The 144,179-nt window shown below is 44.3% G+C and overlaps 1 protein-coding gene, 2 long non-coding RNA genes and 1 pseudogene across 25 annotated transcripts; 2 read left to right on the top strand and 2 right to left on the bottom strand.

The window, feature by feature from the left end:
• The first annotated feature begins 367 nt into the window (after positions 1–367).
• Positions 368–2,636, top strand: LOC121820440 (uncharacterized). Its single transcript, XR_006060972.1, has 2 exons — positions 368–557; positions 823–2,636. It is a non-coding gene; the product is annotated as an uncharacterized LOC121820440 (long non-coding RNA).
• A 326-nt stretch (positions 2,637–2,962) lies between these two features.
• LOC121820439 (uncharacterized) lies at positions 2,963–17,064 on the bottom strand. Of its 3 annotated transcripts, none has more exons than XR_009595128.1 (4): positions 16,184–17,064; positions 7,485–7,605; positions 6,505–6,579; positions 2,963–3,609 (listed from the first exon to the last, which is right to left on the bottom strand). It is a non-coding gene; the product is annotated as an uncharacterized LOC121820439 (long non-coding RNA). The 3 variants fall into 3 exon arrangements; XR_009595127.1 differs by lacking the exon at positions 16,184–17,064 and adding an exon at positions 8,465–8,663; XR_006060971.2 differs by lacking the exon at positions 16,184–17,064 and having other exon boundaries at positions 7,485–8,663.
• A 37,238-nt stretch (positions 17,065–54,302) lies between these two features.
• On the top strand, positions 54,303–54,393 carry LOC114116758 (small nucleolar RNA SNORA70; annotated as a pseudogene).
• A 20,552-nt stretch (positions 54,394–74,945) lies between these two features.
• KATNAL1 (katanin catalytic subunit A1 like 1) lies at positions 74,946–132,396 on the bottom strand. Of its 21 annotated transcripts, none has more exons than XR_006060970.2 (12): positions 131,601–131,712; positions 119,432–119,604; positions 117,106–117,266; positions 103,780–103,948; positions 97,130–97,257; positions 96,634–96,739; positions 93,077–93,235; positions 92,231–92,357; positions 89,965–90,099; positions 84,125–84,251; positions 77,389–77,524; positions 74,946–75,448 (listed from the first exon to the last, which is right to left on the bottom strand). XR_006060970.2 is itself a non-coding variant. In XM_060394069.1 (12 exons), exons 3-12 carry the CDS (start codon positions 119,591–119,593, stop codon positions 82,780–82,782), a joined length of 1,473 nt encoding a protein of 490 aa, XP_060250052.1. In that variant the 5' UTR covers positions 119,594–119,604; positions 122,533–126,294; positions 131,986–132,396; the 3' UTR covers positions 78,352–82,779. The 21 variants fall into 21 exon arrangements, 19 of the variants coding, with proteins under 19 accessions (XP_060250052.1, XP_060250053.1, XP_060250051.1 ...); XR_009595126.1 differs by having other exon boundaries at positions 131,426–131,695; XM_060394069.1 differs by lacking the exons at positions 74,946–75,448; positions 77,389–77,524; positions 131,601–131,712 and adding exons at positions 78,352–82,978; positions 122,533–126,294; positions 131,986–132,396.
• Positions 132,397–144,179: the final 11,783 nt, after the last annotated feature.

Here is a 144,179-nt window from a genome sequence, read left to right as displayed (position 1 = left end):
GAGACAATAAATTTTTCTTGTTTAAGCCCTTCAGGCTGCAGGGTTTTATTATGGCGGCCCTAGCAAAACTAATAGAGCCCCTAAACTTTTTTTTTTAATGTTTATTTATATTTATTTGGCTGCACCAGGCCTTAGCTGCAGCACTCAGGGTCTTTAGTTGTGGCATGCGGGATCTAGCGCCCTGACCAGGGATGGAACCCCAGGGCCCCTTCACTGGGAGGGCGGAGCCTTAGCCACTAGACCACCAGGGAAGTCCCTCCCCCTAAACTTTCCCCGCCCCACAAGCTGGGCAAGTGTTGGGACACCAGAGGAAATACTGGTAGCATTAAGTTACGAGTGACCAGCGCAAGTTTTGTGTCCCTACATCTCATACACAATGAGTCCGGAACTCTGCAACGTTGGGCAATAGCTTTGGGAACCGCCTTTGTCCCCTCCCTCCCGTCTGTAATGAGAGTTAAACCTACCTTGGGACTGGGTTCATGGGCGGAGGTTTAGGAGAATCAAGACCCTCCCCCGGGGGACAGTTGGGTGATAGACCTGCCTTGGACCACAACCAGGTGTGTAAGCTTGGGTAAATGCGCCTCTCCCAGCCCTGGTTTTGTCCTCTGTAAAATGAGGGCGGCCGGGTTGCTAGGAAAATTAAAGGTGCTCATTTCACAGGGCCTCTGGCTCCTATCTGCTCAGGACACTTCCACCAGACACACCTACACCAGGTGGGGAGGGGGGTGCGGAACCCGACCGCCCTCCTCTCCAAAGAAGAGAGGGAGAAGCTGGTTGTGCGCGTGTAGACCTTTAAACACCCTTGTTCTCCGCCCCTTGCAGTGCCCAGGGGACGCCCGGATAAAAGCCAACTTCGGAAAATTGCTTCCAGTGACCTTGGATTTCATGATCTCTCCAATCAGGATACAGGGGCCTTTGGCGAGAAATTCAGACTTGGATTTTCAAAGCACAGAAGCACCTGCACCAGGAAAGGGCATCCGGCGCGAGGAGCCGGACCCCCGGGGAACCGCAGCGCCGACTCAGCCGTCTCCGAGCGAGATCGATCTCCATCCGGCAGGGCGGTTTCCTTCTCCCGGCCCCGCGGCTCCGGGGCTGTGGCCGCGCGCGGCCCATTAGGGACTCGGGGACCCGACGGCTCAGCGCTCCGCCCGGCGCCGCGCCCTCCCCGCCCGCCCGCTCGCCCGCTCCGCTGGCGGTGAGGACAGCCCCCCGGACCTCCGCAGCCCGCGTCCCCTCGCCACGCGAGCGGTGCGCACGGTGCGTCCCTGCGCGCGCGACCGCGCCCTGAAGGCGCCGAGGCCCCGCGGCCCCGCGTGGTCCCCGCGATGGGGTGGGGGGCGGCGCCCCCTGGCGGACATCGGCTCCCTCGAGCCGCTTCAGATGTTCAAGTTCGGTCGTCTGGGGGTGGTTTTCCAGCTAAAACATACACACTCACACACACGCAGGCACACACACGCACGCACGCACAAATAAAAGCCAGATGAGAGATTTCAGTTGGGTGCATCCGAGATCTCAGTGGCAAGATTCACACAGGCTGAGCCAAAGAACAGAAAAGCAATAAAAACGAAAAATGGGTTCGGCCAGAAAAGTGCCGAGGAGGCTCTGTAACTGAACGCTATGTACCCAGCAGCCGTAGAACACTCCGTGTTCCATCTGGACTTATCTGCCCCGGGACATAGAGGCGTGTGGGATTTCTCTCCTGGAACCACTGTGTATTTGGCAAGGAAGGAATGGTTTGCAAATGCCACTTGCTTTTTTGTTTCCCTTTTCTGAATGTATAATACTGACTCATGAAGGCTGCTGTCAGAAAAGGGAATGTCTCCTGTAGACTCAATGAAGAAGAGAGTTAAAGCACCATAAACTTGAGGAGTTTCATTTGTTGGTGTGATGGAAGTAGAAATGATAAGTAAACTGTTCATATGAACATCTGAAAAAGCTTGTAACGCTCAGTGGCAACTCTAATCCAGCCTTGTGTTTTATTTCCTTCATAAAACATTTAAATGTGGAAAATGTCTAGGAGTTTCAGCCATCTGCAGCAGGCAGTCAGCCCCGTGATGGGGGGCCCCCTCTTCTGTCACTCATTCTGTGCATGGATGGCGGTGTGGTCAGTCATGCAATGGGATCTCATATGAACCCCAGCAGAGGTAACAGGCTGACCCTCCTGCACAGAGCTGCAGTCGCTGGAGAGAGAAAAAAGGAGACGAGGCAAAGAGAGACAGAGAGAAGGAGATGCTCTTGTTGACTCTGCGAACTACATTAAAAGACATGTCCTTTTTGGACCAAATCAAAAAGGTGGCACTGTGTCCCTCAGGGCCTGGGGTTCTCAACCCTGGGGAAACCAGAGGGGCAGAGGAGCTAAGAGGGGTGAAGGGTCTCCTGGATGGCCCAAGGCCCAGCCTGACTCAGAGGACATCTTGGCCCATGCTTGATCACGTGGAGGCCATCTTCGGTCATTTTGAGAAAAGCCAAAATGATGGTCCAGGCTTTGTACCCACCACTCAGCCTGTGCAAGTCAGGACTGCACTTCCTGCCTGGAGCAGCAGGAAGAGAAGTTGGTTACTCCGTGCAGATATTTAAACACGCCTGTTTGTTGAATTCTGCTCAATGTTATGTGGCAGACTGGATGGGAGGGGAGTTTGGGGGAGAATGCATACACATATATGTACAGCTGAGTCCCTTTGCTCTTCACCTGAAACTATCACAACATTGTTAATCCGCTAGACTCCAATATAATATAAAAAGTTAAACAATAAAGAAACACCCCTGTTCTCCCCCACTCAGCCCTGCCATTACCATTCAGGAGAAATGGAAGAACCTGGGGCACTGGAGGTTGAAATGGATCTAGGGAGTAAAGACTTTCAGAAGTGGGGGAAGGGAGGGATCTTAAATTTACATAACTTGGAAAAAATGTTATAGGTTCTGCTTTAGCTTTTGTGTTAGGTGATCAACTGAAGTCATCATATGTTTACAAATACTTTTTAATTGCAGAGGACAGGAAAAGTTGGAAAACAAAGCAGTAAGGAATGAAGGCAACTTGATGTCTGTGTATTGGTGAAAGATTAACTTTTCTTATCTAATCAAGACTAGTTAAGACCGAAGAGAGCCAGCTACACTCCATTATTATGGCAGCAAACACGTGACACCTGTTGTGGCCAAACACACTTGGGATGAAAGTCCTGACATCTTTGCTTATCTGCAGATGTAATGGAACTCGGCATACTTTACATTGTTGATTCTCAGAAAGTGTCACCTTGGAACACATTCGAAATGCAGATTTTCAGGTCTCTTCCTAGACTTCCTGAATAAGAAACTCTGAAGGTAGACTCGGCAGTCTGCTTTAACAAGCCCTCCAGACTGCAACGCAGGGGACCCAGGTTTGATCCCTGGGTAGGGAAGATCTCCTGGAGAAGGGAATGGTTACCCACTCTAGTATTCTTGCCTGGAGAATGCCATGGACAGAGGAGCCTGGCAGGCTACAGTCCTTGGGGCTGCAAAGACTCAGACACAACTAAGCGACTAACACACACCAGGCGATTCTGACACTCTTCAGTTGAAGAACCTCTGCTCTGCATCGCATCTTCCTTGTGGTGTCAAGTATTTAACTTTGATCTGAAAGTAAGAGTAAATCCATGAGTGATGGGCTTAACGTCAGGTTTGGAATATGGAACATAAAAGGTTGATAAATCATTCGCACCTCCTACTAAGTGTAAGACACTGCATAAATCAGCAGACAGCCTAGGAGAAGAGACAGATAAGATGAAAGGGGAGGGGAACAGGCTTTATGGAAGCTGGAGGGAGATATATGGTGAAGAGCCACGGGCACTGCTGCCAGCCAGGCCCATTGAACATCTCCATCACTGATAATAAGCCAGTGCTTACCAACTTTAACGTTTGCAGATCTAACTAAGTTCGTGGAAATTCCAAATTGATAGATCTGAGAAGACAGCAAACAGAACTGGGATGATGGTTTAAAGGTAATAGTTTGTTATTTATTGGGGATAAAGTATTGTAGTCAGGGGGCTTCCCAGGTGGCTTAGCAGTAAAGAATCCACCTGCCAATGCAGGAGACACAGGTTCGATCCCTGGGCCGTAAAGAACCCCTGGAGGACGGCATGGCACCCCACTCCTGTATTCTCGCCTGCAAAATTCCATGGACAGAGGAGCCTTGTGGGCTACAGTCCATAGAATAGGGTCACAAAGAGTCGCACATGACTGAAGCAACTTAGCCACACACACAGAAAATATACTCAGTGTAAAAGTCAATGGTATGATATGACCACCAGAAGACGCTAATGAGATGTTAGGCTCTCTTAAAGAAAGCCTTGTCTTTTAAGGAGAGTGTGGTAGAGTGGAAAAATTTCCTCCAAAGCTACCCACATCCTTATTTCTGGAGCCTGTGAATGCTACCTTATAAGGGCTTTGCTTTGCAGATGTGGTGAAGTTAGGGGTCTTGAGGTGGGGAGATGGTCCAAAATTATCCAGGTGAGCCCTAAGTGCAATCAGATGCATTCCTCTTAAGAGGGAAGCAAAGGGAGATGTTACTAAATACAAGTGCTGTGAAGACAGATGGAGGGACTCGAAAGCGCTGGCCTTGAAAAGTGGAGCAACGCTGCCACAGAACCAAGGAAAGCCAGCTGCCACCAGGAGCCAGAGGGACAACAGAGTCTCAGGGCGGCGCGGTCGGGGGAGACAGTCCAGCCAACACCTTGATTCTGGCCCAGGAACACTGATTTTGGAATTCTGGCATCCAGAAGTGTGAGACAATAAATCCCTGTTGTTTCAAGCCGTCATGTTTGTGGTTGCCTGTTACAGCTGCCGCAGGAAATCAACCCAGGGAGAGAGAAGAGAGCTGCCTTCCATCTTTCCATCTTTCCCTCGGCAGGACTGTGTCTGGTCTGGGCACCACACTTGGGAGATCCATTTACTGAAAGAGGCTTCAAGAGTTGTTCTGAACTGTCCCAACAGGAAAAATGAAGACCAATAGTTGTAAGCTGCTGCTGCTAAGTCATTTCAGTCGTGTTCGACTCTGTGCGACCCCATAGACGGCAGCCCACTAGGCTCCTCTGTCCCTGGGATTCTCCAGGCAAGAATACTGGAGTGGGTTGCCGTTTCCTTCTCCAATACATGAAAGTAAAAAGTGAAAGTAAAGTCGCTCAGTCGTGTCCGACTCTTAGTGACCCCACGGACTGCAGCCTACCAGGCTCCTCCATCCACGGGATTTTCCAGGCAAGAATATTGGAGTGAGGTGCCATTGCCTTCTCCACAGTTGTAAGCTACCAGGTGCCAAATTTCAGCTTAAAATAAGGAAGCGCCCTCTGGTCAAAGAGGGAATGTGAAAAGTGTTAGTTGCTCAGTCGTGTCTGACTCTAACCCCATCGACTGTAGCCCTCCAGGTTCCTCTGTCCATGGGATTCTCCAGGCAAGAACACCAGAGTGCATAGCCATTTCCTTCTCCAGGGGATCTTCCTGACCCAGGGATCAAACCCGGGTCTCCTGCATTGCAGACAGATTCTTTACCATCTGAACCACCAGGGAAGCCCAAAGAGGAAGTCAGCAACTTCAAATGGTAGGGACACCACTGTGACTGCAGGTCTTCAAGCAGAGACTGAGCAGCGTGTGTTAGAAATGTGAATACTGTAAAGGCAGCTCTAGCCCCAGAGGCAGGGTGGGTTGGAGCCTGGATAAAATCCCTTTGAACCCAGGGATTCTAAGCCAGCGTGATTTTTACAGCGCTTCTCTGCTCTCACTGGAGCCCAGGCAGACAGGAAGAGGGTGCAAACAGTTGTAAAGTCTGAGCATGCAATGATTAAACCCAGGCACGGATGTGGCTTTGGAGATGGACAGGAAGGAATGCATTTTTAAAAAGGTTTTGGAGGCTTAAGTAATCAGCCTTTGGCAGCAGCTTGAATCTGGAGAGAGGGGAGTATTTATGAGGTGCCTACTAAGAGCATTGACCCGGTAGCCATGGGCAAAATAAATAAAGGGTGGGTGCCTATCTCCTGGAGAGAGGGGAGCCCACAGGAAATAATTGGGGCGCCGGGTGCGGTAATGAAGTCGCCGTGATGTGAGTGAGAGTGGAGCACAGCAGGGGACTGAGAAGGCTAGATTCATCGGAGTTTGGGGTTTGGTTTTTGAGGAAGTGGGCATTGAAAGCGGGAAGAGGGGAGTGAGGCTGGGCTTCGAGCTGCAGCACCCGCAATGACAAGCCTGTAAAGGTGCAAGACACCCGAGACGATGCTCAGTTGTTGTCACGCTCAATTTGAATGTGGTTGCGGCACCTCCAAGGAGAGGATCTTGGTGACCCCAAAGTGGGAAAGCAGTTCTTAAACAAAACCTCAGAAGGGCAGAGCATGCGGCAAGTGCTTAATGGATTTGAATACGTCACAGCAAACGGATCTTAGAGGAAGGACAACGTTATCAGACCGCCTGGGAGAAGATACTAGCAATGTCAAAACTGACAAGGGACCAGGTCAGGATACGCACGAGCTGAGCCCTGCAACTCACCGGTGGGTGTCAAGGTCCCCTCTCTTCAATAAACAAAGGATCAGGAGGAGGCAAATGCACAGAAGAGGCAACTGTCTGGATAACAGGCATGCGAAGAGATGCTCAAACTCATTAGTAATTAGAGGCATGCAAATCAAAGTAACAACGGTATACACGTGTTCCCCATCCTGAACCCCCATCCCCCCTCCCTCCCCGTACCATCCCGCTGGGTCGTCCCAGTGCACCAGCCCCAAGCATCCAGTATCATGCATCGAACCTGGACTGGCGATTCGTTTCACACATGAGTGTATACCTGTGGCGGATTCATGTTGATTATGGCAAAACCAATACAATATTGTAAAGTAATTAACCTCCAATTAAAATAAATAAATTTATATTTTAAAAAAAAAGTAACAACGGAGTATCATTTACAGCCATTTGATTGGCCAGAATTGGGAAGCTGGATATTGGCAGGTAGGGGCCCAGGTGTGGGATCACTGGGATTCCTCAGTCCTGTGGGAGGTCTGGAGAACAGTGCAGCGTTTCTAGAGAGCAGCACTGAAGTCAAGGTCAACGTGCGGACCTGTAATCCAACACCACCCACACACAGGCATCCTGGGGAAATCTGCCTCCATGTCCTAAGGGCCAGGGAGATGCTCACTGAAGTTCTGTTTGTGGCCGTGGGAGGTCCATCTATGGGGGGCGAGTGGGAACAGTGGAAGAGGGACTCTCTGAAATACCCTGCTGGAGCCAGAAGGAACGGAGTAAGCGAACAGAGCCTTGTAAACATACTGTGTGTCAGGAAGTGAGAGACCAAACGAGGGCTGCCAGACATCTGTGTGGGCTTCATGGCACGTGCGTGTGAAACAGCACAGGACGGATGCCTAGCTGTTGCCGTTGCTCAGTTACTAAATCCTGTCCAGCTCTTAGTGACCCCGTGGACCATAGCCTGCCAGGCTCCTGAGTCCTCCACTGTTCTCCCAGAGTTTGCTTGAACTCACGTCTATTGAGTTGGTGATGCCATCCAGCCACCGCATTTTCTGCCGCCCCCTTCTCCTCCTGCCCTCAATCTTTCCCAGCATCAGGATCTTTTCCAGTGAGTGGGCTCTTCGCATCAGGTGCCTAGAGGGGAGAGAAAAGGCCCTAGGGAGTGGAAGCCAAAGATGAACACACGCGCACACGCCTGGATACAGCAGAAGGGAGGCGGGGCTGTGCAGCAACCAGGGATAAAGTACCGTATCACCAGAGGACTGTCCTCACCCCGGCCCTCAGCTTCTGAGAGCACAATGATAGACGCTCCGAGGCATTCTACTAATTATTAGTGCAATTCCAGACCTGAAGAGTACACAGATGGCCTCTGAGATTGAGTAAAGAAAGTGGTACCACGAGCGACCCATGATGGGCTATAAAGTTGAAGTCTTGACAAACAAATTTTTCTTTTAATGTGCAGAACTACCATGGCTCAGATGGTAAGGAATCTGCCTGCAGTGTGGGAGACCTGGGTTCAATCTCTGGGTTGGGAAGATCCCCTGGAGGAGGGCATGGCAACACACTCCAGTATTCTTGCCTGGAGAATCCCCGTGGACAGAGGAGCCTGGCAGGGTATAGTCCATGGGATCGCAAAGACTCAGACACAACTGACTGACTAAGCACACCAAACTAGCAGATCCAAGAATGCCATTAGATATGACACTGCATTTTCTGCAAAACGATGGGATGCTCTCTGTCAAAGTAGCAAAGAAAGGTGGCCAGGATGAGAAGTACCAAGTATGTTGTTTGTAGTCAGGCAACTAAATCCTGTCGAGCTTGGTTCAATTTAATTGAACTATCAATTTAATCCCATCTAGAGCTATGATTCTTTAGTTTTCAGGTTTGTACCCTTTGAGACTCTTACAAAGTGTTGGCTCCTCTTCCCAGAAAAATATACACAGGCATGTACAAAAGTGGGCTTCCCAGATGGCGCTCGTGGTAAAGAACTCACCTGTCAATGCAGGAGACGTGAGAGAGCCGGGTTCGATCCCTGGGTCTGGAAGAGCGCCTGGAGGAGGGCAATACAGCCCACTCCAGTGTTCTTGCCTGGAGAATCCCATGGACAGAGGAGCCTGGAGGGCTACAGTCCGTGGGGTCTCAAAGAGTCAGAGATGATTGAGCGACTAAACAGAGATAAGACATTTGTCACTGAAGGAAGCTGCTGGGTGTGATGGGGAGACCACTGGCAGATGCACAGCCTCAGAGCCACAAAGGCTGACCTTGACCTACATCTGCTTCCTGAGCACCGTCACCTCATTTACAAAGACTCCCGCGGACCAGCCTCTGCTCTCAGTTGACACGACTGAAGCGACTTAGCATGCACGCACACAAAAGTCTGTGTTCAATCCTGGGGGCGGGGGCAGCGTGCACCCTTGGAGCCACTTCTCTCAGGATCTTCAGAAGCAGCGGGATGCTCTGCTTTTTCACTGTATCCTATCAGGTGGCACAAAACTGTGATTTGTTCCATTACTGACGATGTTCACTTGGGTCACCCGACTAGGGGAATGCCAGCCAGTCTCCCCCTCTGTAAAAGCACTCATCTCTGCTTTGCTATTAATAACTCTCTTGTGGGGAGGTATGTCTAAACTATTTGAATACCATGTTCCTTATCAATTTAGCCTGTCATTCATGTACATATATTCTTCCATCTATTTTTTTTATTTATTCTTTCATTTATTTATATCTTACATACTTGGGGTCTCCTGTTTTATTCATCAGGTTATCTCTTCCTGTAATTTTATATTTTGACGCTCATATTGTCCCTGGTTTGGCCATTGAAAGCCCCATCAAGATGTTTTCTGTTATTTAGAAACCCAGATCTGGGTGTTTAGTATGCTCGTTGCAATTTGAGTGTCACTGCTCCTGGGGAAGGGATGTAAAATACAAACATAGATGGAGATGGAGATGACAGTACAGCTGGAGACACACACACAGACACAGCTATATTCATCTCTGTATCTTTCTGTTCAAAAAGGAGTTTGAACACCTCCATTTCCAATCTAACTAGGAATTCTCATTTTCTCCCTTTCCATATTTGTACCTTTCTCTGACGGTGATGAACTTGCTCCCTGTCCTCCTTAAGACATTCATTTCTGTAATCAGTCTCCCTGCAAGTGGCCCATCCCTGGTCGCCTCTCCTCCCCTCCCTAGGGCTCTGACCTTCAACTTTGCACTCTGCCCTCTACCCCACCCCACCCCACCCCACCCCCGACAAGGAGTGACCTAATTGTCTGCTCCTAAGCTAACAAACGGAGAGGGCAATGGCACCCCACTCCAGTACTCTTGCCGGGAAAATCCCATGGGCGTAGGAGCCTGGGAGGCTGCAGTCCATGGGGTCGCTAAGAGTCGGACATGACTGAGCGACTTCACTTTCACTTTTCACTTTCGTGCACTGGAGAAGGAAATGGCAACCCACTCCAGTGTTCTTGCCTGGAGAATCCCAGGGACGGGGGAGCCTGGTGGGCAGCCGTCTATGGGGTCGCACAGAGTCGGACACAACTGAAGCAACTTAGCAGCAGCAGCAGCAGCAAGCTAACAAACGGAGAAGGCAATGGCAACCCACTCCAGTGTTCTTGCCTGGAGAATCCCAGGGCCGGGGGAGCCTGGTGGGCTGCTGTCTATGGGGTCGCACAGAGTTGGACACAACTGAAGCAACTTAGCAGCAGCAGCAAGCTAACAAAGAAACCTTAAAACTATACATAGTACAAAAAATGTTCCATGGATTTTTACTTGACCTCTTAATTTCCTGATTTTAAAACCATCATTCCTTTGATGTCTGCGCATGAGATGTTGAGAAATCCCCCGCCTCTGTTTGCCTGCCTAGATGGGCACAGAACCTACGCCTGGCAGCTAAGTCCGCATCACCAATGCCGACCTGCCTGGAGCCCCAGCCTCAGGTCCTACTGCCTCACGCTTGTGCCTGACTCCCCGACCCTCAGTCCCCGACCTGTCCTTTCACAGCCTCCTCAGCTCGGCACTGGAACCCCCTCCAGAGTTACCCTGGAAACCCAGAAGTAATCCTGGGTTCTCCTCTTTCCTGAACACCACCTCCACACCCAACTGGAGACCATTCTCCCACCCGTGCATAGCCCACCTCCGTTTCTTTCTGCAGCTCCGCAGCCAGCACCCTGGCCGGTGTCACCTCTGTCACCCTTGAACCATCACAGTGAGTACTCACGGGTCTCCTGGCACCGCCTGCTCCCTGGGCGGGTGGTACTGCTATCCCGTCCAGTGCCCATGCCTCCTGCCTCATCGACTTTGGCCTGTGCGCCTGTCCACGTATGGGATGTGAGCAGGGCTGGGCTCCAACTCCAGGCTGCAGGTTTCAGCTGCAGGGGATGGTCCCTTTGTCCCCAGAGGGTCACAGCCTGGCGAGAAGGGGCAGGGACAGTGCCACAGCCTACAGAAACCTGAGCTGGAACGGAATGTCACAGTCGGCATGGGCAATCTGGGGGTCGTAGCTTGTAAAGGCAAAGCTAACAAATAAATCCTATGCAGTCTATTTGTGAGCAGCCACAAGTCATCTTTCAAAAAAAATAAATCAATATACACGTACCCCAGTGTTCACTGCAGCACTGTTTACAATGGGCAGGACATGGAAGCAGCCTAGGTGTCCAGAGAGGAACGGATAAAGACGTGGTGCATATACACAATGGAGCACTACTCAGCCATAAAAAGGGACAAAAGTGAGCCATTTGCAGAGACACCGATGGACCTAGAGGCTGTCATAGAGAGTGTAAGTCAGATAGAGAAAAACAGATACCATATAATATCACTTATATGTTGAAACGAGAAAATTGGTACAGATGAGCCTGCTCACAAAACAGAAACAGAGACACAGAGGAGGAGCACAAAGGTATGGAGGCCAAGAGGGGAAGGGGTGTAAGGGATGAAAGGAGACTAGGGTTGACATATACATACTACTGATACGATGTATAAAATAGGTAACTAATGAGAGTCCGGGGCTTCCCTGGTGGCTCAGACAGTAAAGCCTCTGCCTGTAATGCAGGAGACCTGGGTTTGATCCCCGAGTCAGGAAGATCCCCTGGAGAAGGAAATGGCAACCCACTCCAGTATTCTTGCCTGGAAAATTCCATGGATGGAGGAGCCTGGTAGGCTACAGTCCACGGGGTTGCAAAGAGTCAGACACGACTGAGCGACTTCACTGGTAATGAGAGCCCACTGTATAGCACAGGGATCTACTAAACGCTCTGTGGTGACCTAAATGGGGAGGAAATCCAAAAAAGAGGGGACATCTGTATACGTATAGCTGATTCACTTTGCCGTACAGCAGAAATTAACACATCATGGTAAAGTCAGGTCTGACCTGGTGGTAGCCAGCCAGACTCCTCTATGTTCCAAGCAAGAATACTGGAGTGGGTTGCCATTCCCTTCTCCAGGGGACCTTCCCGACCCAGGGATTGAACCCAGGTCCCCTGCACTGCAGGCAGATTCTTTATCGTCTGAACCACCAGGGAAGCCCCAACTGTACGCCAACACGAATTTTAAAATTTAAAAATATTAATAAATGAATCACTCCCAGTGACTTCACCCAGTCCCAGCGCCACCTAGGGTCCTGCTGGGTGGGGATGGGGGAAGCCTCAGCCCCCTGAGGCTGCTCTGTAACAGCACTGAGCTCCAGACCTCATTACCCTGTGTGGGTAAGTGACCTGCCCAGGGCCCCACAGTCCATCAGCCAGAATGGCAGGACCCCTGTCACTTAGCTTTCTGAGCCAGAAACTCGCCTGCTTCTCTAATCACTGACGTGACGGTGCCAGCCGTGCCCGGTGGCAGGGAACACACACTCCATAAATATTCATTCTTTGCTGCCTGTGCACTTTTCTGCAGTGCAGTGACTCAGCCCTGCAGAGAAACACTTTGCTGGCTTCCGTAAATTCATGCTGGTAGCCAAGGGCTTTATTTTGCTCCAAGGCTTGGGTTGGGTATGTTGCCTTCCTAACAGCGCCCTGTCACCGGTGGCTTCTCCCACCTCTGGTTCCAACATAAAGCTGTAGTGTGCCCCCTACACACAGCTTGGAAAAGGCCTATGAGGAGGGGCAAGGTGTCAGCTGGACCTGAGTTATGGTCATGGGTATGCCGAGAAGCCCGAGTCAAGGCAGGCTATAGACAGAATGATCAAAGCAATTTTTTAAAACAAGCAGAAATGCATCTAGCTCTTGAGTCTGTGGACTGTGCTGTACAGAGTGCTCCTTGAATTGTAAAAATGTGATATGGTTTTTTTTTGGATCACACAGCATGGCTTCTGGGATCTTAGTTCCTGGACCAGGGATAGGAACCGGCCCACTCAGCAGTGAGAGCAGGAAGTCCTAACCATTGGACTACCTCGGAGTTTCCAAGATCTGCCACATTTTCTTTTAAATCGTGAGACTTGCGAGCTGGGAGGAATCTAAATCATTCACTTCGATCATTTCCTGTGAAGACTGCGCAAACAGCTGGGGCCTGGAGATGTTATGGTTTGGCCAAGGGCACAGGGAGAGTTAGAGGAGCCTGACTTCTAGATGTTTCCCACAGCCTCTGCTGTTAGGGTTTAAAGGACCCAATGAATCCTACTCTCTCCCTTCCCACCCCCACACTCCCTGCAAAAATCATGCCTCTTTTACAGCCTGACTACCCTCTGTGCTTGAGTCTGTCTTATCCAGGAGCCCTCAAGGAGGCCTGCCCATTGTTAAGGCATTCTGAGAGTTTAAAAAATGCTTGTTATTGATCAGCATTTGGTTGCATGTAGCTCCTACCTGTATTAACCTGCTGCTAGAACTCGAGAATTCAGAATCTAGTATTTCTGACACCGTTCCCAGCGACACAAGAGGCAATGAACTCCAAGCCCTATGAATGCCTGTACACTTACTTCCTTGTGGATAATGACCTCTGAAAACAATATCACAACCTGAACTTATTCTTGGTTTCTGCTCTGGATGAAATTTTTCTAAACCCTGGCAGAGGAGGAACCCCCTCGGCCGTGAGTTCTGATGCCAATTTCACAGGTATCATGATCAGGCTCTTGGTGCTCCTCAAAGAGAGCTCCCTGGGGATTCCTTAGCCACCAACTAAGAATCCACCCAACTCACAAAACCAGCAAAGGGCCGCAAATCCTCCCAAGAGCATCTGTGCCACACTCAAGGCAAGAACGCCTTGTCATGGTCTTGACCGTTTGTATCAGATCGGAACATACCCACAAGGTGCTGAAGGCTTGCTGGCCTTCTCCAGGCAGCAGAGCGGAGGAACCAGGGTTTACATAGGTGTGCAAGCCAGCTATCAGGTGGGGGAGAAGCAAAGCCAGGCTCAAGGGCACAGAAGTATGGAATTACGGGGAGGAGGAAGGTCATCAAGTAAATCACATCTTAAAGAAGTCAGTGAGAGGTACCATTTGCTAATTACCTGGTGTCAGCCTCTTTGGGAAACATGGAGGTATGTTGTCTCATTAAACTGCAATTAACTTCCCTAAACATAATAAGGAAACGATTGTCATTCTATTTTGTAGAGGAGGAAACAGAGCCATAGGGAGGTGGGATCCTTAGTAAAGGTCCTGCTTTAATAAACAGGATTCAAGCCTAGATTCTCCAGATTGAGACTCAGAACCCTTTCTCCTCTGGCTCCTTTCTGGGCAGATTCACCCTGAAGTGGGAGGAAGGTGCCTCTCCCTCCCTGCCCCGCTACCACAGCCAGGAAGTGCCCAAGTCTTCAAGTCCAGCTGTCTCCCACCCGCGGCCTAAGTGTCAGATGCCGCGTGTGTGCTAAGTCGCTTCAGTCATGTCTGACTCTTTGCAACCCCGTGGACTGTACCCCACCAGGCTCCTCTGTCCATGGGATTCTCCAGGCAAGGATACTGGAGTGGGTTGCCATGTCCTTCTCCAGGGGAATCTTCCCAACCAAAAGATCGAACCCATGCCTTCTGTGTCTGCTGCTTTGGCAGGTGGGTTCTTTACCACTAGCACCACCTGGGAAGAGGCTGCAAGACTCAGTTTATGGAACAAAATGCCAAGTCAAATGGCAGACATGACTCACTCCCTCTGTCAACCCTCCCCAGAGACCAAGTGGCCAGTCATTGGTCATAAGGCCACTTTCTCCAGTGGAGCTTCTCGCTCCAGTCACATCTGGAGCCTCTAGGCCCTTCGAGTGCCTCCAGTACAAAAGCTCCTAGAGGCTTCCTCCAGGCAAACCCCTGGATGGAGCACTAGCAATTATGGTGGGGCTGCTCAGGCTGAAATCCGACCAAACTTCCTGAACAAGGATAACCAGCAACTGGGGCCCAAAGCCACACCCATCCATGCAGGGCCACGGTGGTGGCCCCACCAGCCTGGGGGCAAGACTCTGCAGTCAGGAGCTGGCAGTGCACGGGGAAGCTTGTTGTGACCCTGCTCACCATCTCCAGCATCACTCTTCCCGGCCAGCAGGCCCTGGCCTAGCACACACAGCACATGTGGTTCTGCAGCCTCCTTTAGTAGCATCACTTCCATCTGACTCACACATTCCCCCTTCTCCCCTTTCACAGTGAGCTCTTCACTCCCTGTGCCTGCCAAGGTCTTCTTGATCCGAGCCTGAGCACACAAGCTGCACCATCTACCCACAATGAACGCCTGCTGTTCTTTAAGACATAGCTCAAAGGTCCTGTCTTCTCCAGAACCTTCCCTGATCCCCAAGTGAGATTTCCTCTTAGGTATCACATGGTAAGTTATTTGAACATCTATTATTCTAACGAATGTACTAGACTCTTATTACTTGCTTGTGTACATCTTCTCTTTCAGATCCCAAACTTCTCACGGTAGCCATTGTTAGAGTGACAACCATTGTTGTGTTCAGTCACTCAGTTGTGCCCAGCTCTTTTCTACCCCAGGGACTGCAGTACCCCAGGCTTCCCTGTCCTTCACTATCTTCCAGAGTTTGCTGAAACTCCATGTCCATTGAGTCGGTGATGCCATCCAACCATCTCATCCTCTGTCGTCCCCTTCTCCTGCCCTCAATCTTTCCCAGCCTCAGGGTCTTTCCCAATGAGCCAGTTCTTCGCATCAAGTGGCCAAAGTATTAGAACTTCAGCTTCAGCATCAGTCCTTCCAATGAATATTCAGGGTTGATTTCCTTTACAATTGACTAGTTTGATCTCCTTGCAGTCCAAAGGACTCTTAAGAGTCTTCTCCAGCACCACAATCCAAAAGCATCAGTTCTTTGGTGCTCAGCCTACTTTATGACCCACATAAAGCTCTTGCATCCGTACATGACTACTGGAAATACCATGGCTTTGACTATACGGATTTTTGTTGGCATTAGGAAACTATTCTAGATTTTTCAGCCCAACAGCCCAGTCCTCTTGTGTGCTGGCATCTCCAACACAGCATGGATCATTATCGGCTGTTATTCAGAATATTGCACACCACTGACCAAGGTGAGCACTGCCTTTTGCAAAAGTTACACTGGATTCTCATCACCTCAGTTTTACAGAAGAGGAAATGAGTTCAGATGGGCTGAAGAGGCAGTGCAGTTCCAGCTAGTGAGTAGCCAAGTCAAGATCCCCACCCAGGCCTGTCCAACTCCAGACCCCAGGCTCCCTCTGTCCACCCTAAGGCCCTAATGATGCCTACGCTGGCTATGTGGGAGGCTCTCCCTCCCTGGAGGCCTAAGTTGCTCTGTTCATAGAAGCGACTGTGTAGTTCCTCACCTCAGCTCAGCACAGGTCTTGGCATCCTCTGTGGTGCAAGTCACTTAATATGATCAGGATAAAAGCCAAACATTAGACATCTGAATCTGAGCTCCAGAACTGGGCACGAAGAATGACTCCAGAAAGCCCTCAGGTTATGCCAGTCACCTGCGCCCCAGCCCAGAGCAGTCCCTTCCCAGAAGACTAAAGTTTAAACAAATATACCCACACCTAGGAAGGCTACCGCCTTCCTGTCACATACCAGTGATTAATAAACACCTTCACTTGTGTGTTAAAGAAGAAATATGCCAACCCCTCCCAGGGGTAATTTCTCTGTTACACTGAAGTAAATGCTTGGTTCTGCGAATTCACAACCCTGGTTGCTGACTTTGAGAGTTTCAGTTCAGTCAGTTCAGTTGCTCAGTCATGTTCGACTCTTTGCAACCCCATGAACTGGACCCACACCCAGCCTCCCTGTCAATCACCAACTCCTGGAGTTTGCTCAAACTCATGTCCATCGCGTCGGTGATGCCATCCAACCATCTCATCCTCGGTTGTCTCCTTCTCCTCCCGCCTTCAATCTTCCCCAGCCTCAGGGTCTTTTCCAAGGAGTCAGTTCTTTGCATCCGGTGGCCAAAGTATTGGAGTTTCAGCTTCAGCATCAGTGCTTCCAATGAATATTCAGGACTGATTTCTTTTAGGGTGGAGTGGCTTGTTTAATGATTTGTTTAATGATTATTTTCTATTTCCTCTCCGGTAGATATCAACCTTTTTTTTTGTCTTCTGGGATGAAATTATATCCAACACACACTATCCACTTTCAACAGACCTTCAGTGTCAACAGTTGAAATTGGCAGGAGCGGAGGAGGAACGACACAAGGAAAGAAAATGAGTTAAAGAGAAAAGAGAAACCTCAGCTTCTTAAACCTTAAGAATTGTCTGAAGCTTCCCAGGCCAGCCTCTCCCTCTGGTGGGAGGAGTTGGGGGCGGGGGGACCGGAGGGGGCGGTCCTGGTTCGCGCAGCCCGTGTGTGGCATCGCCGACTGCGACCGGCAGAGGGCGGCTTCCCCTTGTTTAAGGCAAATAACGGCATCTGGAGCTGCTATTCTCCCTGGGAATGCAGGTTTAAAGGCACTTGCCTAAGCAGAGATCTTCTCAGCACGAACTGTAAATACATCTCGTCTTAGCCTTTACGTCTGTCGAAAGGGCAAGAAGGGGCTTGTGGAGAAACAAGCCGCTCGGCAATGTCGTCAGGACACACGCACACGTATTCGTGCATCATCCAGGTCTGGATGAATAAAGGTTTGGAGGAGGGCCTGGGCGTGAAGATTGGCCAGGAGGGACAAGACCCACCCTGCTCCGGGAGCGCAGACTCTGGGAGGGGGTCAGAGGTCCATGGACCAGCCAGAGGAGCCCAGAGCCCCGGGAGGCGTTGGCACACGTACCCACCCGCTCCTTGGGCGAGTCATGCTCAAGACCCGAGTGATCCCTCCTCCAGGTCCGGAGAGAGCATCCCCTCCCCGTCCTACCCCCTATATTTTTGCTTTTCCCTGAACCCCCCACCCCAAGCCTTAAAGCAGGTTCTGAAGGAAGATAGCAGACCTTAAGACATTGTTCCCTGAGAGAAGCAGGGCTTGGAGCCAAATTCTCTCTGGGCACCTGCTCTGTGCCACTCAAGAACAAGCTCTGACTCCGAAGAACTTAGGTTTCAAAGGGTGGACAGCAGGTTATCAGCTGGCGAATGAATGAGCAAGGTAAATCCAGGAAGTGAGAAAGGCTGTAAGAGCAGGATAATGTGACATAGAATCCAGGGTAGGCGGGGCAACGGAGGTCGAGGAGGGGCGCGAGTTGGGGGGCGGGTAGCACAGGTTTTCCAGGGACGTGCTTTGGATCTGAATCTGAATTCCTTGTTCAGACCACGGCTCAGAGGTCTTCCCTGGTGAGCTGAGCTGAGCTGAGCTGAGCTGAGCTGAGACTCCGAGCCCCCAGCCCAAGGGTTCCATCCCTGGTCAGGGAACTAGATCCCACATTGCAGATCCCATGTGCCACAACTAAGACTCCGGGCAGCCAAATAAATACATAAATAGATTTTTTAAAAAAGAAGAAGAACATCCCTCAGGTAGGATCAATTATTTACCTTCTGGGGTAGGTTCTTTCCAGCCAAGGGGCCAGCAAAGACCCCTCGCCTTCACACAGGCTTGAAATTAGGGGGCAAAGTGATCTGATTTGTGTTTTTAGGATGCTGCTCTGGCTCCTGTGCGGAGCAGACGCAGGAAAGGACAGGAGACATCAATGGGCATCAGTGGGCCAGGCTGGAGAGGACCACTTCTGGCCCCGCCGCCCACATGGAGATCCACAAGCCCACAAGAAAGAAGGAATGGTGGCCCTCACACAGCTCCGCCCTCCCCACTTCCCGGTGACCTGCTGGGAGCCCTTTGCCCTTGGAGACACTGTTCAGCTCCCTAGGATAAGCTGGGCTTGAACTGCATTTTTTAGATGGCGTTAACTGTTACTAACGAAGAAGGCAATGGCACCCCACTCCAGTACTCTTGCCGGGAAAATCCCATGGATGGAGGAGCCTGGTGGGCTGCAGTCCATGGGGTCGCTAAGGTCGGACACGACTGAGCGACTTCGCTTTCACTTTTCACTTTCATGCATTGGAGAAGGAAATGGCAGCCCACTCCAGTGTTCTTGCCTGGAGAATCCTAGGGACGGGGGAGCCTGGTGGGTGCCATCTATGGGGTCGCACAGAGTCAGACACGACTGAAGTGACTTAGCAGCAGCAGCAGCAGCAGCAACTGTTACCGAGGTCAGGGGCGGCAGCCGAGAGGAGCTACTCCACGTTCAAGGTCAGGAGGGGCGGCTGTGAGGAGATACCCCTCATCCAAGGTAAAAAGCAGCGGCTGCGCTTTGCTGGAGCAGCCGTGAAGAGATACCCCACATCCAAGGTAAGAAAAACCCAAGTAAGACAGTAGGTGCTGTGAGAGGCATCAGAGGGCAGACACACAAACCATAATCACAGAAAACTAGCTAATCTAATCACATGGACCACAGCCTTGTCTAACTCAACGAAACTAAGCCATGCCATGTGGGGCCACCCAAGATGGGCGGGTCATGGTGGAGAGGTCTGACAGAATGTGGTCCACTGGAGAGGGGAATGGCAAACCACTTTAGTATTCTTGCCTTGAGAACCCCATGAACAGTATGAAAGGCAAAATGATAGGATACTGAAAGAGGAACTCCCCAGGTCGGTAGGTGCCCAATATGCTACTGGAGATCAGTGGAGAAATAACTTCAGAAAGAATGAAGGGATGGAGCCAAAGCAAAACCAATACCCAGTTGTGGATGTGACTGGTGATAGAAGCAAGGTCCGATGCTGTTAAGAGCAATATTGCATAGGAACCTGGAATGTTAGGTCCATGAATCAAGGCAAATTGGAAGTGGTCAAACAGGAGATGGCAAGGGTGAATGTCGACATTCTAGGAATCAGCGAACTAGGATGGACTGGAATGGTGAATTTAACTCGGATGACCATTATATCTACTACTGTGGGCAGGAATCCCTTAGAAGAAATGGAGTAGCCATCATAGTCAACAAAAGAGTCCGAAATGCAGTACTTGGATGCACTCAAAAACAACAGAATGATCTCTGTTCGTTTCCAAGGCAAACCTTTCAATATCACAGTAATCCAAGCCTATGCCCCAACCAGTAATGCTGAAGAAGCTGAAGATGAATGGTTCTATGAAGACCTACAAAACACCCCCCAAAAGATGTCCTTTTCGTTATAGGGGACTGGAATGCAAAAGTAGGAAGTCAAGAAACACCTGGGGTAACAGGCAAATTTGGCCTTGGAGTACGGAATGAAGCAGGGCAAAGGCTAATAGAGTTTTGCCAAGAGAATGCATTGGTCATAGCAAACACCCTCTTCCAACAACACAAGCGAAGACTCTACACATGGACATCACCAGATGGTCAACACTGAAATCAGATTGATTATATTCTTTGCAGCCAAAGATGGAGGAGCTCTATACAGTCAGCAAAAACAAGACCAGGAGCTGACTGTGGCTCAGATCATGAACCAAATTTAGACTTAAATTGAAGAAAGTAGGGAAAACCACTAGACCATTCAGGTATGACCTAAATCAAATTCCATATAATTATACAGTGGAAGTGAGAAATAGATTTAAGGGACTAGATCTGATAGATAGAGTGCCTGATGAACTATGGATGGAGGTTCGTGACATTGTACAGGAGACAGGGATCAAGACCATCCCCATGGAAAAGAAATGCAAAAAAGCAAAATGACTGGGGAGGCCATAAAATAACTGAAAAGAAGTGAAGCGAAAAACAAAGGAGAAAAGGAAAGATATAAGCATCTGAATGCAGAGTTCCAAAGAATAGCAAGAAGAGATAAGAAAGCCTTCCTCAGAGATCAATACAAAGAAATAGAGGAAAACAACAGAATGGGAAAGACTAGAGATCTCTTCAAGAAAATTAGAGATACCAAGGGAACATTTCATGCAAAGATGGGCTCGATAAAGGACAGAAATGGTCTGGACCTAACAGAAGCAGAAGATATTAAGAAGAGGTGGCAAGAATACACAGAAGAACTGTACAAAAAAGATCTTCATGACCCAGATAATCACGATGGTGTGATCACTCACCTAGAGCCAGACGTCCTGGAATGTGAAGTCAAGTGGGCCTTAGAAAGCATCACTACAAACAAAGCTACTGGAGGTGATGGAATTCCAGTGGAGCTATTTCAAATCCTGAAAGATGATGCTGTGAAAGTGCTGCACTGAATATGCCAGCAAATTTGGAAAACTCAACAGTGGCCACAGGACTGGAAAAGGTCAGTTTTCATTCCAATCCCAAAGAAAGGCAATGCCAAAGAATGCTCAAACTACCGCACAATTGTACTCATCTCACACGCTAGTAAAGTAATGCTGAAAATTCTCCAAACCAGGCTTTAGCAATACGTGAACCGTGAACTTCCAGATATTCAAGCTGGTTTTAGAAAAGGCAGAGGAACCAGAGGTCAAATTGCTAACATCCGCTGGATCATGGAAAAAGCAAAAGAGTTCCAGAAAAACATCTATTTCTGCTTTATTGACTATGCCAAAGCCTTTGACTGTGTGGATCACAATAAACTGTGGAAAATTCTTCAAGAGATGGGAATACCAGACCACCTAACCTGCCTCTTGAGAAATCTGTATGCAGGTCAGGAAGCAACAGTTAGAACTGGACATGGAACAACAGACTGGTTCCAAATAGGAAAAGGAGTACATCAAGGCTGTATATTGTCACTCTGCTTATTTAACTTATATGCAGAGTACATCATAAGAAATGCTGGGCTGGAAGAAGCACAAGCTGGAATCAAGATTGCCAGGAGAAATATCAGTAACCTCAGATATGCAGATAACACCACCCTTATGGCACAAAGTGAAGAGGAACTAAAAAGCCTCTTGATGAAAGTGAAAGAAGAGAGTGAAAAAGTTGGCTTAAAGCTTAACATTCAGAAAACGAAAATCATGGCATCTGGTCCCATCACTTCATGGGAAATAGATGGGGAAACAGTGGAAACAGTGTCAGACTTTATTTGGGGGGGCTCCAAAATCACTGCAGATGGTGACTGCAGCCATGAAATTAAAAGATGCTTACTCCTTGGAAGGAAAGTTATGACCAACCTAGATAGCATATTCAAAAGCAGAGATATTACTTTGCCAACAAAGGTCCATCTAGTCAAGGCTATGGTTTTTCCTGTGGTCATGTATGGATGTGAAAGTTGGATTGTGAAGCAAGCTGAGTGCCAAAGAATTGATGCTTTTGAACTGTGGTGTTGGAGAAGACTCTTGAGAGTCCCTTGGACTGCAAGGAGATCCAACCAGTCCGTTCTAAAGGAGATCAGTCCTGGGTGTTCTTTGGAAGGACTGATGCTGAAGCTGAAACTCCAATACTTTGGCCACCTCATGTGAAGAGTTGACTCATTGGAAAAGACTCTGATGCTGGGAGGGATTGAGGGCAGGAGGAGAAGGGGACAACAGAGGATGAGATGGCTGGATGGCATCACCAACTCAATGGACATGAGTTTGGGTGAACTCCGGAAGTTGGTGATGGACAGGGAGGCCTGGTATGCTGCAATTCATGGGGTCACAAAGAGTTGGACACGACTGAGCGACTGAACTGAACTGAACTGAACTGTTACTGGGGACTTGGAGATTTTGCTGAGTAAGTAACCCAACATGTCACAGATGATAATAATAATAAAGGACAGAGGTGATATTCAAACCCAAGTCTATTGACCCCAGCACATTGTACTCTGAATCCTGTAACCACAGCCTACCCGTCTCAGATCTGGGCCCCAGGGCCTCTGGAGCAGCTGGAGAAGACAACCTAGGAGGAACCAGGCCTTTGCTGCAACATCTGTTCCCGGTCTGTGCTTCTCACAGAGGCAAACCCACCACTACCATGAGCACACAGAGAAATCAGTTTTCCATGGGCAGGTTCTAATCCAGACAGTCACCAGCCCGGGCAGTCCTGGCTATTTCCTTCATTCAGCCCCATCCATGGCTCTAGGAGGTGGAGATGCTGGGAAGGCAGTGAGTGGAAGCTCTGGAGAGTATGAGCAAGGCCCAGCCACACCTTGCCTGACATGTTCCTCCCAGAGCCCAAGCAGGAGAAGACCACGCGTGGGGAGGGGGAGCAGGGCCTCCAGCTCACTTAACAGAGATGTGTCGAAAGCACACAGGAGCCAGCTTGAAGGAGCTCCCACTGATCAAATTGGGACAATGAGTCCACTGAAACCAATAATGATGGCAATAACTCTAACACGTTGAGTTACAAATCTGTAATCCAAAGTGATACCAAAATCTGGCTCTGTCTCATACTAGCTGATGACCTGGTTCAGGCCACACACCACCTCTGAGCCTCCGGTTTCCCCCTCTGTGCAGTGGGACACCTGTCTTTGTAGTGTTACTGTCAGATCGATGATGATAAAGGTTACAGCAGTGCCAAGTTGGTCTCAGGCCCTCAGAGACTGAATTCTCCAACCAGGCATTTGGATTCTGCTTCCAGTAAGTTATTTAATATGTTTAAACCTGGTTTACTCAAAGGTAGAGAAACAAAAGCAGTAGTTTCTACCTCACAGGGTTGCTGTAAGGATGAAATTAAGTGATGCATACAAACACCTTAGCCCCTCAACAAGCTTCTAGTTTATCACTGTTGTCATTTTTTAAATTACTGAAGGTCTAGAAGCTATGACATCTCAATAGTAATAAACACACTAGCAGGCATGTTTTGTTTTCTAAATACAATTCCTACAAACAGGTGCCAGAGCTCCTTAGAGAAACAGCCAGGTCCAGCTATTTCCTGCTATTGGGAGCAAAAAAAGCAAGGTGAGCCTGGACCTTAGGGCTCACTTAACAGAGATGTGTCGAAAGTTACATAGGAGCCAGCTTGATGGAACTCCCACTGATCAAATTTGGGACAATGAGTCCACCAAAACCAATAATGATGCCAATTAACCCATATAACACATTGAATTAAAAATCTATAATCCAAAGTGATACCAAAAGCAAAACAAAGGGCTTGAATTTTGCAACCCACCAATGTACTAAGTGACTCAGGCAAAGATCTTCAATGGATCAGTGGATGCTAAGATGAAGATTTTTGGGGAACAGAACAGTGCCAGGATCTTAAAGCAGCACCCCACAACCTTCTCACTAACTACAGAATGTAAGCAGTGCCTTTTCGTGGAAAGACCTGGTTATCATTATTTGTCATCAAAGTTAGCATTACCAGTAATGGGCTTATGTACCTCTCAGAGGGGTTTCTCAGGGAAAATGTAGCAAAATGTCAGCTGGTGAATCCAAGTGTAAGATATTGTCATTGTACTATTCTTTCAACTTTTCTGTAGGTTTCTGAGTGAGTGAAAGAGTTAGTCGCTCAGTCGTGTCCCACTCTTTGTGACCCTGTGGACTGCAGCACGCCAGGCCTCCTGGTCCTTCACTGTCTCCTGGAGCTTGCTCAAACTCATGTCTATGGAGTCTGTGATGCCATCCAACCATCTCCTCCTCTGCTGCCCTCTTCTTTTGCCCTCAGTTTTCCCCAGCATCAGAGTCTTTTCCAATGATTCTGCTCCTAAATCTGTGACCTTCTTCCCCGTTGGTGTCCCAACGCCCAGCCATGAGCTCCCTACTCTCTGCTGGATGCCTCCACACCCTCCAGACCCCAAATCAGGGTGCTGCCCACACTTGTACTCCTAACCTGCTCTTCTCCGCTCTGTCTTTTCTGAGTTAATGGTGACTCTCTATTCTTCTGCAATCTAGGCAACCTCCTGACTCCTCCAGTTCATCATCCCGTGAATCCCATCAGTCACCCAAATCCTGCAGATTCCACTCTCTCCGTATTGATACATCTCATCCAGCCCTCCCTAACGTGCTCACTGCCTTCGAGCAGGTCTCACCAGTTTCCCTCCAGATTAACTGAACGAATCCATGGCTCCCCAGCTTTTCAGTCTTGCTTCCTCCAAAACAGCTCCTATACCGCCCACACAACAATCCTAGGTACAAATCTCACTTTGCTACAGAGTGCGAAGCCCTGCTATACTTACCTTGTGGGTCTGGTATTTCCCTCATTGCGGTCTTAGTGGGCTTTTCTCAAAACCCCAAGATGATGTTGTCATTTGTAGCAAGAAATATATATCTGGTCCCTGTCTGTCCTGTCTGGTTACCCTGTCCCCACCATCCTGGCAGAGTTTGCAAACACTTGGAATTTCCTAAGTGTTGAGAGAAGTAAAGGTGGTTTTAGTGATGTTACTGTGGTGACTTCTGGAAAGCCTCCAAGTCTCCGAGGGCAGTGGGGGCTGCTCACCAGAAGAACCAACCGCAGGATGAGAGGGTTGGGATTTATAGTCCCACCCCCAGACCTTTCTGGAGGGGAGAGAGGCTAGAGGTGCAATCCACTCCCCACGGCTAAGGAAAGTGGGGCTGGATCCCACATGTTGCAACTGAGAGCTCACTGCTCTCAAGTGGAATTTACAAACTGAAACTAAAGATCATCTTGCCGGCACTGAAGTTCCTGTGTGCCTCGACTGAGACCAGGGCAGCCAAATCAATAAATAAAACAAACATTTTTTTTTTTTTTTAAGGATGGAGTTTGTTTGGAGAGCTTCCACACTGGAGAATGGATCTACGAGCTGCCGTGCTGGGCCCCAGACTCCACGGGGCCAAAGCTCCTTGGTTGGAAACCTCACCTAGGTATCGCTTCTTCTGGCTATTGACGCTTATCCTTTGTGCTAGGCCAGTAACCTTGTGAGTCACCTGGTTTCCTGAATTCCGTGAGCCCCTCTAGAAAATTAACTGAAGCCCAGGTGGGGGTCGTGAGAACCACTGATTTATAGTCAGTTGGTCAGAAGCACAGGGCTAGTGATTGGTGTCCGAAGTTGGCGGTCTTGTGAGGCTGAGCCCTGGACTCATAGAATCTGATGCTCCCCCAGGGAGAGAGTTTCAGAATTGGGTTGAATGGGCGGAGGTTGGGGGACACCGGGCTGGTGTCAGAGAACTGCCTGGTGCAGGGAAAACCCCCCATGCTGAACCTGACACGCCTGCCTGGTTCCCATCTCCAGGCTCTACCCGGGTTTCCCTGTCTACAGTGCTTACCACTTCGAGGATGCCTGACACCCTGCTAGACCCAGCGCGGACCTCAGCATCGCTTTCAGGGCTCCCTCAGTCACGCAGGTGTGAGTCTGCCGACTTCTGTCATTCAGTCACTCAGTCGTGTCCGGCTCTTTGCGACCCCATGGACTGCAGCACACCAGGCATCCCAGTCCTTCACCATCTCCCAGAGCTTGCTCAAACTCTTGTCCACTGAGTTGGTGATGCCATCCAACCATCTCAGCCTCTGTCGTCATCCCCTTCTCCCCCTGTACTGCCCTGTATTCTGAGAATTCACGTCTACGTCTGTTTCCCCGTTGGGGTCCCAGGAGGCAAGGACGCAATGTTAACTTGCGGTCTCTCTCCAGTGCCCATCACTCTACTTTGTCAATATCTGATTGCTTCAAAAACTCAATCTGAGAAAACCCTGGAGTCATGAAACGTTTAGAACTGGAAGGGGAGCTCAGAACCCCTAGTCAAACACCCTCATTTTCACCTGAAGACACTGAGAGTCAGAGGTAGGTGGCTGGCTTGTCATTGCTAGAACTGAGATTCTTTCTCGCTTTCCTTCTGTCCGTGTGAAGTCAGGTGTGTAGATGAATAAGAGAAGTTGTGTAGGGGAATGAGGAGACGCCAGGCTCACACATCCCATGTACCCGGGAGCACCTGCCAATTTTAAGGATCCTTGAAATTATAAAAGATAAGTCCATCACTCCCCTCACCAGGGTCCTGACTGCACTCAGGGTGCTGAAACTCCCGGCCGGGCCTGGTCTCGGTCACACCAGCCCACCCAGCATGAGGCTGAACAGCGTGAGGGGTGACTCTCCTGCCCAGCTCAGAGGGCATCTGCAGGGTCCGTGTTCCTTTTATCACCATGTTATACTCATCAGGGTTGTTAAGCCATTTGGTATCCCAGGCAACCTGCAAGAAGCTCCTGGATGTTTTAACTCAAAGACATTTCCAAAGGGGCAGAAAACACTCCTCACTAGGGTCTACCTCCATGGGCTCAGAAAGGCTAGTATATAACCTTCCAAGGGACTACTCCCTGAGAGACTAGGTGCTCTCTTGGGCTCTGGGGGGTGGAAAAGAAGGACTGGGAGAGGAATATCTGTAAGAACAGGTTTTTTTTTTCCCCCTAACTATTAAAATAGATTTCTGCAGTCTGAAACCCCAGCTGAGTTTTTCTGCAAGGGAATCCACAGGTTTGTGCATCAGCCCAGATGCAGGTTAATCTTGAAACCGCCCAGCCAGAGACCTGAGGCAGAGCCAGTGGTTTCCTGAAAAGTCCCCCAACCTGCTCCAAGACAGCCCCATGCAGCCCTGCTGCCCTTGATGTGGAGCCACCAAGGTGCTCCCTGAGCAAGCCTGCTTGCGAAGCTCACTCCCCTTCGCCCCTGCCCATTTCCTTCTTTTGAAACCTCGCCCTTGAATTCAGTTTCAGGGTTCCTGTAAGTCCCCCAGGCTAAGAACATCAGACGTTCTGATGATTTTCTAGAGCCTCCATTCATAAAACACCTGGGTGTTTCCACGTGGGGTGTCTTGTTCTTCACAGGGAAAGAAACAAAGGAAGTTGCCAATCCCGTGTCTCCATGAGTCATTAAACCCTCCTGCCCCAGGATGGAAGGATCCCACAGCCCCTGAGGTCTGTGCACCCGGGAAAGAAAAACTATGCTTGCGGCAAGTAGAGCCTTTAATAAACAGACGCAATCTTCAGGCTGAGTGTGATGACCAAATGTGCTGCTTTTAGGTGTGTGGTCCGCAGGGAGGCCAAGCCTGGCCGTGTACCCTCTGAGGTGTCGCCTTGTGGAAGTCCCCACCCCCCCGCCCCATCTCTGCCAGCGTTCTTGTGTAGCCCGCCCTCCGCAGGCCACATCAGTGAGCTGTGGGTGTTGCCCTTGCCTAGTGTTTTGCAGGACCTGGCTCCGATCCACTGATTCACTGATACTTCCAGGGTCTCCGAAGCCCTGTGATTGCACTCACCATGAGCTTGCGGGTCCACCCTGCCCCTTCTCCACCCTGCTCTGCCCCTGTGATTGCCGAAGCTCTGGTGGTACAAGGGCAGTCGTCCTGAGGCTACCACCAACAGTCAAGGGCACAGGCCCTCGCCAGGTCTGCAAAGGGCACTGACCCCCATTAGCACAGGAAGCTCCTATTGCCCTATTGGGACTTCTCTGGCAGTCCAGTGGTTAAGAATCCACCTGCCAATACAGGGAACATGGTTGGATCCTTGATCAGGGAACGAATCCCACATGTTGTAGAGCAACTAAGCCTGAGCGCCACAACTACTGAAGCCTAGAGCCCGTGCTTAGCAACAAGAGAACCCACCGCAGTGAGAAGCCCATGCTCCACGGCTAAGCCCCTGCACAGCAACAAAGCGCCCACGTGCCGCAGAGAAGGCCCAGCCCAGCCGAAATAAACAGCGGAAAAGGACTTATTGCCAGGAAGGAAACTCAGACCCTCCTGCGGGGTCATTCTTCTGATAGGGTTAGATCCTAGCTTGAATGCTGCTTAAACTAAGACCCTGTATTAGTAAATGTTAGTCTCAACCCCTGGAAAAGACCCTGATGCTGAGAAAGATTGAAGGCAGGAGCAGAAGGGGATGACAGAGGATGAGATGGTTGAATGGAATCACCGACTCGATGAACATGAGTTTGAGCAAGCTCCAGGGGTTGGTGATGGACAGAGAAGCCTGGTGTGCTTCAGTCCATGGGGTCAGAAGAGTTGGACACGACTGAGTGACTGAACTGAACTGAACTGGTCTCAACCCCTGGTGGCTCAGATGGTAAAGAATCCATCTGCAATGCAGGTAGACCCAAGTTTGACCCCTGGGTTGGGAAGATCGCCTGGAGAAGGAAATGACAACCTACTCCAATATTCTTGCCTGGAGAATCCCATGGACAGAGGAACCTGGCAGGCTACAGGCCATGGGGTCACAAAGAGTCAGACATGACAGCACACACAGCCTCAACCGTGAATAGTGAAAAACCCCAAATCTCGGTGGCCCAGTGTGTCTCTCTCACATCCCCACGGAGGATGGAGTTGGTGAGTTCTGGGCAGTTACAGGGACCTTGAGGGGCCCAGCCACTTCCATCTTGCAGCTCTGCTCTATGTGCTTCAGCCGCCAAGGTCTTCTTAGGTATCACATCTCTAGTCCAGCAACAGGGCCAGAAGGGCCAGAAGGGGACAGTCCCTCTTCATAAGGGCACTTCCTGGAAGCTGCAGCCACCCCTTCTGCTTACTTTCCATTGACCAGAATGTGGCTGTCATTCTCGGGGGGGTGGGCGGGCATTTTTGTGGTTACAAGGATGGGGGCGGGGAGGATGTGACTGGCATTTACAGACCAGTAATGCTAGACATCCTGAAATGTGACCAATAGTCCCACACCACAAAGAGTTTCCGCAAGTTCCTGTGGGGTATTGAGGTTTATAGTTATCTAAGCTGAAAAAGCCCCTGATGCTGGGAAAGACTGAAGGCAGGAGCAGAAGGGGATGACAGAGGATGAGCTGGTTGGATGGCATCACCGACTTGAAGAATGTGAGTTTGAGCAAGCTCTGAGAGTTAGTGACGGACAGGGAGGCCTGGCGTGCTGCAGTCCATGGGGTCGCAAAGAGTTGGACACAACAACTGAGTGACTGAAATGAACTGAAGCTTAGAAATTAACTCCTTTTGACATAATTTACCAAAAACTACATGTGGTATTTTTTGAACTACTTAAATATACATTGAAATTTTCAAGTGTGCAATGATCAAGTTTTTTTTCTTTTTTTTTCAGAATTGTACCAAGGCTTGTTCTCAATTTCAGAAATATGTCAACCATGACAGCTCCCTTCGTTGTTACCATCGGAAAAATTCAGCCTTTACCTGGTGCCACATTCAGAGTGATTTATGTCTGTATGCCAGCTTCCGGGGCCCTTCTTTCATCTTCTGGGAGAGATGTGACTGAGTGTTTATAATATGTGAAGTGTAATATTTTGTTATAAGTTACTTTCCCTCTAGTTTCTCTTTAAAGTAATTTATGGATTTTTTAAGCCTATAAATTTAATTTTAGGAGAATAAAGGAAAGTTACAAAGCATTTGTAGAGAAAGAAATGGCAACCTACTCCAGTATTCTTGTCTGGTTTTCTGACTTCCATAAGCCCATGGACAGAGGAGCCTGGAGGGCTACAGTCCATGGGGCCGCAAAGAGTCGGACACGACTGAGCGACTAACCAGCAACAAGGCATTTGTCATCGAGGGAGCTGCTGGGTGTGATGGGGAGACCACTGGCAGATGCGTAGCCTCAGAGCCACGAAGGCTGACCTTGACCTACATCTGCTTCCTGAGCATCGTCACCTCATTTGCAAAGACTCCAGCCAACCAGCCTCTGCTCTCAGTTGACTGTGGGTCCCAAGCGCAGACCCAGCTCTCAAAGCTCGCCCCCATCAGCACAGACCATGTGGCTTCTGGTGTTGTGGACACAGACTCCCCCTGGAAGGTTTGCGACAATTCAACACAGTTATTTTGTCACCGGGGACATTCCAACATGCTTGCTTTACTCTTGGTTTGACCCATATCATTTTGATATGGGCCGAAATTAAGCTTTCAGCTATTTCTATCACCAAGTGACAAAGGAAACAGATACTCTGTCCCCTTGGCTCAGCCTCACCTGAGCCTCCTGCCTTGCCAATCCCACTCCCTGCTGGGAAACGTGCTTGCATTTCAGACAGGCTGAAGGTCAGGAAAGTCTGCTGGACCAACTTCCTGGTAATAAAAAATCTGGTTTTAGATTTTGTTATGAGTCTTCCTGGTATAGAACAGCCCTCCAAAATGACCTCATCAAAATGACTTTCTCAAAAGTTCTGTTTCACCCAAAAGACTAGAGGAAGTAGGGCTAAGAAATGGAGCACACCAAAAAGGACCATCTTGGCCGGCCCTGGATAGACAGAAAGTGCCCAGCAGGCTCAGCACAGGCGACAACATGACCGGCTCTTCCCACCCCACCCGCCACTGCCTCTTCCCTGCGGGACACCACAGATCTGGGGAGGGAAACCAGCCAGACTGCTTCAGATGAGCACGGATGCCAGGGTCTCAGCCCCGAGGGTCGCCTTTCATTGGTCTGGGGTGGGCCTGAGCACTGGTATATATATTTCTCAGCACCCCCTCGACAATCTGAAACCCGTACCACCAGGAATCTGCACCACAGCTCCTCTCAGCAGCTCTCTCCAACATGCCTTTGTTTTGGCATTTCCCGTTTCTTCTAGCTCCAGGGAGATGTGTATGTGTGCTAAGTCGCTTCAGTCGTGTGGGACTCTGCGACCCCATGGACCATAGCCCACCAGGCTCCTCAGTCCATGGGATTCTCCAGGCAAGAATACTGGAGTGGGCTGCCATTCCCTCCTCCAGGGGATATTCCCGACACAGGGATCAAACTCACGTCTCTTTTGTCCCCTGCACTGAGTTCTTTATCACAAGCACCATCTGGGAAACCCAGGGAGAAGGCTTTGGGGATGTACTACAAAGCAAAAATGTTCATTACTCCTTAATAAGATGAATTTAAGTCACCCACGATCTGTCCTCCTGTCTCTGCCCTCATTCCTCCCTTGATGGGTCTTGGTGTGCCATCCCTTTCTTCTTTTCAAACTGATATCTGATATGTCATCATATTTTGAAAGACAACCTGGTAAACAAACAGGGTTGTTTGGGGTGTGTTTTTTTTTTTTTTTTTTGGTAGGAGGAGGATGCTGTTCCACCCACCCAGCTATAAGTCAAAGTTATTTCCCCTTTGTTTTATATTCAAAGTCAAATAAAAGCAATTACAACACCTGTTATGGAGAGAATTATGTCCCCCCAAAATAGATATGTTCAAGTCCTAATCCCCAGTGCTTCTGAATGTGACCTTATTTGGAAATAGGATTGTTAGGAAAGTAATTAGTTAAATCACAGCATGGTCATAGGAGTAATCTGATATGACTTGTGTCCTTCTGATAAGATGACCTGTGAAGACACACACACATATGGAAAACGCCACATGAGGATGGAGCATTGGCCAAGGGACACCCAGGACTGCTGGCAATCTCAGAAGCTGAGCAAAAGTCCCAGGACAGGTTGTCCTCCAGAGCCTCTGAGTGAGCACAGCCCTGCCTGCACCTTGGTCTTGGACCTGTGATCTTCAGAAGAGTGTACGTTTCTGCTATAAGTCACCCACCTCATGGTGCTTTGTTACAAGAGCTGAGGGAAAGTAATGCAAACAAAGTTACTATGCCCACTTTTGTTTGTTTGAAAGAGGCAGTAGGTTGTGATGGCTGAGGGCGCAGACTTCTGTGTCAAGCCACCTGCCTTCCTGCGACTTCCTACATGGCTTTTTTCATGCGGAAAATGAGGACCCTAAGACCGTAACGCAGAGAGTTGTTATAGTTGTTGTTAGGTGCTTAGTCGTGTCTGACTCTTTGTGAGCTCATGGATTGTAGCCCGCCAGGCTCCTCTGTCTGTGGGAATTCTCCAGGCAAGAATACTGGAGTGGGTTGCCATTTCCCTCCCCAGGGGATCTTCCTGACCCAGGGATCAAACCAGGGTCTCCTGCAATGGCAGGCAGATTCTTTACCACTGAGCCACCAGGGAAGGCAGGCCCTGCAGAGAGCTGTTAGGAAACGTGAAACAGGTGATGTCTAAGAAGAACCCAGGCCCGGCACTCAGAGGTCCTCCCAACGAACAGGGGCGACTGAGGGACAGGGCCTGGAGCAGGGAGCCAGGCTGTTGTCCAGACAGAGGAGGGCAGAGGCCAGGCCAAGTGCCCACCCCCCGGGATGCTGTAAGGATGAGGGCGGTGACACACGAGGGCTTGGAGCGAGCGTCACATCACCGTCGTCAGGCTGCCATTGATTCATCACTGTTTCGGAGTTCCAACCCGGTGGTGTTCAGAGCAATGTGGAGAGCGGTGTGCTGGGCCACAGTTCACACCCCAGGCATCTGGCTGACACACAGACAAGAGCAAACCCATTCACTTGGGTCTCACTGCTTAATTATTGCAACTTGGCACGGCTTCTGGTGCCTTGAGAGCCCTTGGACACGCACCATACGTTTTGGGCAGGAAGGCACGGCTGGCACGGGGCCGGGCCCGTCAATCCTGCAGCTCTGCCCTGCTAAGTGGTGGATGCTCTCCAAACGCTCAGCCCCAAATGCACAGGAAGCAAAAGCCTGGCGCTCAAAGGCACCAGGGCCACACTCACCCACAGCCCGCCTGCCAATCGTACCATCCTGCGTTCGTCACCGGTGGCAGTTTCCAGCCTGGCAGCGGAAGGGGGTGAGGGGGCAGGGAGCCATCAGCCAGCGAGATGTTTCGTGTGCGAGGACTGGCTCAGGACACATAGGAGCCTAGAGCCCCTCACCCCCCCACGCCGAGTGACGAGCTGTGCGCCTGCCTGTCTTGGATGGCCCTTGACCGTGGGTGCAGAGCAGAGCCTGACTGAAGCCACATCACCCATTCATTCACTCCTTTGATCAACCAACCAGCATTTGCCGAGCATCTGCTCTGCACTCAGCCCTGGGGACACAGAAATGACGGAGAAAGGGGCCTCCTGAAAGGGGACGTGGGTCTGGGCTCTCCCTATTCCAGAAGGATCCTTCACTGAATCCTTCAGGAGGCTGGAGGGAGTTGGCCCAGTGGCCAAGTTTGCTGATGACATTCATATCGACAAGAGTGTAGCAACCTCTATGATGGGCTGGGCAGACATGGGAGCCTGAGCTTCGTTGGTGAATATTAAAAAGGTCTCCGCCCTCACAGAACTTATATTAAGTCCCCAGGGAATGTGACATTTGTAACCTGAATATTTTCTAGTCCTCTTGTGTGTGTGTGCGCTCAGTCGTGACCGACTTTGCAATCCCATGGACTGTAGCCTGCCAGGCTCCTCCGTCCATGGGATTCCCCAGGCAAGAATACTGGAGTGGGCTGCCATTTCCTCCTCCAGGGGATCTTCCCGACCCAGGAATCCAACCTGCATCTCTTGCATCTCCTGTGTTGGCAGGTGGACTCTTCATCACCAGCACCACCTGGGAAGCCCCAGGGAGACTTGGCCCCAGTGATTTTCTACAGAGTTAGGAAGATATCCTCACTTCTCAAATCCCCAGGGTAGCAAAAGGGCAAACAATATACTCTCTCTCAAAGAGCTAGACACCAAAGCCAGAGCCCGCCAGCCATCTCAGCACTTCCTGCTGGATGAGGTAGGCCTGTCGCAAAGGCAGATTTGGCTCCTGCCTGAGGCTGCAGCAAAGCCACCTGTTCCTGGAAGGTGACTCTGAGGTGACCTCTTAGGGAGGACAGGAAGATGGTCTGACAGTCACGGGGCAGAGGCCCAGCAGCAGGGCCCAGCGTCCAGCTGAGAAGGTCTTGCTGGCCTCTCAGGGCTGGCATGTCCCATCCCTGTGCTGAAGCAGTGATGGTGGGGGGTACTTCTGGAAAAAGAAGAGGGACGAGGTCTTTATCTTGAGGTGTGGTTAGAGGAATATTCCTCCCCCAGGGAATAGGAACGGAAGCAGAAGGCAAATGAAGTCTCAGGAGGGACTCAGGACCAAGCATCCAGCCCAGGGCATCTCAGTTGTGGCTCTCTGGACATGTGGGGCCAGGTACCTCATTATTTGTTGTGTGTGTGTATTGGGGTGAGGGGTGGGTGTCGTCCTGTGTCTTGTGGAAAGTTGAACAGTATCCCTGGCCTCTGCCCATTGGATGTGGTAGCCTCCCACACCCCCAGCTTTGGTGACCAAAAAATGTCTGCAGATATTGCCAGGTGTCCCCCGGGGACAGAATCACCCCCGGTTGAGAGTCTCCGTCCAGCTGTCTCCTGGAGCGAGTGTCCCCCGCGTCTGCTTGGCCAGCTCCCAGACCCCACTTCCTCTTCCCCGTGTCAGGACGTGGTTTTAGCTCTGAAACCCCCACGTCCCCTCAGGCACAGGAGACCTGGGACAGGTGGTCATTCTCCAGACTCCTGCTGCTCGTCGGCAGGAGGCCCACCCACCGTCCTTGAGCCCATGAGTGCCGTCACCCCACCCCTGCATTCCCGTCCCTATTACCATACCGTCCGCTTCCTCTGTAACGCAGCACTTATCGCCTCCCGACATCCTATTTGACGCTATTGGTAGAGAAACTGCCCCTGCCGATGCAGAAGCCTCAAGAGAGGTGGGTTGGATCCCTGGATCGGGAAGGCCCCCTGGAGAAGCAAATGGCAATCCACTCCAGTATTCTTGCCTGGAGAATGCCATGGATAGAGGAGCCCGGCAGGCTGCAGACCGTGGGGCCACGACTGAAGCCACTTGGCATGCATGTATGACATACCGTTTACTTTCCGTGTCATTTACTGCCTGCCCCTCCTCTGCCAACCTCCCCCACCACCACCACCACACACCCCCATAAAAACTACTTCAGGGCTGGGATCTCTGCTTCTTTCACGGCTGTGTCCCAAGCACCCATAATAGTAAGGGCCCATGGGGGATGATAGCATTGTTGTTTGAAGGACCAGGACTCAAAAACCGTCATGAGTATCTGTGACCTCTGCCATCACTCCACTGTTGGTTATTTCCACTTTCCCACTGTGGCTCTGCTGGCCACAGCAAGGGTCGTGCCCAGACCAACTGTGCCCAGACCGGCCCTCGGGCCAACTCCAGAACCACCCCCCTCCACCGCCCTGATCACATCCACTGCCAACCTGGATGGACAAGGACAAAGCAATTATAAATCCGATCCATCCATCCTCAGTATTGGGATTAAATCCAGGCATTAGGATTGTAGATGATTTTTGACGTTTCTGCATTTTTTTTCTTTAGATTTACCACAATGAACTTGCACTTATTTAATGATGAGAGAAAAAAACAAACAAACAAACAAACAAGGAAAAATATAAACCTTACTCAGTTTGTGATTTTCACCATGATGGCTCCAAATGGGGCCTGGGTCCAGGCTCTTCTGTAGGACACGCTGAGGTCTGCCCTGAAGGGGCAGTCCCCTCCCGTCAGTGAGAGGTCTGTGAAATGGGCTGTTGACTTCTTGTTTTGAAGATTGTTTGTAAGGATCAGTGGACATCCTGGATACACCAGACGGCCAGTGGCAGAGGTGCGGAAATGGGCTTATTGTTAGGGCAGCTCTGACCAGCCCCCAGAAGTATGTTGTGTCCTAGGAGGTCTGAACAGTTACCCCATCTCTCCAAGGGATCGTGCCAGAGGAAACCTGGCTTTGAGGCTCTCATTCAGTTACCATCACTGTCAGGCCTGTGATTAGCCGTGTCTGGCGGACTGCAGAGGCCCTGCTTGGCTACAGCCTAACAGCCGAGCTCCCAGGACCCCATTAGGAGAGGCACAGGTGCCCTGGTTTCTCATGAGAGACCATCGTGACATGTATTAACAGCTCTGAAATCCCGAGACCCACCAGGCCTGACGTTAATAAGCGATGTTCCCCCTGTTTCTTTCCTGCTCCGTCTCCAGAAATGGCTCCTCGTGAAGAAGATTGTCATGACAAACTGATGGCAGGCACCGCAGCAGGCGGGCTGCGACAGAGCGGCTCCGTGTCCGGATGAAAGAGCCTGGTGAGGTTTCGGCCGCGGAGCTCGGCGGTGCAAAATCCACGTGAGTGTGGAAGGCTGGTTTCATGAGCAGAAAGCTGGGTTAGGGGCTTCTCCGCACACGGGCTCCCAGCCCCGAGAGGTCTGGAGGAGGCTCAGAGCCCGCGTGGACCTGGTCCTGCACCGCCAGTGCCCCCAGCCCTGCCCCAGGGTTTCTGGTCTCTTTGTGCCTTCAACCCGGGTAACCTTGGTGCCAACAGGGGAGCAGCGCCCCTTTGATGCCTCTGACCCAGAGCTGTTGGAGGAAGCTGGTTGCTGATCCCAGCAGAGCTGTGAGAGCGCTGTACAAAGCGTGGCTTGCTGTTTGGGGGCAGCGAGTTCTCTGCGGTCCCGAGCAGAAAGGGCAGGTCCAGTCTCCTCTCCCCGGCCATGCGGGCAACCTCTTAGCCTCCAGACCCCCGTCCGGTCTTGCAGGTAGAGCTCCACCTGCCCGGAGGCAGACGGCCCCCCCAAGGCACTCTCCCTGGTCCTTCTGACCAGAAGATCTGAGATCCCAGGAAACTGGCTTCTGCTGTGGAAAGGACAGGCCTCGCTTGTCAGGACACCCTGGATGGAATCCAGGCCCTGTCCCCCACCCTGTGTGACCTCGGGCAAGTCACAGAAACTTCTCCAAAACACATGCTCTCTCTCACGCTCCGGGTTCCCAAGCCCAAGTGACATTAGGCTGACCTCTCAGTGGACACTGCCCCAAGTGCTACACACACGCCTCTCACCTAGTCCCCACCGTGGACCAGCTCTGTTATCATTCAGTCCCATTTCATAGATGAGGAAACTGAGGTCCAGAGACGTTAGGGTTCTTGCCCCGAATTGCAGACTCATGAGAGGCAGAGCCCAGAATTGGACCCAGGCGGTCTGACTCCACGTCTGTAAACAGCTAGCCCCACGCTGGGTTGCTCTGAAGCCTATACCAGCAGGACCCTCACCAATCTCAGCGTTCACCACACACTCCTGTTCCTGCGTCCCACTCACCCAGGCCTTCCTGAAGCAGCCAAGCCCACAGTGACCTCCGGGCCTTTGTGTCCACAGACCCACTGCCCAGGTCTCCCTCCTACTCAGCGCCTGGCTGCATCCTCCCCTCTTCGCTCCTCTGCCTGCACACCTCCTCCTCACAGGCTACAGGACCAAGAAGGGAATCGCCTAGACTTCCGTCTGGGCCTCCTGTTAACTTGGAGGTGTAACTAGCCAGTCCATACCCTCCAGGGGTCTCTGCTCTGGGGCATGCTCCATTCCATCCTCTGGGCCCAGTTCGTGCCCCCTTGTGGTTCACAGTCAGCTCTATCTAGGTCCTATCCCCTAGCTTGTTTCTCATCTGTAAAATGGAAAGAACAATACTGACATCCTAGGGTTGTTGTTCAGAGCCAACGAGAGAATGTACGCACGGCCCACATGGCCCCCAGCTTCCGTCATTATTAGCATCACGGGGTGGAGGGCAGCGGTGATGGGGGGACTTGTTTTCAAACAGCTGCCCTACTAAGGAGACTTCACACACAGAGAAACACAGAACTACAGAAATCCTGAAATGGCATCCCAGCCATTTCTTCACCTGGATCTCAGACCTGTTTGTCTGCCTGTTTTGAAAACTGGAAAGGCTGCATATAAAATTATAGAGATAATCTGAGCTTTTAAATGACGTTATCTGCCTGACTCTAGAGATTTACTTTTGCTTTGAGTAGGCACTTCGGCCAGGGGTAGATTATCTTAATCCGTCCTGGATGAGCTGATTCAAAGCCGGTTTCAGTCTGTGAAGGCTGGTCCATTCCTGGTTCACCCTTATGGCCAGCAGTAACCCCTCTGTTGCCCCACCCAAAGCCCTGGAGTGTTTCCTAAGCCCTCTCTCGGGTTCTTGGCAGAACCCGAACTCAAATGTTTGTTTCTCCAGTCTCTTTTCGGTAGACTGAAAGTCCTAACCAGTTCCTCAGCCCCTCATCTGGCACATAGAAATTGGCAAATGCCTCGTGCGGTAGGGGACGGGAAGGCTACCCTCTCTGTAATACCCTCTTCTTCTTGATTTTGGCCCCTCAAGTCCCAGCACCCTTGGGAGCTCTCTGATACCTTCAAAAGAGTTTGTAAAAAATATTTTATCTGGTTTTTCTAGCCTCGAGAGAGGTGGGTTGGATCCCTAGTTATCTCAAGGTGGGGGCTGATATGATATCAGCTAGTCCACCATATTGGAAGTGAACATCTCTATTTGAGTTAACCCTCATTTAGGTTTTTTCCCCCTAATTGTTCTGTTTTCCAATGCTTTGGGTTTTATTTTTTTAATTTGTATATTTTTAATTGGAGGATAATTACTTTAAAATGTTGTGTTGTTTTCTGCCGTACATCCATGTGAATCAGCCACAGGTATCTTACGCTTTGTTAATTTAAAGGTCTCACCAGAGTGTCTGGGGGAAGTGAGAATCCACATTTTTCACACTGGTCTAGGATCGAATTCCTCAGGAGGCAGACAGGGAGGGTGAGGAGGGTGCCTGGCTGTGGCTTCAGACGGCACCTTGTCCTAAACCAAGGTCAAAGAAGGTATGTGGATTGAAGGTTTCTATAGCCGCTGAATTCTCCAGGCATTTTTCTTCAACAAATCCACAAACTACTTCGATTAATGATAACTTTCCCTCCAGATAATGCAGCTTAGAAGCAAGGTAAGAGGGCCATCTCTTGGTAAGAAATACGGTGGTGTTGAGACCTACAGAGATTCTCAAACTATGCAGGACCCTGAGGGTCCCAGGAAGAGCGGGTTTGGGAAGGTGTTCAGAGGGAGTGGAGCCCTGTCTCTGTCTTCAACCAGTTCAGCTCCCTCTTGGTCTATTTTATGCACTGGATTTCTGACCAAGGTTTCCACCATGTGGACTCCGAGAAATTGTTCCATTAAAAAACTTTGAAACAGTTTCATCTTATTGATAATCTGAGTTCTCTGGACAGAACTGACTTTCGTAGGGCCATACAAATGGTTCCTGTACAGCCAGGACATAAACCAGCTGTTTTGATCATGGTTCAAGCACTTTCCACCACCTCACACTGAGTCACCTGGAGATTCAGTTTCCCAAAAGGTCCTTTGCTTTCAAAAAATGTTTCTCTTGAAGACCACTGTTCGTTACTTTTTGTAGAGCTCTGCGGGCCCTTCTCACAAGCTCCCCCTAGAGGACATGGAGTGAACAAGGCTGCCGTCTTTCTACTGATGGGACCAGAGGCCGCAAACCTCCCTGGAAGCACAGTGATGCCCTGCCTCAGAGACCACAGGAGACCCTGCCTCCTAGCTCCCGAGAGTCACTGAGTGATCTTGACAAGTCAGGCCACCTCGCTAGGCCCTTATCCTCCATAAAATTAGAAATCCAGAAGGCTGAAGATCTTTGTACCTTCTTGTGGAAGGCCCCTCAGAGAATCCCCCCAAGAGGGCTTGAGTCACCCGGATATGGACACGTGATCCTTCCTTCTCTTGGGAAGCCAAGGATGTCAACAAGCCCAAATGAGGATGGCAACAGCTCCAAGAGAGGAGCTGTCTCTGAGACCAGGGAGGAGGATATACAGCATCAGTGTTCTGGGCTAAAGTGTGCAGTGCTTAGTTGGTCAATCATATCCAACTCTTTGCAACCCCATGGACTGTAGCCCACCAGGGTCCTCTGTCCATGGGATTCTTCAGGCAAGAATACAGGAGTGGGTGGCCATGCCCTCCTCCCAGGGGATCTTTCCAACCCAGAGATTGAAACCAGGCTAAACCGTGTCCCCACCCACCCAAATTGCTATGTTTCCCCTGATATCTCAGTTGGTAAAGAACCTGCCTGCAATGTAGGAGACCGCGATTCAATTCCTGGGTCAGGAAGATCCAGTGGAGAAGAGATAGGCTACCCACTCCAGTATTCTTGGACTTCCTTTGTGACTCAGCTGGTAAAGAATCCACCTGCAATTTGGGAGACCTAGGTTTGATCCTTGAGTTGGGACGATCCCCTGGAGAAGGGAATGGCTACCCACTCTAGTATTCTGGCTGGGAGAATTCCATGGACTGTGTAGTCCACGGGGTCGAAAAGAGTCAGACACAACTGAGCGACTTTCACTTTCATCCAAATTCCTATATTGAAGTCCTAACTCTCAGTACCTCAGAATGTGACTGTATTGGATGCAGGACCTTTAAAGAGGTTAAGTAAGATACTGAGATCACCATTTGGGGTCCTAATCCAGTATGGTTGGTGCCCTTATGAGACGCCAAGGGAAGAAGCCACAGGAGAAATCAGGTCTGCTGACACCTGGATCTTGGATTGCAGTCTCCAGAACCAAGAGAAAATGAATGTCTGTTTGTCACCCAGTCTGTGGTCCCTTGTTATGGCAGCCCTAGCAATCTAACACGATTGGCAAATCCCCTGCTCAGCGACGTCCCCCACCTCTTCGGGAATTATTCCTGTTTGCTCTTTTGACGACCTCTCTTGTGAATGAGCTGGAGAGAAATTCAATCCTTAGAATGAGTGAGATAAATAAAGTTATAATGAGAGTTGCTATGGACCTACCATTTCTGCCCTGGGGGAGAAGTCACAGCAATGAAGACCCAGCATAGCCAAAATCAAATAAATAAGATAAAATAAAGATATTTAACTTCTTTGTCCTCAACTGCAAAAGCAGGATTAAAACAGCTTCCTTGCCCTGGTGCTGTAAGCATTGTGTTCAGTACACAGTTAAGCTCGGGCATAGTCAAGAAATAATTTTTGAAAACAACGTACAGTTGCACGACATACAGGCATAAACATATCTATTTCATGAATATCCTGAGACAAAGCTGAATGGAGAGATCTGGGCTTCCCAGGTAGTGCTAGTGGTAAAGAACCCACCTACAAATGCAGGAGACTTAAGAGCCACGGGTTTGACCCCCAGGTCGGGAAGATCCTGTGGAGGAGGGCATGGAACCCCATTCCAGTGTTCTTGCCTGCAGGATCCCATAGACAGAGGAGCCTGGAGGGCTCCAATCCATAGGGTCACAAGAGTCGGACACGACGGACGTGACTTAGCAAGCACGCAGTGAAAGGATACAATAGCAGTTGATTTTTCATTGAGAGGGGAAAGTGGTGTCTTTCTCTAGCCCAGAACCAAGAGTTGGTCAGAGGAAAAGATGGGGGACGATTTCAACAGATAAATAACCAAATGTCTGAAGAGAATTTGCAAACAGAATGGATTTCCTTCCCAAGGACTGGAAGTGGCATGGGCAGCTGGGCAACAAAAGAGCTGCAGTCATTTTCCGCTCCATTTCTACAGACGGCAACAGAAACATGATGGCGGAGAACAACGCCAAGTGACAATCTTCATTTCATTTCTCGGGGATAGAAAACACACTCGTTTATTAAGTCTTTAAAAGCTGTAACCACAGATTGCGGCAACAAGACGCGACAGAGAGAAGAGAGCTTGGGTTGAGCCAGCCGTATGTGGCAACCAAATGAAAAGATGATTCCCGTCTGGTGGAGCAGCAGCCAGTCCCCGGGAAGAGCATGAACAAAGAGCTTCTCATTTACAGCGGAGATGCTGACATGCGGTGTGTTTTCCTTGGCAGACGGGCAAGTTCCCCAGAAAAGGAAGATTAATGCAAGCAGGAAATACGAGCACACTCTAGCAAACCATGTCCATTTTCTGCCTGGGGAGATCTCTGAGAAATGGATGGCCTTGGCCGTGGATTAGGAGGACGTGAACAAGTTCTGCCCTAGGACCTTCTCCCTCGTCTCAACTCTGCCCAACCTGACTTTCACAGTGAAGTCTCTCCTGTCTCAACATTGCTGGGCAAGAGGCAGCCCACCTAAATTCATTTTACCACAAATGAAGACTTTCCCATATAAACGTCTAATAGTTGGTTATCAATAAATACTTGTTGAGTGAAGATTTTTTTTTTTTTACTGTAGTCACTGATCCTGCTTCTAGACACAGAGAATAATGATTATTAGCAAGGATTTTAAAGTCAGACTAATGAAGATTCGAAAACTTGCTCTAACCCCATTTTAGCTGTGTGACCTTGGGGTAAGGTGTTGAACTCCTTTTAATGTAGTTTTATCATCTTTTAAATAGGCATGATGGGACCTTTCTGGTGGTCCAGTGGCTAAGACTCTGAGCTCCCAAAGCAAGGGGCCCAGGTTTAATCCCAGGTCAGGGAACTAGATCCCACATGGCATAACTAAGAGTTCACCTGCCACAACAAAATATCCTGCATGCCGCAACTAAGACCCGGCATAGCCAGATAAAGAAAGAAACAAAATAGGCATGACCGTGCACAAAAAGTATGTAATGCTGAGCACAGAACATAGCAAACTCCTCATTCAGTACATATATGTTGCTCATTATCACTACGACCACACCTCAGTGCAGGTGGCCAGCATCTGTCCCCTGCTGACCACAAAACCCCCAACTCATCTCCCCGACTCCAGCATTTCCCCACACCCCAGAGTCTTCCACACACTAGGGCCAGAGTGATCTTCCAGAACACAAATCTAATTGGTATTAAGAAGATCCAAAAACCTTCTCTTCCAAAAAAACTGATCATAAATTGTCAAAACCAACTTTGCCTGAGGTCATGAAATTATCCAAAGGCTTGCAGTCATCTGGGAAGCTTATAAATGGCTAAATCTTGGTAAGAACAGTGAGATTTATGGGGTTTTAACTTGCTGTATTCCAGTCTTTCCACTTCCAGCTCCATGGTTGCCTTGAAAAACCAGTCATAGTCACACCAGCCACCTGATAGCCACTAGACCGGTGGAGATGGTGCTGGGGTTCCGTTAAAGCTTGATTTCCAGGGAACCATCAGTATCTGACCTCTCTGGTAGTTCCCTGCAAGTGTCCACCTGCAAAGTCATCTTTATTTTACCTGACCTGGCGTTCATTCCGTGCAAAAAGCCTTTTCCCCCGGGGCGGGGTGGCAGGGGTGGGTGTTGCGGACAGTGGTTGTCAAAAAAAGAAATTAAAGGCAACAGTTTAACTTTGCAGCTGGGTGCTTTGTGGCCGCCTGAGGTAGTGAACAACAGTTGGGACAAACAATTAGCTGGCCAAAAAGCCTAAAGGGAAAAGCTGAGGAATGAATTTCCAAACGGGCTTTGAAAAACTTCGACATTTTCCTGGGAATCTCGAAGGCCATGTGGACCTGAAGGGCTATGAGTGCGCCCAGAGCTGTGTGTATTGTTGCTGTTCAGCCACTCATTCGTGTCCGACTCTTTGTGACCCCATGGACTACAGCATGCCAGGGCTATGTAAATGCTCACAAAAGACCTCAAAAGGCCCTAAGCTCTCACCTCTCGCCGACCTTGATGCACTGCACAGCCAGGAATTGATAGCTAAGGCATACCTGTCAACTTCCTGGCTGAGCATTGAAGATGAGCCCCTCTGGGCACAAAGAGCCCTTGGCAACGAATGAGAGATTTATTGGTTATAGAAATTTAAGGAAATCTCTGTCCATTCATTAACTGACTGGTGAGCTAAAGAGTTTAGTGGCTAAACATGAACAAGATGATAGACTTTACAAAATTCATTCAGAGAAGGTTATTAAAACAACAACAACAGCAACAACAGCAACCAACCCTGGAGACAGGGCAGAATCTGATTTTAGGAGTTATGTCACACTGTAAGTGTTGCTGTTCAGTCACTGAGTTGTGTCAAACTCTGCAACCCCATGCACTGCAGCACACCAGGCTTTCCTGTCCTTCACCATCTCCCAGAGTTTGTTCAAACACATGTCCATTGAGTCAGTGATGCTACCTAACCATCTCATCCTCTGTCTTTCCCAGTATCAGGGTCTTTTTCAGTATCACATTACATCATTTTAAATGTGATCAAGAAAGGAGGAGGGTCTTCCCTGGTGGTCCAGTGATTAAGCCCCAGAGCTTTCAATGCAGGGGGCACTGGTTCAATCCCTGGTCAGGGAACTAAGACCGAAGATGCCTCACAGTGCTGGCCAAATAAATAAATAGCAATTTAAAAAAAGAAAAGCAGAAGGAGGAGGTGAAAGAGGAAGTTACCATATGCCAGACACTGAGCAAATGCTCTGCACTTGCCAACTCAGGTAACTCTCACACCCACCTGCAAAGGCATTGTTCTTATCTTACAGACTATTAAAACCCAGTCCCAGGGGGTTAGCCTGATGTGGTCATACAGCCCAGAAGTGGCAGGGGAGGCAGGGCAGGGCCCCTAAGAGTCGGGCTGAAGCACCCCTACACTCCACCTTTGGGCGGATCTGCCTGGGGGCCACCTGTTGTGTCTTTAGAACACCGGTGAGCTGTTTGAGGTAGTCATTAGCTGAATAAATGCTTTTCAGCAGGGGGTAATCATTATATTAATTATTGTAATAATCAGGTTCATCAGGCACTGGGTGCGACGCTTCCTAACAGAATAGAAACACTCTCTGTGCTATTCACAGGCACCAGGCAGCTTAACACAGTCCTCCAGCTGCACTGGATGTTCATAAATGTTTACTGACCTGAAGTCCTGGGGCCCCTCGGAAAGTCACGGGAGCAAAGTTCAAAGTTTCCAAGCATCACTTACTGGCTTCCAGCTGGAGACAGTGTGATACTGGTGTCACCTTCGGTGCCCTGTCACCCACAGACCTGTGGCCTTCTTTTTTTTCAAATGGCTAAACTGTGAACTGGTTAATTTTTGCTTGTATTCCGTAACTCTCAAAGACTTCAGGGTTAAAAGACTTTCTCAATATCTCTGCCTCCTAGCGAAGAAGGGGTGCAGTATTAGAGTTCACTGTGTGCCATAATCTTAAGGTGACATTCTGACCCGACTTCGGAATAAATAGACTTAAAACAGAATTTCACAAGAAGCAACAATTCCATTATATCTTAAATTTTAAAAGCTTTTAACTTTGTCTTTTTTCTCCCATCATAACCATTAGTATTGATGGAGCATGCAAATTATCTGGGGAAAGAAGAGCGTCCTTTGTTGGCTAATGTCTTTTCCTTTTCCTTACTATTTTGAAATGCAATTTTCTAATAGGCGATGTTTAGTGTTCTCTGTTCACCTCTCTTAAGGCTCTGTTGAGCATGACAAATGTGGGGATGATTGCTTCTAGGGTTTCATTGAGAAGATGAAACATTAATATGTTAAATTTGTATTTAATCAAGTTCTTCTACAAGAGGCCTTTCATTGTTTGGCCTTGTTGACAACATACGAGTTGTCCAGTTTCTGGCTGATGCTACCCTTGCCCTTCAAGGTGCTGGGCACAGTCCAGCTTCTCAGTAGCCTTCTCCATCCGAATTCCCAGGAGGTAGAGCTGGTGTCCCAGGGTGTGCTCACTTCTAACTGTGGGAACAACGGAGCAGTGGGGTGGCCCTCACCATCACGGTTTGCAGCAGGAAGGCGTGCCGCTTTCTGAATCCCCTCTAGCCTGAACTCCATCCCACACGTGAAGGATTGCAAATTCACTTCCTGTCCCAGCAACTCGTCATGGAAAGTCTGGGGCTGTAGAACAGCCCATCCTTTTATCTTCAAAGCTTGAAAGCTCTTGGATCTAAGGAAATAGCTTATTTCGGTTGAGAAAAGACAATTTGATTTTAGGATGGTTAAACAGAGGGTTAGTGAAAAATTAAAACCATTCAACTGTAAGCCTAATAAAAGATTCGAGTGGTTGTAAATCTGCTGGTGATTCATTAACGCCACCTAAAAGCAGGCATCCTTCTGTAGAGGATGCAATACTGAGGGGCTTGCTGAGTGAGGGGATAGGATGCGCCTTAGAGGTTCTGATGAGATAGGTTGGGACAGCATGGGTCGGAACAGGGCTGTGAACACGACAGCAACATCGTGGTCCAGCATATACATGGGCGTGCGCACGTGTGCACACACACACACACACTATCCGTGTTTACAAAAGCTACTTGCCCACTAAGCCAGCAGGACCTCACTAACCACATGGTCTGCCAGGACTCTGACAGTTTAGGTTTTCCCACAGTGATTCAAAATCTTCTTACTACCAGGCTATTAAATCACTTACTGTGTGACCTTAGACAAAGTGCCCAACCTTTCTGAGCCTCAATTTCTTAATCTATGAAATTGATTAAAGAATTCCTTGTAGGCAGGTTGTTGGTGAGGAAGAGCAATTCTGGCTGAAACATCCAGTGCAGTAAGTGAAACACAGTGAGTGCTCAGTACACAGGATGAATTGCTAGGACTTTTATTCTTATTCTTAATCAGGGGATGAAGATTAGGGATTTGAGGGAAATTAATGTCAATCGTCTCTTTAAAAGAAATGTCCTAGCGCTGAAGTAGTTTTTCTTTAAAATGTTGCCTATAGTGTCCTTATTAGAGCTTTAAGACTCTGTGTGTGTGTATGATAAATCCTGCTTGTGTGTGTGTGCATGCCCACTCACACTTAGTTGTGTCTAACTCTTGGTGACCCCAGGGACTGTAGCCTGCCAGGTTCCTCTGTCCATGGGATTTCCCAGGCAAGAATACTGGAGTGGGTCACCATTCCCTTCTCCAGAGGATCTTCCTGGACCTGGGATCGAACCCGTGTCTCTTGAGTTTGCTGCAACAGCAGGCAGATTCTTTATCACCGAGCCACCTGGGAAGCCCCAAACCCTGCATAAATAGCTATTTTTAAATCTTTTATTTTTTAAAGTAGTTTTATTTATTCATTGGCCATACCTCAAGGCATGTGGGGTCTCAGTTCCCTGACCAGGGATTGAACCAGTGCCCCCTGCAGGCAAGTGCAAAGTCCTAACCACTAGACCACCAGGGAAGTCCCTTAATCTTTTAAAAGGTGTTGTGATTATATGTTTAGAGGAAAGAATGAGGCATCAGATTTCTGGTTCCTCAAGTAAAGAGCTTGGAAGTTGCCCCTGTGTTCTAGTAAGTCAAAGCTTAACAGACTGAGAATTCAACAACTCTCTAGGATGCAATAAGAGAGGGAGGGGGGACATGGGGCAACCACTGCCTGCAAGACTGGAGACCCAGCCAGGCAAGTACAGGGATCGGCAGCCACCCGGAGCGGACTCAGTGGGGGCCAGTGCTGGGACCAAAACTGCAGCCATGATGTTCACTTCCCCTAGGCGCTCCATGTAGACAAGGTCAAGAGCTAAAATCTCCAGGGGGATGCCATCATAGCAGGCCCCCGCAGTCTTGCAGGATTTATCTCCGGGGTCTCAGCCAGGTTCCCACAGTAAATATCAGAGAAAAGCTCCCTCAGGCTCCCAGCAGTGGGAGGGGAAAAGGAGCCCTGTTAAAATACACCAGACACATTTCTCTTGGGACTGACACATACACACTACGATACATAAGCTAGACAACTAATAAAGACATAAGTACAGTGCGTTGTGCACCCTGGCTCGGTCATATTTCTTTGTGACCCCGTGGACTGTAGCCCACCAGGCTCCTCTGTCCATGGAATTTCCTAAGAAAACTGGAGTGAGTTACCATTTCCTACTCCAGGGGATCTTCCTGACCTGGGGGTCAAACCTGCGTCTTTTGTGTCTCCTGCAATGGCAGGCAGATTCTTTACCAGTAGTGCCAGACAGTCTTGGCTAGCACAGGGAATTGTACTCAGTACTCTGTAATGATCTGTATGGGAAAAGAATCTAAAAAAGAAAAAAGAATGGATATATAAATATATATATATATATATAACTGATTCGCTTTTCTATATACCTAAAAATAACAACATGGTAAATCAACTGCAGCCCAATAAAAACTTTTAAAATATAAAGAAATATACCATAGCCCTCTGTTCTTCTTAACAATGCCAGCCCTCAGGGGAAACTAGGGAACCAGAGCCTGGCCTGCTGGGGTGTGATCAGAGCCAGACTGCCTGGGGAAGGGAAATCCCCACCTCCACCTGCCCTAGCCATCCTGTGTCTCCTAAAAGAGGAGGAAAAATAAACTGAGAAACACTTGTGAAGCTCACAGTCCAGAGACACAGGCTCAGAGAAACACCGTGACCCTATCTTAGGACTAGAACGCTTCCCCACCCTTCACACCTCACCAACATATCCCTGAGGGCCTGTTTATGGCTGTTCCTTTTTACCCAGCACATCGTGTCTGGCTATTAAGAAAAATCACAAGGTCTACCAAAAGGCAGAAATCACAGCCGAAGAGACGGTGCAAGCATCAGAACCAGACGCGGAAGGCATGTCGGAATGATCAGACCAGGAATTTAACACAACTCGGATGACTATGCTGAGAGCGCTAATGGATAGAGAAGACAGACACAGGACAGATGGACGGTGTAAGCAGAGAGATGGAAGTCCTGAGAAGGAACCAGAGAGAAGCGCTGGAGATCAAAGGGACTGTAGCAGAAATGAAGAACGCCTTTGATGGGCTTACAGGCAGACCTCGTTTTATTGCACTTTGCTTTATTGGGTGTCACAGACACTGGGTTGTTCTTTTTTTTTTTTTTAAACAAATCGAAGCAACCCTCCTGCATAGAAGCAGTCTATCTGCACCATTCCTCCAACAGCATTTGCTCACTTTGAGTTTCAGTGTCATACTGTGGTAATTCTCACAATATTTCAAACTTTTTTCATTATTATTTGTTAGAGTGCTGTATAGTCAGAGGTCTTTGATGTCCCTACTGTAATTGTTTTGAGATGCCACGCACCCACAGTAGATGGAAAACTTAATCAGTGGCTCCACCAGGGCTGTTACCCTGTCTCCTTCCCTACTCCTTGAGACACAACAGTATTGAAATTAGGCCACTTAATAACCTTACAATGGCCTCTAAGTGTTCAAGTGAAAGAGAGCATTGCACATTTCTCGCTTTAAATCAAAGGCTAGAAATGGGGCTTCCCTGGTGGCTCAGAGGTAAAGACTCTGCCTGCCAATGCAGGAGATGTTTGATCTAATGCCATGTTTGCTCCCTGCTCTGGGAAGATCCCACACACCATGGAGCAGTTAAGTCCATTCGCCACAACTACAGAGCTTGTGCTCTAGCGCTCAGGGGCCACAATAAGGAATAAGCCCCACTCTCCCCAACTAGAGAAAGACCACTTGTAGCCATAAAGACCCACCACAATAAAAAAATAAATAAGTCAATCTCAAGAAAAAATCAATCAATATATTGGGAATTCTCTGGCAGTCCAGTAATTAGGACTCCAAGTTCTCCATGCCAAGGGTCCAGGTTCAGTCCCTGGTTGGGGAGCTGAGATCCCACAAGTGGTACAGCCAAAAAAAAAAAAAAACCAATATAATCCATCACATCAACAGACTGAAAAAGGACACAGGAAGGTTCTGGAAGAGTTATAGCCCAGGTCTCACCCTTCCCCACCACACTGCTTTGGGACTATCCAAGCCCATCTGGTCCCACAGAAAGAGGAAGCAACAGCCCAGCTCTGTGTAGCAAGAGCCCCCTGAACCCGGCCGAGCTGGAAGCAGGGGGCCTGGCCCCAGAGCTGGAGCTCGGCGACCTGAGGGCCCTGAGGGTTTACAGGCACAGCTCTGGGCAGGGACAGAAGCGACGGGGAGGCTGCAGGGGTTCCAGTTTCCTGCGGTCGACTGGGGAGCTTCCCTCCTCTCCCCTCACACTCATCAGGGCAGATACACAAAGGCCTCCATCTCAGTAACACATCAGCAGAGAGGGGAGTGGACGGGTCAGGGAGACAGAGCTCGTGATCCAAACTGCACCTCTGCAGAGAACAACCGCTAGAAGAAAGACATCAAGCCAACAGCATGCACCTCAGGAGCAGAACTTTTGGGACAAATGGACCAAGAGGGAAGTTGACACAATGTGTGTGCTTAGTCGCTCAGTCATATCCCACTCTTTGCGACTCCATGGACTGTAGCCCACCAGGCTCCTCTGTCCATAGGATTTTCCAGGCAAGAATACTGGAGTGGGCTGCCATGCCCTCCTCCAGGGGATCCTCCCAACCCAGGGATTGAACCCAGGTCTCCTGCATTGCAGGCAGATTCTTGACAGCTGAGCCACCAGGGAAGCCCAAATTGACACAATAAATAGGCTCAAAGAGGTGAGGGAGTACAAAAGTAATGTGAACCAGGCAGAGAAGTTATCAAACGGGAAGCAATGCCTGGTCTACTACAGGTGGGGCAGGCAGTCATTCCAAGGTCTAGCAAACTTCTCAGCACAGCAGGTGAACTCCAGCCCCGTTTGTATCTCCCCAGCGAGAGTGGGAGAGGTTACGGGGGATGCTGTCAACCCTACCCTTCCTTGGATGCTAAGGGCCCCCTCTGCAGACCTTAGGCTGTCCCCCACCACGTGTCAGTGAGCTGCAGTGCTGATGTGGAGAATGGCGCACTATTCTGTGAAGAGAGTTTATTTCTTAACCATGGATCTGACAGGGCGATTCTCCAGCCCAAACACGTTCAGTGGCTTTCTGCCATCAGCCAAAGGTTCTCGGAATGACTCATGAGGCTCTTACATTCTGGCCCTAAACCACCACCCCAATTTCTCCTCCTGCCACCATCCTCCAAACACCTGATGGTCCTGCAACATGAAAGCCTGCATAAAAGATGTCAAAGCACAGAGGCTCCTTCCAGGCACTGATTCTGCAGGTCTGTGATCGCCGCCTGGAACTGTTGGAGAGAAGTGGGAGAAACGGCCGTGGTCCATGAGCATATCTGCCTGGGGGCTGGCAAGATGGCGAAAGCTTGCCACGCTGAGAGAAATGAGCTTCAGCTAGAAGCTCCCACATGTAATGTGGTTTTTCATAGCTTCACGCCTTAGAAAATGCTGCTGCAACTGCCTAGAAGGTTCTTCCCCACTCCATCCACCGATTAAACTCCTACTCATCCTTCAAAACCCCAGCCCCTCACCAGGAGCCTTAGTGCTTTATTTTCTGTGAGGCTGCAGCTGTGATTTCAGGCATACAACACACGGCGCTGTGGGGTGGTCTATGGAACCATCTCTCCAACAGTGAGTGCTTGGAGGGCAGGGACCAACTTGATGCTGCTCTGAATCCACTGTGCCTGTCATGTAGAGACCATTTAATAGATGCTTGAGTCATTAATTAAATATAGATGTCTAGCTAGCTAATTAATCATAAAGGAAAATTATGCTCTACTAGTAGATCTGTCCAGGGTGATTCTTTGGAATTCCTGCCTTGAGGGAGAATAGAATTAGTCTAGTCTGGATTATCCTAGAGGTGGGTCAGCATCATTTAATTACAGGCCCTGTTAGGCCTCCTCTGAGCACCTGCCTGTCTGAGACTGAGGCTCTCCCAGAAGGGCCCCCAGTTTCCACCACAGAGGCTGCTGCTCCAGCAATGCCAGCCAGTATCCAGCAGGGTGTACATCCAAGATTGAAGGTTTGATTTTCAAATCTCCTAGACCCCAAAGACAACCTTGTTCTGTGGGAGAGAGACTTCATGCTCTTTTATAGGCACAGGACTCCTGCATCTGACCAGCCATAATGAACAGTTTCAGTACACATTTCAGTGTAAATAAATGATTTTCAGCTTCCTTGAGGGTCAGGGCTGTAGATGGTGTGAGCCCAGGGGTCCTGGGTACCCTTTGCCATCTCGCTTCTCTGTGCATCCTCCCCCCGCCCCACCCAGCCCCACACACATCCCCTGGCTGCCTCACCTCTGGTCCAGGTGTTTCCTTGACCTCGAAGTCTCGACCCACTCCCGCCCAGCCCACCCTCTGATGGTAAACACCTACTCACTAGTCTTTCAAGACTCAGGTCAATAGACTCATCTCTACCGTTATTTTAGATTCCACATATAAGCAATATCCTATGATATTTGTCTTCCTCTGTCTGACTTATTTCACCCAGTATGTCAAAGGAACATATTTATAAAACAGGAATGGAGTCACAGATGTAGAAAACAAACTTATGCTTCCTAAGAGGGAGGAGGGGTAAATTGAGCGTTTCGGATTGACATATACAACTGCTATATATTAAACAGATAACTAGTAAGGACCTGCTGAGGGGCTTCCTCGGTGGTTCAGTGGGTAAAGAATCCACCTACAATGCAGGAGACACAGGAGACATGAGTTCGATCCCTGGGTTGAGAAGGTCCCCTGGAGGAGGAAATGGCAACTCACTCCAGTATTCTAGAGAATTCCATGGCCAGAGGAGCCTGGAGTGCTGCCATCCACGGGGTCGCAAAGAGTTGGACACGACACACACATGCACACATATATAAGCTAGATAACTAATAAGGACCTACTGTATAGCACAAGGAATTCTGCTCAATACTCTGTATGTAATGATCTCTATGGGAAAAGAATCTAAATAAAATAGGGTCTTCCTTGCAAGGAATGTAAGAGGCCAGACTGTAGAGGCCACCTGTGGTTAAGAAAATGATGGAACTCAATCCCGAGGGATGGAGGGGAGTGACAAGCCAGCAGCAGCACAAACACCCCCATCACAAGAGCTTTGGGACTTCCCTTGGGGTCCAGCAGTTAAGAACCCTCTTGCCAATGCAGGGAATGCAAGTTCAATCCCTTGTCCAGGAAGATTCTACATGCCACAGGGCAACTAAGCTTGTGAGCCTGCAACAACTGAGCCCTCACACCACAGCTACTGACATCTGCCCTCCTAGAGCCTGTGCTTCCCAATAAGAGAAACCAATGCAATGAGAAGCCCTAGCATTGAAACTTCAGAGGAGCCGCTCGCCACAACTACAGAAAGCCTGCTCAGAGCCACGAAGACCCAGCACAGCCAAAAATGGATAAATAAAATGCCATCCATTTACAAAAATAAAAGAAGAAGAGCTTTGGAGCCAAGTTCCTAAGTCAGTTGACAGAGGAGAATAAGAATTAAAATGGCACTAACTTTTTGTGGCATTTCTTCCAAGGTTGTTCTTCAAGAAAAGGCTGCTTCAGGAGTTGATATTACGCTCAGCTCTTTTAGGGGAGAGAACTGTTTTTGCAAATTACAGACAGAAAAGCATCCAGAATGCCCTCCCCCTCCCCTAACCCTGGCTTTGATCTTAGTGTCCCCGTCCAGGCTGGGTGGCCAGGCGCTCAAGGAATGACACAACAGAGGGACTCACAGAATTACAGAAACAGTGTTTCACAGCTGGCTTAGCTTGTAAAGATTAACTTAGAAAACTAGTAAATGCGTACCACTTATGTACTGGCCTCTGTTCTAAAGGCATCACATGGATTACATATTGAATCTTGCCAACAACCCTCTAGGGTAGCTACTGTTACATGGTTGTTATTCAGTCACCAAGCTGTGTCCGACTCTCAGCGACTCCATGGACTGCAGCACACCAGGCCTCCCTGTCCATCACCAAGCCCCAGCGTTGCTCAAACTCATTCCATCGAGTCGGTGATACATCCAACCATCTCATCCTCTGTCGCCCCCTTCTCCTGCTGCCTTTAGTCTTTCCCAGCATCAGGGTCTTTTCCAATGTGTCAGCTCTTCCCATCAGGTGGTCAAAGTATTGGAGCTTCAACATCAGACCTTTCAATGAATATTTAGTGTTGATTTCCTTTAAGATTGACTGGTTTTATTTCCTTGCAGTCCAAGGGACTCTCAAGAGTCTTCTGCAGCACCACAATTGGAAAGCATCAATCCTTTGGTGCTCAGCCTTCTTTATGGTCCAACTCTCACATCCATATGTGATTACTCTTATGATCTCCATTTAATAGATAAGGAACCTCGGGCTGAAAACTGCGTCATCTTGTCCCGGATCTCCCAGCTAGAGAGAGACAGCTGGGGTGAGCAGCTAGGTAGGGTCCTGCCTCTGGAGCCCCTACTTTTAACCCCATGCCATCCCACCCTCAGCATGGAGGCCAGATGGTCACCTCATCCTTGTGGGGTAATGGAAAGACTAAACTGGATTTGGGGGTGACTCTTTCTAGGTGAGGATGGATGAAGGAAAGGAATGAGGAGCTGGGCCATCTTTGGGGGCTCTGGTCAATAAAGCAATTGCCTGGGTGGGTGATGACTGAGAGCAGCCAGGGGACCAGTGTGGATGCATCCCAGGGAATGTCAAATGTCAGAACTAGGGAGACCTGGAAGACAAGGAAAAGCCAAGATGCACCCTAAAGTTGAGGACAGCCGTGGCTGCAAACAGCAGCCTTCTTGGTAGTGTATCCAGCCTGTTGTCTGTACAGGTTGCCCTAAGGGACCTTGGAGACAGCTCTTCCCAGTGGACATTCATGACTGGCCTGGTGTCCCCAGGCTAGGCTCCAGCCAGATATGCGTGGTGCCTTTGGAAGCCCCAGGGCACAGTGGCCAGGGTTCACATTGGCCAAGTCATCATGTCCACCTGTACCAAGCTGCAGAACAAGGAGCATGTAAGTGAGGCCCTCCTCAGGGCCAGGTTCAAGTTCCCTGGCCACCAGAAGATCCGTATCTCCAAGAAGTGGGGATTTACTAAGTTTAACGGGGGTGAATTTGAAAACATGATGGCAGAAAATCAGCTCGCCTGGGATGGCTGTGGGTCAAACATGTGGGTAATTGTGACCCCCTGGACAAATGGCAGCCCTGAACTCATGAGAGCCTGGGCGCTGTCCACTCCTTAGTCTGGCCCATCAATAAATCAATAAAGTTGAGGACAAGAGCAGACGCCTCAAGGGCCGAAACCCACACGATGAGGGGCCAGGAAGCAGGACCCCAGGTGCAGAGGTAGCGGTGGCCTGGCGGGAGTCTCCATGTGTGAACAATCAGCCAGTTGCAGGCCAGGGGGTCGGCAGGCACAAGGAGGGGGCTCGGGTAAGGGGGTATCATGGTAAGATGACCACAGGCATTTGAAGTCTGACCAGCAGCAGTGAAAACAGCCCCTAGAGCAGCCGTTCCTAACCTGCTTGACACCAGGGACCAATTTCGTGGAAGACAATTTTTCCACAGACCAGGTGTGGGGTGGTGGTTTTGGGGTGATTCAAGTGCGTTACATTTACTGTGCACTTTATTTCTAACCTGGGCTTCCCTAGTGGCTCAGATGACAAAGAATCTGCCTGCAATGCAGGAGACGTGGGTTCGACCCCTGGGTCGGGAAGGTGCCCTAGAGAAGGGCATGGCAAACCCACTCCAGTATTCCTGCCTGGAGAATCCCACGGACAGAGGAGCCCAGTGGGCTACAGTCCATGGGGTCACAAAGAGTCGGGCACGACTGAGCTTCAGTACACTTTGACTTCACTTCTTCCTTATTTCTGATCTAATGCTGCTGTTGATCTGATTGGAGGTACTGGTCCACGGCCGGGAGGTTGGGGACTCCTTGCCCAGAGAAATGAGCCAGGATGGGCTCCTTGGAAGCACGTGGTCAGGAAGTGCTCAGACTGGTCTCTGAGTTCCCCCTGGGCAGGGAGGCTATAATTTCAGGCTTCTGAAGGGCCCCCAGGGAAATCTCCCTCTCTGACCACAGGCTCATGTGCCCTGGCCTCACTCACCAAGGGTGCTGCCAAGTTCTGTCCTGTAAATTTTGGGCACTGAGCAAATATTAAGCCATAAAAAACAGGAGCAGAGAAATCATTAGCGATGTACCAGTGATCGTGTAATGTCACTGCGGAGACTTCCCAAGTAAATAATTTCCTTTCCAGCCACCGAGTATCATAATGACACAGCCAAGACGGGTTTCTATTTATTCCTGGCCAGTCTCTCTCAGATTTACATTCCAATCATGAGATGGGACCTCTCACTGCATTTCAGTGCATTACTTAATCAAATGGTATGCCGGTTGACCCCAGTGTGTCTTAAAAGTTGGGGTTATTTATGGATATGGTTTCACGTGGAGGGTCACTGTGGGGCCTAATCTGCATATGCCTCTCAGGAGAGCTGGGACGTTATTTGCATAAGAAGCCCTAGGTTTCTGGGGAGGACCCAGAAAGAGGACTGGGGCACAGCTGAAGGGCGGAGTCCCTGCTTTTAGGGACCAGCTACTCAAGGGAAGAGTCTAGTCAAGCCACACAGGGGAGCACTTAGGCCAAGTGGGGATCCCCCTTCACCTCAAGTCGAAAGTGAGCCAGGGAACCAGTGTTCTGCTTCAAAGGGTATCTTGGTACCCATGACACCATGACATGGGTACCAAGTCATGACATCATGAACAGTCTCCGTAGTTCCTCCCAGGCTCTTCCTAGAGAATTTCTTGTTGTTTAGGCATCAAGTTGTGTCCAACCCTTTGCATGGACTGTAGCACACCAGTCCTCCCTGTCCCTCACCATCTCCTGGAGTTTGCCCAAGTTCATGTCCGTTGAATCGGTGATGCCATCCAACCATCTCATCCTCTGTCACCTTCTTCTCCTTCAGCCCTCAATCTTTCCCAGCATCAGGGTATTTTCCAGTGAGCCGGCCTAGAGAAGCGAGTGTCCTTACGAGCTACACTGCACTGTCATGGACTTTTAATTTTTTTTAACTATTTCATTTACATTTTATTCTTTTTTTAATTTTTAATTGGAGGATAATTGCTTTGCAATATTGCGTTGGTTTCTGCCATACATCAACATGAATCAGCCATAGGTGTACATATGTGCCCTCTCTCTTGAACATCCCTCCCATCCCATCCCTATCCATCGAGGTGGTCAGAGAGCACCGGATTTGAGCTCCCTGCAGTGAATTCCCACTGGCTCTCTGTTTTACATATGGTAATGAAAATGCTTCAGTGTTACTCTCTCAATTAGCCCCTCTCTCCCCTTCCCTCACTGTGTCCTTATGAGCCACACTGTACTGCCATGGACTTTCACTAAATTTTATGCACATCATTTCTTAATGAAGTTCTGGGTGAAAGAGCAAGACCAGTAGGTGTGGTTCCTGCCCTGGAAGGCTCTTACCATCCAGGGAGGAAGAGAGACTTGTGCCACGGAAGCCAGAGCAGTGGTTTATCTTACTACTGTATGTCTTCCTGAGGGCCTGAGCCTTCTGTCATACGTAATGTCCCTCTCTGTCTCTAGCAGTTTTCTCTGCTCTAAAGTCTATTTTACTGGAAGTCAATACAGCCACTCCTGCTTATTATTATTATTTACATGGTATATCTTTTTCTATCCTTTTACTTTCAACCTACCCATGTTGTTGTATTTGAAGTGAGTAACCCACCAGGCTCCTCTGTCCATGGGATTTCCCAGGCAAGAATACTGGAGTGGGTTGCCATTCCCATCTCCAAGGGATCTTCCCAACCCTGGGTCTCCTGCATTGCAGGTGGATTCTTTACCGCCTGAGCCACCAGGGAAGCAACTCAGATCCCTGGTCAAGGAACTAAGATGCACATGTTGTTGTTTAGTTGCTCAGTCCTGTCCGACTCTTTGCAACCCCAAGGACTGCAGCCCACCAGGCTTCCCTGTCCTCCACCATTTCCCAAAGCTTGCTCTAATTCATACCCATTGATTTGGTGATGCTATCCAATCATCTTATCCTCTGTCGCCCCCTTCTCCTCCTGCCCTCAATCTTTTCCAGCATCAGGGTCTTTTGCAGTGAATCGGCTCTTCAAATCAGGAGGCCAAAGTATTGGAGCTTCAGCATCAGTCCTTCCAGTGAATACTCAGGAGTGATTTCCTTTAGGACTGACCTAAAGATCAATCTCCTTACAGCTGGATCTCTTTGCAGTCCAGGGGACTCTCAAGTGTCTTCTCCAGCACCTCAATTTGAAAGCATCAACTCTTCAATGTTCAACCTTCTTTATGGTCCAACTCTCACATCAGTATATGTCTACTAGAAAAATCCTAGCTTTGACTATATGGACCTTTGTCAGCAATATACTGGAATATATATATATATGTTGGCAATATCTGAAATCTACTGGAGGTGATAAAGCAACCCCAGAGACCCACCACTGTGATGCTCCTCAAGTCCTGAGGACCCTGGGAAGCCTGCCTTCTTTCTGTCTTTCAGAGTCTTCTGGGGACTTCCCTGGTGGTGCGGTGGATAAGATTCCATGCTTCCACGGCAGGGGGCACAGGTTCCATACCTGGCTGGGGAACTAAGGTCTCGCATGTGGTGTAGAAAAACACACACATCCCTGCCAAAGTGAAGTCTTCTTAGGCCCTTCTGTTGTGTTATGTCTGCGGTCTTTTAGTTGTGAGAGTGAGGGGCTGGGAGGAATGCAGCCACTTCATCTTGACTAGAACCGAAGTCTGACTGTATCTGGCATGTTTGGGAGAGATCAGATGTATTCCGAGACCTAAGGCAATCTCAGAGTTCCCTCATGACCAAGTGGGTGGAGAAATAGCTGAGAGAAAGAGCCAGTGAGCTTGCCAAAAGGTTGCCGTGACATGGCAGGAAAAGTTTTTATTGCTTTAAACATAATGCCTTTCCCACAAATTAAAACTCAGTCATGATCCAGGAACCCTGCACCCTGAGCCAGCTTCAAACCATAAACTACAGACTTTATAGAGCACAGTTCACTTTCCCATGTTGGTGGGATACATTTGGTTATTATTAATTACTCAGTAGGCAAGCTAAGGCACTTAGAACACCTCCACGAACACCATGAGTGAGCCAACAGTTCTAGAACCTAAATTCTAACACTCCTTGACTGCAGCTTTTTCAGACTTTGTCTTCAAAGGCACTTTATGAAGCACAACGCACACAAGGCACCACAGCTGCAGCCAAACAAGTAGGAGCAGCGCGCGTGGTTAATTGAAACGGGCTCTACCGGGACTGCGGTGTGAAGAAACCGCGTCAATCAGAGGCTCGTTGAAAAGGAGGGCTTTGATATGCTGCAAGAAATAGTCTCTTTTGTCCCCAATTTCTGACATCTCTTTCAATGCGACGTTTTTAAACATCTGTTTCTAGAGCAGAGCAGGAAATCTCTAAGCAGCCATAACTCTTTGCTTGTGTCACGTGGAAACTACAGGCTGTAATTTTTTTTTTTTTAATCCTACCATGAAATCTTTTTTCTTTTAAACCAGTTCAAAGCAGAGCATTTAATGGGCATTTATACACAGGGAGCGTTTGAGAGGCTACTTTTTACAAATGGCTGTCATGAGATGAGTCATGATCAATTGCGAGATTCTGCTTTAGGCAGGGTTATGAATGGAGCTGCTTTACTGGCAAGTTAGGGGCAAAGAGGGAGCCACCTGATTCTGAGTCAGTCCCATAGAAGAGAAAGGCGAACTGCAAATGGATCGATAGGTACCTCGCTTCTGGGCACCTCTTTGAAGCAAGAATAACTCTTCTGGCCCTTTGTTTGACTGCGTGCTTTCAAAACTGCTTCCAGTCTCTGTGACTGAAGTTTCTATGGCTTCAGTGGCTGTGGATTACACAGAGAGGGAAGTGTGTGTGTGTGTGTGTGTGTGTCTCCTCAGTAGGCGGAGGTCAAGGTAGTTTCTTTTTTTCCTTGATGAAATATATGAGGTGCCATATGGTGGAGCAACCTGAGAATACCAGGTATGCCTGCATCAGAATCTAAAGTGCCGTTACCATGGAGACCAGCACTCCCTCAGCGATGTAGGGCCTCTACTTCCGCCTTCAGAGGAACTTACTTGTCTAGTAGGAACAGGTGCTCTGACATACAAAAGAAGTAAACCTTGACGGCAAGCCTTCAGGAATTTCTAATTTTTTCCCTTGATTCTTTCTAAAGAGTTTTCTCCCTCTCTACTTCATGAGTGAAGGCTTTGTTGAACTAACAATAATAATAATAGTAGCCTTTATTACATGGTGTTCTTCCTAGGTGGTTCAGTGGTAAAGAACCTGCCTGCCAAGCAGGAGACATGGGTTCTATCCCTGGATTGGGAAGATCACCTGGAGAAGGAAATGGCAACCCGCTCCAGTATTCTTGCCTGAGAAATCCCATGGACAGAGGAGGCTGGCAGGCTACAGTCCATGGGGTCCCAGAGTCAGATACAACTGAGCGACTAAACAACAACAAATTAAGATGGTGCTTTGTGTTATGTATACTCTCTCTCTCCTTGGAGTGAGCGTTTTATCTATATTTTACAGATGAGAAAACCAAACCAAGGCTTCAAGAAAGTTTCCCAAGTCATGATCTCACAAACAGCTGTCCAGGTTGGAACTCAAACCCAGAACCATCTGACTTCCGCCTGTGCACTTAACTCCTTGCCAAAAGGTGATGAATTCATTACATCTGGAGTATGTCTGTCTGTTCAAAGGATCATCAAGTTTTTCAGTCCTATGAACTAAGAACTGAGAGGCAAAAAGAAAAAGGAAGTGAAGTTCCTGAAAGGCTCCCAATGGCCAAGTGGTGACTTATTGACAGGACAAGCCACAACCACATTGAGAACCAATGGCTAAGATTTATTGAGCATCTGTATGTCCTTCATTCTTTCATTAAATATGTACTGAGACCTACCTTACACGAAGCATTGTTCTAAGTCCCGTGGACGCAATGGTGACAAAAACTCTTTATAACAAATCAGACAAAGATCCCTGCCTGGGGGGACTTCCTAAACCCCAGTTTGTGTCTGTGTCCGACACTGGACCATGAGAACTCAGAAGCAGTAAGAGTTTATGATTAAGAAGCCAAGATAACCCAACTGCAATGCACTGAGATAAGAGCTAGATTCCAAAGAGGTGCAAAGCTCTGGGAATGGTGCTGCTAGGTGGGCACTGGGGAATCCAAGGTTTCTTTCTCTAGCTTTAGATGACTAGAGCCCTCAAAGATCCCAGACCCTCTGACCTCCCTGGAGATCCTTTGGGACCCTCTTGGTCAACTCCTGAGAAGCTGGAACCCCTTGGGTGGGTCCTTCTAGGGCAAACCATTGTCATGGGGTGACTGTCATACCAGGGTTCCCACACTTGTGCATCAGACGATTGATGAGCATAGGATTTGACATCTGTTCCTAACTCATGGCATTTCTTTACATGTCATCTTGATCATTTTAGCTCTTCCTTCCACCTCTGCTCTGTTTAAACATTGTTTCAACAGCCTTAAATATAATCTGTTCTTCCCAGCTTTGGGTCGTCCAGAAATTTGATATCTTCTCCTTGTATTAAAACACTTGGAGGGAGTTCCCTGGTGGTCCAGTGGTTAGGACTCCCCTCCCACTACAGAAGCACTCGTTTAATCCCTGTGCAGGGAACTAAGATCCGACATGCCATGCAGCCAAAACATAAACAAATAAATAAACTAAAAAAAAACAGGGGTGGGAAGGAGGCTCAAAAGGGAGGGCATATGTCTATATACTTAGTTGATTCACACTCTTAAGCAACAGAAACTAACACAATTGTAAAGCAACTATCCTCCAATTAAAAGTAAATTGGACTTCCCTGGTGGCTCAGTGGTAAAGAATCTGACTGCCAGTGCAGGAGATGTAGGTTTAATCCCTGGGTTGGGAAGATCCCCACTCCAGTATTCTTGCCTGGGAAATCCCAGGGACAAAGGAGCCTGGTGGCATACAGTTCATGGGGTTGCCAAAGAGTCAGATATGACTTAGCAACTAAACAACAAATTAAATGTTAAAAAAAGAAAAAACAAGCACTTGGAAAACGGTGTCAAGGACAGGCCTAGAGCAAGGCACTACAGTCTTCTTTCCAGCCCAGCAGAAATACACTAAGTAATACACTTTGATGCAGTCATTTGCCCCGCCAAGAACCCATGGACCTATTATTGAAGTTACACCTCTCTACCTTGCCCTGAGGACATGATGAAGGATGCTGCCAAAAGCCTTGGCAAAATTCCTTCTCCCAGCCCCAAAGACAAGCGCGCTTCTATATTGGGAGGAGACTGAGGTGGGGGGATCGCAATTGCTTTGAAATCCAAAATGTAAGATGAGAAAACCAAACTGTTTGTCTGGAGCCGTGAGAGTCAACTCAGACCTGTTGTTCACACTTGACTTCTGATGACCCAGTGCCAGTCTGTCAGTCAAACACAAAGGAAATGTTACTAGACAATTGTCCCACTTTGTTTCATTAATGTTTGCATAGACAAGCAGTATCAGGGCAACTGCATTCAATAAAACTTACAATAAAGTAAATCTAATACATTTTAATGAAATGCATGACTACGATTGTGTTTTATGGTAATTAAATAGAATTACAGGAATTCATAGCAACTGAAATTATTTCTTACACAGTACAAAATTCTGGGGGTGAGAACTGGGTAAAGAAAGGTCCTTTGAAAAAAGGAAATGAGAAGGGTTAGTGGGGAGGGAATTAGGGTCATCTAATAAGATCACGGCTATGGGTGGGTTTTTGCCGTTTTAAGCCAAGCAGTTCCAAAGACTATAGAATTTCCAGTCCCTGCCCTTGGCTAAATTTACAAGCTAGGAACTTGGGCAGAAAGTATAGAGTCTAAGAAGACATATTCAGTTCTTCTAAGAGAAAAGAAATGAAAGCTAAGAATCAATTAAAATCAGCGAAAGCTGATTCTAAGAGTGTTGTTAAGATACTGAGGTAAGGGACTTCCCTGGTGGTTCTGTGGCTTTGCCTTTCAGCACAGGAGGTGAGAGTTCAGTCCCTGGTTGAAAAACTTAAGACCCCACATGCTTCGTGGCTAAAACACCGAAACATAAACCAGGAGCAGTATTGTAACAGATTCAATAAAGACTTCAAAACAGGTCCACATAAAAAAAAAAAAAAAACTTAAAAAAACAAAAGATTCTAAGGCGAAAAGCAATGCCTCCCTCTATTATGGCAACAAGAAGAAATTGGGCCTTCGTGTGCAAGAACTTGGAGGTTGGATTCAGATTATCTAGGAACTCTTTAAAAAGTCAGACACCTAGATCACTCTGAAGCCCACTGATCAAGGTCTCAAGGAAGCAGGTTTAGACCTGCGTATTTTTCAGAGCTTCCTAAGCGGTCCTGACAGTCACCCGAGTTGATTATCTAGAACTTTTAGGTACAGATGTTTATACTTAGGGGAGACTAGAAGCACAGCCAGAGAGAGGAAAGAGTGGGAAGAGACAGCTGAAGTAGAAAACGCCACGTGCTACACCACTGTGTGTAAGAAAATCTCATCAGGTTGCATTCCTAACACCCGCCACCACTCAGGGAAAAGGTACTCTGCCTGAGACGGTCAGGTGCGAGTGTGTGCTCAGGCGCTTCAGTCCTCTCGGACATCTTGTGACCCGGTAGACGGTAGCCCGCCAGGCTTCTCTGTCCATGAGATTCCCCAGGCAAGAGTACTGCATTGGGTTGCCATGTCCTTCTCCAGGGGATCTTCCCGACCCAGGAAGACGTCTCCTGCATTGGCAGGTGGGTTATTTGCCACTAGTGCTACTGAGACGTCAGGGTGGGCGGTGGAGGAGGTCATTTTAAGGCGATACAGAGCAGGGTGGGTGGGGTGTTAAAACACAGGTTTGAGAAAACCTGCGTAAGGGAACTGGCACTTGATTCACAGGAAGAAGATGCTTTAGGAAGTGAGAGGAAGTGATAAAACAGAAAGAGGCCTCTTCAAAATTGAGCCAGGCTAATCTTGTCTCTAGTCTGCAGATGCCCAAGCAGTTTTCAAAGAACTCTTCTTTGGTGTGTCCCTTCCTCCTCTCCCCTTTCACTGCCATGGGCTAAAGGTGGAGACTCCATCCTGGGAAGGATGCTCTGTCTGCCCCAGAGCACAGCCCAGATCAGCCACTCAAGCTCAGCTATGCTGGCAGTTCTGCCAGAAATTCCATACTTCTGCAATCTATTTTGTCTAAGATGCTCAAATGCAAGCAAATATTTAAATTACGCTGGCCACCGACTCCCCTGGAGGTCCAGCGGTGATGACTCAACACAGGGGGCACAGGTTCAATCCCTGGTCGAGAAACTAAGATCCCACAAGTCACATGGCATGGCCAAAAAAGGATATAAATTATGCGGGTCACACACCTAAGAGCTTTTAGAATGTGAAATACGGTTGTCGCCAAGTGTCGTGCATCAGTAGGTGCTTGCCTGTAAGCTGCCCCTCAAAGAAACAGGCTACACTGTACCCTGAAACCTTCCTGGGTATATGGGAGGTCACCCCATTCACTTTCCTCATGGATCTTATTTGTGAGCCTCTCATGCAATAAGCAGGGCTTCCCTTGTGGCTCAGCTGGTAAAGAATCCCTTTCATGCAACGGGCTGGAGGAGGAAATTGTCACCCACTCCGGTATTCTTGCCTGGAGAATCCCATGGACAGAGGAGCCTGGTGGGCTACAGCCCTTGGGGCTGGAAAGAGAGGGACCCTGACTGAGCTTCTACATGAACAGCAGGCACTGTGTCGCCCCTGTGACCAGACCGTCCCCAGAGCAGTGGCGGCGCCTGTTTTGCCTCTTTCCGTCGTGTCACAATCCTAGGCCTCTACACGGGAGCTCTTCCAGGAACTTCCATCTATTTTATCCCTCTTTCATTGGCCATTGACTTCAGAACTTGAAATCTCTGGAGAGCAGGAGTGGGGCGCTGGGAAAGTCAGTGGCTACATAAAGGTTATCGGCGTTTCCCACAGGCAGTGCTGCGTCTTGTTATTTTTCCTCAGTTGAGCCATAGGGGAACATTAGAGGCCCATGGAAGCCCTGCCGAGCAGCTCTCACCCCGTTTAATGTCTCCAGCGTTGACAGTCACCCCCCCCCCACTGTTTTCCCACAAAGGCTAAAGGAAGCACATTGCCTACTCCATACGGGGTTTAAATCAGATCGGTGCAGGGTGACGTCTATTTGTAAAATAGAGATGCAATTTGCCTTGGCAGAACTGTGCTTTCCTAGTGTACTAAACACCTCCCAGCGCTCTGTTGACGCTACATAATACATTTAAGTAAGTTACCTCTAATATGAATGTGGCTGGGCAAAAGAAATTGATAGAAAATTGAGCTAGTTTTCATCCACAGACCAACCACCAGGTTTGAGGCTATTTCTGTCTCCAGAAGGGGCATGATTTCACAAACAGTAGAAGCCTTTTCTTATCCAATTAGCAAAGCACTTCTTCCCTCAAGGTTTTTCACAAGGGGAAAGAGTGGAGATGTGGAGAGAGTGCTGTTGAGAGATCTCGCTGCCGATCACCTCCCTGGACCTCAGTCCCTCTACCAGAAAGATAAGAGCAGGAGATAAGGCCTCTAGATATCAGTCCAGCCCTAAAGCTTTCTGGCTTTCCAATCCTAAAAATTCCAAATAAGAAAAAAATGAAAGTTAAAGACAGAAAGCCACGGGGATTGACATACATACACTACTCACACTGTGTATAAAGTGGATAACTAGTGAGAGCCTACCGTACAGCACAGGAAACTACTCAATGCCCTGAGGTGACCCTAAATGGGAAGGAAATCCAAAAAAAGAGGGGAGATACGTACACATATAGTGGATTCACTTTGCTAAATGACAGAAACTAATGTAACATTGTAAACAACTATCTTCCGATAAGAATTAATTTTAAAAAAATTAAAAACAAAAAAGAAAAAAGCAACCGGGAAAACCAAATTGAATAGCTGAACCAGCCAAAGCGGATAAGTAGCTGTGAAGCACAGTTACCTGGTGGGTACCACCTGTGCGGAGTGCAGTCCTGCCCCAATTATTCGAACCAAGCCCCTGATGCTGGGAAAGATTGAAGGAAAGAGAAGGGGATGACAGAGGATGAAATGGTTGGATGGCATCACCGATTCAATGGACATGAGTCTGAGCAAACTCTGGGAGTTAGTGAAGGACAGGGAAGCCTGGTGTGCTGCAGTCCAGGGGGTTGCAGAGTCAGACATGATTTAGTGACTGAATCACCACCACCACCCTGGGAGAAGGATTATACCTCTTGATACCTCTTGGAGAGAATAGTTCCTGATTCCACTGACAAAAAGTTTGGCCATGTGACTTGTTTTGACCAGTGGATGGTAACAGACTTGATGTGTGTGACATCTCAAGAGGAGTTTTAAGAGCCTCTGAGGGCTTGCGAACCCCCTTGCTCTCCTCCCAGTGCTGTGAGAACAGAGTCACTGAAGGTTTTAGGGATCTCAAGGAGGGACCACTGTATGGAGCAAAATCACAGCTGTAGCAGAGCTGCAGATGACATGAGCATAAGAGCCATACCTTTGTTCCTGAAAGCCACTGAAACCTGGGGCTTATTTCATCCTTCAGCCTTACCGAGAGAAAGCTGACCGATTCACCACCCTCCATGGGGCACATACGAGAACTACTCACAGAAGGACAAAGATGACACGGCTAATGTGTGCTCTTAGACTGAAAGCTCCTGGCTGCAGCAGCCTCATTCCCACGGATGCCAGAAATGCACAGCTCTCCAAACACGCAGCCCCAGCTGCTGCCCATGGGAATCTGAGGCTGGCACACCACCACCATCACGGTGATGCCCTCCATTCGCTGTATTTTGAACTGGAGTTCAGTGTGGGTAAAGGCAGACCTTGGACTTATCATCAGAGTCCCAAGCCACTCCCTGGTCTCTGATTGCCCACAGGTCTGCAGGAAACCTTGAACCTATCCCTGAATCCCTCTCATGTGGCCTCTGAAATCTCACAGTGGATTCTTGGTTCAGAGAGGTCATCCCCTAGGCCATGTTTCTTTTTTTTTTTTTTTGGCAGTTGTTCATTTGAATGAAAGCACAGTATTTAAAGGTTTCTCATAGAACAAATGGGTTCTCTTGCTCAATATGAAGAACACTGGATTCAACGACCTGCAAGGTCCCTTTTGGCTCTGAAACAGATCAGTCTTACAGCATTATCTAATTTGGACATTATTTTCCTCACCATTTGACAGGCAGATATCAACTTTATTAGTGGCACATATCAACTTCATGCAGTTAATTAGGGCAGAAAAACAGACGAATTTTCCGAGTGAAGTGACATGATAATCTAGGTGAGACGAACATGGTTATAAGGCAAACCTGTCTCTGCTTATCAGTCTTTGTTCAGAGAGTATTGTGTATGTTACTTTTAGAGAAAAAAGAGCACTAATTAGATTAACAATCTGTGAACAAAGTCAAAACAAAGAATTCAAATATATATTTTTTCACTCTTCTACAGCCTGAGGGCAATAGCCAAAAGAAATTACTATGAAGTGTGAGTAATGCAAAATAGATTTTGTGAATTTCCATCTGAAACGTGTGAATTTAATATACAATTGCAAATTAAGAAATGCTTTTTGATTTATAAAGTAGGCTTGATTCATATGTGGAAAAAACTACGTCCCGTAAACAACTCCAAGATGAACCCCAGGCTGCTTGTGGACCTGGCAAAGTGGAGGGGAATTCGTAGACTGAGAAGACACTGACTGCAGAGCCAGACCTTCCTCCACGTTCGTCAAAACCAAAGCACCCAAGGCCACCGCCACCCGTCCTGAGAAGATGGGCAAAGCAGTCTGTCAGCGACTCCACGACCAGCTGTTACAACTCTAAGCTACGTAAAGATGAAAGGAACTGAAGTTCTGCGTTTACTTAGGTCATGTCCACAGACTAACACCCAGCCCTACCTGGGCTTTCGGCTGGGGAGCCAATGTCCAATCCCAGCTTCGCCATCACCATGTGGTAAGTAAGTTTCTTCGTGTCAGTGTTTCTCATGAGGGCTTTTGCTTACAGGGTCACAGTGAAGACAGAGCCTTCTAGTAGGAGTCTCAGTGCCCACCGGGCACGGAGCCACGACATGTGCCACCCTGCAGGGGGGACAGCAGTGACCAATGGCCCCTGCCTCCCAGAACTCGCCGCTGTCTACTGTGGAAAAGAACCTGCTATGATAGAAGGCAGACTAACACAAGTCAGCAGCGAGTGGGGACTGTCACCTCTCTCGCCACGTGATGAACTCCTCTTTGTGCTTCAGAGCCTGGCTGGTATCACCTCCTCTGTGAAGCCTTCTCTGCGCTTCTCCTCCTCTCTGCTGCTGCTTGGCCACGTGCTCACCGTGGCTGATGGATGGATCTGGCGATGGTTTGTTTCCGGGCTTTCTCTATGGGATGAGTTCTGCAAGGCAGGGGCTGTGCCTCAGATTTGCTGGGCATTCAGTAAGCTAAACTGACTTTATAAAGGTCTACATAAAAGACTAAGGATGTAAGTGTTAGTCGTTCAGTTGTGTCTGACTCTTTGTGACCCCATGGACTGTAGCCCACCAGGCTCCTCTGTCCATGGAATTCTGCAGGCAAGAATACTGGAATGGGTAGCCATTCCCTTCTCCAGGGGATCTTCCCCAACCCAGGTCTCCTGCATTGCTGGCAGATTCTTTACCATCTGAGCCAAGAGGGAAGCCCCCTAATACACCTAAATAAATCAATAAATATCTGTATGAGATTCAAATGAGAAAAATACGGAAAAATAAATCCAGGCTAGATCTTTCTAGATGCCCTCCGTGCATAATCCCCTGTGGATTACACAGAAGACTTCCTTATACAGAAAACTTTGGGAAGCCACCCCCCTCTTTAGGAAACCTGAGACCCTCTGACATGATGTAATGCTTTTTCTTTCTATGAAAAGCAAACCACAGCTCCCGTCTGTGATTCTTATGCGAGAAACACCAAGCTCTTCCCTATGTGACCTTCTCCAGGACACACATCTGTATCTGCAGTTAAGAAAAGACAGTGAGACAGTGTGTAGTTTGTCAGCTCCCTGTTTAAAGTGCTTCTTTTTGAGGAAATTATGCTTGCTTGTATTGTTCCTATTATAAAGAGAGAGAAATCTGGGTCTTAGTGTGGTAAAGAGGGCAAGAGCACAACCACCAACATCCATGCTTTGGTTGACAAAAGGGACTAAGAGAAGGACGGACAGAAGCCTCTCTCCTCTAGCCTCTACCTTTGCTGGAAAAATATCCCAAGAGCTCAAGAAGCATTTGGCAAAACACTTCAGTGTACACGTGTCTACTGTGGCCACTGGGTAGGCCAATTTGGGGGTCCAGAAGCTTCAGGGTGACTTTAGGATCCCACTTTTGGTAAAAGTAGTGTGGGGACCACCTCGATACAGTTCAGACTGTGCTTGTCAGCAAATGAAAGGGTAGTGGGACACTTTGGGCTATTTCTGGTATCCTAAGATTTCTGCTCCATCACAATAGAAGCCTCAGAGCCAAGTCTAGTTCAAAGAAGAGTGGTCCCTAACTGCGGCAGATCCCTTCCCACCCTTGAGTCAAAGCGGCTCACTGCCAAGCGAACAGACCCCATGCACTCTGAATGCAAGGGTCATCACTCCATCTACTGATCTCAGAGGCACTGACAGAGAGCAAGGCTGGGCAACCGAAGCTGCTTTATTTTGCAGGAAAAAACCCAAACAAACAAAACCCAAACAAAATAAAGGGAGCTACAGTGATGTGCCCGGAACTACCTCTGCAAGGAGGCCTTGTGGAGGAGGAAGCCTCACTTGTGGTATTTGCTAGTTTCCACGGTGTAAATAATCTCACCATAGCTGATTTCAAGCCATCAGCAGGTTGAAAGACTGGCAATGTTGTTTTTAATAGTCAACAGTTGGCTCCAGAAAAGCCTCTCATGAGTCAACTCTAGCACACTGTGCAGCTTACATTTATTGAGGGTTTATGATGGGGCCATGGGCTTCCCTGGTAGCTCAGGTGGTAAAGAATCTGCCTGCAACACAGGAGATCCTGGTTTGATTCCTGGGTCTGGAAGATACCCTGGAGAAGGGAGGGAATGGCTACCCACTCCAGTATTCTGGCCTGGAGAATTCCATGGACAGATGAGCCTGGCAGGCCCCAGTCCATGGGGTTACAAAGAGTTGGACATGACTGAGCGACTTTCACTTTATGGTGGGGCCTGAGACTGATAAGCACTTTATACTTCAAGTATCTCATTTCATCTTCCCAGCAGTCCTATAAGGAAGGTCCATCGTCACCATCCCCATTTGAAGATGAGAAAACAGGGGCACAGAGAGGATAAGCCACTTGCCCCCCTGGGGCTGGGAAGCAGGGGCTGGAATCCCAGTCTGACTCCCCAGCTGAAGTCCTCCCAGCCCCACAGTGCTCTTGCGAGACAGGCCCTCATTTCCATAGTAACGGATCTCTAGCCAAAGGGCAGGGCCTTCCAACCAGAGTCCACAGGGCCCCAACGAGGTCAGACATCCCTCACCCAGGCACAGAACACATGAGGGGGACTCCTTGCCTTTGCAAACTCAGCCTCCTCCTCCCATTTTCTTCCCTCCAGTCTGAGTCTCACCTCTTCACGCTTCCCTACGAGAAACAGCAGCCTTTGTCCTGCTGTGGGTGCCCCCGCAAGCCCACTCACGTTTAGCTTACCTGCTGTACCCCTGTATCAACAAGGATGGGTCGGCCAGCAGTGTCCTCCTTGGGAGCCTCACACTGGGAGAGCCCCCTGCATTCCCAGGGCAGGAGCTGGCGAGGGCACGGCCCCAGGGCTCCCTGTCCGCAGGAGGTAGAGGGCCTCTGGTGGACAGGGCACAGGGATGGCTGATCAGTGAAAACAAAGAGGTGGACCAGGATATATCCCTATGTCTGAAAGTCAGGAGTTATTCCAAATCCGGGGAGACATGAACACTCAGGATGGGAATTAAACTTGTCCTAAGTCCTTGAAGCGAGCACCTCTAGGCTGAGAAGAATCAGGAAAACCGTCAGTGGGACTAATAACAAGAATTTATGGGCATAGGAGGGTCAAGGAGCCAGGTGGAGGCAAGACTCCCAGGCCCTGACCCAAGGATTTGTTTCCACTGTTCTGTGATTTTGTTGCCCCAAACAGCGAGTCTCTTATTAGAAACTCTAACATGTGCAATTTAACTTGAAATGATTTTCCCTATTTAAAAATCTTCCCAGTGAAGAGCTTCAGTGGGTTTTTAAACTATTCATACAAAATGCAACCTTCCAATTAATTTGCAAGAACTGACTGATACCAGGAAAGATGCAAATTTAACAGCCAAAGTTAAATGAAAACTTCTGCATATTCAATGGCCCTAATTTTAAAATGAAGCTCATGATTTATAACTGCAGCCAATGATTTATTTCTTCCACCTGGATCTACACACTTTTGTGGTTAACTTTTTCATTACAAAAGCCATTAAAAGTAAGCATGAAAATTAACGGAATCACTGTACCTAGTTAGCCTAGACCAAGGTTTGGTTTTTTTAAATGAAGCATATTTAATCTCATGGCTCTCAATACAAATATTATTCATAATTTTTGGAAGGTATTTTGTGTCAGTAAAATTATTTTCCGTTTTCATATTTATAGTCCTTAATTTTTTTAATTTTGTGCATATTTTTATAAATTACTTAATTACAAATATTCTGTAAATTATCATTTAGTAAATATAATACAGTGTAAAACTCACAAGCATCTAACTGGCAGAGAGCCACCATCACAGGAGTTTGTGAGCCTGTAGGAGTTTGTGTCCCAGGTCACACAATGTGACCAGCACGTTCCTATCCCATCAGTCAAAGGTCATGAGGTCAAGAGCCACGACTAACTTGCATGCCAAGGGCTTTTCAGAGGCAAAAGTGAGGGCAGGGACTGACTGGATTTCTATAAATACTGCTCTTTAAAAACCACTCTAGGGACTTTCCTGGCAGTCCCGTAGTTAAGACTCAGCACTTCCAAAGCAGGAGGCACTGGTTCCATCCCTGGTCCGAGAACTAGGATCCCACATGCCAAATGGTGTGGCCAAAATTTTTTTTAATTTTTTAATTAAAAACAATCTTAATATTATAGGCATAATTCCTTTGAAAAGTAAAATAATTATCATATAAAAGCAAAAGGTAAAAGTCTCCCTTTCAAGAGGTTTTTCATTTTGGTATGAAGAAAGAAAAAGTCAGGTATTAAATTTTAAAAGGAACTTATCTGATCATAAAAGACTGTCCTAAAATATTAAAAATTAATTTATAGTACAAACTAACTAACTGTGTAAGAAATAGGTATACTTTGAAAAGTACTGAAAAGATGTTCTCATTGTTTAATAATCCCACACTGAAAACTTCAGGGTGAAATGAGGTTTCATTAAGAATAGTAACTAAAGAGGTTGCTTCTTATGATTTGCAAATATGTATTTCATACCATTCTCTAATGAGAACCTAGGAAAAAGGTGCTTTTCTTTTACTGTGAATATTTATGGATGCAGTCTCTAGCTGCCTTGAGCAAACTCCATTCTTAAGTTGCTGTGTCTCTACAAATCTCTTAGAGCCGCTGTTCGGGATGACATTTTGTCCAATTAGTTGTCAGCATACTTCCTTTTACCTTGCCAGCAATAACCTTACTTTTCCTAAGACAATTTTACACAGTCAACCCGTTCAATTAAAACTACACAAAAAGCTGTTCTGAGAGACCCACTGCTAGGCAACAGAAACCTGTTGAACCAAATCTCAGGTGGAAAACACTTCTGAAGACAGATGAGAACAATTACAGTCATCACACAATAAATTATCAATTTAACCCAGAATAGAATACTGTTTTGTTAGAATTTACAGAGGTCCAAACAAAACAGACAACCTATGAGGATGTGAACATTCTTATGAATGTGTACATATTTATTTGAATATGTACAAATGTGTATATTCAGCAGACGTGACAGATCCCCGATCAATAGCTAATTGGGCTTGCTGTGTTTGATCAACCCACACCTGTTCCCTGTGCTGTGACTCCAGGAGGCAGCCTGGAATGTCAGCGCGCTGGGTTTTCAAGAGAGCACTTCGATCACCAGTTCTTCACAGAAACGTGCTTTGAAGAGACACCAATGAAGCGAGTTCTTACAGTAAAGGCAGAACAACTTATTACATGAAATTCAGAGTGAACTTAGATTCTGAAATACAGGCTCTGCATTATAAACCAAACTAAAGCATTGCACACACATTTATCTTGGAGAAAAAAGTCTGACTACGGCAAAGGCTTTTAAAGGCTCACAGAATTTGAAAAGGGTTTCCTAAGGACTTGGAAACTAAATTTTTAAAAATTATTTTTGGCTGCACTGGGTCTTAATTGCAGCATGTGGGAATCTTAGTTTCCTGACCAGGCATCGAACTCACATGCCCTCCGTTGGGAGGCAGATTTTTAACCACTGGACCGCCAGGGAAGTCCTCTAAATTGTTCTTAAAAAATAACAGTGACGAGTTACGTGCCAATGAACCAGAAATGTGAATTAAATTCCCTTTAAAATACACAAGGGTTTAAAAATTAGAGGAAATATTCTTGTTGAAGTATGTTTTAGAAATGTTATAAAATGTATTTCAACATGTTTGAAAAATAGCTGGAGGTATTTTTATAAATCCCAAATGAAGCCTGACTCAACCATCTTTAATTACAACAATTACTAACACTATTGTTTAGGATTTATGTTATGGAATACAGTAGTCAGACCATGATTAGTTATTTGTTGAAAGAAGTTATTTAAGATGTGCTAATCGAAAGCATTTTGAACATTCAGAGCTAAACTTACAAACTCGGTTCTGGGGTAGTTTTTCAAATGTGGACACTGAAGCCAGGGCAAGTCATGGAGAAACTTTCAGAATGATCAATTCATTTCATAAAGCCTGCCCTGAAAGAGAAGTAGATGTACTTTTACCCTCAGATACAGCAAAGGGCAACAATATTCCCAAAGTCATGGCTTTTATTTATTTGGCTAGATGGGGTCTTGGCTGAGGCACAGAGACTCTCTGGTTGCGGTGCTGGCTCAGCAGTTTGTGTGTGGGCTTAGTTGCTTCTGGGCATGTGGGACCTTTGTGTGGATCACAATAAACTGGAAAATTCTTAGAGACGGGAGTATCGGGCCACCTTACCTACCTCCTGAGAAACATGTATGCAGATCAAGAAGCAACAGCTAGGAATCGGGCATGGAACAATGAACTGGTTCAAAATTGGGAAGGGAGTAATTCAAGGCTGTATATCGTCACCCTGCTTATTTAGCTCCTATGCAGAGTACATCATGCGAAATGCTGGGCTGGATGAAGCACAAGCTGGAATCAAGATTGCTGGGAGAAACACCAACAACCTCAGATATACAGATGACACCACGCTTCTGGCAGAAAGTAAAGAGGAACTAAAGAGCCTCTCGCTGAAAGTGAAAGAGGAGAGTGAAAAAATTGGCTCGAAACTCACCATTAAAAGCCTAAGATCATGGCATCCAGTCCCATTACTTCATGACAAAAGGGGGAAAAGTGGAAGCAGTAACAGATTTTATTTTCCTGGGCTCCAAAGTTCACTGTAGATGGTGACTGCAGCCATGAAATTAAAAGATGCTTGCTCCTTGGAAGAAAAGCTATCACAAACCTAGACAGCATATTAAAAAGCAGAGACATTACTTTGCTGGCAAAGGTCTGTATAGTCAAAGCTATGGTTTTTCCAGTAGTCATGTAAAGATGTGAGAGTTGAACCATAAAGAAGGCTGAACGCTGAAGAGTAGATGCTTTCATATTGTGGTGCTGGAGAAGACTCAAGCCCCTTAGACTGCGAGACCAAACCAGTCAATCCTAAAGGATATCAACCCTGAATATTCATTGGAAGAACTGATACAGAAGCTGAAGCTCCAATACTTCAACCACCTGATGTGAAGAGCTGACTCACTGGAAAAGACCCTGATGCTGGGAAAGATTAAGGGCAAGAGAAGGGGACAACAGAGGATGAGATGGTTCATTGGCATCACTGACTCAATGGATCCTGAGAGTAGAGGACAGAGAAGCCTGGCATGCTGTGGTCCATGTGGTCACAGAGAGGCAGGCACGACTCAGCAACTGAACAACAAAATGTGGATCTTAGTTCCATGACCAGATATCAAACCTGAGTCTTTTGCATTACAAGGCAGATTATTAACCACTGGACCATGTAAGTCCCCCAAATTCATGCTAATCCCACAACACAAGCCACTATTTTTTCCTATCATTAGAAACATAAGTACTACAAAAGAATATATCACTGTAGTCTGCCCAAAAGTCTCCTGGTTAAAAAAAAAAAGGCACTAGAGGAAAGGGACGTAGAACAGTGATCAATAACCTCAGAAAAATGGGTGAATGTTAACATTTATTTCAAGAATTGAGAACTTTTGCATTTAACACTGTTTGGAATATGGCAAAGGCCTAGGCTTTGGAAGTAAACTAATTTAGGTTCCATTCCTTCTTCTGCTTCTTAGGAGACAAATGACTAGAGCAAGTCACCCTATTAGCCTCATCTGCTGCTTCTGCAAAAAAAACGTGAACATGAAAGTCACTCAGTTGTGTCCGACTCTTTGCGACGCTGTGGACTATACAGTCCACAGGATTCTCCAGGCCAGAATACTGGAGTGGGAAGCCTTTCCCTTCTCCAGGGGATCTTCCTAACCCAGGGATTGAACCCAGGTCTCCCAAATTGCAGGTGGATTCTTTACCAGCTGAGCCACAAGGGAAGCCCAAGAGTACTGGAGTGGGTAGCCTATCCCTTCTCCAGCAGATCTTTCCAACCCAGGAATCGAACCGGGGACTCCTGCATTGAAGGTGGATTCTTTACCAACTGAGCTATCAGGGAAGCCCTCTGCAAAAAAAAAAAAGGATAATAGTAAATACATCTTAAAACTAATGTGTGGACTTAATAAAGCAATAAAGGAAAAGTTCTAGCGTGCAGCAAACATTACAAATGTCAGCGCCAGTTCCGTATGATGTCAATTCATCTGGTATTTCTTATTCTTAACTACCATCTACTTGGATGAACCATCTCTATCTGCACCACACTGCAGATGTTTGAAGCCCCTTCATAAATGTGCTTGCTGTCTGGCATGCTTTCTTTATATCTTACCTGCAGCATTTATCAAAATGAGAAATAGACAGCTGTCCTATTTCCCAATTCAGAATGTGATCCTGAACACACATCTTAAACTCTCCGTGGGCTCCGTTCCTTCACCTATAACAGGAAGGGCCTGGACTAGATCATTTGCTCCCCATTTCAGGTCTCAATGCCTGAGGCTACTGCTGAGCCTCTCAACAACTCACAGGAAAGGTGCTAAGAAGATCTTAGAAAATCAGAAATCGGGGAAGAGCTGGCCGTGACTTTTCAGATCACAAAGAGGATGAGACGTGGGCACCGAATACACGTGTTCTCAACTCCCTTTCTCACCTGGCTGGAGAAGCAAGACTGGCTGGGAATCGGAGGGGGAGGAGTCGCTGGTGAATCCCGGCCTCTGCTGGGCCGGGAGCAGCTGACCACGGTGACACCCAGGCAGGCAGGGAGGAGAGCTCGGGGTGCCAGTCTCCCAAGTCTGAACCTGGGTGGATGGGATCTGCCAGAGGAGACTCGAGCCCACCCTGCCTCTCTCCCCATCTGTTTGCAAGCAGCAGCTGCCCCTGGCCAGGCAAGGCTTCCCTCACTGTTTGCAACTGAAGTCCCGGCCCAGGCAAATCCCCAGCACGCGTGTCCTCTGCCGTGTAGCAGTCAGCACAGCACTGGACGGTGGGAGGCGGCACTGGCCATGGGCGCTGGAGAATGTGGAAGGGACTAAAGGGAAGAAGGCCCTAGCCACGCGTGTGTCCTCTTTTTGTCCTTAATTAATTTTGTACCTCATTCTTTTCCTTTATACCCTCTAAGAGATCAAATCCGCAACAGTCACAGCAAGGAAGAAAGGGGAGCCGCGGAATCAAGTTGTTGCTAGGTGCCTTCCAGCTATAAATATCATACAACATGACAAAATAATGATGCATAAATAACTGCTTCACACTTGGGTCTACCTGGAACACTCTGGGAACCAAAGATAAAGCTAAAAGGCCACAGATAGCCTAGAGAAACGACACAAACACTGAACGCTCAAGCAGCACACCTCCCCATCACTCCTCACCCCTAAATGGCTGTACTCCTAATTTACCCATAATTCTAACACGTCTAACAATGTATTTCTTTCCATTAGGTTCATTGAAAGACTGCAGGTCGGAAACTGGAAGAGAAATAAAGGTTGACAGCCTGATAACAAGAGAGTAAAAATGCTATGAAAGCAAATGCCACAACTCAAAGACCACGGAGTGACAGGCAGAAAAGCTTGCTCGCCCCTCCACTGGCTGCTGAGTGGGGGCACATCACAAGGAAAACTCTGAATCACAAAGAGAAGGTGATGTTCAAATTCTCTGTTCTACAAAGTCAGAGAACAAGTGTGACATCTTTTAGAAAGCTTTTAATAAAAGCCAATTAAAAATAGATAAGCATTATGAAAAGATGTTTGACCTTATGTCACTAGAGAATTCAAAATCGAAACAGCACTGAGAACCCAGGAGACCCCTGTTAGCATGGCACAACGAGAACCTCAACACCACCAAATGCCCATGAGGATGCCAAGCCACAGGGACCCTCACTCACGGCTGCTGGGGATGCGAGTGGTGCAGTCACCTGGAAAGGCAGCCTGGCGGTTTCTGACAAAACTGAACATAATTTAACCACACACTCCAGCAACTGTCCTCTCAAGTATGTACTCAAATGAGCTGAAAACTTACGTCCACACAAAACGCTGAGCAGAAATGCTGACAGCAGTTTTGTTCATGAATGTTGAAGGCTGGGAGCAACCAAGATGTCCTTTCAGTGGGTGATGGGTGACCAGACTGGCACATCCACGTAATGGAATATTATTCCCTGATGAAGAGAAATGAACCATCAGCCACAAAAAGCCGAGGAGGAATCTTAAATGCATACGGCTAAGCGAGAGAAGCCTGTCTCTGAAGCGGGCGCATGCTGTGCGGCTGCAGCTATGCGGCCTCCTGGGAAAGGCAAGCTGCGGACGCAGCAGAAAGACCACTGGCTGCAGGGGTGAAGAGAAGGGGTAAAGGTGAGGGTTTGGGGTCAGTGACACTATCCGTGTGACACTGTAATGGTGGGTTTACAACATGATGCTTTCGTCAAACCTGGTGAAGTGAAATGTAAACTGTGAACTTTAGTAATAATCAATATTGACCCAACTAAAACAAGTCAATCACACTGAAGTGAAGATACTGATAAAAGGGGAAATGGCGGGGTGAGGTGAGGATGGAAGAAGTGTATGAGAACTCTACTGACACACAAGCTTAATTTTTCTGTAAACATAAAACTGCTCAAAAAATAAAGCATGTGAATTTAAAAAAAAATAGTTTTGGAGGATTCATAAAATAAGACATAGACACCCAGAAAATTCACCTTATGGAACACCCACTTTGCAAAATGGTCCTACACAAGGAAGACAAATGTAGTTGTTAAAACAGAATCAACTGAAAAGCCATTCTTATCTTACCTGTATCAAGCCTGAAGTTATTAGCATAATGCATGGCAAACACAAAATAACGGGTTTACAATATGTGATTTTATCAGAACTAAAACTCTGGAAAAAGTCATCCCTTGTTGTGAGGGATTTGTTATTCCCACTGGTGGCAAAAAGTGGACTAGAGACTGTAGATCAAACACGAACCACAAAGAAAACACAGACAAGCCACACTCTAGAAATTTATTACCAAATTACACTCGAGGCACAGACACAGCTCAGCTCGTGAAACTAGCGACGTGGCCACACAAAATGTAAGGAAAAGCACATCTAATAAATACAATTTGGAAACATCTTTTTAAGTTAGGTTCAAAACACTGGGACACAGACACTGAAATGAAAATCTTAACAGAACACCAACGGTCACAGCGCAGAGTGACCTTACTGGACGCTGTGTCCACACAGCGTTAACCGAGGGCATCAGTTGCTGCTGTGTGAATGGACGTGTCACGTGCCCACCTCCGTGTGTCGTCACGAAGCACTCAGGTCCTTGTACAGGAAGGGTTAGGTCCTTGCCACAACAGTGTGTATTTATGAAGCTATTGAGAAAGTGCATTGTGTCTGAAACTTCTCCTTGAATGGAAGCACAGGTGGTGAAGCCGCCGTGACAGAGGTGGGAAGACTAATGTAGACATTCGCAGAGGCTTCACCTGGAGGGTGTGGCTTTGCCAGAGGAAGAACCACTAGCATCTTCAATTAAACTTTCAGTGTTAAAAAAAAAAAAAAAAAGGAGTGAGAGAGGAGAGAGAAGGAAGCAATTCAAGAAACAAATCTGCCTAGATGATGAACTGAATTTCAACATGGTTCAGTTCATTCCCACGTGAAACTAAGTTTGCTGAACTGAGGTAGACTCCGGAAATGACATGTGCAAAGACTCAGGTTTTCCACAGGGCAATATTTAGTCATTTTAGAGCTTGCAGAACAAAAGTGTGTTTTATAATTTTGAACATAAAATCAGAGTCCTTTCATAGGAGGAAAACCTCCATATTAATTCCCTATTTGTTATGCCAAATTTCCATAAACGTACAGAAACGTACACACTGCTGGTACAAAGCAGAATCTAGGTTACTTTTATATATATAAAATAAAATCAATCAAGAAATGAGAAAGGTAAAATAAAAAAACTAAATCTGATGACATTACCTTCATATTTTCCCTGTTTTTATTAACAAGTCAACTGAAAATTTAGAAATATCCCTAAAGTTAAAGAGTTATTCAAAGCAAAAAAAAAAACTAATAAAAATGCAAAGAATTATTGTCAATTTGTGAATGTTTAAAAACATAAGTGTTACTTAGGGGCTTTATTTTTTAAATATTCATATCGTTTCCACAAGAGAAAACAACATTAAAAGCAAATGTCCTAAAAAATTAAATAAATAAGTATAAAAAGCCTAATTTAAAAGTATAAATAAGTAAACACAGTAATTATAATATGGTTTTAGCTTTTTCTGAAAAAAAAGTTAGCAGCAATGAGACTAAAACATTTGGGGTTTAAATATCTGAATTCCTCCAATATGCCTTCCAACTGTAATTCCTAGCCTTTTCTATTGTGACAGGTTTTTAAATTCACATAAATAGTATGTACATCACAAAGTAAGTAGTATATATAGTATATAAACAAATCTATACAATCAAAACAGTTATGGAACAGAAGATACAAAACGAATGTTAAAAGAATGATTACCATTGCTTCCTTATGTGGTTTAAGTGGCCCTTTCTTGGAAAAGGCCAGCAATTACCCTTAGCATTCTATGCCTATCACACAGGAAATACCCTAAGGTGACTTACTAACTCGCAAGAGAAACGAAGTGTGGGAATCTATTATGCCAAGACTCAATGATCAAAACAACCCGGAAGGAGCCAAATCCCACAGGACAAGCAATGCCTGGCTCGTCCTTCACTGGACCTCAAAGTCCTTCGGGGTCAGGAGAGTAAAAACAGAGCAGTGTCAGCTGATCTATGATTCTCATCATGGATTCAGCAGCGTATACAGAAACCTCCCAGAAAGGAATTCAAACAAACTCAAGCTGTTCAAAACCTACAGCATCAATAATGTCATGTTTCAAAGAGTCAGCCTACACATAGCAAAGTGGAAAAGTGACAATTATATTGAAAATCTGGGCGGTGTATTTTTCCTGGTGTAGCAGCTATATGTTTGTTTACAGTAGATTCACCAGACACTTGCTCATTTTTTTGAATAATTAGTGATTTCAGCCTACTTTTTGACAGTCAAATATCACATCATAAAAAGTACAATCTCCAGAGCCCAAACAAAGCCCCCACAGGCAGCTGGAACATAGCATGCTACTTCTTCCAAGCTGTCCTGGCATTTCTGGAGGCAGAGGTCCAAGCCCAGCATGTATCTGGTCATTCTGGAATGCTGACGATGCTGCTCACTAGAAGCCAAAACCTGGGACGCCAACGTCTACTTTCTACTTGGATTTATAGAAGGTTTCAGCCATTTGTCTGGCACATTTCATGAATATTAATTTCCTTTTAAAAACGAAGGAATTATGCAAGCAAAATGTTTGCAGTAAACATGTAACAGGTTTACAGGTTCTCCATAATTACATGTGTACATGTTCACAATAAACATGTAGCTTGGGAAATGGCAAAAATGGTTCTTGTAAACAGCCAGGTCTATAATAGCTGTATTTTTCAAGCAAATGGATTCCAGTTCTAATTTTAAAGCAAATTTGAAGAGAGAAAAACTTTTATATATTATCTCTCCAAAGCACACGCAGGTTACGGTGCCTTTCATTTTCCTTAGCTAGAGCCAGGATCCTTTAAGGGGTTAAGACATACAAAGCTTTCACCATCCTCTGACAGAGAAACCAGGGAAGTGAAAAAGCACACACGACTGACAGAACACAGTGAAGACAAGCTCCCAGGAACTAATCAACTGACAGTTTTTTAAAAAACCACAATTACCATGTTATTATGCATGAAGAAGTCAGGAAAAATTGAAACAGAAACCAAGACAAATAACATAAAATCTAGAAATATGGTCTAACTAGTCAACTAACATATACAAAACTTTGGCAATCAAAACACTAAGGTTTTAATGATGACCCCTAGGACTTCATGAAAAAAAATAAGCTACTGGCTGGCAATAGTCTGCAAGATTATGTTAGTGGGATTATTTCTTCATTTTAAAAGTTCATGAATAAAAAGAATTAAGATGAACTAATTCAATTAAAATAAAATCATGATATCTCATGATTTTAACTCTTCTAATCTATGCCTCAGAGGAAAGGGGGAGGGTGATTTAGAGCATCAGATGAATACTGCAGGTCAGAGTCAGACTTATCTAAAAATTACATAGTTCTTAGTAGGGGAAAAGCTCCTAAGAAAGTTGCTAAGTTATCTTCAACTATCAAAAAAGCTATATTATTTTTAGCTAAACTATTAGCTACTGTCTAAAATTGAAAATTCAGGATACCATCCAATACAAACTTTTTTAAAGCTTGACTATCAAAGCATAGGTTGCCCAGTCAAAATAATGCAATTTTTTAAAATAACATTCGGCTACTCAAAACTAGATACACAGCCTCTCTTTTTCTGGCCTCCTTCTTGTCTAATTCCTGCTGAAGTGAATGAGCAAGGCTGATTCCTAACCTAACCTTAGTGTGCATACAGGCACTCAACCTAGACAAGGACTGGTTTCTAAATATTCAACTGAACATCATTCATTACGCATGATGCTGTTTTGTTAATAAACAAGCTGTCCAGAAAACCATAAAGAGTTTGCTTTGTTTTGCATTAGCCACAAGAGAGTGGACTTGTTTAGAATACCAAAGCATTTATTTAGAATACGAAAGGCAAATTCAGCAAAACACAATGTTAGAGCAAGGGTTGATCTGTTGAACTTATTGAAAGAAGAGTGAAAACAGACTCAGAAGTCTAGAACGAAGAGGAAGGTCTTATGCAAACATGATACTTTTCCTGCCCTTCCAATATGAAGTACTGCCAGCAAAAATACTCCAGACCAGAGGAGCCACCTGGCAAGATGATTCAAAACCCACAAAGCATGAAGCTATACACCCCCACAAAGCTCAATAAGTGATTAAATAGCTAGTAGAGGAAATGGTGAGGGAAGGGAAGGTAAACATTCAAACGGTGTAACGGCCTCTAACAGTAGTGGCTGAATGCTGAAGGTTTAACTAGCAGATTCATTATTTATTCCAAAACTATCACTCTTCACAACAAGGAACAGATCTGACACAAACCCAGTTTTGATGCTAAAAGTCAACAGAAACAGGTCCTTCATGCTCAGAGCAAAGAAGAGGGAAAAAAAAATGCAAAGTCAGAAACAGAGTTTCTTCTAGATGTTCTGCAAACAAGTTTCTATAACAGCACATGGGTCACTTTCTTCAGCCCTCCATACTCTGGTGCGGGTGTGCAATAGTAAAGCATGGATACGTGAATGTCAGGCTCTCTAAGTAGGCTTTTCTTATTTCTCAACTACATGTGTACTCTTTGTGGTTTTAAATTGTTTTCCTTTGAAAAGTTCTAAACCTGTTTAAAAAAAAAAATTGCTGGAATTTCTTAACATTTTATAGACAAAAATACCAGAAATGAAAGAGCTGACAAAAATTCAAGCAGATCCAAATTCTGCCATCCACTTTTCGTATTTCTCTAAGTCTGCTGCAGAGACAGACTTTGCGATTTTCCTAAGAGCGAGCTCAAAGTCTCCTCTGGTCACGGGCATCTGAAGCTCCTCTTTAGAGAGGGCACGGATCTCTTCTGGGCTGAGACCATTGATTCTCCGTCTCATGGCCATTAAGGATGCATCCCTAAAAACAGACCAGGATCATGAGAATTTACTGCTGTGAATGTTTCAGACACATCAATTATGATAAAGTTAACGGAATACATTCAAAAGATCATTTTTACATGTTTTTACAATGCCACTCAGAATTTTCCACTTCAGAGACATTCTGAGGGTTCAGGAAAGGTGAAGACAGGATGCTAAGGACTTAACCATAAAAGGGACTGCTGGTGAATCCTACAAGTCTAGGTTGGGCTCAGATGGTGCTGAATTTTCTTTTCCCTCACTTGCTCTTGACAGACAGCCCAAAACTCTAGGAAACTGAAGGGGAATTATGAAATACTGAATTGCAGACCTGGAAATAAATATAAGGCTAACGTTAGGATAACTTAAATCTTATGCCAGTTTGTCTATAATCTAAGCAGAGGAAGAAAAGTCAAGAACCTTTCTCCCTCGAGCATGAATATATGTACACACAGTAGATATGGAGTTCCCCACAGGGAGTATTTGTGGGCAAGTGAAGAAGTAAAATCTGGCTTCTCCAGATCCTATTTTCAACTCTATTTGATCACTTGTAAATAATTATGCAGGTTAAGCAGACAATGACTGCTCACAAGATAGCTAACAGGCAGCCAAGCCAATTAAAAGTTCACATTTTTATACATTTTACTATAGTAATAGTAGAAGCTATTATGAGCTTACTGAGTGCCACTAAACTTAGATGCACACAGAAAAGTAACCGTAGAAAAAATGAATAACATAGGTATCACAGTTTTTACTGATGTCAATTTAACTGCTGTCAGCAAAGTACTAAAAAAAATCCTCTTGAGTGATGTGAACTGTCTAAAAGTTATGTTACTAAACTGAAAGGGATATTTACATATATATATATTAAATTGATCACTTTTCTTCATCTGTGTGTAGTAAAATAATGCCAACTCAAACTAAATGATATTATTTTATGTTGATGTATCGAGGCTCCAATTTAGGGCTAAATAATCTCAGGTTGTCGAAGTTATTATTACCAAGTTAGGCAAAACAATTTCTTAAAAATCAAAGGCTATACAAGTTGAACATATTGTTATGTAACTATTCATCTAACAGTGACCAGTGAAGTTTCACAGAAAACACCAATACAAAAAGGTCACAGATCATTAAAGAAAAAAAATACCTGCAAACGTTAGTTATATCAGCACCAGAGTACCCCTCAATCTTCTCTGCTATATCTTCCAGTTGAATATCTGGATCCAGCTCAACTTCACGAAGATTGATTTTCAGAAGCTCAGTTCTTCCTTTTGCTGTTAAAAGATTTGTTTGCTATTGTTAGATATTTTACTTTACAAACCATTTTGTTACGAAATCATCTACTAACATTCAGGAAAAGAAGCAGAGTCTAATGTAAAGAAGAGGAAATAACTCTGAGTCCACAGATAATTACTGAATTACCCCATGACTCGTGGAATCATATAACTTCCTGTGGGCCTTAGCTGCAATGACTAATAACTGAAACAAACCTCGGAGTTTTCCTAAAAGATTGTGAAGACACTTGCCATGAGAACAAAGGGTCTGAGATCCTTTATGAAAAATAAAAAACATTAGCATTCTAGCACCAGAAATGCTTTTGTAAAAACAAAAATTTATTTAGCCTAGTTTTATGAAATTAGAGTGCATGGAGTATAATTCCTGAGTTACTCTGCTCATCTTCTAGTATGACACAGGAAAAGCTTTCTAGAACTCTAATCGGTATTTTTTTTTTAATCTAGTTTTATTTTCCTAGAAATCAGCAATTGGCACGAAACGCTTATTAATATATATTTTTTTAATGGAGAGCCAGCTCACAGACATTCGTTGTTCCAATGTGACTGAAAATGTGTATGAAGTAAGCCGAAACAAACTACAGACTTTTTAATATAACCAATCTTGCTGTTTTACCACCAGTTTTTGTGGCAAATCTGCTTAATATAGTACACTAAAATGATGCAAAATTAGTTCAGATGTGCCTCTCTATTATCTTCTAATAGGCAAAATGAAATTTAGTTCTCTCAATTTTTATTTTGAAAATTTAAAATTTTCAAGTAAAAACAGAATCAGTGAACGCCATCTACCTTTCTTTAGATCCCCCAGTTGTCACCCAGTTATCACCCCCTTGCCTTCTCCTTGAATCCCCTACCTTATCAGCTGTGAGGAGCTAGAGGCATCACAACACTGTGCCTTAAATTACTCAGCAGTGTCTCCTAGGAACAAAGGTATCCATACAACCATCTCACTAAGCAGGAAATTTAACACTGGCACGTGAGGATTATCTAATACACAATCCAGACTGAAATGTCCACATTTGTCCCAGGCTTTCATTCCTTTCTTAAAGACCTAAATTACAGATGGCATTAAGTTATTGTCTCCTTAGTTTTCTTCAGTCTAAAACAGTTCCCCAGTGTTGTTCTGTTTGTGATGTCTTTCACGACACTGACAATTCTCCCGCAGATGATCTTACAGAGTTAAGGCATTCAAATAAAACATTCCATCAGGTACATTTGAACCTGACAGGCAGATAGATATGAAAATGTTAATGGAAAGAAACAAGAATAACCAAGACACTCTGGAAGAAAAAAGGCAAGGTGGGAGGAACTGCTCTACTACAGAGGAATAAGATTCAAATCTCTGTAACACTCCTGCAGAGGCAGACGAGCAGATTCAGGATAGAGACCAGGAAGCCCAGAAGCAGAGCAGGGCATACAGTGTGGACACCTGATTCAGGCAGTGGGAGAAAAAGGAGTCTTCTCAATAAATGACACCAGAAATGACTATTCACAGAAGGAAAAAATGAAATTGGGTCATACCTCACCATACATAAAAATCAGTGCCAGATGTATTACTGATCTAAATATAAGATGCAAATTCATAAGCATTTCAGAAGATAAAGCAGGAATCTATCCTAATGACCTCAGAGTAAGTATTCATAAGACATAAAAGAAATCGATTACAAACAAAAAGACTAATAAACTGACCATATTAAAATCAGGAACTCCTGTTTATCAAAAGACATGGCTTATAAACTCGGTGAAAACACACAATCTACAGAGTTTGAGAAATACTTACAACAGACTAAACAAAAAACTTACATCTAAAATAGTTAAAGAATTCCTACAAATCAGTAATAAAAAGTCGGACCACCTAATAGAAAAATGGGCAAAAAACTTGAACACATGTATCACAAAATCCAAATGGCCAATCAATAAAGGAAAAGATGTTCAAGTTCCTTAACAGTAAAGGAAAGACAAAGTAAACCACAATAAGCACTGGTACACATTTAGAAGTCTGACAAGACTAGGCAATGGAGAAATGTACACTATGGGAGCTCTCACATGCTGCTGGGAGGAGCGTACATAGAGCAACCACTTTGGAAGACAGACTGGATTTATCTGTCTGATGTTTCATCTATGTTACACGACCCAGCAATTCGCTCCTAGGATGGAATGCTCCATCATGGCATAAGGAAACTTAGGCACTGGCACCACTACAGCATACAGAAGAACGTTCAGAGCAGCACAGCAGCCTAAACCTGGAAATAAGCATTAACATCCATCAAATACCATGATGGGGAATTGTGGTATGACCACATAATGGATATTATGGGCTGAGCTGTGTCCCCGCTAAACTCTTAGGTTGAAACTCTAGGCTCCAATGCAGTTGGTAGCACTCCACACGCAGCAGGTGGATGTTAGTGAATGAACACCACTTTGCTCTTTTAGTCCCAGTACTAGAACATCACTATGTTTGTAAACCAGAATGTTTTACTGTGGCCTGAGCTAAGAACTTAAAACACTGAGTTTAACCTAACGTGTTCTTCCACAGAAATAAAACTCCCAACAGCCAACTTCAAGGAACTCTGGGGCCTAAGCCTGCTCCTACGTGAGGGCCTGAAGCTCAGCAGGCAGCATGCTCCTCTCCCCCAGCGACCATGGCGCGGGGAAAGTGACTTCTGACACTGGTTCTATCCGTGATTTGTTAGAAGAGTCTAAGTAGGACTTATCATCTCTATAAAACCCAATTTATGATACTTAATAACACTGTAAAAGGATTTAATGAGGGGTTAATGTGGTAACAGTAGTATAAAGAACTGTCAACGCTACATGACCAAGTTAGTACACATTTGAAATTTAAATAAACACTGTCAGATGGATCACACACTTGTAGTAACAATTCTTCTCGAGTATCCGAGGCCGTCCAGCAGGGCGGGTAACCAGCATGTGCTCCAGGGCCAGGCACACATCCAGCTCTGCTGCCCTGGGAGGACACCTAACCCTCAGGGCTTCAGGCGCTGACGAGGAAAGGTGAGAAGAGAAGCGACCTCACAAGCCTCGCGCCATGAGCTAATACCTGAAAAACGCAGCTCACAGACAGCACGCAGCAAGTGGTCATTGTCCCACCACCCCCAGCCAATCAACAAACAGGACTAGAGGGAGACAAAGAAAGCCAGAGCCCTTCTATTAAGGACCAACTGGGAGACGGACAACACAGAGGAAATGGCCGAGGGAGTGGAGCCCACCAGGGGGAGGGGCCAGGGCAAAGAAGACCTCAAAGAACTGGTGTGTTTGCATTGACTCAGAAAAACCAATAAAGTTTAAATAGAAAGGAAGAGAGAAAACATCCTGGGAAATGAGAGCACTGTAAACCATGACATGAAGGTAGGAAGAAGCACGTGTGGAAAAAAATGTAAGTAGAAAAGTGCAACAGAATACTAAGAAATGCAAACAGACACGAAAAAGAAAGACAGGTATTGAGAAGAGAGCTTAAAAGAAGTGCTCTAACCCTGATGTGACAGGAAATCCGAATCATTTGGAGTCTAAGAGACTCTGATGCCCTGGTGGTTTAGGGTGGTGAGTCTAAAAGCAAAGCACAACTAAATGAAGGTGCTGGAGAAAGGCGGTTGTCAGGCCGGCAGGAGTTGCTGCCGGCATTCAAATGCATCAAGTATTCAGTGAGTGGCCAAGCTCCACCCAAGCCTGTGACCTGACTTCCTCCTTCTGTTGGCCACGCCAGACTGTAGTCACCAAGATGGTGTGACAGCCTCTCACCCACATGCACTTCTACAATGTGGTGTCCATCCCCACCCACTGGTGGTCTCATTCCCCTCCACTTGAAAATGGGTGGGCTTGTAAACGCTTCTACCCAGGGTACCAAGAGGTGACACTACCTGACCTCCACGGCCAGCTCAAAAAAAACTGCACTGTCTACCTTTTCCAGTGGAATAATCACACCTGGGGCCCTGAGCTACCCTGTATGAAATGTGATCAGCTGAGGCCACCATGCCTGAACAAGCCCAGGCCACGTGGAATAACCCCGAGTAACACACAGAAGTGCTCCACCTGAGGCTCCAGGCCTCCGCCCCAGGTGGAGACATTCCAGATAAGTCAGGCTCCAACATGGAGTCACCTCCTCTGCTGACCTTCCAGCTGTGACCCCAGACATGAGGGGACACATACACAGCATCCCTGCGGTGCCCTATCCAAATTCCTGATCCACACACTGTGAGCAAAACAAGACTGTTTGCAATGGCAAGAGTAACCCATCCACTGCCTTTCCTTGCCATCAAGTTCTAATTGCCTCTCAATCTTAAAGAAATCTGCATATTTCTTTATGTAAATTACATAACTTACAATATGCCTTTTTGGGTGGCTTTTCTTGTTTTATCTATTTTCATTCCTGTACTTCTTGCCTTTTCCAACTAAAAACGTCTTTTCATGTCATAGATTTTGTTCATAAAATGTCCTTCAATTTTTTTAACTTTCTAAATCTACTTTTCTTTCCATTCCTTTTACTCTAGATTTCTGAACCGATCTTTCAGGCCTGTTGTCTTCCCACATTTCTTTATGGTTCTGTCTCTTCCACGCCCTTTACCCATCAGATTCCACACCCTTCTATCCCACCAGATTATCCCACAATAGCTGTCTACTCATTTTCAAGCAGCCATGCCTCTGTTCCCATCCTTCTCTATGGAAATTCAGTGAAAAATGCAACTTCCTCTCCCCTCAGGCACCTCGGTCAGAATTTACCATTCTTCATTTCCACCCCAAAAGACTGTGCAACCCCAGTATCACGAGCTCCCTGGTTTCACTGCAGTTAAACTGGGTAGGTGTATGGCTCCCTTCCAACCATACAGGAACACTCTGAGGACAAGGGTCACACATCTTTATACTGACACAATACCTAGTAATCCCTAATAATAAATGTCCTTCAAATAGCAAAGAGCTAAACAAACACCTGTGAAATTAATTAACACGGATGGAAGAAGTCAGAAATAGTGGAGTTCTGATTATGAGTCTTCGTTTGGGAGCCTTGAGGAGAAAGCAATTTCTCCAGTCCTATAGTCACGAGGTACACATGTTCAGACTAGTAGTGAGCAAAGAGAAGCACCTACAAGCCATTACCCACGATGGACATAACCTTTTCATACAGGAAAATAAGGTTAGGAAAAAAAATCTCAACAGTCAACCAGCTCTAAGTTCTCCAATATTTCAAAGAAAGCTGAATCTATGCCTTTGTACCATCAACTCATATCTTTCCCCACAAGCTAAGCTTTCCTCAGCAGTTTATAAAATTTCTGTCACCAATTATCTTTCTAACTATATATTTTCTCTCACACAGGAGTACTAGGTAAGTACATCGAGGAGCTCAGACAGCAGAGAGCACAATATAAGCACACAAATACCAGCTATTACACCTGTGTCTGGGACCTCGGGAACACTGGTCAGCTGTGAAGTGGGATCAACACTCCCTACCTAACAGGGTTGTATTAGTGTTAAATAAAATAACGCATGTTCCATGGGGGAAAAAAACACCACCACCCTGAATGTAAGAAACTTCACTGTAGCCTCTGTCTCCAAAATAGCAAATTGGTTATTTATAAACTTCTATAAGCAGAATGCCAAAAGAATGAGGACTTAGAGAAACAGAGAAAGGTAACACGGAGTAAAAGAAAGATCAAAATAGAAGAAAAGGAAGGCATCATACCTGTTGGCAGAGGTATATATATTCTTTTTTCTAATCTCCTCCGCAATGCTTCATCAATGTCCCATGGGAAATTAGTGGCAGCCAATACCATGACCATTTTGGAAGGATCATCATTCTCCAAAGCCCCTCCGACTCCTTTGGACAACAAGGGTAAAGAAGAGCATTTTTCTTACAGTCCCTTATTCTTCCATTCAACCAATACTTCTAAGCATCAGCTATAGCTTTGGTGGGAGGCTCAGTGACAAACATGATGTGGTCCTTCTCACCTGTGTGGTGTCAGAAACCAGACAGATCCACAGAGAAGACAAAGAGGTAGAAGAATTCCCATAGTCTATCGCAGAAGTCTAATCTGATAAGAAAACCTAATTTTTTTCTGTAATCTTTTTTGTGTGTTTTTCCTCTGCAAAGAGGAGGCAAGGGAGATTATGCTGTTTTACCACTTTATTTTTTTTAAATCATGAATTTTTTAGTTATTACTGTTTTTCTCAAAAAGGAGAACAGAATAGGGTTCACATTTATTTAATACTAGCACGCAATCATAATTTTGAGAGACATTATACTGCAATAATTTTGGCCTTCTAATATATAAGTGACTGAGAAAAAATAAGAAATTTAAGAATGACTGTAATAATCAATTGTTACTGAAAATAACCATTTCTTTTTACACAAAACCAAATATATGTGCACAGGGTCTATCTTCTCAGAATTAAAATTTTAGAACAAAAAACGAGGTTTACAGAATGGAAACTCTGGAAAATAAATAATAAACAAAAAAAATTATCAAAAACTCACAAACTTTATTGATATGAATTTTGAGTCTGATATAACAAAGTAGTAGATTAAAAAACGCATGTAAGAATTAAAGATATTAAAATTTTAAAAATAAAAATAAATAAATATTATACCAAAAAATAAAATAAAATAAAAAATAAAGTTACTGAACAGCTGGTTTATGCAAAAAAAAAAAAAACTTAATTCAATGGTATTTCCTTAATAAATTACTAAACTCTTATTTCAATCATTATTATAAAGAGTTAAGCTGTCCAACTAATGGTCACAAATACCCAGCAATAAAATTCAGCTACCAAATTTGTATTTGGTGATGTTTTTAAATGTTTTGCGTGTTTTGCTCCATATCCCTCCTTGCAAAAAAGTACAACACAGACATTCCTTTCTTTTATACTTCAACAGACACAAAAATGGTAAACTCACTGAGGGAAGGGTCTCCTAGTACTGAATCATTTTATACCTCTTACAGTGCCTGGCAATCAGAGTCACATATCTCTAAACAGTAGCTCTGGGCCCATTACTCTCTTCCTCCAATTGCTCCCCAAAGCCTTTCCTTCTTAATCTGAATAACTTCTGCCAATACTTCAAAGCCCCTTGGCTATTCCCTTCTGTGACTCCCTTCGTCCGGGTGGTACCCCTCCTACTGTGTTTTCACTACACTCAGAGTTTAGTTCTACTACAGTACTAGCGATACATTATAATTATCTATGAAGTGCCTGCTTCTCAGCTATAACAGTGGTTCTCAAACTTTTTGGCCCCAGAATCCTTTACACCTTTGAAGATTACTGAGCTCCAAAGAGTTTTTGTGTGCGTGGAGTATATCAATCAATATTCAACACTTATTATTAAAAACTAATACTGAGACTTAAAAAATATGAATTCATTTTAACAATAAAAATACATTATTTATTAACATAACACATTTTATGAAAAATAACTTTTTTAAAACCAAAAAAAATTAGTAAGAAGGCTGGCTTTTTTTTTTTTTTTTTTGCATTTCTGCAAATCTCTAATGTATGACTTAACAGAGAAGAGGTGGATTCTCATATCTGCTTCAGCCTTTCACCTACTGTGATATTCTACATGTCTTATACCCTCTGAAAGTCTCCACTGTTTAACTTACAGAAGAATGAGAGTGAAAAAAGTAAGTAACATCTTGATATTACTATGAAAATAGTTCAGCATTTGCACACCTTTTAGGAGTTTTAAAGACCTCTGGGACCCTGGACCACATCTCTGAACAGTAAGCCCCTTGAAGGCCATGACATTCCTTTTCTTTGTAACCTCAGAACCTGAAACAGCACAAGTATGCAGCAGATGCCTCCTGAGTGCATGAAGAAACGAACAATTGGGTGGATGAACAAATAAACTCCAGCGGTCTTCTGGTCCATTCACTGAGAATTTCCAAAAGATCAATCTAGACAAAATTCAAAAAGGAACTAGAATAGTTTTGAGGCATTAATTAAGTATTAATTACCATCCATCTGAATGAGCAGCTCAGACTTGACTCTGCGACTTGCCTCATGTTCATCAGAGGTTCCTCTTCGACTGCAGATAGAATCTATCTCATCGATGAAGATTGTGGTCGGGGCATAAAACCTAGCCTTTGTGAAAATATTTGAAAGATCATTTAATGATCTCATAAAATTAACTGAATTTCTAAAATGCCATTTTCCTCCATCTAAAACAACAGTAAAAAAGAGCAGAAATTTCTCACTGCTTTAATGCCACTCTTTGGTTACTGATATGTTAATCATATCAAAAAAAGGAAAATCCTAAAAATAAAAGATAAGTTATACGGTTGGTAAAGTCAGGTGACAGACACACGAGGATTCATGGTCCTATCTCTCTACTTCTGTGTTTGAAAATTTCCATAATACAAAACGCTCCTAAAGATAAATCAACAATGTATCCTCAAATATACATTTCTAAGTAACTATTGCAAATGTTTATGAAAAAGGAACAAACTTTAATGACAGATCAATTCCTAATTGGTTTTCAAAATATATATTAAAATATACTTCTGCTTAATCAGCTCATTAGAGAACCAGAAATATCCTGCAAACTACATACATTTCCCAAGTCTCTTCTACCCTGCCTGGATGGGATGCCACAGAGCTTCAACCTCAGGGAGGAATGCAAGCTGAAGACACATGAGCCAGTCCACAAAACTCACCACCCCATGTCTTACCAGTGTCGAGAACTCTGAAACGACGACACTTGACCTTTTTTAAAAAGACACCTAGGTGAATGGATCTAGGTAACAGGGATACCATGTGCCTATACAAACAGGACCCTGAAATCCAAACACATCATCACTCACCATTTCAAACAACAGACGAACCAGCTTCTCAGACTCGCCTCTATATTTCGACGTCAGCGTGGAGGAGGAGACGTTGAAGAAGGTCGTGCCGCACTCAGTGGCCACAGCTTTAGCCAGCATGGTCTTCCCAGTGCCCGGGGGCCCAACCATCAGCACTCCCTGGAATTCCAAAGGATGTACTAAGTGATTTATCCGATTGAAATACTTTCTTATAAAATATCATCAGCTAATAATGTACATGAAACTTTTCCCATAAAAAGAGAAGTTCAACTGTCACTGTAAAATCATGGTGCATTTGACATGTTTCATTTTATAGACAGAAAAAACTGAAATGATGAATCGCTTCACAGAATGTCTCAAAGGTATCAGAGGTACTCAGAGCTGGGCTAACAATGGGCTCAGACAACAAGGAATTGCCTGGGACATCTGGAGAGGCCCTGGCAGAAGACAAACATGGATGGTCTTGGGCACAGCTTAGGACTAACTGCTCTGTTTAAGCAAGGAAAACAGATGACATTTTCTACCACATGGAGCAGAAGTATATATCCTCTGCCCTCCTTACGCACAAAACCTATCTTCCACAACACACAATATATACTTTCAGTCAGAAATATAGATTCATTTATCAGCTTATAAGGTAGCTAAAATCTAGTGGTGATTTAAACAATCAAATTAGCCAGCACTTTAACTGTGCTGGACAGTTAATAGTTTATATAAAACACTGTTAGTAATGAAAAAGCCAAATATAACATAGACTAAAATCTAAATATTAGTTATTTCTCACCTTTGAGGGCAATTAAACAAATATTCTATAAAAATAAATCAAGGAATACAAATTATCCAAGAACACTAATCTTCAGACTGGAAGATTTTTAAATACTTACCATTTTCTTCTAACACTTTCAATGAGAGTTCAGATATATACTTAACACTACATTTTTTTGGCATAATAGTTGGTGATCTTAAGATGAATTCTGAGCCATTTGGAGGAGTTAAACTTTGAAAACTATGTGCATAGCAAAGTTTCATAAATTCTAAATTCAGAAACTGTCCAAACCTGCTTCTAGCTATGGAATTTTGATACCCAGGACAACAAGGGATCAGTAGGATTGAAAACACTAGCTTTATAAAAAAATTTTTTTTGCTTTGCAAGAAACCTTTAACTATATGTGAGACTAATATTTCAAAAACTATAAAGACAACTAATGGTACAGGCACAGCTACAAAAAAGGCTCTGTTTCTCTTTCCACTGTCCTCTTAATGCCCTCTCAGTTCTCATAATGTCACTAACACGGCCACAACCAGATGATCTCCAGCGGCAGCATCTGTGCAGACACAGCTCACAGATACAGGACAGCATTCAAACACGTCACCTCCTCGTGACGCTACTCCGTCAACTGCCTCCTCTCTTTCCTGTATCTCCTCTCCTGTTTATTTGAAAAATGAAAGCCTTCACTTGACCCTACAGATCCTCTAATGACTATCTGCCTCTCCCTTTCCCTTCCTGGCCAAGCTTCTTAAAGCAATGTTTTACGCTTATTGTTTCTTCATGAGCTACAATCTGACTTCTGCCTCCACTGCTTCACTAAAGATACCTCTCTGACTAACCCAATGGCCACTGTTTAACTCACAGCTTCTCTTCTCCCTCTGACCTTTGATGCCAATACCCGTTCATTCCCTTCTCCCTGAAACTATTCCTTCCCAGGCTGGTTCTAGGACACAGGACTTGTCATGCTAGGGAGGATACACCTACCATTCCAGGTGTTTTAAAACCCCTTTAAATACCTATTTTATGAAGGCCTTATTATTTCTTTTAAACATTGTTTTTAAAGTTATTATAAAGGGGGAAATTTATGGTACTATGTTCCCTAAATTAGTAATATCTGTAACAAATAGACATCTATATCTAAAACAAATAGATAGATGTCTATAACAAATAGATATTACAAGCACAAGCTGGAATCAAGATTGCCAGGAGAAATATCAATAACCTTGGATATGCAGATGACACCACCCTATGGCAGAAAGTGAAAAAGAACTAAACAGCCTCTTGAGGAGAGTGAAAGAGGAGAGTGAAAAAGTTGGCTTAAAGCTCAACATTCAGAAAACTAAGATCATGGCATTCGGTTCCATCACTTCATGGCAAATAGATGGGGAAACAGTGGCTGACTTTATTTTTTTGAGCTCCAAAATCACTGCAGATGGTGATTGCAGCCATGAAATTAAAAGACGCTTTACTCCCTAGAAGGAAAATTATGACCAAGCTAGACAGCATATTAAAAACACAGACATTACTTTGCCAAGAAAGGTCTGTCTAGTCAAAGCTCTGGGATTTCCAGTAGTATGGATGTGAGAGTTGAACTATAAAGAAAGCTAAGCGCCGAAGAATTGATGCTTTTGAACTGTGGTGCTGGAGAAGACTCTTGAAAGTCCCTTGGACTGCAAGGAGATCCAACCAGTCTATCCTAAAGGAGATCAGTCCTGAATATTCATTGGAAGGACTGATGCTGAAGCTGAAACTCCAATACTTTGGCCACCTGATGCAAAAAGCTGACTCACCGGAAAAGACCCTGATGCTGGGAAAGACTAAAGGCAGGAGGAGAGGGGGACGACCGAGGATGAGATGGTTGGATGGCATCACCGACTCAATGGACATGAGCTTGAGTAAACTCCGGGAGCTGGCAATGGAGACGGAGGCCTGGTGTGCTGCAATCCATGGGGTTGCAAGGAGTCGGACACGACTGAGCAACTGAACTAAACTGAAAACAAACAGTCTATAGAAGCTTTTAAGTTGTGAGAGGCAATCAAAATACCATGATATAAACACACAATTTCTCCTCCTTTCTCCTTTTGGGCACAAACAAGGAGGAGGTATTGAGAACATAAAAGCCCTTCCAGCTAATCTAGAAGGGGCAAAGTAAGACCACGCTTTTATTTCATTCTGCCAGTCAGAGCAAAGCAAGACTCTGCCTATGGCTAAGACCAAAAACAGTTCCAGCAGCAGCTGTTGGAAGGGCTTTTTTAAAACACTGGAATGAAAGCACTGAACTTAGGAGGCACGAGTCCTGGGCAGGCTTTAGACTATAAAGCACAGGGCAAGCTAGAAAGATCTAAACATCCTCATTACCTCTCAGAATTTATACCTGGCCTAGATGAAGTGATCAAAATAATTAATTACTGAGAAAACAGATCAGCTTTTAAAAAGATATTTATTTGATGAAACACTTATTCTATGACTATGTACTACTACTATTTAATTTGCTTGCTAACTTTCCATTACAGAAACAGACACCTGGAAAATTCTCAAAACTTGTCTCCAGCTCAGCACCCCTGAGGAAAGTGACTTTAAAGATGATAGCATCAACACTCCCAACCCCTCTTCTGCCAGGCACAGGCAGCATCTCAACCACAAATCCTTATCCAGGTGCCTGAGGTGTACACCAGCCTCCCTCAACCTTTACAGACCATGTTAATAAATGCATAAGGAAACTACAACGCTGGCTTTCTTTATCCTGCAAGCTGCAGTTTATGCCTATATTATTTTAATAAATTCTCACCTTCCACGGCCTTCTAATCCCTTTGAAAAAATCAGGCATCCACATGGGAAGGACGACAGCTTCCCTCAGCAACTTCTTAGCTTCTTCCAGATCTGCTATGTCATCCCTTTGGAAGAACAGCCATGTTTAATGCTTATTCGGGGTCACCTTTGATTTATGGTCAAAAGCAGCTCTTTGAATTGTTTTTCACTTAGGAAATTATTCTTATAGGAAGAACAGTATTCTAATTTTTTACTGTCTAAAATCATCAGTGAAAACATACTACAGTTATAAATCAGGACATTATTCAATTAACAACCTTTGTTGGTTACGTCAACATCGAATTAACATGAAAATGTCTTGGCTGTATTCTGAAAGAACAATTGTTCTGCCAAGTCTACACACTCATATTATGGGTGAAGTCATAATCAGGAGGTGAATGGATAGCAAGACAAGACACACCAAGCCAAACTACAGCCTTCTCCGCAGCTGTGATTCAAGAATATAACAGACTCACCAGTGAACACTTGGGTTCCTGGAGACGATGTCTCTCTCAAGGGCTTCTACCAGGTCCTTATCATATGCGGCACCATCAAATTTTGGAATTTCACCATCACTTGTACCATCTTGCATATTTTTCCTTCCCTGGGGACAGGTGTAAAAAAAACATCAATAACAAGATAGTTTTAATTAACATCATTAAACTTTCAAAATACTGCAGTGGAACTATTTTAAATGGCTTATTTTTTTTTTAAATAGTGTTTTCTAATTACCCCCAAGGCCATCCTCCCCATTTTAATTCATCAGCAATAGATGAACTGGCCAACCTTAGAAGATACTTCAAATTTACATCCTTGAGGGGACAGGTGCACATTAAGACTAAACAAGCTTGATATCTCTAAACTTGGGGTTGCTAGGGATTTCTGCCACTACTAGAAAATATTTCAAGCATTAATACAGAGGAAGAAAAAACCAACTTACTGAAAACCTACAGAACAGCAAGAAATCTCAAATATATTATCTTGTTTAATACAACAACCCTAAAGGTAAGGTTGTATTATTACCTTGTTTTTACAGGTAAGGAACTGGGGCTCAGAAAGTTAATTAAGTTCATAGTTACTAAACGTCTGAGTATACATTTTAACTCAGATTTTCCTGACTCCCCAAACTCATGCCTTTTCACAACATCAGACCACCTCATGCCTGCCTGGGTCATTTTAAAGCTTAAAAGCAGGTTAAAGGGGGATAAATCAGGAAGATGTGGTTAACATATACACACTACTATATATAAAATAGGCAACCAACAAGGACCTACTAGCACAGAGAACAATACTCAGTATTTTATAGTAACCTATAAGGAAAAAGAATCTGAAAATATACATATATAAATAAATGTCTATACCTGAATCACTGCTCCATACACCTGAAACACTATATTACATATCAAATACATGGCATTAAAAAAAAGAGAGTAGGTTACACATGGCAGAACTATTACATTCTCCTAAGCATCTAAGAGGCTGCAGATGAGGAGAGACGGGACGCTGAACTGCAGCTTACAAAACTTTTTCCCACTCAGTGTAAGTACCCACTCAGGGTTCAGCGTTTCTTCCTAGTAAGGTCCTTGGACCACATCATAAAGTCACTATAATGACAAAGATAAAAGGACCTTTTAAAATAGTATCATTAGGGTCATTAAAGCAATATACTTTACCCCAAATTCTTTATTTAATAACACACTAGCTTGAAAAAAAAAAAAAAAGAATTACATGCTATGGTTTCTATGGGGTTCTGCCAACATTTACTCAGCTCTGAAGAGCTTTAAATGAGATGTGCTCAGCTGCCAGAGACAGTTCAACCACTAGAACTACTTTAGCAGACAGAGCCAAGCACCTCCCTGGAGCTTCAGCCCCACAGTTACTGTTAAGGCAAAAATGAAGGAAAAATGGTCCAAACACTAATCCATTTCCTGAGCTTCAATCTGAAGAGAGAGAACAGGATGAACCTCGCCTACCACACTCCATCTGAGATAAACCATAAACTAGAAATCCTAAGTGCAGAGAGAGCTAAATGGCTCCCTGTGGGCAGACGCTCCAGTTCTTTAAGTCACTGGGTAAATGACCAAACAGTACTCTGGTAGCTTGACTCCAAAATGAATAATTTACTGTCTCTGGTTAGCATGATATGAAACTGAATTTTTAGGAAGATTCTTATACTTCAGATGATGGATCCCAATATTGACACTTAAAAGGAGTAAATTTCTGGCATGCTTACACAACAAAGATAATGTCAACAAATTTAAAATTAGCTCAGCCTAGAACATATTTTATAATAAAGATGGGCCAAGGCTAGTCACACTCAAACATATCACTGCAAACACTCTGTAATCGTTTTTAAAACTCTTCTAAAAATAAATCAACCAGAGAATGAAACAGAAACTGATATATCTGGGATTTAACAAGCTTTGATATGACATTGTAACTTGAGACTTACCAAAAAAAATATTTAAAAATATAGGCAGAGAGTCATTTTAATATGAATATCCAAGTGGTAGGGAGGATTTAATAAACACTATCAAGGGAAAGTAAAAGGTGTACACTTGTCTGGAAGCAACAGGAAGCATAGGATTTTAAGAAAAATAAATATACGACTATCTATGTCCAAGACATTCTACTGTGCCTTCAGTGTAAGATCAGTGCATGAAAATAAGATTATCTGATAGATTACTGGCAGAAAGTTAACAAGTAAATGCCAAACACACATAAACTGTGAAGTGCTATGAAAAAAACGAGTGGTCAGTATAGTTAAAAGGTACTGAGCAAAAAGAATAGGCTGGAGGGGGACTCCCCTGGCAGTCCACTAGTTAAGACTCCTAGATTCCACTGAAGGGGGTACATGTTTGATCCCTGGTTGGGGAACTAAGATCCTGAATGCTGTGCAGTGTCGCCAAAAAAATAAAAATAAAGTATTTTTAAAAAATAAGAATAGGTTGGAAAGATGGTCAGAAGTCAGCACACTGGGCCCTCTAGGCCATGGGGAGCTGTTTAGGTTTTATTATTCTAAGTAAATGGGGAAATTTTTGAAACTTGCTAACAAGGGCTGGGAGGGATTGGGGGCAGGAGGAGAAGGGGAGGACAGAGGATGAGATGGCTGGATGGCATCCCCGACTCGATGGACGTGAGTTTGCGTGAACTCTGGGAGTTGGTGATGGACAGGGAGGCCTGGTGTGCTGCGATTCATGGGTTTGCAAAGAGTCGGACACGACTGAACAACTGAACTGACTGACTGACTGAAGAAGGGCAATGACAGAATCTGATTTCATGTTAAAATGACCCTTGTAGTTGCTATGTGGGAAAATGGTGGGCTGGAGAAAGAAGGAGAGACAGGGAAATAAAAGCCTGTAGCAGCAAAGTCAAGGCTCTCAATTCACAGAAGAAGATATGTGGGTAGAAAGTCAGTCAAACCACTTGCCCTCCCACCCAAAGTTTCTCAATAGTACACATGAGACCTGAATACAAAGTAAGTACTCCAAAGAAGATTCTAGATCTTTTTCAACTCAAAATGGTGAGGTGACTAAAAAGCAAAACTAGGAAACTAAAACTAATAATTTATTTGGGTGATACTGGGAGACCAACAAAATGGGTGACAACTATCCTTCTTGACAAACAGATCAATTAAAATAGGAAATATCAAATATGAGTGAATAGCTGTGGTTTCGGTTAACCTGCTAGATTAACTGCAACCAGAAGAGTGGTTCTCTCTGGGAAAGCAGTAAGTGGCAGAGATCAGAAGGGATCATGAGTATGGCTTCTGAGGAGCTCAAGGCTCTATTTTTGACCCCTGAGCAATAGTTAAACGGATTACACAGTAGTTACAGAGGTTGCATGCAATCAGTCTAAGCTGACTCTTACTGGTTTGTAAGAGCCAGTTATTAAATTTTCAGGAATTTTTCAAGCCAACTGTGAAAAACAGCCATTGGTAAAAATCATACAAACTTAATATAAATTATATTAAAAACAGAAGAATTACTCCAAACTCCTCACTGCCAACTATTGAACTATCACCTATGTACTGTACCGCGTCTACACTGCAGAATGGTAGGCTGCTACTCATGTCAACTCTGAGTTCAGTGATCTCGTATTGGCAGCCTGGATCCAGTCATAGTGGAAGTGTTTATACCACAGAAACCAGCAATTATTACAAAATGGGGACCTGATTTCTTGTTCTGTTAACTGTCTAGTCTTAAACTAATGGGGGAAATATTAAACTAAAGCGTGTGTCATTTCTATAGTTCTTACAATGTAAATAGCACAAACAATTAAGGAAATAAGTTTTCAGTATTTGAAAACCATGATATGATTCATCAAAGTTGTTCAGATGATTGATAGAGGAGAGAAGTTCTGACATATGTTTCTGTTGTTTCATTTTCAACTGACTCACTAATAAAAACAAAGTATCAACCAAATCCCGTCAGAACTACATTCCTAATCATCTGTCAACTACAACCATAGGTACCTACAGGTGCAAGAGTTAAGCAAAAAGCAGCAGAGGCATTTCATGGGGGTCCATGGGCCCTATAAAAGTTTACAATAAATTCTTACATATTTTATTATTTGTAAATTATATGTTGTACATCCTTTATTATGAGATTTATAATTTATGTGAATATGTATGCATACTTGAATACATACAACTTTTTTTTTTCAAAAAATCTAGTTATTAGACATTTACCAGTACATTACTAGTTAGATGATCATCATTCATCAAATATTACCCTTATAATATACTATAATATACTATAATATAGTATAGTAGTATAGTATGGTATAGTATAGTATAATATAGTATATTATAGTATAATATAGTATAATATAATATACTTTTCTTCAATAAAGAGATTTTTTTAGGTCATTGTTTATTTGTATAACTACCGATCCACATTTCTCAAAAGAATACTTCAATCCAGTTTATATCTCTCCATATCAGACATTCCTAGACTCAAGCATGAGAATGAAAATATTCAAAAAATGGCCATTTGCTACTAAGTAATTCAATCAATTACTTAAATCAATTACCATATAACCACAATGGTGTGATCACTCACCTAGAGTCAGACATCCTGGAGTGTCAAGTCAAGGGGGCCTTAGGAAGCATCACTATGAACAAAGCTAGTGGAGGTGATGGAATTCCAGTCGAGCTATTTCAAATCCTAAAAGATGATGCTGTGAAAGTGCTGCACTCAACATGCCAGCAAATTTGGAAAACTCAGAAGTGGCCACAGGACTGGAAAAGGTCAGTTTTCATTCCAATCCCAAAGAAAGGCAATGCTAAAGAATGTTCAAACTACCACACAATTGTACTCATCACACGCTAGCAAAGTAATGAAAATTCTCCAAGCTAGGCTTCAACAGTACATGAACTGAGAACTTCCAGATGTTCAAGCTGGATTTAGAAAAGGCAGAGGAACCAGAGATCAAATTGCCAGCATCCACTGGATCACAGAAAAAGCAAGAGAGTTCCAGAAAAACATCTACTTCTGCTTTATTGACTATGGTAAAACCTTTGTCTGTGTGGACCATGACAAATTGTGGAAAATTCTTAGAGAGACAGGAATATCAGACCACATTATCTGCCTCATGAGAAATCTGTATGCAGGTCAAGAAGCAACCACTAGAACCAGACATGGAACAACAGACTGGTTCCAAATTGGGAAAAGAATATGTCAAGGCTATACACTGTCATCCTGCTTATTTAACTTATATGCAGAGTACATCATGCAAAATGCCAGGCTGGATGAAGCACAAGCTGGAATCAAGATTGCCAGCAGAAATACCAATAACCTCAGTTACACAGCTGACATCACCCTTATTGCAGAAAGCAAAGAGCAATTAAAGAGCCTCTTGATGAAAGTGAAAGTGGGGAGTGCAAAGCTGGCTTAAAACTCAACATTCAAAAAACTAAGATCATGGCATTCAGTCCCATCACTTCATGGCAAATATATGGGGAAACAATGGAAACAGTGACGGACTTTATTTTCTTGGGCTCCAAAATCACTGCAGATGATGACTGCAGCCATGAAATTAAAAGACGTTTGCTCCTTGGAAGAAAAGCTATGACAAACATAGGCAGCATATTAAAAATCAAAGACATTACTTTACCAACAAAGGTCGGTCTAGTCAAAGCTATGGTTTTTCCAACAGTCGTGTATGGATGTGATAGTTGGATCATAAAGAAAGCTGAGCACCAAAGAATTGATGTTTTTGAACTGTGGTGTTGGAGAAGACTCTTGAAAGTCCCTTAGACTGCAAGGATATAAAACCAGTCAATCCTAAAGGAAACCAGTCCTGAATATTCATTGAAAGGACTGATGCTGAAACTGAAGCTCCAATACTTTGGCAACCTGATGTGAAGAACTGACTCACTGGAAAAGACCCTGATGCTGAGAAAGACTGAAGGCAGGAGGTGAACAGGATGACAGAAGATGAGACGGTTGGATGGCATCACTGACTCAATGGACATGAGTCTGAACAAGCTCCAGGAGTTGGTGATGGACAGGGAAGCCTGGCATGCTGCAGTCCATGAGGTCACAGAGTTGGACACGACTGAGCGACTAAACTGAAGCACAGCACAGAATCTCTACCCAGGATTATGCTTATTCACCAATCGATTTCCCAGATAAATGTATATACTGAAGGCAATTTTCTCATGAAAGAAAAAAAATCTACTCAAAAATTTACAGATAAATCTAAGTTTTAAAAATCTATATCAGTAATAAACTGTATCCACTGTCTTATTCTGTGAAGACTATATATACATCTATTTCCTTATAAATCGTTCCCCTACAGTTATGTTTCATTTATTGTTCATTTTACTTCAGAATACTAGCTAAAATATTTTTTTAAGTTTTAAAACTTTATTTTGAATATTTCTACAAAAGCTCCATTTTACTTAAGATTTGTACAGATAAATTTGTGTGTGTGTTTATTTAATACATCTGTGAGTTTACTGGCATTGCAGAATGGCCTTCAAAATGCAAAGACTGCATAAGTTTTTGATTCAGAGTTCTTTTTTATATCTCTTCCATGTTAAAACCAAGCCTACAAAAATTACAATATGCACCAAAGGTCATGGGCTTAAAGTGAATGAGTCAGGAAGAGGGAGGCTTGCCTTGTCATCTCTCCCTCTGGCTCTGCAGTCCTTGTCCCTGCTGGTGGAGGGCTTCTCGCTCTTAGATATGGGATGTGCTCGGCCTACAGGTCCCCGAGCGCCGCCTCCTGGCATCTCTTTCCTCAGAGGTCTTACTTCTCGATTGGGACGCCTTATCTGAGGTGGAGCTCTAACCAAAAAAAAAGGCAAAAGTACTTCAATACTACCTCAGTTAATAAAACTATTAAATCAATTAGCCCACAAAGTCAGTTTTTCCCCTTTTGCCAATTCATGGTCACAACTATTAGGTCACTTTTTGAAAGTACTTTTCTGTAAAAAATCCTGGTTGATACAAATATCAAATAGATATAAATGATACATATAACAGCAATTACTTTGTCAGAGTAACAATTAATCACCAACAGAGGGCAATACAGACTACTCCCATCTTATAATCTTAATAGTGTAATAGAGTATCAGTTCCTTATTCATTACTGTCCTAAACCAAACAAGTAACTTTTTAAAAAACGTATTAAGAGCTGAAAAGATAAGAATTGAAAATATGTCTATCTGCGTAGCTTACCAGTTTATCCTTTACAACCAAAATTATTTTCTCTGCTTCTGTACTGGAAAAACCAGCATTTTATTCATCAAATTACAAATAGCAAGGCTTAATGAAATCTTAATTTAGGTGTATCTAAAATTCATGCTTTGAAGGTGTCAAAAATCAAGAATCATTCAAATTATACAGGCCCCCAAACGTGAATCAAGAATTCTGATAACTACATGCGGCAAAAGATGTTAATTCTATTTATAGTGGAGACCATTTCACAATACACACAGATATTGAATCATGACGCTGTACACTTGAAACTAATGTAGCATGTCAATTACACGGCAATTTTAAAAAAGAATTTTTATAAACATATAACTATGCTGACAAAGTAGCACACTTTGTCTCATGTCATGTGAAATGTGTCTTCTTCAAATAGTAAAGTTGGAGGGCTCCTCAGCACAGTATCTACTTGCCCCTCTTTGGGTGCTGGCCCAGACGCCGTCACTTTGTGTCTAATTTCCTGAGCTGTCTCTGCCTCTGTTTTCTACCTTTACTCTCTCTACAGTTCCACCTGTATTTGTAGCCCTTCACATTCCGTATGTATATCCCTTTTTCCACCCACATGCCAAATCTATCATTATCTCTTTTCCAGCTTCTTGCTTTTAATTCATCTAACTCATCATGGAAGTTTCTCTCTCTGATATCAGGGAAGGCTCACATGTGTACAACTCAATAAACCCAGGAAAATGGATGACAAGCCAGGAAGGCTGCAAACTCAAGGTGAAAAATGGGTAACATACTGTATCATCTTCAAACCACTGGAATCAGACCACCGCATGAAAACTGTTACGGATGAGAGAGCCTGGTGGAAAATGTGTGTCTACCTACTGGGTTACCACACACTGACACTGGAGTCCTTGGAATTCAATCCAATTAAACAATTATGTACTGAACACCCAGACACCCATTAGGAGGCAGATAGCCTCTACTGTGCTAGGCCCTCAGAGAAGACAAAGATGAAAGAGCAATCTTGTGGGGAAAAAAAATCCACAGGAAAGGAACTCAAAAACATGTATAGTGAAATGGTTATACGACATTTTCAAATTTAAAGGCATTATTATGTTTTTGGTTCTAGCACATTACTAGTCTTTTAAGTATTCTGACTGCCAGTAAGATAAAAGAAAATGTGATGAGACTGGCAAAGAATAAAAATAAGAAAAATGCTACACTGCTCTGTTCCTAGTATTTCATTGCAACCATTGTTTTTTGACTGAACTTCCTTTTTGATGAAGAGGTGTCAAGTAGGTGAGCAGAACATTATTACTCTACATATATATATAAAACAGTAAATATATATAAAATGGTAAATACATATATACATAACAGTAAATGCATATCTGCATATATATAAATATCTCTCCTGAATCAGATTCGTGGCCAAAGACAATCAAATGCAACCAACAACCTCCTTATGCAGAACACACTTGACGTGTGTTTGCCTTCTGTCAGCAGCTGCGCCTGCTATTTAAGTCGTCTGTCATTGTTTGTGGTCCTGCTCTTCCGAGGCACAGCCGGCCTGAGGCTTTCGCTGGCAAACAGCAAGCCCGTCCTTTACAGCTGCGCAACGGGCTGCTGCGCGGCTGCTGGGCTGGCCCTGCTAGGCCTCCGTGAGGAGAGGAGAACTGCAGTGAATCCTCAAACAGCTCTTCTGCCTCCTCAGCTTGTGCCTTCCCACCTCGGCCGGCTATTTAGCAGTCTTGGAGGAGTCCTGCTGTAGTCCATTTTGCACACACATCCAGGTCAGTAAAGCTGTGCTGCGAGAGGAATTATTTCCAAGCTCATACACAGGCGGCACTCCAAGAGTGCTACTGCCGACCCTGTCCTGCCGCTCAATATTCTGACGAGCCTATTCCTGGCCTGCATGAAACTGCTCAGAGGCCAGACCCGCCACTGGTGGCCAGTCCAGAGTGGCACAGAAAGCCTGCCTGTGTTCTGCGGGTCTTCAGGTCCGTCTCACTGCAGTTTGGTATTACATCTGAAACAGACTCTGTCAGCTTCCCAAAGGACATCCTTGACTGTCTGTACTTATTCCTCCACTAGTGCATCACTGCACAATGTCATGCTTCAATTTAAGGACTCAGTGACAGCTTCCAGGCTTAAACAGGAAGTCTCAAGGCTGGTTTCACCGGTCTCTTTTTTAAAAAAGACTTTATTCCTAGTAGGGCTGCACTGCATCATCAGAGCTTCCCTGGTGGCTCAGTGGTAATAAACCCACTTGCCAGTGCAGAAGATACAGGAGACACGGGTTTGATCCCTGGGTTGGGAAGATCCCCTGGAGAAGGAAATGACAACCCATTCCAGTATTCTTGCCTGGAGAATCCAAAGGACAGAGGAGCCTGGTAGGCTACAGTCCGTGAGGTCACAGTCAGACAGACACGACTGAGCGACTCAACCCCCACCTGCCACAGCGTCATCAACCTCTGCCCCAACAGTCTAACCTAAGCTGACACCCTCCTAGCTTACAGCATTTCAAATCAGAGAAGCATTGGCAATCTGCAGAGAAACAAGCGGCTTGTCTACGCGGAGCTCAGCTCTCCCGTGGGAGGATATCTCCTTGTAGGAATGGGAAGAAGAGTACCTTATTCTATCATGTGCAAACAACCCTGATTTCCTTCAAAAGTCAATTCTTCCTTTCTAAGCAAAATTAATCATCAATGTTGTATGTAAATGTGCCTGTCTGGGAGTGGTGGCACTGCTGATTGGTAAATACCATGAAATAACCCAAAGGTCCAGAATCAGAACAGATGCATGAATCATTATACACAATAATGGGATACTATATATACGTGAACATAAATCACAGCCATGTGCAGTAACAATAGATCAATCTCAGGACCATAATGCTGGGTGAAAAAGTAAGCTACAAGAACACAGACAGTAGGATTCCAAGAAAAGCCAGATACTGTCTGGAGATAAAAACAAATACCTGAACTTTTGATGAATGCAAGACACTACACTACATAATATAAAAGGCTTTTGTATATTGGGTTAAGTTTTTCCTCACTATCTAATGAGCAAATCAATCCCATTCAGAACTCAAGGAGAACTGCCAGCCATGCTGATATGAGTAGTTCTGTGTCCTCAAGGAGGAAAATCTCTTCAGAGGTCTACTTTGATTTTTTTTAATATTCACCTTATTAAAGTTAAAAATATAAAAAATTCAGTTAGTCCTTAAAGTTTGTGGATTTGTTTACAAATTTCTTCTATGCATAAAAGCAGCAGATTTTATTAGTCACTTTTAAGAGGCTTCTGAATAATACTTGATGCCATTTAAAACCTAGCTAATTAAATGCCACTAAATATTTTAACCTACGATTATAAATATAATATATTTCACAATCTTCTTAGCTCTTCAATTATGTTTCTCAACAAAGCGTAGCTTATATATACATAGTTTCATAAACTTAGTAACTTAAACTTGCAAATGAAATGAGGTAAGCCTCAAATTCTCCTAAACATTCCCCCAAAGTACTTAACAAAAATTTTTATGTAAAAATCACAGATCTAAATTATTCCATAATACACCTGATTGGATTTGCATGCTTATCACTCTCAATAGCCATATTTTCTTATATTACAAGTACATGAAAATAATAAACATGTACATATCTCTTAACAAAAAAAATACTATTACAATTTTGATTCTCTTAAGACATTTTTTTTGTTCATTCTAATGGCACTGGAATTTAAAGATACTTACCCGATACAGAAGATAATTACCGTCCGAGTTAACCCAGATGACATTTAGCCAGAAACTTAAAATGTATGCGATCTGGGGCTGCAGACACATTTCTCACACCAAATATTATACAATCCCATTTAACTATCATAGGGGCTGTCCTCTTAGCCTTTTGATGTCACCCACAACTAGGAATTTCAGCAAGGACAGTGACTAAATTCTTGTCAGAGACTCTGATGGGAGGCACTAAGCCTCATTCAAAAAGTTGCTAAGCCAGTCATTCTATCACTTCTAAGATAGCGTGGGAAAGGGGATGATAACATCACTGATTATTTAGTCTAATGGTAGGATGCCACCACTCCCAGGCAGGGTGATAATTTATTAATTTTACTTTGCTTTTCTTTGGGTCTAAAGATTGGCCCTTGCTTTTTCTATTTAACTCTAAAGAACTTTGAACTTAAAATACTTAAAATACCTTTCTTCTGCCTAACTCTAAAGACCTTAAAACTAGATGACAACAGCACTGTTTCAGAATATAAAAACAGTGTATAGAAACAGACCACAGGAATCTACACAACTTTTACGGATTATATTAAAATATTATCAGTTGAATTTTAAATGTCTCACAGTTCTTTGTCTATCTTATAGTCAAGTTCTAAAATTATTCTACTGATTTGCAAAATATGGGAATGGGAATACAAAAAAATATGAATAATCACTGCACTCAAGAAGCTTATAGTTTAGCTAAAAATATATACATATTTTATGTATTGTATTGGACATCCCTTTTCTATCCACATATAAATCCTACAACTAAAGCCTTGCTGAAGAAGAGTTCCCAACTAAACTATAAATAAGAGTCCTCAAAAACAATAAACTGGAGGGTAAGGCCCTCAAGAACTTAAGATAAGTATATAGATATAGTTTATTTCTAATGACTTGAATTTTCTTTTAGTTGTTTTTTCCTGTAACATTTAAAAAAAAAAAAGATAGCAATTCTGAATAAAATGTAACAAATACCCTCTTTATACATAGGTGATCTTACCAGAAGATAAAGACAAATAGAAAATAGCCAAAAGATAAATAAAATATAGCTAATGGCATTGTGGTTCTTGAAGGTCCCAGGTCTCTGCCAGCTCAGGGCTTGAGGCTTTAACGAGCACATAGTGAGGCCTGAGGCCACACTGTCGAAGATGACCGGAGACCAGAGCGTGAAGCCAGGACTCTCACAGGACACAGTTAGACATGCACGTGGAAGAAAGAAGTACGTCTGTCCGTCCCAGCTTATGCTCTCTATGTGCAGAGTAAGCGCAAGTCTCCCCTAGAAACAGTGACCAGGGGTCTGCACACATGTGATTTGTGATTTAGCTCCACACTCACGTAAGCCAAGAAATTTACCTAAAAGTGGTCCAGGCAGGTGACATCCCCAAGGCAGCTGGCTGGGGCCAATACAGACCCTCCAAGAAGCGACATTCCTCTAAATAAGCCACTCCTCAGAAGGGCTCAAATTTCGAAGGGACACTCAACTTGACTACAAACAAGAGCCATCAGAAATAACAAAAAAGATAAGGCGCCAAATAACTTCTAACAACAGAACTATTAGTTATGAACTATAAAATGGCTAAAAGCATAAAAAAGAATCTGAAACAAAAGAAGCGTTTAAGTCTTAAGTCGTGTTAAATAAAAATAAATCCACACTTAGATAATCTGTAGTGAGACTACTTAACACCAAGACAAAATAAAATCATAAAAACAATGAGAGAGAAAACAGAAGGTATCTTTATCAGTACAAACAACAGTTAGACTGCTCATGCAAGCCAGCAGACAAAAATCCCGCCACCACTAACATCTCATCTGCAAAGCAGGGTGAGAACAGCCTGGAGCTGAAGCGAACACAGGAAGAGCACAGGACAGCAGCAGGGAATGACAAGAGCAGGACGTAAGAGGAGAAAAGGCCACAGTCCCGGGGGCCAGGGAGAGGGGGACAAGAAGGGAAAGGGAAGAGAGCAGTGCCAGAGAAGCCCACAGCAGAGGAGCACTCCTGAGAAAAGAGCTGGTGAACACAATCACCTGTTAAACACCGTAACTCTTGAGAGCTCGGCATTCCATTTTAAATTTGGAAGCTGTCTTTTAAGAATTCAGTCCCAATCCTGCAATGAACAGAGATCCAGGATCCCTACTTCGTAAGAACAAGAAGCAGTGAAAGGCAACAGAGGCAGTGTATGCATCACAGCAGTTGCCAAAGGAACCAAGAGGGAAGAAGACAGGTAATTAGAGTGCAGCAGGGCGAAAACTTGTTTCAAGAAAGAAGAAACAAAATGAACATGATTTCAGTCTGACTCACCACTATCTTGTTCCCACTCCTTAGAATATTGCTAATGAATTAAAATTTCTATCTTTCAGTTGTCCTTTCTGTAACATAAAAAAAAAAGATAGAAATACCATGTTTTTAGGCACTAATTGTAATAAACACCTCGAATGCCAAAATAAAATTTCAAATGAGTGACCACTGAGTCCTACAAAATTAGACAAATGCTCCCTAGAAAGCTCACATAAAAGAAACAGAGTAGCCAGTTGGAATGGAAGTCCCACTCTTGGGACCCTTCAGCTGAGAATTTAGACCCTGGAAAACACCTGCACCCCTGCACTGGCTCTCGGACAATCTTGCTGCTTCTCTTGGTAACTGACTGTCTTCCCTGCAGCTACTCTGATCAGCTGATCCCGCACACGGGACCCCGTCTCCTCTGGCCTACGTGGGGGCACTGCTCCAGCACGGAACCCTTTCTCCCCTGCACCATCACTCTGCCCCTTCCTGTTGCGGCACTCACATCAGCACACAAACATCTCTAAACAACAAATTCTGATTCCATGTCTTCCCCAACTACTACTCAATTTCTGTGCTCAACAACACTTGTTGAAAGAACTGCAAGTACTCATTGATTCCAATTCCTCTCTTCCATTCTCTGAACCCACCCTCCATTCCACCAAAATCACTCATCAGGGTCACCAATGAGCTCCACGCTGCTAAATCCAATCCAATTCTCAATCCTTATCTTACTTAACCTACATGCAGCATTTGATGAAAGTTGCTTAGAATCTTCAAACTTCAATTTCTTCTAAAAAAAAAAGGGGGGGGGATGATATTAATAGTACCTATTTTAGAGGGTGGATGTTGAAGATTAAGAAATAAACCATGTAGAGAGTTTATCAGCACAGTATCTGGTTCACAGTTAAAAACTCAATAAATGTCAGTTATCATAGTTAATCAGCACTGCTAGCTACATTCTACCACAGTCTGTATACGCCATACTCCAGAAACAGAATTCTGGAAGAGACTAAGACTCCAGAATGTTTAGAAGTGAGTATAATCTCAACCTGCCCATCATATTAGGCAATAACCTATTCTACCATATGAAGAATGACCTTAAAATTTCTTTCTTAAAATGCCTTACTTGCTGATGATTCCCAAGTAACTAACTACTAATCCCAATCACTCTTAAACTCTGGCTCTCACTTTCAATTCCTATTCAACAGCTTTGTCTAGATGTTTAATTATCTAATTTTTCTCTCATTCTCTAAAGCTCATTAATCACCATATCCAGCCAATCCTAGCTCACTAACGGCTCTCACGCCACTTTACAAGACTGCAAGCTCAGGAAGGCTGCACCCCGCCACACCCCTACAGAAGGAATGACACCCAGCAGAACACCTGGCATACGACAGGGGCCAGCACCCTAGGCGAGGCTTTCACAGCGTCTGGATTGTTTCTCATACTAGCTCTACTTCAGGGATTTGGACCTGGCCTACACTGCAGGCAGATTCTTTGCCACCTGAGCCACCTGGGAAGCCCCTAACATAGATGTTGGATACATCAATAGTAGTGTTTTTTTCTTCCTAAGACTTCAAAGCAATTTTACAAAACAATCCCATCATGATATACATGTTTAAAGAGGTGAAAACTGAGGCCAGTAGAAGTGAAATTAACTTGGAGGACCACTCCATTAGTGGTGGCACTGATACAGAAACTTGCTCTCCCACCTCCCAACCCCAGGAAAAGTTTCCCAGAGCCTTGGTGAGACACCGTAAGGATGAGAAGGAAGGGTACTCTGTATCAGTACCCGACCTTGGCCATGACTGAGCTTTTTCCAGTGCAAACTGGGATTTTAATATGCGAGCAGTTACTTCACCTATTAGGGTATCCACAGAAACATAAAGCAACGATTTTAATACCAAGTCAACAAGAATTTCCTCTTGGCTGAAATTCTACAGAAGAGCACAAGGTTGATAAAAATCAGTCTTCCCACCTATCTGTATGCAGAAACACATTATGCCATTTCCCTTGGTTCCAGGTGAAACAGCATTAGAGGGCCTGTTAGAGTTATCTTTTTAAACCTGAATGGAAGAAGTCAGATGACGCTTTTCACGCTGGGGTATCCTATTGCTACCGCCATCTCTCCCAAAACATGTCACTTTAAAAGACCTAACACAATTATTTTTGAAGTTGAATAAAAAAATACTTCGTTGAATATAATCTATGTCACATACTGCTCCTATACAGAAAAATCTTAATTTCATGGCCTTAGGTCTCACTGGGAAAGATCATTTCTAAATAGCCTCATTAAAGAAACTATGCTTGATAAACTTACATGGCAAATATTATAAAATAATGTAATTAACACAAGATATCTTTTAACTTGGGACACTAAGAATAATCTGGAAGCTCCATCTCTTTGGAGTTTAATTCTAATATTGCCAGTACTTCCCATTATAATTCTACTTTTGTAGCTCAGTTTCCCCCATATTCAAAGGCAATAAATCTAATTCATTTTAAAAGGCTGCTTTGATTTATCCAAGCAGCTGCTAGTGATCTAAAACAGGATCATGATTAAACTCAGAGGACACACAACATATAAGGTATAACCTGGAACGATACGGCAAACTACCACCAGGGACCACCAGTGGTAACAGAAGCAGCTCTGTGTGAAAAAGACCCACAAGCAAGGCTTCCGAATTAGTGGCTCACGGCAAACATCAGATGCATCCTGGAAACACTTTGTACAGAACAAGGTAAATTATATTTTCTGACTGGCCCACACTGCAATTTCAGTGTGGTATTACCAGAGAGAAATTTTTTTAATTACGTAATTTATTTCACTAAGCATTTTCAGTTTCTTTAAGCATCTTTAAGTACTTCATTAAGTATTCCTCATTTTCCTTTTCTCCTACCCCCTCTAGTAAGAATTTAATCAAGGGCTTCACAGAATTATATATTATGTATTAGGATATATAGACACTTGTCAAAATATACCCACAAATATCACCAAGTATGTGTAGGAAAGTAACATGGCAGAGTGGATATAAACAAGACTCCTAAAGTTGAAGAGATCTGGGTTCAAATCCTGGCTCTGCCACTTTCTTGTTCAGATGACTTTGGGAAAATGAACTCTATAAGCTTCAATTTACTTAGCTGTAGATGGAGTTTATAACAATAAATGAGCGACAGTAATATGGGTATACAATACAAGTAGCTATTTCATAGGATCACTGGAGGTGTAAATAAGAGAATGCCTGCAAAGCACAAAGAGACCGATAGCTAGTTATCTCATCCTTTTCCTGAAGACGATTACCCACTTCATGAGGCTTGGACATCTAAAAAAACCACATCCTCTCTGCCAGAGTTATTCAAAATGTTTCAGAAAACTAAGGATTTATGTAGAATGTACTAGAAGGAAATAAAATTCCTTGAGGGATTTTATGAATGAGGCAGTATCATTTTTAAAATTCTGTTAGCTCTTACTATTTACATGAAAGAACACTGTAGCACTTTATTTCAGAGTTGATGATTCATTTTCATTATTACATCCCAGTTACTGTCTTAAACATTAGAATTTCTTAATTTCATGAGGTAAACACCCCATTTTACAGAGAGTGAAGTTAAATATTTAGAGGTTAAATAACTTGTACAAGGTCACAAATCAAGGAGGTGTCAGAAGTAGAATTCAAACTCAGATCTCATGGACTCAAGTGTCTTCCCACCACACCAAGAATATCTAAGGGCTATATTCACTTTCACTAGCTCTAGGTGGTATTTTACTACATTTGTTTTATATGATCTGTAGAAGAAATGAAATTGTAAAAGGAAAAAAATTATACAAATTCAATCTCCCCTAACTTTTAACCCTAATTCTATCAGCACATGCACACATTCTGTGCTACAATGAAGTTTACTTCATTCTGCCATACTTAGATATCACTATGCTGATAACTACTTGGTAAAGGATCTGTGGATTTGCTGATATAAAGATTTTAAAGTTTACAACTCCTAATTCTATGATATTACTCATGGTATTAAATAGCATTCCTTCACTGATAGAAGCTTGCTGTGTTGTTGGGTGATTTTCCATCACTGTTGATGATACATATGGAAATGGAAATTTTTTTTGCCAGGCAATATACAGTCTTAGATTTGCTTTCATTAAGGATTTCTGACCACAGAGAAAATATGTATATACACAATGGCTACACACAAGGGAAACGTTTTTAAATTTAGTATGGAGGAAGGAGGTTTGGAGAAACATATTCTGGTCCATTCACTTTCATTAAGAATAAGGCTTAAAACATAAGTATAAAAATAAATCAGATCTGTGCTACAAGGCAGTTAAGGAAGGTCAAAGAAAAGAAATAACTGGGTTGGTGTTTCTCTAATGAGAAGTTTTCAGAAAAGTGTTCATCAATGGGAAAATGCCAGCCACACTTTTTATTCAGTTTGAGCTGCAGATATTAGAGTTGCTATCTGTGGCCACTGCTTTCTGCAGTATATCATGGTGCTCTAGCAATTAAGAACAGGTACTTCCTACACTTAAAGTTACTCCTAGAACAATACGGCTTCACTGGAAAATTCTACCAAACATTTAAACATAATTAATGCCAATCCATCTAAAACTCTATTGTAAATCAACTATACTTTAATAAAAAAAAAAAAGAAAAAAGAATGGACAGTCTGAGAAAACTTTAATAAAATAAATAAACTTTCATAACTATAAAAAAAAATAAAATAAAATAAAACTCTTCCAGAAAACTGAAGAAGAGGGAACACTTCAAACTTAATTTATGAAGCCAGCATTACCCTGAAGCCAAAGCTAGATTAGGACATGACAAGAAAACTATAAATCAATATCCTCAATGAATACAGAGGCAAAATTTCTCAACAGAATATTAGCAAAGCAAATTCAACAACACATTAAAACGATTATAGACCATGACCAAGTAGGATTTATCCTTGGGATGCCAGGTTCAACACATACAAATCAATAAGCATGATCTCTCACATCAACAGAATAGAAGATAAAAATCATATGATCATCTCAACAGATGAAGAAAAGCACTTGACAAAATACAACACCCTTTCATAAGAAAAACCCTCAACAAGCTGAAGGAACATACCTCAACATGATAAAGGCCATGTAAGACAACAGCTAAATTATACTCAACAGTGAAAAACTGCAAGTTTCTCCTCTTAGATCAGGAACAAGACAAGGATGCCCTCACTCTCATCACTCTTATTCAACATAATACTGAAAGTTGTAGTAGAGTAATTAGGCAAGACAAAGAAATAGGCATCCAAACTGGAACAGAATAAGCAAAAATCGTCATTATTTGTAATTGGTAAGATCTTAAATACAGGAAACCTTAAAGGCTCACCAGAAAACTATTGAAAACTAATCAATGAATTCAGTAGGATATATGAGCAACATAAAAAAATCAGTTGTGCCTCAATATATTAACAACAAAACATCTGAAAAAGAAATAAAATTATCCCATTCACACTGGCATCAAAAACAATAAAATACTTAGAAAAGAATCATCTTGTGTTTTTATAATGGGAATCATAAAATTATCTAACTCAGTGGAAAAAATCCTGAAGAAATGAATTAACTACTTTTCACAGTTCTTTAAATGCTTTTCGAAAATTTTAAGAGATCAACAAGCTAAACACATGATCACAGCTACTAATCAAAAGGAAATTTTATTTTCTGTGATGCAACACTCGGACCACAATATGACTTCACACACACAAAAAAAGGGACTGAAAGCCACAAAGAACTAAACTCAGCTCCTGGTCTAGCCTAACTTACAGGTCAAGGTCTCCCAGGCCTCAGTGTCCTTACTTGTAGAATTAATGAAGTTACTCAGTGTTGGCAGAATGCCTAATATGTGCCAAATGCTGCGTGAGCAGGGGAGTTTGCTATTTGTTATTTGTGTTGAGGTAATAAAGCCATGGTCCTTGCCCTTGCAAAACTCCTACCCTTGTCAAGAGACAAAGAAATACAGCATAACTGGGATGAACACACTGTCATGCCTGGGCAAACCAGAAAAGGCTGCAAAGAGGAAAAACAGTTTAACTGAGACTTGAAGAATGAATATGAATTGCTTCAATGGAGATTATGGCTGTTCCTTGACGAAGAACAGACTGCAAAGACAGGAAAGTAGCAAAGAACAAGAAGAGAGAGGTTTAATATAGACAGTGCACAGGCTGAGCATCAAGGAGATAAACTTTAAGCCTTACTGCCACACTACTGATTCACCCTTCCACCTTAAAGGAAAGGTAAGGTTCCTTCTACACTAAGATTCTGGAAACCGGCTGTAGGCCCAACCAGATGGATCCAATTTGTCCACCATTTCATCTGAAGTTGTTAGTCTTTTAAAGCAAAAAAGCTTTGATGTTGACATTATGAAATCTAAAAAGAACTTGCTTAATTGATAAATTTATCAGTTAAACTAAACTTTAGGACCAGCAGTGGATTTCTACTGTTATGATTACAGTAGTAAAATATTTCAAAAGCAAGATACATGACAAATGACATAGTTCTGTTCTTTATCAACTACAAACCCTGTAGACACACATGTGTGAAAATTATAAACAGCTACTAAATTTACATGCCGACCCAAAGAGTTTTTCATACTTGGTTCAAATAAAGCTTTACTCTCTTCACTCTGAACATCAATTAACTCAAGAAGTACCTAAGGAGAACAAACATGAAGTTCCACTTACCTGTGTTCTGCAGGTACGGGGGGCGGCCACACAGCAGGATCTCTAAACGGTTCATCTTGACAGGACACAGGGAAATCTGGGGGCCTGTCGATTTTAAAACTTTCCAAAGTACTGACAATACTTTTAACTTGTTCATATTCTTCCAATAATTCCTGCCGAACCTTTAAAAAAAAAATAGCCCTTATGCTACAAACTTTTTATGTAAATTGCAAACAACAAACTGCTTTAGAATGTTAGTTTTCTTAATGCCATTCAAAGTAGGCAAAATGAGTCATTAAAACACAGTCAAAAAACCAAAGAACTATTTAAAGTAATATAGATAGGAGGGCAGGAATTGGATTGGGAAAAGACATATACCTTTTCTTAAGGCAAGTAGTTATTTATCTTTCATAAAGAAATTCTTTCTACCACAAGGGTGTGATGACCATTAAGACAATTCAAACAAGCAACTAAGTTATTAGCCAGTAACCATTCCCAGAAATCTATAATGTTATGCTGCTGCTGCTAAGTCGCTTCAGTCGTGTCCGACTCTTGTGACCCCATAGACGGCAGCCCACCAGGCTCCCCCATCCCTGGGATTCTCTAGGCAAGAACACTGGAGTGGGTTGCCATTTCCTTCTCCAGTGCATGAAAGTGAAAAGTGAAAGTGAAGTCGCTCAGTCGTGTCCAACTCTTCACGACCCCATGGACTGCAGCTCATCAGGCTCCTCCGTCCACGGGATTTTCCAGGCAAGAGTACTGGAGTGGGGTGCCATTGTCTTCTCTGAATGTTATGCTAAATTCTTTTAATATATTTGTAAATAACACCCTCAAAACTTGTCAGCCAAAATATTCATCAACATTTCCTATCCCCATTATCACAAGATATGACATGCCTCTCACGGGCATCTAAAAGCCCTGAGTGATATAATACTAAGAATTACCCATTTCCAGTTTAAGTTCTGCTTCATCAAACTCTGAATTCTTTTGGCCTTGTTTAAAATCTTTCAAGTCCTGGCTAAAGTTTATTTTAAGCTCAAAGGCAAGATTTTTCCCATATTTAAAAAATTTTATTGAGCGCTATGTGGAAATTCTTATGTTTTCAAATTTTGAGCCCAAACTTAAGGCAGATAACAGATTGAAAATTACATTTATAAGCTAACTTCAATAATTCTTATTTTTTAACCAGAAAGCACACTTTAAAGCAGAGCATAAGAAGCTTTCCTTTAATTTTATCTCAAGTAACACATAAAAACATATGAACAAGTCACAGAACCAAAGAAAAATTTAAATTCACCTAATATATGCAATTATATGCTATACTGAGAGAAATGAAATTTCAGAACCTAATGGAAGTAAACATAATAAAAGTACTAGAATAGAAACGGTCACTATTTAACACAATTAAGAACATGTCAAAAATATTTCCATGCTGGATTAGTAAACAACTCTTGTCTGTGGCTAGGACACCAGAGAGAAGAACTCAAAAATTTCAATTTGAGTTAAAACCAATATATTGTTCTCACTCAACATAATTTGGTAACACTTAAGTTGGAAAATAAGCCAAATTCACCCTGAAAACTTAGTAAAACATCAATCAATTTCTGACCAATGGAAAACTTAAAAGAAACACTTGAAAGGCATTAGCACATAAATGAAACTTCAAAGAAATGCTTGACTTTGTACTTTTAATTTTAAAAGGATTTTAAGTTTTAAGACTAAATGGGGAAATTGCAATTCAAGTTTTTATTAACTAATATTATATAATCAAATTGTATAGTCAAGACACAGTAAATATATTAGTGTTTTTTATTAGATTACTGATTCCTTTGTATTTGTAAAGAGTCTTTCAAAAGAAGAGGAAACTTTCTTAAAGGAAAAGTTTTGTGAAATGGGTCAAAATTACATGTAAAAATGAAAGGGGAAAGGGCAAGTAGAAATACCTCATTTCTACAACTCGTAATCATACACAATTAGTCAACTGAAGAGGAAAAACCAATTAGAATCAATTTGAATTAAATGGCTTTGAAATGTCTCAAAAATATTGAGTTGACTAAAAAGTTTGTTCTAAGTAAACCTAAAAGACATATTTTTCATTTTCACCAAGGCCTTTATTGAACAATGTGTTCACTAACTGAACAAACTTTTTGGCCAAATCAATATATTATGAAAAACATACATGTTAACTAGGAAAGACAGAAAACTATCCAGAGTACATTTTGAATATATTTCAGCAGTCAGACAAAAGAGAACTATTCGCAAAATCTCAAAGTGATTTTCCAGCTCACCTCTCTCCAGTGCAGCAGACCGCTGTCCCCACCCCCTGAACACTTCCATGGGCTCTTACCTGCTGCCATCTGCCTTTGACCGCTGGGTCTCTGACTGACTGGCAATGTCTCTGAATCTGCTGTATCACCCCCTGGTAATATACCATGGATGAGTCATAATTTCCAAGTAGTGCATATTCTCTTCCTTTCTTTGCATTGTCACAAATCTCAGCCAAATTCATCCTTCAGAGATCTAAACATAAAACACAATGGCTTTTTATTAAGTTTTCAGTACTGACTTTAAAGCATTTCTTAGTACACTTTAAAAGATCTGCTTAATACTACTTTGAAAGTCAAAATGTCTCTCTCATTCTTTGAGGTTATCTGAATGCATCTTATGATGATACTGAACAAAGTTCCCAATTCTGGAAATGCACAGATTACAAAAGAACACCCAAGAAGATAACTAGAGAAATGACACAGCTCTGCACTATCAATTTATGTTATAGCTACATAAACTGGACACCAGTTCTCCTTGCTCATTTATAATCACCACAGGCTGCAATAACAGTAAAGATCAACTTGCTTCATTTTAGTCGGTTTATTCTTGACAATGTAAAGCAAAACATATAAATAGCTCATATTTTCCACCGACATCAATTAAAACTGCAAAAATTATTTTTCACTAAAACTATCTGGCCCCAAGAATAAAAAGGGAAGGAACTTTTTGACTTAAGGAACACATTTTAAAACTACAGCCTATAGTTGTCCATGCATCATTTACATACATTTAAGTGCTTCATACAACTTAAATCTAAGCAAAAACCTGTGAATTTAACTGTCTGATGCTCCCGATCTGGTAATCTTCTATGATCCTGCCATTCTCTAGAGCTTTGTGCCTGTGCAAATCACTATCATTAATCTTCCCCTTCTACAAGAAACTAGGAAAAATACCATCTGAACCTCTGATTTCTATCAAAGCCCTCCAGCTCAGTAATTCTGGCTTTTTTTCCACGCTTCTCAACAATCTCCCAAGATCATCCAAGGCTTCTAAGCAAAGATACTTTCCACTGAAAACTGTCCAGAGATCCAGGAGAATGACATCTTGGGAAGGAGTCCAAAGTGACCTACTCTTACTTCCTGGAACAGTAAACCAAGAAATACACTTAGCAGAGAAAAATCATTTTGTCCCATGCTTTCCTGAGGGGATTAAATTTTGATGGGAGTAGCCTGGCTCTTCCTCTCTACCTCTTATCTGTTCTTAAGGGGCTCAGAACCTCTTCCTCAAAACTAACTACAACTACTTCTAGTCATTTTAGCTGACTCCAGTACATTCTTGAAAAGATTAAAGTCGTTTCTTTTTATGTGTTCTCCCATTTTAGTTGCCCCTTCTCCCAGCATAGGTTCCTTGAAGGCAGCATTTATGTTACTTGAGAATCACACTGCAGCAAATAGTATACTACTCTTACATAGTAAGAAATTTCAACATTCAGTAGATCTACCCACAGAATGTAGGACAACCAAGGAAAGCCTCTCTTCAAATTACAATTCTTCAAATGAGTCCTTAGACAAAAGCACTAATTCTGCTACTATATGTAGGCATGCAAAGATGCACAATGGAAATATTTCCATGTAAAGCAGGGTCAGCAAACTTTTCCTGTGTAAATATTTTTAGCTTTGAGGGGCAACAGGAAAAATTGAGGGTATTATGTAAGTAGTTATATGAGAGACAAAAAATGTTCACAATTTTTATCAACAAAATTCAAACTATTATACTAGTAATCATTGAGTACAACTTTTTGCAGAACAGAGGATATGATTTCATGTAGTTGGGATTCAGAGGTAGTGTTTCCTATCAAGATCAACTGCAAATGTTCATGTGTCAACACTGCTTTTTAATAAGATTTACGCATTTCATGTTTAAAAGTGTCTGTTTACTGAGAGGTACTGTCACATGCTGATATCAAATCACAAGCATATAATTTCAATCCAGCATATTCGCTGTTTGAAAAGTATTTGAAGGTTTTATTCTTCTCTTGGTAAGTCATTACACTGCATATTAATCAATTCCAAATGAAGGTTAAGTGGAAGTATCTCCATTACACAGTTAAATGGATTTTGTAATATGGAAATTTCCTTTGCACTTGCATCAAAGTAGTTTGAGCTCAAATACACTGAAAATCTGGGTGGGAACAGAGATCTCACTTCTTTAACTTTTGACAGTGTAGCTAGCTATATATTATAAAATAGCTCAGTACTACTTGTAATTCAAACATTAGCTGGCATCAACATAACTTTAGTTTTGCATGTAAGCAGTCTGATCCTAAAATTTTCCATTGTATTAAGAAACATTATCAAGTCTGCAGCAAAACTGCTTTCCAAAGCTATTCAGTGTTCAATAACAGTGGATGAGAACAGTTCCTCTCATTCAGAAAAATTTCAAATTAGCCCGTAACCCAAGACTGCAATAGAACTTCACCACTACAAGCCACAGAACTGCTGTGTGGTAGGGAAATGTCAGGATATACTGCTTCTGACAAAAATTCAAGGAACTGACAATGGTTAAGTCCTCAAGAGCAACACTCCTGCGTCTTAAGACACTAACGGTTTCTTACCACATGATAGATTCAAATATTCTCTGCAAAATACCTGCTGATTATAAAAAAGTAAAGAACCATCAACTTTCACCACCTATGTTTTCCCAGCTTTGTAAATTTGTTCACGTAAGCCTTTTTCTCTTCTACACATTTTTTTTTTTTTTTACCACCACTAGCTCCAACACATCAGATTCCACTTCAGGTTGTACAGAAGTGTATTCTCAACTTTTTAATAAATATTCCTGTCTGTAGCTATTCCATGAACACTATTCATTAAATGTATTTCTTCAGTAACTTCAAAGTCACCACTGACTTTGCAAATAAACACTTGAGCTGTTTTGGTAACATCTGTCAATTCATCAAGAACCAAGGAAAACCACTCAAAATCATTTGCCTTGTTTTTTTAATTGACTGATGTCCTCAACTATTCTAGCAATTGTTCTCACCAAAAGGCTAAGTATTAAACAAGTTTATTTTCTCCAGACACATTTCTTTGGCTGCTACAGTCAATAAGATTTACTTAAGTCACCATCGGCAAATGACTTTCTTGTTTGGCCAACTAATGAGACACCCAAGAAACTTACTCCGGGTGCAGCCTGATGTATTTTTTTTAACTTTGTGAAGAAATTCTGCTTGAAAAGATACTCCTTTTTCAGTTTTCTAGCCACTGCTTTCCTACGAATTGGGAATACCACGATGAGTGATTCGTCTGGTAATATCACTGTAAACTGTATTTCTTCAGCACAGCTGTAGTCATCGCACAATAATCACAATGCTTTGTCATCCTGTTCAGTATTCCTCACTTCACTGTGCTTTAAAAGTATAAATACATCAAGTCCATTTTTCTCATCTTTTCTGTTTTTAACGTGACAGGGATCCGCTGATAATAAAGTAAAACGTCAGAGTACAGGGACATGGAGGGCACCTCAGACACTGTGACAGCAGTGCACAGCAAGCGGCAGCTGAAAGTGCCGAGACACCATCAAGGCGCTACTGGCACTACTCAACTTTGTACAAAAGCATCCACAGACAATATGAAAACAAATGAGTGTGGTTATGTCCCAATAAAACTTTATTTACAGACATTGATAACTGAATTCCATTTATTTTCACATGTCACGAAACATTATTCCTCTTTTGACTTCTTTAACTGTTAAAAAAAAAAGATGAAAAAAACATTCTGAGTGTGTGTGTGTGTGTGTGTGTGTGTGTGTGTGTGTCTGTGTGTGTGTGTGTGTCCTCTGTCCATGGAATTCTCCAGGCAAGAATACTGAAGTGGGTAGCCATTCCCTTCTCCAGTGAATCTTCCTGACCCAGGGATCAAACCCACATCTCCTGATTGCAGGCAGATTCTTTACCATCTGAGCCATCAGCTGTTCAAAAACATGTTGCAGACTAGATTTGGTCCCCAGACTGTAGTTTGCAAACTCCTGCTTTCAGCTTCTGTCTTAAGAATCTAGGAAAATAAAGGCACATTAAATCCAAAAGAGGTAGAAGGAAGAATATAACACAGCTGAAAGCAAAAATCAATAAAATAGAAACAAGAAAAATTTTTTCTATGTAGTAAAAAGTTGGTTCTTTGAAGAGATCACTAAAAATGATTAAACCTCTAGTTATACTAATCAAGAAAGGGAGAAAGAAAACACAAATTACCAAAATCAGGAATGAAGGAGGGGCCATCACTACAAACTGTGGAGATAAAAGTCACAACATACCAAAGCTATTTCTGAAGAAGAAATAATCAATCTGAATAGTCCTGTGTCAATCAATGAAATTCAATTTGTAGTTTAAAATCTTTCCACCAAAGAAAAACAAACAAAAAAAAACAAAAAACAAAACCAACACTCCAAATCCAAAAGACTTCATTTAAGTGAATTCTTCCAAATATTTAAGGGAAAAAAATAAAACAATTTCCAAACAAACTCTCAGAAAAAGAAACAGGTGGAAAAACTTCCAACTCATATTTTAAGACCAGTGTTAGCCTGATACCAAAACCAGACATTATAAGAAAAGAAACTTACCTACCAGTATCCCTCAGGAACATAGATACAAAAATATTTAAATTTTGGCTAATCAAGTCCAGTATATAAAGAGGATAATGCATTATGACCAAGTGGAGTTTATATAAAAAATTCAAGGTGGTATCTACTTAAAAAAACCAATCAATTTTAAGAGACTAGAAATAAAACATGATCATCTGAACAGATGCAGAAAAAAATAGTGGACAAAACTCAATACCATTCATGATAAGAACTCTTAGCAAACTGAGAATAGAAATTCCTCAATCTAGTAAAGAGCAGCTATCATCAGATTAACTGTGAAAAAACTGAATGCTGCTGATGCTGCTGCTGCTAAGTCACCTCGGCCATGTCAGACTCTGTGCGACTCCATAGACAGCAGCCCACCAGGCTCCCCTGTCTCTGGGATTCTCCAGGCAAGAACACTGGAGTGGGTTGCCATTTCCTTCTCTAATGCATGAAAGTGAAAAGTGAAAGTGAAGCTGCTCAGTCGTGTCCAACTCTTAGCGACCCCATGGACTGCAGCCTACCAGGCTCCTCCGTCCATGGGATTTTCCCAGCAAGAGTACTGGAGTGGGTTGCCATTGCCTTCTCCAGAAAAAACTGAATACTCTCCCAAAATCAAGAAAGAACAAGCAAGGCCAGTGAATCTCCTCTCAACGGTTCTATTCAACATGAGAACTGTAGGTTCTAACCAGTGCAACTAGCCAAGAAAAAAATAAAAGGGACACATATTAGAAAAGTGGAAGGAAAATTGCTCTTATCCACATACAACATTAACTGTTAATGGAGAAAATCCTAGGGAATCTATAATAATTTCTAGAACTAATAAGTGAGTTTTGTAAAGTTGCAGGATACAAGATTAATATTCAAAAATCAATCGTATTTCTACATATTAACAATAAAAAATTGAAAACTAAAGTCAAAACAGTAAAATCATTCAAAAATACTAAATACCCCAGGGATAAACAGAACAAAATATATGTAAGATCTGGGCACTGAGAAATTAACGATGACCTAAGTTAATAGATATACATACACGTGTGTATGTGCACATCCATTTATGAATTGAAACCCTCAATGTCAAGTCTCTTGAAAGTGACCCACAGACTCAATGAAATCCCAATCAAGATCCCAGCAGCCTTTCTTATAAAAACTGACAAGCTGATTCAACATGGAAATACAAAGGACACAGAATGGCCAACACAGTTTCATATAGTAAAGTAGGACAACTTATACTGATTCCAAGATTTATCATAAAATTAATAGGAATCAAGACGGCACAGAATTGGCATAAAGATAGACACAGACCAATGGAACAAATCAAAGAGTCCAGAAAGATCGATACATATATGGCCAATTAATTTTTGACAAAGTTGTCAAGGCAAATCAACAAAAAAATATATTTTTTCTCCAAAAAAGCTGTTGGAACAGCTAGATATCCATATTAGGAATAATAAAAATTCTGACTCTCAAGTCTTACCCCACAACATATACAAAATTTAACTCAAAAGGAATGACTCAAGTATAAGAGTTAAAACTACAAAACTTGCAACCTAAGATTGTGGGGGTGTTTTGTACTGGTCCCCCAAACCCCATTTTCTACAAAGCAACGTATAATGGGCCACTCGGTAACAGCAAATGCAGCAGACTGCATTACTAAAGAATCCTAAATTCAGGGAACCCAAATCTATCATACTGAACGCCATGCATGCCTACCCTTTGTTCCAGATGAAGATACTATCTTTCTTTCAAGGCTGTAAGCAAGCCTAACCTTTCCTCTGGACACTATATCTACCTGCTAAGTCTGTTCAATTTGGTATTTCAATTATCCGGGGTAGTCTTTGTCTTTTCCATATTGAATTTTTTTTTTTTTTGTCTATCACATGTCTTTCTTCCTTTCTTGGTTTACTCTCTGGTTCAGTTGTTGTGTCTGACTTTTTGCAACCCCCATAGACTGCAGCACACCAGCCTCCTTTGTCCTTCACCATCTCGCGGAGTTTGCTCAAACTCATGTCCACTGAGTCAGTGATGCTACCTAACCAACTCATCCTCTGCTCCCTCCTTCTTTTGCCTTCAATCTTCCTCAGCATCACAGTCTTTTCCAATGTGAGTCGGCTCTTTGCATCAGGTGGCTAAAGTATTGGAGCTTTAGCATTAGTTCTCCCAATGAATAATCACGGTCAGTTTCCTTGAGGATTGACTGGTTTGATCTCCTCACTGTCCAAGGTACTCTCAAGAGTCTTCTCCAGCAACACGATTCAAAAGCATCAATTCTTCAGCACTCGGGCTTCTTTATGGTCCAACTGTCACATCTGTACATGACCACTGGAAAAGTCATAGATTTGACTATATGAACCTTTGTCAACAAAGTGATGTCTCTACTTTTTCATAGGCTGTCTAGGTTTACCATAGCTTTCCTTCCAAAAAGCAAGTGTCTCCTTTATAGAATACATTTTCTGTAAATGGGGAGTAAAATAAAATTTTGAGACTATGCATGTCTTAAAACACCTTTATTAAACTATCTTCATACTTCAGTGATAGTCTGGCTGATTACTGAATTTTCATTTGCAAATAATTTCTTTTAAAAATGTAAAAGCATTGCTCTATCACCTTCTAAGTTTCAAGATTAAGTTGAGGCAACTAAAGTCATTCAAATTCCTAATTGCTTATATATCATGTCTTTTTCCCTTTCTGCAAACTTATAGGATCTTCTCTTTGACACAAGTTTCCTAAAACTGTTGTTGATATGCTTTGACATGGGAATCTACATGGGATTCCTTGAAACTAGAAACTAGTGTCTTTCAATTTTAGGAAAACTTCTGAATTAGTTCGTTGATGATTTCTTTCCACTTTTCTCTCTTCTGAACACCTTTTATTTAACTATTGGACATTCTAGGTTAGCCCTCCAATTTTCTTATCTTCTCTCTTTGCTCTTTTGCTTAACTTTCTTCTAGATTTTCTCAACTTTGTATTCTAGCTCCTCTCTATAAAGTATGTTTCCCCTTTTGCTCTTTATTATTGAAGTATATAACACAGAGTAAACACATCTTCAGTGAATTTTAAAACAGATTACACCCAGGTAACACCCACATCAAGATATGGAACATTTTCACACCCTACTGAAGCCATGTCTCCTCACAATTAGTACTTGCCCTCCAGGGCAACTACTATTATACCATGAAATTCACTCATTTTAAGAGAAAAATTTTATTTCTTTTGAAAAATGTGTACAACTGCATGCATTCTTCCATTCCTTAATCACCACAGATTTGTCTTTTCTGGAATGTGACATAAATACAATCTTATTGCATATATTCTGGTGTTTGACTTCTTTCATTTAAAATAACGCTTTTGAGATTCAACCATACTGTTGTATGTATCGGTAATTTGATGCTTTTATTGCTGAGTAGCACCTCATCATATGAATATACTAAAATGCATTTATTCACTCATCAGTTCTCCATAATGCACTTCACAGAAACAATGAAAAGTACACGATACTTGACCAAGACTTCACAGGATTGGCACTGAGGTTATATCTAAAATTTCAAAGTACAAAAAATACAATCCATTATAAGAGTGAGACAAATGCTACAACATATAGCAGAATTATTGCTATTATCAAAAGCATTTGATTATCTAATAGTCACTACTAAATAAGTATACCTAAAAACACAGGAGCAAGCCATTTAAAAATGAATAGACAGGTTTGAAAAAGAATCAAGAACAACTTCTAGCATTAAAATGAAATGCTCACTGAAATGAAAAACTCACTGCACTGAGGAAACAGCAGATCAGGCACAGATAAAAGGAGGATCAAGAACCGAGAATATAGGGCTCAGAACTTGCCCAGAATGCAGCACATAAACACAGAGTAAGTAAGCAAAGGAAAGAAATGCAGAGAGTACAAAGACATGGCCCAATATATGTCTACTACGAATTCTAGGAGGAAAAAAGGGGAGAGCAATATTCAATACATAATGGCTAAAACTTTTTCAAAATCTATACAAGACAGTAACTGTTTCAAAATAAATAAAAACAAGTCCACATCTAGGACAACTTAGTAAAACTGCAAAACCTAAAAGCAATAGAGAGAAATGATATACTGTCAACAAAGGAAAAATAATATATTGACAGCTAACTCTTCAAAAGGAATATTGGAGGCAGCAGAATAATATCTCTCATGTGCTACTAGTTGGAGGCTGCCAATCTAGACTGGTATACCAAGCTAAACTATTCAAGTGTGAAGGCACACTTGAAGGCAATATTAAAATTTCAGGCAGAAAAACCTGGGTATGAATCCAGGCACCACAAACTTTTAGTTGTGATCTCAAGCAAATCATGTAACTTCTCTCAGCCTCAGTTCTACATCTATAAAATATGGAAAATAATATTTATCATCACAAGGTTATTGCAAAAATTAAATGTGAAATACATCAGCATCATTCCAAGCACATAACACTGAATCAATGTAAGCTATTATTTTCACTCCACACTCAACATTAATGCATAAGTTTGAAGCTGCTACTTTCAACTAACCCAGTTTTCATTATAATTTCTAGAAGCTGTACCACAATTTTAATTACTGCTATGGTTTTTCCTGTGGTCATGTATAGATATGAGAGTTGGACTATGAAGAAGGCTGAGCACCAAAGAATTGATGCTTTTGAACTGTGGTGTTGGAGAAGACTCTTGAGAGTCCCTTGGACTGCAAGGAGATCCAACCAGTCCATCCTAAAGGAGATCAGTCCTGGGTGTTCACTGGAAGGACTGATGCTGAAGCTGAAACTCCAACACTTTGGACACCTTATGAGAACAGCTGACTCATTTGAAAAGATCCTGATGCTGGGCAAGATTGAAGGCGGGAGGAGAAGGGGACAACAGAGGATGAGATGGTTGGATGGCATCACCGACTCAATGGACATGAGTCTGAGTGAACCCCGGGAGTTGGTGATGGACAGGGAGGCCTGGTGTGCTGCAGTCCATGGGGTCACAAAGAGTCGGACAAGACTGAGCGACTGAACTGAACTGAATAACCAGCTTATTCTCAGAACCCAAAATTGCTTCGGATGTCACTATAATTTTTACATTAATTTTTAAGTTAATTCTTTTGTCTCCACAGTAATAGTTTTTAAGTAGGAAAGCAAATATTTTCAAACTAATTTTTAATGTGAGTGAAAGCTGTTCAGTCATGTCCAACTCTTTGCAACCCCACAGGCTATACGTCCATAGAATTCTCAAGGCCAGAATATTGGACTGGGTAGCCATTCCCTTCTCCAGGGGATCTTCCAAACCAGGTCTCCTGCACTGTAGGCGGATTCTTTACCAGCTGAGACACCAGGGAAGCCCAAGAATACTGGAGTGGGTAGCCTATCACTTTTCCAGTGGATCTTCCCCAGCTAGGAGTCAAACCAGGGTCTCCTACGTTGTGGGCTGATTCTTTACCATCTGAGCTACTAGGGACTCTTATCTAATTCAGTTATAATATTTACATGTGAAGTTTAAGAAAAAAGTTCTGCTTTAAACTATTTTTATCTTTCTAAAATACAAACCTGTTAAGGCCACTACATGTGTGCTCAGTAGCTAAGTCATGTTAGACTCTTTTGCAACCCCATGGACTGTAGCCTGCCAGGCTCCTCTGTCCATGGGATTTCCCAGGCCAGAATGTAGGAGTGGGTTGCCATTTTCCTCCTCCAGGGGATCTTCCTGACCCAGGGATTTAACTTGAGTCTCCTGCATTGCAGGCGGGTTCTTAACCACTGAGCTACCTGGAAAGTCCAATGAGGCCACTACTCCACTGGAAATTCTTCAATAGTGACCCCATGTTGAAGAAAAATTCTAAATTCTTTATCATGGTACCAAGTACTTTTGAGATCTGGTCTCTCCACTAAACTGCAAGTATTCTGGGTTTCAGTCATCAGAACAGTCAAGGATTCCCCAAACTCAAAATCTCTCCTTTGCTTTTGCTATGCCATTTGCCTAGCACAGTCTTCCTCAGCCTCACTCCAATAAAAGCTTAATAAACTTTCCTAGCCCAAGTCCAATGTCACATCATTCTGGAGATTTCTCTTAATTTCCTTAGACAGAGTCACAATCCTCCCCAAGGGTACAAAGGAAGCCATCAGTGGTTGAGATCACCATTTAGATGAGCTAGACCCACTTGGGTTGAAATTCCAGGTTCACACCTTACTCAGCTATGACCTTATTCAGCTATGGGCAAGGTCTCTGAGACTGTTTCCTCATCTCTAAATAATAGGAGCTACTTCATAGGATTGTTGTGAGGATAAAATAAGCGGCTGCATGCAAAATATGCCTCCCATAGAGTAAGTATTCAATACATGTTATTGTGAAATTGTGATATAATATCACTATAACGTATTCCCACTCTGGGCTCACAGCAACTTGCACCTGTCTCTCCACACTATTGTGATTACATGACTGTGTTCCCATGCAGGACACAGATTTTCTTCTATCAGCTCTTAATTCCCACCACCTGGCATAATGCCTTGTGCATAACAGATCCTTAACAAATCCTGAATGAATGAATAAATAAATCCTAAATGAATAAATATTTCAAATTCCCTATGTATAACATAAGGCCTTGATTTTTTCCCCCAGCGACCTTATTAAACTTACTTTTTATCTCCTCCTACAAAACTGCTTCTTTAAATAAAGTTTACAGTGACCAAAGAGAAAATGAATCTTATAGTGAGAGAAAATTAATTTTACAGTGACCTTAAATTGTCTTCTTGTTTAGAAACATACACAAAATAAGCCCATACTGCACCAATAATTTTTCAACACATCATTGTAAAATACCAGATTTCTAGGATGGTTATCTATCTATTGAAAAATTTTCAAAGGGTGGACTAGGCAAGTTTTCTAAATCTGGATCAGCTTCCTCACCTCCAGAACCTGGGCAAACTTGCATTAAAAAAAAAGAAAGAACAGGGCGCTTTTCATTCTGAAAAATGGTCCTAAGAAATTTTGAAAAAAAATTGTAATAATAGAAGAAAATAATTATTACCACCACTGCTAAAAATTTTGTTTAAAAAGACAATCCTATACTTTTAAAAAAATTAGTAATTTAAAGTAGAAATAATCTTTAAAATGGCATCAAAATATGTGTAGGTAGTGTTCAGGCTAGTAGGCTGAGATGAAGGAGCGCTCACTTTGTAATCTTGACCCTCAATAAATAAAATGCAAAACGGAAAAAATATCAGATACTACTATACAACAGCATGGTACCTTTTATCTACTTCCACACTTAACCTTTAAACATTAATGCCCTTTGAGGAATTATTAACCAATGGGTTTAATTAATGTAAACACCTCTGAACTACTTCAGAATAAATCTGATCAAGTACCTAGCAATAAAGGAGCGAATCAGGGAAAGGAGAAAAATCGGTTAAAATATAGTTTTTCGGGTCGCCCATCAAAAGTGTGCCATACATACGGTTCTGCACCAACAGGCAGCAACTAGGGAGGGTGAGAGGCGCCGAAGGCCCGAGGCCACGCAGCCCCGGAGGCGACTCCTCCCCGACTCTACGCGGGGCGGTGGCCGGGCCGGGGTGGAGACAGCGCTGCAACCGGGGCGGGACAAATGACAGGACGGAACGCCCGAGTCTCACCTCCACTTCCCCTTTAGCTCTCAGAACCCCATTCAGCGACCACCCCAGAATCCCCTCACCACAGACAGACTCTCCCTGTCTCCCCCGGCCGGCTCAAAGTTTATCGGTCTTTCCCAGCTGTCGGGGCCGCCGGGCTTTGTAGTTCGCCCGTCCGAGCCGAGCAACCAAGGCCGCAGGCCCGAGGAGCCGCTGAACTACAATCCCCATAATGCCCCGCGCGCCCACCGCTCGCGCTCTCTCTCTCATCCCTCCTCGCGCCGCACGCAGTGTCCCCCGCCGCGCCTGGCCCCAGCGTCTCCGGCAGCGGGAGCTGGGGTGTGGCTATCCACCCAAGCACCCCACCACCGGCTCTCTCGCTGGCCCCCGTCCCTCTCGGATTCATTACCTAGGTGCCGCAGGTCGGCCGACCGTTTTTGCCGCGGTCCAGCAGGGGTGGGGGTGGGGCACAAGCCGCCGCCGCCGCCACGGAGTCCGTTAGTTCGCGACGAGCGTGAAGAGGCGGCGGCGGCGGCTGCGGCTGCGGCGGCCGGTTGCCATGACAGCCGTGGGCCGCGCGGTGGGGCTGAGGGGGAGCGCGAGGGTTCGGAGTCGGCTCGGGGAGGAGCCTGGGCAGCGGCAGGGGCTGCGGGGACAGGGAGGCGCGAGGGTGCGCCGTAGAGCGGAGGGAGACGGTGACACTGAGAAGGACGGCTGACGAGCTGAGCTCCGGGGCCGCCGACGAGTCCTGCGCTGCAGCGTCCAACCCCCGTGCCAGGACGCGAGTCCGCTCTCTCCTGAGAGAAATGCGGGTGGCGTCAGAGGAAGGAGCGGCGCCGGCTCTGGAAAGGTCGCTGGTCCTGCCCCTCCCCCGCCGCCCATCCTGGCAGCCTCCTCTGGCCCGGCCGCCTGGCGTGTTTGAAACCTAAAAGCCACCTCTTTGGGGCTTCTTCACAAGTAAAAACCAAATCTGCAACCTTTCACACCTCCTTTCTGCCATTTTCTGAGTGGAATAAAACGAATCATTTAGTAAAATATAATGCACACGGCCTTTAAAATTATTCAGAAGGCTTGAGAATTTTAAGTGGCTTTGATTTCAGTTGACAGCTGATCTCTCATAACCCTTGAATAATCGGTGTAGGGGAGAAGGAAATGGCAACCCACTCCAGTATTCTTGCCTGGGGAGTCCCGTGGACAGGGGAGCCTGGTGGGCTGCTGTCCATGGGGTCGCACAAAGTTGGACACGACTGAAGCGACTTAGCATGCATGCATGCTTTGGAGAAGGAAATGGCAACCCACTCCAGTATTCTTGCCTGAAGAATTACAGGGACAGAGGAGCCTGGTGGGCTGCTATCTATGGGGTCGCACAGAGTCGGAAACAACTGAGCGACTTAGCAACAGCAGCAATCGGTGTGGACTGGTCGTAACCCGCCTCAGATGCAGTAAAGTTAAGAGCAACAACTTCTAAAACCCAATTCACAGGAGCAGGTGAATCGCCTTGATGCTCAACGTTTTCATCTGCAAAATGGAGGTAACAGCTGCTTCACAGGACTTGTGAGAAGTAAAAACTTTGATGCTAATGAACCATCCTAAAATGCTGGGATTTAAACATAATTTTTAAGTATTAGCTTTTTGATCCATGGTGATCAGAGCCAGAAGGGTGGGAGCCTGGAGGAGAGGGTGTAGTTTGCTTGAAGAGAGAATATTTCTGTGATGGAAAAGTTCTGTATCTTAGGATTTGGGTTAGGAGGCTTCTCTGGTAGCTCAGCTGGTAAAGAATCCAACTGCAATGCAGGCGACCCCGGTTAGATTCCTGGGTTGGGAAGATACCTTGGAGAAAAGAAGGGCCACCGACTCCAGTATTCTGGCCTGGAGAATCCCCATGGACAGAGAAGCCTGGTGGGCTACAGTCCATGGGGTCCCTAAGAATCCGACATGACTGAGCAACTTTCACTTTAGGAGGGTGTATGCATTTGTCAAAACCCATGAAATGCTACCTTTACGTACTTACCTTTCACTGTAAGTAAATTTACCTCAAAAAGGAACGTTGACAATATTAGCTATTGTTATTAGAGCTGTTGTTAAGTCTTTTTAAGTCGTGTCTGACTCGTTATGACCCCATGGACTACAGCACCCCAGCCTCCTCTATCCTCCACCATCTCCCAGAGTTTCCTCAAATTTATGTCCTCCGAGTCGGTGATGCCATCCAAACATCTCATCCTCTGTCGCCCCCTTCTCTTGCCCTCAATCCCAGCATCAGCGTCTTTTCCAATGAGTCAGCCCTTCAGATCAGGTGGCCGAAGTATTGGAGCTTCAGCATCAGTCCTTCCAGTGAGCTGTAGACGTTAACAGAGATCGTATACATATTCTAGCTCCAGTTGCCAGAAATGTAGATGAGGAAAATGAGGCCTACAGATTGAAGTAAATGGAGGAGGAAGTAGGGATTACTGGCCCTGTTGTTTTCTAGTAATAAATGTCTCTCCAGAAATCATGATTGAAAATAGCACCTGCCATGTATGTCATCTAGTTTTCAGTTGGGGTCACCTTGTCCACAGAGGTTTTGTGGAAATTGACTCAAGTCCCTTTTCCAACTCCTGCAGGAGGCCAGGGTTCTCTCCAAGGTCACATGTTCCCTGGGGGCTTACAGTTTCAGGGTCAGTTCTGGCTCTGAGCTCTAGTTTTCTCTGAACAGTTAGACTCCCTCACATCCCACCTCCTGCAATGCCTTTCTCTCCTGCTGCCACATGATGTGGAAAGCAAACTCTTTGCTTGGTTGTTTGTATAGCAGAGTCTTCTGAAGGTTTGGAGAACTGAAGTGTTTTAAGTGAAGGATACACTCTCCTTACTTAGTACTCTTATCCCTGTCTCCAAGTCTATACTTAGGGCCACCTTCCATTCCTAAACTGTTGATCAAAGTATGTTCCCATACCAAGAAAGTACATTGCCAAGAGAAACTGTAGTGCCAGCTATTAAAATAATAGCCTTCACCCCAGAATATATCTGCATATTCTATTTGATTCAGCCCACAGTATAGTTACTCAGTAAGTATTAAGCAGCTTATGCGTATGATGTGTTCAGGCTACCTACAGAGTGGGTTCACTTATGAAAACTATTTAGTATAAGTGAGAAAGGGGTTGCCAGTAGCTGAATCTGATGTCTAGGAGGGAAAAAAGAAACCAAAGTCTACAAGATCACAGCTTCTATTGTACCGAAGAAATGACAGCATTCAAACGAGAAAATCCAGAACAAAACCTGATTGTGTAACGAGCACAGAAGCAACACCCAGACCTATCACCTCTAGCAATTTGGTCACAACTGTGCATATACAATAAGGCTATAAATAGACTCTCCTTTTCTCCTGGGGAAGCTGATACTGCTCGGCTCCCAGCTGAACACATGTTCAGTTGGGGTGACAGGTTCACCTAATCCATCGATCGCTCATCTGGTTTCCCTCGTTCGCAGTTACTCGCAGTTCCAAGGCAGCTGGCTGGGGTCTCAGTGCAGCCCACAGCCATGAACAGGTCTCCAAACACGAGGTCCCATGCATGACCCCTCCTTGCTTTCTTGAGTCAGGATCCCAGAGCCTCTGCTCAGAAGGACAGGCCCCTTGAGGGGCGTGGATGACAGCAGCAAAAGGGAACAGCTGCTTTGCAGGGAGCTGAAGGAGGCCAGTTATGCACAGGAAGACCACGAGCCACTGAAGCACAGCCTTAAAAAAAAACCTAACTTGCTCTGGACGGCTGGGAACCCGTGGGGGCTGGGTGTTCCCACTCAGTACTTTCTACCAGTTTAAGTGATGGTTAAACACACCAAGCGGATTCAAAAGATTGATCCACTGAGATAGACAACATGGTCAAGAGCCATTACCCTCATCAAGAGACTTCATGAGAATTCCCTGGTGGTCCAGTGGTTAGGGCTTGGCAATTCCAATGTGGGGCCTGCGGTTCAGTCCCTGGTCCGGGAACTCAGATCTCACAAGCTGTGCAGCAGCGCCCCCACACTGCCCACAAGAAAAAGAGAAGAGAGACAACATGCTTCTAACGTGAACCAGAGTTTTCCCTTAGTCCTCAGTTCCTTGGGCTCAGCAGCCTTTGACTTTGCTGACCTCCCTCCTGCATGCTCCTTGACCTTGGTTCTCTGCAAAGCATCGTCACTGAGTTCCTAACTATGTCTTCCTCCTGCTTCTTAAACGTGGGCACAGTTTCCGACATTCAGTCCACAGACCCTCTCCACGTGCAAGGCTTCATCTTGGCCCTGGCCAGCACTCGGGTTTCCCTCGCTGGTTCTGACTCCCAGGTTTCAGCACCACACCAGACATGCAAGGACTCGTCCTGTTGCTCCTGGTGTTCTCTTCCATCTGGGATGCTCCCTTCCTTCCCTAAACTCTGCCTGTTCCATCAAAAATAACTCAGGCCTTGACAAGAAACCTTTCCAGATCATTCCTGCTCACACCCAGTATTACTCCCCTATGTCATCCACTTGACATCTAACCATCAAAAATAACTCAGGCCTTGACAAGAAACCTTCCCAGATCATTCCCCTCACAATCCTATACTACCCAGTATTACTCCCCTATGTCATCCACTTGACATAACCAGGCTGCCTAGTGGCTGATCAAGTATTGATTACTCACTGGCTTTTGTCTTTTCTCCTTACTAAATTTCAAGCTCCTCTGACGTGCATTTCTAGATATTCCCCCAAAATATCTTTATAATATCTTTTGCGTTAAAAGGACAGAATATTTTTGACTGGTGGGTCCTTAGCTTTTCTGCTTAGTGAAACCTCCTCTCTGAGGGGCCAACTCCTCGGCACCTCTGCTTAAAGTCGCTGGCCCTTCACTGTTCTGATCTCCAGCCCCCGAGGCAATTATGATGTATGGGTTACCCCAGTGTTCCTTTTTAGTTTTTTAGGCCCTCCAACTTCTGTTAAACCAGTTCCCTACGTTAAATTCTCTCTGTTAAAATACTTACTCTAGTTTCTTTTTTTCCTGACTGGTGGACCCTGACCAATACGGATGGTGAAGTAACACGTATGTCCTACTCTGAATGTCAGTCAGAAAGGGTCAAGAACACCGCCTTAGAGTTAGAGGAGTGGGGTTCTCAAATAAACGTGCAGCTGCCCTTCGTGCCAAGGGCCACTCCTGACAGGTAGAGGCGCTCTGCGTTTCAGGTCTGCAAAGAGCAAAGACCCAGCTCCCCAATAGCAGTGGTCTCTGTGGGGCCCCTGCCCTCACCTGGCCCTCAGTCTCACTGCCCACAAGCCTGCAGTGTTCTCCCAGAGCTTGGTCCGAACCCCAAGCTTCATCTGGAATTTCACCTCCCTTAGAATATGGAAACTCAGCCTTTTCACTTGTTAACCTTCCTATTTCTCATTGGCAAGTGGGAAGAGGCGAAAAGTTAGTGATGAAAAAAAGCCAGGAAGTGGTACCAGAGTCCTCGTAAAGTGAACTGGAATTTGGTTAAGTGGAGGAAAAGGATTAAAAAGATTTTCAGGGTGGCAATTCTGTCTCTCTGATGTTGCCTTTTCTTGAAGGTAATGGGAGGAGATAATAACCCAGAGAAGGAAGTGAGGCACCTTGTACCTGAGTTTGTGCCTTATCCACGCACCATGAGGCTTTGCTCTGTTTTATTCATATACTTCTGCGTCAGTGCTTTCGTTAGAAGTGAGACTATTTTGAAAGCCCAGAACCATTTTAGGCCAGCCTCACTTATTCCTAATGAAAAGAACTGCTCCCCACTTTTAGGGATTCAAAAAGATTTCTTCTGAATGCCAAAATAAACACAAAACCTCTTGGCAGCAGCCTATGGGAATTCTCCTTGCTTGTGAGTCTGTATTTCTTTATGTTAATTTACAAATATGAACAGAAAACCCAGGATTCGAGGTTGTTAAGTGGATTTGTAACACTCTGGAGGGTTGCCGGTAGGGAACTCAATGAATGAACACAGTCCCCTGCGACAGCTGAGCCCTGGCATTTCATTGAGCTCCACAGGAAGTCGTCGTGAATACGCTGCAAGATGCTAATACGTTAGCAGCAACGCTTCTTCCCCCCTCCTCTGTTGGAGGACCTTATGTTTAGTAGAGGGATCCATAACAGAATAGGCTGTACTCCAAAATGCTGGCAAGAGTTACTTGGTTTGTGACAAGCAGGATATCTTCTAGTGAACTGAAAAGCACGTCACCTTCTGATTCAGTCACTGAAGCATGTTACAATGTAGGTGGTGTGTCACAGAGGAAAAGCAGCTTGTGATCAGATTTTCTATTCTGAGAAGCCAGTGCTCTGCCAAGCAACCCCAAGCGGGAAACGTTTCAAGTCTGAATGAAAAACGAAGCGGTACAGCTGGGACCCCCATTTCCCGTTCCCATTGTACAAAGATACAAGCCACTCTAGAGGGACCCTCCCGTCCCCAGAATCCTTCCCACCCCCCGCCCCCCGCCGATTTTTCTGTGTCCTGTTCTACTTTGACTACAGAATGCAGAGTGATGGGGTTGGGGGAGGGGAGAGCAAATTCCATTTCCTTTTTGGCTCTTGTTTCTCTGCTACATTTTAGGTCGTCTCTGTGATTTATGTGCATAAGTGATACATCATAAATATTGGCTGCATGAATCACTCCTAAATGGCTCACTACTCAAGCAGACTGTTCATCATCTGATCTCTCCTTGGTATTCTCTGCTTTATTCACCAGGCTGCCTCCTTCCTGTCTCAAACCTCACCTCAAATTTCCAGAAAACCCTCACAGACAGCTGTAATAAACAATTCTAGAAGCCCTTATTCAACCTCATCTCTGTCCCTTTCCCCCCAGCACACCGGTTACTTGTTCTCACTATCTGAAAGTGAAGTTACAATGACATGAAGTAGAACGGCAATTACAATGGGGTCCCCAACCTGTGGGGTCTAATGCCTGATGATCTGAGGTGAAGTTGATGTAATAACAATAGAAATAAAGTACACAATAAATGTAATGCACTTGAATCATCCCAAAGCCATCCCCCGCCTCCTGGTCCATGGAAATGCTGTGTTCCACGAAACCAGTCTCTGGTGCCAAAAGGGTTGGGGATGGCTGGATTGCCTAGGTTTTGTCAAGTGTCTTTCATCTTGATCTGTGCCAGGCTGATAAGCATTTCAGCTGTGCTTTAACATGTAAAACATTCATGAAAATAATAAAGTTGCATAACAACAACACCTGTACCTGCCACATCCTGATCTTGATTATTTTTTCAGATGCCTGTTTTTTCCCACTACTATATATACGTCTGTTATAAGCATTCTATAATACTGTTTTACATGTTTTCAAGCTTTATATAAATGTCACATACTATGCTTTCTCAAGATTGCCTTTTCCTGTTCAACACTGTATTTCTGAGGTTTATACATGTTTATAAATGTAATGTTCCCATGCATGCTAAGTTGCTTCAGTCGTGTCCAACACTTTGTGACCCTATGGACTAGAGCTTGCCAGGCTCCTCTGTCCATGGGATTCTCCAGGCAAGAATACTGGAGTGGGTTGCCACGCCCTCCTCCAGGGGATCTTCTTGACCCAGGGATTGAACCCACATCTCTTATGTCTCCTGCATTGGCAGGCAGATTCTTTACCACTAGAGCCACCTGGGAAGCCCAAATGTAAAGTTAGCTCATTTTAATTGCTATAACAATATGATACAGTTCTTCCATTTCCTATCAATGAATGTTTATTTTGATGTCTTAGTGCATTCAGGCTGGTAACAAAAAAACCATAGACTGGATGGCTTATCAGCAACAGAAATGTATTTCTCACAGTTCTGCAAGCTAGGAGCAGCAGATTCGGTGTGAGATTTCTAGTCATGGACAACTGCTCACGTGGCAGAAAGGGAGAGAGAGCTCTCTGGGGTCTTTTTCAAAAAGAACACTAATCCCATTCACGAAGGGTCCACCCTATGACCTAATCGCCTTCCAAAGGCCCCACCTCTAAACACATACCGTTACATTGGGGGTTAGGATTTCAGCACATGACCTGGGCAGGTGGGACAGAAATATTCATGTCATTGTATAATAACTTCACTTTCAGATAGTGAGAACAGGTAACTGGTAAGCTAGGGGGAAAGGGACAGAGATGAGGGTGAATAAGGGCTTTTAGAAATCTTTATTACAGCTGTCTATAATAAAGCCTATAGCAGTCCACATGGACACTCCAGAATTCATGTCCTACTCAGATGTCAACTCAAAAGTCCAAAGTCTCCTCCAAATATCATGTAAATCAGATATAAGTGAGACTCAGGGTAAGATTCATCCTGAGGCACATTCCCCAGCTGTGTCTGTGAAACCAAACCTGCCATGTGCTTCCAAAATACAAAGTGGTAGGAGGGGCACAGGACACACACTCCAGTTCAAAGAGGAGAGATGGGAAGAAGGAAGGACCGTCAGTCCCACACCTGTGGCTCCACAGGCTGCTGGTTCCCATCCTTTGAAACCTAGGTGGAGGCAGCCACGTGCCCAGTGCTGATGCACTCCATGGGCACAGCGTGGATGCTGGTAAAGTCTGCTGCCCGTGCCTCGGCTGCACCTGCCTGCACCTGGGGCAGCTGAGGAGCACCATGCCCAAGTGCAGGTCACAGACACATGATGCCAGGCGGTGCTGGTGGGTGCTCCTGAGCTCCAGCAAGTGCCAGTAGCCCCTGCTGCTCTCTCCCACCCTAAAGGCCGGCCTGAGATGGAAGCAGCACCCCTGATGACCTCTGAATCAGTTTGGAGGGAAAGGAGAGTTAGTCTTCCATTGTCTTGGAGAAGAGCTCCTGGTTTCCATGGATATGGCGGAATAAATCTCTTTATCGAAGGCTCACCTGGCCCCATCCTTAGTGTCCTCTTGCACACGGCACTTCGTATTTGTTCCAACATGGACACTGCTGTTGTTCAGTTGCTCAGTTGTGTCCGACTCTTTGCAACTCCATGGATTAGCAGTACAGCAGGCTTGCCTGTCCACTATCTCCCCGAGTTTACTCAAACTCACGTCCATTGAGTCGGTAATGCCATCTAACCATCTCATCCTCTGTCGCCTTCTCCTTCTGCCCTCAATCTTTCCCAGCATCAGGATCTTTTGCAATGAGTCAGCACTTCCCATCAGGTGGCCAAAGTATTGGAGCTTCAGCTGCAGTCCTCCCAATGAATATTCTGGGTTGATTTCCTTTAAGATTGACTGGTTTGATCTCCCTGAAGTCCAAGATCTCTCAAGAGTCTTCTCCAGTGCCACTGAGATTTTCCAAAATCTTTAATTTCTATTTCTTTTTTAATTAACAATTTGGTCTTTGAGTCATTTCTCTTTCTTTTCACGTTTTATCCTGAAGAGTCAGAAAGAATCAGGCTACTCCTGCAACTCTTTGCTTAGAAACTGCTTCAGCTAAATATCTCATTTCATTCCTTGCCAGTTCTAACTTCCACAAAACACAACAACGTGAACACAATTCAGCTCTTTGCCACTTTAGTAGGACAGCCTTTCCTCCACTGTCCAATAAAACGTTCCTCGTTTCCAGTTAAGACTTCATCAGAATGGCTTTTTCCATCCCGATTTCTGCCAATATTCTGTTCCGAAGTACTTAAGAAGATTGAGGCTTCCTCTATGTCTTAGATCCTCTGAAGGAGGACATGGCAACCTACTCCAGTATTCTTGCCTGGAGAATCCAATGAACAGAGGAGCCTGGCGGACTACAGTCCTTGGGATCGCAAGAGTCCAACACGACTGAAGTGACTTGGCAGCAGCAGCAGCAGCTACATCTCATTAGAATCACCCCTAATGAACTTGAATAGAATTTGTATCCTAGTATTGTGTGAAAATTGCATAAATCTCAATTACGTTGAATTGATTCATGGTGATTTCAGGTCAGCTATATCCTTATACTTTTCTGTATATTCATTCTACTAAGTTTTGAGAGTTTGGTATTGAAACTTCAGTGAAAAATCTTAATTTTAGATAAATTATTACTTATATTACTTTAAATAATTGTAATATACAGGGGAAATATATGTAACTTTGTTCTGTATTTTCCAAGTCTCTTTTAAATGTGTTATCATACTTTCATAATTTAAAAAAATTAAAAAGAAAGAGAAAAAAATCACCCAAATGGTCTGTTCATAGCAATGATGGCTTTTTCTAGCAGGCACCTCAAAACTCTTCCAGCCTCTAGTCATCACCCAGTTCCAAAGCCACGTCTGCATTTTTGAGTATTTATTACAGCATCATCCCACTCCTGGGTTTTCACTGATACTAAAGATTGTGCAATGAATGTTCTTGGATCTTACGATGTGCATACATATTAAAGTTTTTTATATCAAGAAGTCGAATGGCAGGTAGCAAAGAATGTCAGGTACCAAAGGACGTTGGGCAGCAGAACCGTTGTTGTTTTCAGTGGCTCAGTTGTGGCCAACTCTTTGCAACCCCATGGACTGCAGCACTCCAGGCTTCCTTCCCTCCATCTCCCGGAGCTTGCTCAAACTCATGTCCATTGAATCAGTGATGCCATCCAACCGTCTCATCCTCTGTCTTCCCCTTCTCCTGTCTTCAGTCTTCAAGAATGATGGGTAGCAAATGATGCTGGGTAGCAAGAAAGCTGGGGAGCGAAGCACATTCTTTTTCAATTTTCCGTTCATAGTCTGCTCCCCACGAAACAATCAGTTCCTTAAAAATGGAAACTGTGTCTTTATGGCTCTTTACCCCCAGCTGTACCCACCCTGTACCACTTACTTGTACAGTGCATAACATCAAGTCAAAATTAATAAATGTTTCTTATATGAATATAATAAGTGAATGAATGTCAGAGACAAAAAAGTTCCTGCCAATATTAATTGAAAATCTATTGAACATAGAGTATTGTGCTGGAGAGAATTATGGAAAAAATAGTGGAAGTTGACAGCGATAAAATTTTTTAAATAGGTATAAAATGGCCTGCATTTATAAATAAGAAGTGTCCTAATACACAACTAAGTGTCATCAGGAGCCTCACTGACAGTGTGCTGAATGATGAAAGTGGGATTGAAGGAGCACATTCGTTTCAGCCCTTCTCTTAACCTATTTTCTCTCTTAATCCTATTTTTATCTCTTATGAAGGAAACCTCAGACATCTCTCTCTTAACCCAGATCACTGCAGATGGTGATTGCAGCCATGAAATTAAAAGATGCTTACTCCTTGGAAGGAATTATGACCAACCCAGACAGCATATTAAAAAGCAGAGACACTACTTTGCCAACAAAGGACCGTCTAGTCAAGGCTATAGTTTTTCCGGTAGTGTGGATGTGAGAGTTGGACTGTAAAGAAAGCTGAGTGACGAAGAATTGAGGCTTTTGAACTGTGGTGCTGGAGAAGACTCTTGAGAGTCCTTTGGACTATAGGAAATCCAACAAGTCCATTCTAAAGGAGATCAGTCCTGGGTGTTCTTCGGAAGGAATGATGCTGAAGCTGAAACTCCAGTACTTTGGCCACCTGATGTGAAGAGCTGACTCATTTGAAAAGACCCTGATGCTGGGAAAGATTGAGGGCAGGAGGAGAAGGGGACAACAGAGGATGAGATGGTTGGATGGCATCACCGACACAATGGACATGGGTTTGGGTGGACTCCAGGAGTTGGTGATGGACAGGGAGGCCTGGCATGCTGCAGTTCATGGGGTCACAAAGAGTCAGGCACGACTGAGTGACTGAACTGAACCTAGATCTACTCTCCAACAGTAGGGTCCAGTGTGTGGCAAACAACAGAGCTCCACAAGTTCCCACATGACTGACCCAAGGCACTCCATACAGGCCCATGAACCGTAGTGAGATACCAGCTCACACCTGTCAGAATGCCTATTATCAAAGCCACTGGAGTGGAGGCAGACCAAGGGGAACCCCAGTGTACCGCTGGTGGGAATGCAAACTTGTGTAGCCGCTATGGAGACCAGTATGGAGATTCCTCCAAAAATTAAGAGTAGAACCACCATATGATCCAGCTATTCCACTTCTGGGTATTTATCGAAAGAATATGAAAACACTAATCAGAAAAGATCTATGCACCCCCTGTGTTCATTGCAGTATCATTCACAATAGCCAAAAGACAGAAACAACCTAAGTGTCATCAGTGGGTAAATGAATAAATATACACTACATATACATATGTAGACATGTACGTATATACATATACACTATATGTATGGCACTAATGGTAAAGAACCTGCCTGCCAATGCAGGAGACATAAGAGATGTAGGTTCGATCCTTGGGTTGGAAGATCCCCTAGAGAAGGGCATGGCAACCCACTCCAGTATTCTTGCCTAGAGAATCCCATGGACAGAGGAGCCTGGTGGGCTGCAGTCCATAGGGTTGCAGAGTCAGACACGACTGAAGCAACTTAGCACACACACACGTATATAATGGAATATATAACGGCATATAATGGAATATTACTTTGCAATAAATAGGAATGAAATCATTCTGTTCATGACAACATGGGATGAATCTTGAGTATATTGTGCCAAGTGAAGTCAGACAGAGAAAATTCAACTACCATATGATTTCAAAAAAAAAACCAAACAAACAAACAAAATAGGCCCAGGGAGCCCAAGTAAAGTAATATGACATGTTGCAGATTTTAAGGTGGCTTAGGACGC

Source organism: Ovis aries, chromosome 10 (assembly GCF_016772045.2).
Source record: "Ovis aries strain OAR_USU_Benz2616 breed Rambouillet chromosome 10, ARS-UI_Ramb_v3.0, whole genome shotgun sequence".
Lineage (NCBI taxonomy): Eukaryota > Metazoa > Chordata > Mammalia > Artiodactyla > Bovidae > Ovis > Ovis aries.
This window is presented reverse-complemented; position numbering and strand designations above follow the sequence as displayed.

Bases quoted from the DNA above. Each gene is read 5' to 3' on its own strand.
- KATNAL1 (XM_060394069.1), bottom strand. From the start codon at position 119,593: ATGAATTTGGCTGAGATTTGTGACAATGCAAAGAAAGGAAGAGAATAT. The intron at 97,258-103,779 runs GCAAGCCTCCCT...ACCTGTCCCCAG, and splicing joins CCAGAGGGAGAGATGACAAG to GGAAGGAAAAATATGCAAGA. The intron at 96,740-97,129 runs GTGAGTCTGTTA...GTTCTTCCAAAG, and splicing joins AGGAACCCAAGTGTTCACTG to GGATGACATAGCAGATCTGG.